At 33.1% G+C, this 121724-nt stretch overlaps 5 protein-coding genes and 1 long non-coding RNA gene across 6 annotated transcripts; 2 read left to right on the top strand and 4 right to left on the bottom strand.

Annotated features, from left to right (window-relative positions):
* Positions 1 to 1474: 1474 nt before the first annotated feature.
* On the bottom strand, positions 1475 to 6014 carry LOC127715751 (uncharacterized). Its single transcript, XM_052221902.1, has 2 exons — positions 5949 to 6014; positions 1475 to 2020 (listed from the first exon to the last, which is right to left on the bottom strand). Exons 1-2 carry the CDS (start codon positions 6012 to 6014, stop codon positions 1475 to 1477), a joined length of 612 nt encoding a protein of 203 aa, XP_052077862.1.
* Positions 6015 to 8200: 2186 nt separating this feature from the next.
* On the bottom strand, positions 8201 to 17767 carry LOC127714815 (fucose-1-phosphate guanylyltransferase-like). Its single transcript, XM_052220846.1, has 3 exons — positions 17627 to 17767; positions 11951 to 12124; positions 8201 to 9873 (listed from the first exon to the last, which is right to left on the bottom strand). The coding sequence occupies exons 1-3, from the start codon at positions 17688 to 17690 to the stop codon at positions 8300 to 8302; spliced, it is 1812 nt and encodes a 603-aa protein (XP_052076806.1). The 5' UTR covers positions 17691 to 17767; the 3' UTR covers positions 8201 to 8299.
* A 3867-nt stretch (positions 17768 to 21634) lies between these two features.
* On the top strand, positions 21635 to 66914 carry LOC127714816 (protein jagged-1a-like). Its single transcript, XM_052220847.1, has 10 exons — positions 21635 to 21853; positions 40521 to 40632; positions 52457 to 52744; positions 58467 to 58527; positions 59056 to 59310; positions 62629 to 62689; positions 63743 to 63873; positions 64626 to 64789; positions 65429 to 65636; positions 66285 to 66914. The coding sequence occupies exons 2-10, from the start codon at positions 40582 to 40584 to the stop codon at positions 66872 to 66874; spliced, it is 1809 nt and encodes a 602-aa protein (XP_052076807.1). The 5' UTR covers positions 21635 to 21853; positions 40521 to 40581; the 3' UTR covers positions 66875 to 66914.
* Positions 66915 to 70804: 3890 nt separating this feature from the next.
* On the bottom strand, positions 70805 to 86728 carry LOC127715750 (leucine-rich repeat-containing protein 74B-like). The gene is made up of 13 exons (XM_052221901.1): positions 86647 to 86728; positions 85340 to 85703; positions 83219 to 83400; positions 81937 to 82044; positions 79404 to 79497; positions 77985 to 78034; positions 77642 to 77723; positions 76597 to 76682; positions 75751 to 75945; positions 74151 to 74246; positions 72279 to 72539; positions 71456 to 71541; positions 70805 to 71084 (listed from the first exon to the last, which is right to left on the bottom strand). The coding sequence occupies exons 2-13, from the start codon at positions 85692 to 85694 to the stop codon at positions 70805 to 70807; spliced, it is 1875 nt and encodes a 624-aa protein (XP_052077861.1). The 5' UTR covers positions 85695 to 85703; positions 86647 to 86728.
* A 5782-nt stretch (positions 86729 to 92510) lies between these two features.
* On the top strand, positions 92511 to 100386 carry LOC127714812 (uncharacterized). Its single transcript, XR_007987951.1, has 3 exons — positions 92511 to 92558; positions 94423 to 95983; positions 98794 to 100386. It is a non-coding gene; the product is annotated as an uncharacterized LOC127714812 (long non-coding RNA).
* Positions 100387 to 100481: 95 nt separating this feature from the next.
* LOC127715748 (collagen alpha-1(XII) chain-like) lies at positions 100482 to 104630 on the bottom strand. Its single transcript, XM_052221900.1, has 3 exons — positions 104084 to 104630; positions 102302 to 102556; positions 100482 to 100540 (listed from the first exon to the last, which is right to left on the bottom strand). Exons 1-3 carry the CDS (start codon positions 104508 to 104510, stop codon positions 100482 to 100484), a joined length of 741 nt encoding a protein of 246 aa, XP_052077860.1. The 5' UTR covers positions 104511 to 104630.
* Between the last annotated feature and the right edge of the window lie 17094 nt (positions 104631 to 121724).

Genomic DNA, 121724 nt, shown 5'->3' with positions numbered 1-121724 from the left:
ATATATATTATTCTTGATTTTATCTGCTATTGGTGTATTATACATATCAACATGATGTTCTATTGTTGCTGCCAATAGAAATGGACTGGAAATTACACCGAATGGCACTCTACAGAATCTGTATTCCTGTATATTTTGTCTCTCTACATACGTATAAGCACAATCTTTCAGCCACATGAATCGTGTAACATCTCTCATCACCTTCTTGTAATCCTACTTGTAGGAACGCTTTCTCTATGTCAGCGACCATAGCAATCTTGTGTAGTCTGAATCTCATGAATATTCCACATAAATTGTTCAGAAGAACGGGACCTCGGTATAAACATTCATTCAAACTTGGCATTTCCTTGTTGATTTTTGCCGATGCATCATACACTATTCTCACTTTTGTTGTTGATTTCTGTGGGGTTATCACTGCATGATGGGGAATATAATGTTTTCTTCCATCAGTCTGAAACATGTACATGTAACGAACTATGAGAGATACCAATGGTCGCAGCAACAATTTATAGAAAACATTTGGACATAATGTGTATATAATGTATGAGAATCGTAATTTGAATAAAGAAAAAGAGATTTACGGGATAGCTCTAACAAACAAACAAAAAATAAATTTAGAAATTAACAGCACCATAATACGAATAACATTTATACAATTTTGTTTACAGATAAACAGTTATCTTAAAACCATAGCCTAAAGAAGAAAAGGCCACTAGAAAAAAAGTCCACAAAGAAAAAACTAAAGATTGAGCAAGTGGACTCCAACCAAAAAAATCGTGGGCGAACTCGCATTGATCCGGAAGGCTGCATATTCATTGCATTAGAATAACTTCTTTCTCAAAATTCATGAAGTTGTAACAACAAAATCCCTTTTTTTCCGTTTTACAATGTACGATATCTATATAAGTCAAATAATCTATAATATAGTATTTATTTCAGGTTTAGTTTTAGAGATGATTGCAACAGTAGTTTTAAGTGTTTTATTTGAAAGTATAAATGTAATTGAATTTAAATTGCCTTCATATAGGTAAGTTTATATATAAATTTTTCTCATATATTTATTTAAAATTTATGTTGTGGATGAAAAAGTAAAGAAGTTGTCAAATTTCAAGGTGGGTGCAATTATAAATCATAGTTAGAAGGAAAAACACAACAGCATGACCAAAAGCAAAAAAAGCACAAAGACAACAACTAGAAAACTAAAGATTGCACAAAAATAAATGGCTACACTTATGACACCCGTTGTGATACTCTCTGAAAGCCTAAAGGTAAAGGGTAGGCAAGGCTATGGTCAATATATAGTAGATAACAAAACATTTACATACTCATCAATTCTTCTTTATTCAAACTAAAGAAGGAAAAAATATCGCATAAAAAGCAAAACAAAACACAGAATACTAAATAAAAAACATCACGAATTCTACTTCTAACTTGAGATGAACACATGTGCTATGGAAGGGTAGGCAGTTTCTATTCAACTAACAGTACCGACATGTGCTCTGGAAAGGTAGGCAGTTTCTGTTCCACTAACAGTACCGACATGTGCTCTGGAAGGGTAAGCAGTTTCTGTTACACTAACAGTACCGACATGTGCTCTGGAAGGGTAGGCAGTTTCTGTTCCACTAACAGAACCGACATGTGCTCTGGAAGGGTAGGCAGTTTCTGTTCCACTAACAGTACCGACATGTGCTCTGGAAAGGTAGGCAGTTTCTGCTCCACTAACAGTACCGACATGTGCTCTGGAAGGGTAGGCAGTTTCTGTTCCACTAACAGTACCGACATGTGCTCTGGAAAGGTAGGCAGTTTCTGCTCCACTAACAGTACCGACATGTGCTCTGGAAGGGTAGGCAGTTTCTGTTCCACTAACAGTACCGACATGTGCTCTGGAAGTGTAGGCAGTTTCTGCTCCACTAACAGTACCGACATGTGCTCTGGAAGGGTAGGCAGTTTCTGTTCCACTAACAGTACCGACATGTGCTCTGGAAGGGTAGGCAGTTTTTGTTCCACTAACAGAACATGTCTTTGAAGATAATAAACAATTCAGTGATCAGTCGCTTAAGGATGTTCGCTACTCTTTGTTTTTGATTTTTTTTGTCAGATTTTCGGATTCCTCTAGATTTATCCTTGTAGTGCCAATAAAAATTTTACCCACTAACCCCTACTTTTCTTTTCATAATTTTATTACATGATAGTTTAAAAAGCCGTTTTTGAAAATCTTATAAAATCCTTGTTATTTTTTCATAGTTTTTGAAAGAAAAAAGCTGCCAATGTTAAATGTATCAAAAATCTAGAGAGAATCATTTCCCGCCAAATTTTCAATAGCTTATATCTCGAGAACAAGCACACGGACCCTTTATTTTTTCAATTTTTTATCTCCTTTATTTATATTCATTCAATTTATAACAGTCTTTTAAAAAGCTTGTTATTTTGAAACAGAGTAGCGAACATCCTTAAAGTATAGTAAGTTACTTTATTTTTTCTTTGTTTCTTTATCGTTTCTCTAAGAAAAAAATGTGTGATAACGTTGTTCAAAAAATAAGTCTTGTTTGTAATATATTAGAATAAGGAGATGTCATTCCAATGGGACAAGTATCAACCAGAGACCAAATGACAAGGATGAAAACAACTGTAGGTCAGCGTACGGCCTTCAATAATGAGAAAACCCCATACCGTATAGAAAGGTTAGCTATTAAAGGTTCCGGCAGACAGCATCCAACGACAACCACTGTATTAAAAGTTCCTCAATTAGGACAGGAACATAAACAATGTGACGATGTTAATCAAGTTTGTGAACGCTTAACTCTTCCTTGACCTGGGACAGTGGTGTACCACGAATCGTAAACAATCAGCTGGAAAGGGCCTGACTTATCAGATTGGCACGAAGCACGAAAAACTTACAAAAAGACAAAACATACCATACAACCAATATAAAAGTACTCACAATTTTCCGAAAGAAACTTCTACAAATAAATCTTAGTTTTCAAGATTAAAATATCTATGTGTACCCATCCAAAGGATTTAATTTTAATCATCATAAACATTCTGAGAAAAGCATGACCTTGTGCAATTCCAATATATATGTATCGGAAGGATGTATGACCATACATATTCATGATATGGCAATATATCTTAACTTATTTTTTTTAATGTATACTTAATCTAATCATCTAATATGGTTTAATTTGTGCTTTTTAGGTCGGATAACGAAGAAAGAGTAAAGACAGTATCATATTCACTTATTTGTAAGGTCGCAGCCATTCACGTGATTCGTGTTATATTAGGATATACATTAATGTTATGTGTCATGACAATGAATATCTGGATTATTGTTTCTGTACTTGTTGGGTGTGCCATTGGATATTTTCTATCCCGTCCCTGGGTGTACACTACAAAGGTCAGAAGGCCAAGAAATAAGGCACTAAATGTAATATTGTCAGACTTGTCTTATCCTCTCCTTATAATAAAAACTGATGTTTAAACGTATATGCAATCACTAAAAATGAACAACTAGGGAAAAAACCTAATAATTAAACATTTACCTGTCCAAAAGATAAATTAATAAATTTGCAGCCTCTCTGTTCATAAAACCTTTTTTTTAATTCAAAGCAAAAAAAAAAAGTTTTAAAAGAAAAACGCCGAAGAGGAACGTTTCTCTCATGTCAGCTTACGGTCTTCAACAAAAGACAAGCACACCGACCTATAGTAAGCTCTAAATATTTTGAAATAGTAACAATCAGCACTAACTTCATCTTTTTTTACTATTTACTATTTTGGTAATATATATGATATAAAAAGAATATAACTAAAGCAGCTTGATTATACATTTACATATATGGAATGATTTACCAGATGGTTTTAAAAAAAATGCTTATTTCAGTCAGTTTAAAAATAGTTTAAAGTCATGGGATGGAAATTATGGCCAATGAACAGTTTGTACAGATTCTAAATTTACTTATTGATTTTTTAATACCATTCTATGTCATATCCATCATGGGGCTAGTATTTCATATCATCCTTATTTACCAGCTTTCAATCATGCTTAAATATATATTCACAGCAGTTACCATATATGATTAGCTACATCAGTTTTTAATGCTTTTGTTATAACATTTGCTTATAAAGACCTCCATAATAAAAGTGCTTCAAACGTGGTTTATTTAACTTACTGCATGTTTGCCTGCATTATTATGTCTTGTATGTCGGTCAAATGTTCAGAAGAGCTTATGTTTATGTCTACTTGTTTTATGCCATACCGGACTTTAAATAAATCTTAGTAGTATTCATTATTTCGTATTATCATACTTAGGCCTACACTTGGGATTCGATAGTAAGTGATGGCAGTGAGAACAATTTTTATGACTTAGAAAACTTTTTTATCTTCCCATTGTGAATTTTCGGTTTACATGTTCATATATAAGAATCCACAATATTCCAGAACTTGTGTTACTTACAGAAAGGCATTGATGAAATGTTGTTGCCGAAAAGCAAGTTACCAAACAAACGGTTCTAGATGTTGATTGTTTTGAAGATCTTGTATTGCTCGTCATTTTTGCTGTTTCAAGTTTCTTGTCACTACGATATCATTCACAAAGATAGACAAAACGTTAAAATGGTAAAAAAATTGTCATTGCAGAGAAATTACTCTCACAAAGATCAATTGATGGTTTCAGTCTTATTGACATTTTTGCACTGAATATTATTTGGTGATTATTGCTATAATGTTACAGAATATTTCCATTTGTTTTAGTTTTCCCATTTTTCTAGTAGACACAATTGAAAAAATCGGCCAAATCGTAATTTCAGGACATTAAATCCAACAATGTGTTACTCCTATTGCTTCAGTTATATTCATGTTGGTTTATTTTATGAATCTTGTTAGTTGATACGGGAAACGCTGAAACAATAAAAATAATTGCGATTAAAGGGCAGTAACTCATATAAGGACAGACTGCAATTGAAGGTTTCAGCTATATGGTTATTTTTGTAGATCTGGTATTGCTGATTTTAGCTTTACTGTGCAGTATCTGTCAATCTACCTTTGTATTATAGCTTAAACGATGTTGAATAATCGTCATTAAGGGCAGTATTTTTTAAAGGAAGTCAGTTGAAGGTTTCAGTTATATATAAATAAGAAGATGTGGTATGAGTGCCAATGCGACAACTCTCCATCCAAGCCACAATGTGTAAAATGCAAACAATTATAGGTCAAAGTACGGCCTTTAACACGGAGCCTTGGCTCACACCGAACAGTAAGCTATAAACGGCCCCAAAAAAGACTAGTGTAAAACAATTCAAACAGGAAAACCAACGGTCTAATCTATATAAATAAAGAGAAACGAGAAACACTTATGAACCACACCAACAAACGACAACCACTGAAAAAAAGGCTCCTGACTTAGAATAGGTGCATAAAAATGCAGCGGGTTTAAACGCTTTAACAGGCGACAACCTTCACCCTAACCTGAAACAGTGGTATAACATTACAACATAAAAAGACACACAATAAAATATCAATTGAAATGGCTTAACTCGATCAAAAAGACAATACACAAAAACAAGTAAATATACACTGAACGAATAAGTTTGATCTATGACACAATATGAATAAAAAAGATGTTTCAATGTCAAAAAGACCAACTTTCACCTAGGACGAAATGGCGTTAAATGGTTAATTTTTGTAGAAAATGAATTACTATGAATTGCTGACCAATTTTACTGTGGACCATTTCTGTCTATCGATTACAACATTCCTGAAATATCTGGTTTCAGAATCATGGTTCTATTGAAACCTAGATTTAGACTAATCAGGAAACTTGTGATCATATTGGATATTATGGTACCAAAGTACCATTATGGGTGAATGAACTTTCAAAAAAATCTCCAGTTTGGTCCTAGACCAACACATTATGTGGATTTTAAAACTTGTTACCTAACAATTCACTGGTTACCCTACCTGGACACACTATACTGACTCTGCCAACCCAACCAGTCCATGCTGCCCTAAATACTGTCATGCTTAGAAGAAAAACAGCAAATACCAATTTGAGTGTCTTTGGTTTGAATCAGTAAGGGGGTCGACCCAACTCCAGGTGAGAACCCTACAACACCATCAAACGTTGCAAGATTAAGAAATGAGGACACTATCTCAAATAAGGATACCTTTTATCTTAAACATACAAATGAACCAAAAAGCTCTAAAGAGTATGCATTATTCAAAAGAGAGGCGAAGGATACCAAAGGGACATTCAAACTCACAATTAAGTCGAAAATAAAGTGACAACGCCATGGTTTAAAAGAAAAAAGACACACAAACAACAGTACACAAAAAACAACATAGAAAACTAAAGCCTGAGCAACACGAACCCCACCAAATACTGGGGTGATCTAAGGTGCTCCGGAAGGGTAAGCAGATCTTGCTCCACATGTGCCACCCTCATGTTAGTACAAACCCGATGAAAAGTCTAATTCGGTAGGTCACATTCGGGGGAAATGGAACGGGATTGTAGTTACAAAAATTGGAACATATCCGTTGTCATCTGTGAATTATTAAGTGAGAGAACATCATCTATAAAGCGGATATTGAGGTTAAAGGATAATGTTAACTTATTTTCTTTCTTCCTAAGAAGTTCCTGTATGAAGTCAGCCGCATATGACTAAAGGAACAAGTCGGCGAGAAGAGCACAGTTGGTTCCCATGGGAATGCCGATTATTTGTTGAAAAACACGTCCTCCAAACGTGACAAACTAGCACATTTTCGCATAATATTGAATTAATATGAGTAACAGTAATGTATTTAAGCAGGTGACAATATTACTCATGTATCTTTGGCCTTCTAACTGTTTTGATTTGAGCACAACTGATGAGTCTGATATAAACAGGCGTCTTGTGTTCCATAATATAAGCTTGGTATCTTTGATGTTATTTTTTTGCCACTGCATTCTTTTTGAATGTGCACTGATCAATATACTAGGCTATGGAAATGTGCTTTATTCATCAGTTGAAATAGACTTTTTACTAGTTCTCAGTAACTAAAATGCTCTTGGGTCAGAAATGCCATGTAATTTCATCAGATGTTGTCATTTTAAGAACCAATCTTGTGTATTGAAGGTGATTTTCACTATATGTTCAATTGTTTTACACAGCTGTCTGGTTGTAACTTAGAATAGCCATGATAGCTAATTATAATAAACAGGCTGTTCTAGTTACATTCTGAATGTATCTATCAAATGACAGGAGCCTTGTGTCAAGAAAATGTTAGTTATTTTCTTTCAGTTACACTTGTTTTTCATTTGACAAAAATATTCAGGACTGTTGATTCATATGCTTTTCTTTTGCAGCTAACCTTTTGATGGGACCAGGGGCCTTTGTCCCTGAATAAAGCACTTACAGGGGCATACATTGATGTGTACTATCATTTGTGTATTTACACTGTCACACTATTATGTTGATTGATAAAAGCTCTTTCACTGTAAATCACCAGTCTCTTTTTTCCCTTATTTGTTTATTAAAAAGGCTGTGTTATATCACAAGATGATCACTGTGATATTGCCTTTTTGCATTTATGTGACATAAAGCAATCATCAACCAATCAATCAAAAGATGATTTTTGAGGGAACCAATCCATAAAGTGCTATTCAAAACTATATTAGTATATCGAAGTGTGTGCACAACTTGGTGGCGGAAGAAGAGAATGGCTACATACTGTAAATTCCGAAATATTTGCAATGTTTTTATTATTTACAAAACTGTGACAGAACAGATACCTCAAAAATAATAACTTACAATTTCAAATTTTGATATCATTATTTGAATTGCATAATTTATTGAAATCACAATGATTAACCTGGCATTTTTTGTCCATTCTTCAAATTTCGCAACAATAAATGCACGAAATAATAAAAGCAGGCCAAAATTTCGGTATTTACAGTACTTCTTACAACGTCTTTTAAAAGATTTCTATAACAAAAATAAGAAATAGGTAAATATGTACAATGATGTAGATAAATTTGAACTCTTTGGTACAACACACCCACTCAAAAATATTTGTATTATGAAACACCTTTTCTTAAAAAATCCATTGGTACTGAATGCAATCTGCATCTTATAGCCTATTGGAAACAGAGAAATTAATCATTGTTAATCAAAACAAAACTGTTTCCTTTTAAAATGAGATTCAATATATATATAACAGACAACAATATGTAGTACCAAATTTATTAAAAAGTCCCTCCAAATATAATAATAAATAATTTAGCTATAATAAATAACTGTTTCCTACAGCAGTTAAATAATTAAAAACCTATTCATTGTCACATATAGTTCTATTCAATCTGCTTCTGAAACTTAACATAGTTTTGAAATCTTTGATTTTCAATATTTCAGCAATGGAAACTAAATGATAATCATTGAGATTCAAATCAGACTTTTTCTCTGTTCTTATTTTTGTAATGATTTTCAGTGATAATAGAAAAGATTCGGACATTGTTTTCTCAAGAGGATAAATTGGAGCTGTCCAAAGACTTAATTTTTTTGAGTTATCTTCATCACCGCTGCCATTATTTGATAACTTTTGCATGTCTAGTTTACATATAGACGATACATCACCAAGAGTCCTCTGTAGAAAAATCAGATCCTGAGGAGGTGCCTGTTTTTTGAGATTATCATTTACATGGAAGAAGATTGTGACAAACATTGTGGAACCATTGTGAAATACAGGCACTGTATGTAAAAATACATCATGTGGAACGTCACACTGCTCTAGATTCTCACTCAGCTCAGATGTCAACAAAGCACAGTTACTAATTATAGAATTTTGACCAATGTTTACAGGTATATCAGCATGAAAATATTCAACGACAGTACCGGGTGATACAGTTGAATCTGACGTTACACAAGAATGCATTACACATCCTTGGTTGACATCAGAAAATTTCATCTTCTTTGAGAACTCTTTACTTTCTCTGTTTTCTACCCAATTATTGAAGACATCCATTTCCAAGCCTACTTCTTCTTGAAACTGTTTGTCGAAACAAAAATGCTGAGAAAATTCCTTAGTAGTTCCAATATGTATGAACCTAGAGGAGTTCATTAATAGAAGTGAGATGTTTGTTTCTTTCAGTAAATGAAAGATTTTTTCTCTGGTTGGTATCAGGCTTGGTGTTGGATTGCTGACATTAGGAATATGTGATGTGTAATCAATGGTAGCATTTGGTCCAAGAGCCTGAAGGAAATCACCATAGGCATCAATTTCGCAAGTAATTGGAGAATTTTCTTTGTAAAAACCAATTAGTTTCTTGGCCACATCCATTCCAAAGAAAAATGAACTGTCTGTGTAAGCAACATCCCCTTTGACTTTAATGTTACTTGGGAATTTTAAGATTTTATCTTTTACAACAGCATCTTTCTTATACATAACAGACTGAGAGGGTTTCTGTAACACTTCTACACATTTCTGGTTTAAGATATGTTTGGTTGTGTCAATAGTTTCTGGGTTCTCCAAAACATACACACCATGCTGGGTACCAATCTGAACTGATGAGGGATGAGCTAAAGCTGTAAACCCAGTTTCTTGAAATTTCCATGGCAATGTTTCCACACCAAGGTTATAAACCAAAAAATCATCAGCACATGACAAAAATACTCCAGCAGGCATTCGAGGTATAAATGGCCAATACATAGCTAGTTTGAAGTCTAACATCTGGTATAAGGGGTTCCCAGTGGGTATTGCAGAAAATATTTTGCCAAGTATGCTAGCGCTAGGCATCCTTTTACTCTGTCCACCAGCATGTAATAGTAACACCCTATTGTCATACAGACCATTTCCATATTCCTTGTGTAAAAAGTCCAAAGCAGTTAAAGTAGAACCTCCATTACCTAAAATTAAACAGGAAATAAAAAAAAACATTGTAGTAAGATTTCTTTTAACATTTACATGGTGGGTCCAGCATGTGGAGCAGGATCATCTTACCCTTTCCGAGCACCTAAGATCACCCCTGGTTTTTGATGGGGTTTCTAATGCTCAGTCTTTCATTTCCTTTGTTGTTTTTTTAATACTGTTGTTTGTCTTTTCATCTTTTTTTAATTTTTTGCCATGGCGTTGTCAGTTTATTTTTGACATATGAGTTTGAATATTACTTTGGTATCTTTTGCCTCTCTTTTATAGACCTAGCTGAGAGTATTTACAATTCAAAATATACAATAAAAACAATTTAATGTCACTGCAATTAATCAGAAGTCTGTGGTGGCATGTTGTAAATGTCATAATGGTAGATAGATGTAATGATAGATATTTTTATTTTAAAGTATAACTTGGTACACGTACATGAAAAACAATATATTACAATTGTAAGCATATGTATTATAGTCAATAAACCTGTATATTTGTGCCAACTAGCCTTTTGAGGCTTGTCAGATGCGGATCCAGGATTTTGAAAAAGGGGAGGGCTGCGGGGCCCCCAAACTAGACAAAATTTGTAGTGGGACCGGTAACCATAAATGAAGCTTTATAAGGGGCCCAGTGCCCCTCCCCCCAAAAAACAAAATCTGTCTCTGCTTGTGATTCACTGTTGTTTATGTACGAAATATTATCTAGAATTTGTACTACAACATGTACATGCAAATAACCATGACAACTTTATTGACTGTTACAAGGCATGGTATCGATTCCTTAGTCCAATCTGTTCAGTCTGTATACAAACACTTGGCATGGTACCGATTCCTTAGTCAAATCTGTTCAGCAGAGTTTACTTCATATATTCAAAAGAAATAAATGGCAAAAGACGCAATAAAAAGTTAGACAAAAGTCCCAAAAACCTTGTACAAATATTTTGTCAAACTTTTCTTGGCATTTATGCAAAGGAATGATTTTATATTTCATTTGTATTTGGTCTGCAGCTTGATAATATTGAGTTGTAGCATGAAGCCGCATGATCAGTCAGGGGAGTTACTGAAATAAGTGATTTTTAAATCACTTGTTTAAGTAGCAAATTCGAAGTTTTGTCTCAAATTTTGATTTTGTAGTTTTACAAAAATTTAAAACACATAGGTTTAGATAATATCTTTTCATTAGTAAAATTGAAAAAAATGAACCTTTTGCTTATTTTAAGTAGCAAGGTTTATGCCTTTGATGCAATCATTTAGCTGTAAATTCAATTTTAGTTGAAAAAATGCTATAATAAAGGCTTTTCATAATGAACTGATACTTTTTTAACAGATTTTTCCCACCAGTAGGAGTATTTTTTCTGTAAAATTCAAGGTTTCATCTTACAGATTATGTAATAAAATTCTACTGTTCGCGATCAAAATGTCACTGTTCGGGGGTGTTGAATTTAGTGGGGTTATTAAAATAATGATACTTAAAGAAGTGATTTTTTTTAAGGAAATTGAGGTATGATACTTAAACAAGTGATTTTTAAGTTATTATCTCAAATTTAGTACAAGGTCATCACCTGACATGACCGGTCATCCTATCAATACAGATGTTGGTTCTGATAATTTTAGCAACATAATTAGTCCCTGGATCATTAGTATTGTATATTTAAAGCTACAATAAAATTAAATCGCTAAGTCTAGTGATTTATTTGTACTACTTAGATAGGTGATTATTAAAGAAGGACAAATCTTACTTCCAACCTTTGTGGACATAATGTTACTTGAATCAGTGATTTAGAAAATCACTCATTTAAGTAAGTCCCCTGACTGATGATACATGATAGAAATTTTTGCATTTGCCATGCAGCCACTTTCTGTTTGTTGATAGTTTGAAATTTCACAACACTCATTGTACAAACTAAATTATTGTCAAAAGTTTTCTTTGCTTCAATGAAAGGGAATAATCAGTTAAGCTTCAGTATACATTTTGTACATGTTACCCTAATCAATTGCATGCAGTGACGTAGGTCCAGATATGGTATTGATCTTGTTATTATGAATAATGAGCTAACTTAATTACCAAGTTTAGGCCCAGGTGGATCTGATATAATATGAATAGGTAGATTTGTTGGCACTTCCTTTCTGCTTAGTTTGGCTTTCAGCTGAGCATCAAATATTTCTTTCTGATCTTCATCTGCTGTTGTTATGACAACCACATCCCAAAATTTTGCATGGCCACTGTCTTTATCTTTACCTATTAATAAATAATACTTGTAAATTTTTAAATATGTTTAATTATATACATGTACTTAATATACTGAGGATTCATCTATTTTTGTGGGTACCAATTTTTGTGGATTGAGGAAAACTTACACATTCATGGATATTCAATTTTATGGTTTTGCTAAAGTCTGCATACAAGCAAATGAAAAATTTGTAATTCTGTGAAGATTTGAATTCGTGGTTCACCAGTACCAATGAAATCCATGAAAATTGGTATCCAACAAAAAATAATGAATCCACAGTAATACACACCCCTGCTACCAAAACACACCCAACTTTATCTTAAAAATTCTGTAGAGGTGCATGAGTAAAATCCATTGAATTATGAGGACATGCATACAAGAAATTAAGTGGCAGAGGCGGATTTACAGGGGGTAATCAGGTGGCCTGGGCCCCCTTATGGAGCTACATATATGATAAATGCATAGACTTTTTACATGTATCACATGGTAAACAATGGCTTACCAAGGTCGACTCCCCCTCCCTTTTTCAAAATCCTTGATCCACACCTGTATAAGAAAACTTTTAAAACATATAAAAATTTCCGTACAAGACATAATTGCTGATTTTAACCTATGATATAAGTTTCATAAAAATCTGGCAAGAATTGAACATATGATAGCGCTAACAATGCAATTTTCCATATAACATGTATAATTCATGTTTCCAAGGGGCTCTTTTAACAATAATTAATTGGCACTGATTTTCGAACTCGTCCAAAACATTGCTAATTTGAACCTATGATAGAAGTTTCATAAAATTCTGGCAAGAATTGAACAAATGAGAGTGCTAACGATGCAATTTTCCATATAATAAATGTTTCCAAGGGGCATAACTCTTTAAAAGGTAATTGATCAAGGCTGATTTTCGAACTCGTCCAAGACATTGCTGATTTAAACTTATGATGGAAGTTTCATAAAAATCTGGCAAGCATTGAACAAATGAGAGCACTAATGATGCAAATTTCCATATAATTAATGTTTCCAAGGGGCATAAAAATAATTGATCGGGACTGATTTTTGAACTCGTCCGAGACATTGCTGATATAAACCTATGATATGTTTCATAAAAATCCAGCAAGAATTGCACATGTGATAGCGCTAACAAGACCAGACAGACAGATGCATAGAAGGACAGACGCCCTGTATTTCTTTGTCCCCTGACGTGCAACTTGCGCGTAGGACAATAAATCAAATCAAATCAGTTTATTTCCTAATTAAAGGACCCTTGAGGGCCTGATTTTTATAGTTTGTTCATATGTTGTGCAGTTACAACACTGTCCCAGGCTAGGGGAAGGATGTGCGCCCACAAACATGTTTAACCCTGCCACAGTCTGTATGTGTCTATAATTCAGTGGTTGTAGTTTGTTGCTGTATATCATATTTGTTTTTCTTTCATTGTTTTGTACATAAATCAGGCTGTTAATTTTCTCGTTAGTATTGTTTTACATTTGTCATTTCGGGGCCTTTTATAGCTGACTGTGCGGTATGGGTTTTGCTCATTGTTGAAGGCTGTACTGTGTCCTTCTTCTTCTTTATAGTTCAGCACTCCATCAACATACTTATGTTAACGTGCCGGGGACTAATGTCACTATGCAGGGCGTGCGTGGGATATATAATTTCTATGTACAGTTAAATATATACAAATAAAAGTTCAAAGTAGTTTTCTTTTCCTTCTGCTTTGTACTATACATTTTGGTTAAAACTATATACATCGTAATTTTAATTTATATGCGTAGGTGTTTGTTGAGAACAGATATCATGGATATTGGGATCTGTTCTCGGAAACAGTCAAGTGTAGAACATTTTACTGCAGCTACAGGTAGATTAGAAGGTTCCATCGTAATATTGTTCTCGGATAAAAAGAGTATTTATATGAGTCTTTAGTTGTATGTATTGGTCTGTAAAAATGATTGTGAATTTTGTCTTGTTTTTTTGTCAGAGTGGATGAGTAGGTCTATTGGGTAAATGGCTACAAGATTGTGTATTATTTTATAGATAAAGATGATGCGTGTTCTTATTCACCATTTTTCTAAGGTTGTCCAGTTTTGAGATTGTAGCATTTCAGTGACAGAGCTGGTGTTGTGGTATCTGTTGCAAGTGTATCTAGCTGCCCTGCGCTGGACCATTTCAAGTTGGTGTGTTTGAGATTTGGTATGTGGGTCCCAGATGCAGCTACTATAGTTGTTAACTTCTGTCATTTGGTCTCTGGTGGAGAGATGTCTCATTGGCAATCATACCACATCATCTTCTTTTTATATGTCAATTACAAACAAGAAAATAAGATAACCATGATAAAAAAAAGACAAACATAAACGCACTCATTAAACATATTATATGATTTATATAATATGATGTAATATGTACTGAGATAAACAATTTGAGAGACAGCTTGGTGAAAGAAAGATAACTCCACTCTGTATATTGTCACTAAAACCTGCGGCTTCAGTTAGGTGTGTCAATTTGGTAAATTTATTTTCCTATATAGCTTCAAGATGGTGTATGATTTTGTAGAAACAGATGATGCGTGTTCATATTTGCCTTTTCTCAAGAGCTGTCCATTTTTGTATTTGCAGCATTTCAGTGACTGAACCAGAAGTGTATGTTGACTTTTTGTTGTACAGGTCAGGAATAACCACCAATTGGTGGATTATACCTCGATTGATGTATAATCCACCAATTGATATATAATGGTATAGACCAATTGACGTATAATTCTTTGTTTTTCAAAGCAAATTATTCAACCAAAATGGAGCATTGTTTTCTTAAAACCATATTATTGTATGAAAACATGTCAAACATTCCTAGTTTAGTATAGTGACATAACATATTGCATTTAATCAATAATTGTATTTGCAGTTTCTTCTATTGTTATCTTGTCAATTCTTGATTGGCAAATTTACCACTAATCAACTGTCAATGGACATCAATACTGTCTGCAGTCATGTGATTATGAGTACAACTCCACAGGTGAATGGAGCTCTTTGTTAATACTTGACTTTCATTATTAAAAGTCAATCATGGTCAATAGTACAGATGTTTCAACAAAAGAATTGTTGTACACATGCATTCTCAAGAGATGCAGCAGGCTTTGACAAAACTGAAACTTTCGGAGGACTCAATAATGGTCATAAAATAGGTTGTGAGTTGCAAAATGATGCTCCTATCTCACACTAGCATTTTATAACAAAAAAACTTGCATTATACGTCAATTGGTCTATACCAATATATGTCAATTGGTGGATTATACGTCAATTGAGGTATAATCCACCAATTGGTGGTTATTCCTGACCTGTTGTAGGTAGCACGGTAGTATTTGCATTCCAGAATTTAGGTTGCTCTTTTGTGTACCCTACTTAAGTCAATGTATCTGAACATTATGATTGGACAAAAAATACAGTATCAACTGCACATACTTTCCCAAACTGAGGGATGAATCAGGTGTAGAAAAATAGGAAATAATTTTACATACAGATGAAAATGAATTTTTGAGAATTTTTTTTAATTTTGTATTCACTGCACGATAAAAGACCTAAAAGCACTAGTGGCCTTAGGTTCTTAAAGATAGCAAAAAAAGTAAACGGTCATGATACATATTCAAATTCATTTCTGAATAGTAAAATGAAAGTACTTCAGTTAACTGTGAATGTAGAATTTTTAGCAGTGTTAGAAAGTGGTGAAAATTCTAAAAAGGCTATCATTATCCCTTATGGGCCAGGAAATACTACCATGCCACCTTAAGGGGGATATACATGTTTACACTAAATCAATGAAGGATTTTTTTTTACCTATGCAATTTGTAAGTTTATCAATAAAAAGTTGATTAAGGGCAACTATGATAAAAACAGCCCTTAAATTCCACCCCTGGGAGTGAAAATTGCTGATTCAGCAAATTTTGCCTGATCTATGGGTAATAAAGTAAAAATTTACCTAGAAAGTAGAACTTCATTATTTTTATGTAACTTGCAATACATTTTTAATTATAAATGCTCGCTTTAACTTATCGCAGTGTCTGACACATGTGCAACCACTGGAATTTGAGACGCGACATATTTTATTTGCCTGTACATCCTATTATTTTGACCGAAATAAATAAATTGCATAATTTCTCATTTTTTTCCACACAAGTACAGCTTTACTAGTTTTCTTTAGGTTTAATTTGTAGTTCTGTGGTAACATGACACCAGTATGAGCTTTTTTGGAACCAGCAAGTGGTTAATTTGGTCCTTACTTATTCATTTAGCCCTCATATTTGGCTGAAATAGAGATAGCAATAGGGGTTTCTTTACACTGACAAGACTATTTTTTTTTACAAAGAATGTAATTATGACTGTTTATCAGCAAGATTGAATAGTTTATTCATTTTCCATGCAAATGTCATTAATTGTTTTGATTTTCTGACAATGAAAAGCACAATAAAGGTAAAATGATTATGTAAGGGGACATAATTTAACTTAATGCATTCATGAGAAATAGACAAACAGTCAACTTAGAGATATATTCTAGTACATATATTGTCAAAAAGATTTTAGAATAATAGTTAACTGCCATCTAAAGAATCTTGTTGTGTTGCCTTCATAATCTAGAAATGCTTAAAGTAATGTAAGGCATGCTGTAAAATGTGGAATGGACTTTAATATCATTTTTCATGATTTGGTGCTTAAACTGTTTCTTTCAGTCAGATTAACTATAAATAGAGTTGGCAATTCAATAATTCCTCCTGAATCACCATGTTTGACTTCTGTGTTGATTTAAAACATCATATATTTGGATTTTGTTCACTCCTTAAGTAAAAATGGTAAGATGATAAAAAAGTGAAAATCTGCCAGCTGGGGTAGGGGTGTAATCTTTCATTTTTTTTGGGTATAAAATAAGTGCAGACTAGTATTCTTTATTGTAATATGTTACATAGTAAGAAGGCTATGCATCATAGGTGTCATGACTGATTTCAAGTTTGAAATGTCTTGGTTAAGGTAGCACGGTAGTATTTGCATTCCAGAATTTAGGTTGCTCTTTTGTGTACCCTACTTAAGTCAATGTATCTGAACATTATGATTGGACAAAAAATACAGTATCAACTGCACATACTTTCCCAAACTGAGGGATGAATCAGGTGTAGAAAAATAGGAAATAATTTTACATACAGATGAAAATGAATTTTTGAGAATTTTTTTTAATTTTGTATTCACTGCACGATAAAAGACCTAAAAGCACTAGTGGCCTTAGGTTCTTAAAGATAGCAAAAAAAGTAAACGGTCATGATACATATTCAAATTCATTTCTGAATAGTAAAATGAAAGTACTTCAGTTAACTGTGAATGTAGAATTTTTAGCAGTGTTAGAAAGTGGTGAAAATTCTAAAAAGGCTATCATTATCCCTTATGGGCCAGGAAATACTACCGTGCCACCTGTACGTGTACCTGTCCTGCGCTTTCATTTCACAACATTAAATGATTAATTGGACTAATATTTACCTCTAATGGACGAGTAGTTACTGAGAACATTTTTCATAAAAGTAGTGATACCAGGATCACCCATTTAGCGTTCCCTTTTATATCAGTTTCAAATAGATAAATGAGCTCTTGATCTTGGGTGAAAATTTGACAGGTGGTGCTCTTGATTTCTAAATAGAGTTGCCTCCCTTGGATCCGGACTGGATACGATTTATATCCGTTTTGTTTTCTCTCAACTGTCTTCAAATTCAACTGTTACTAGACGTTGCATGTGTGGTTAATGCACAACTGGTTTAAGAATCCAACAAAAAATAAGTAATATTTTATTAGTTAATTTGATGAGCAAAAATAACTGTATTTAAAAAAAAAAAGTTTGTTATTTTGCATTCATTTTTCCAAGTTGGATTATGATCCTATGCAGGCGCAGATCCATACATTTATTAACTGGGGTTCCAGCACATGCAGTCATGTAAAGGGGTCCAACCGTATGTCTCCATACAAAAGCATTAGTTGTCAAACAAAAAGGGGGGTTCCAAACCCAGGACCCCCTCCCCCTTTTGGTCGATCCGCCCGCCACTGTATGTATATTTGTACCCATGTATTTGCTTGGTAAATCTATGAACATAGTACTTTTTATGCAGTTGATATTGAAATCTGCTGCCTGAAGCCTCCCACTACTGACTACCGTGGGTGAAACAGGAGACTGCTGATCTTACTAACAAATTCCATTATACTATACTAGTGTCGCGGCGCAGATATAATTTATCATTTTGACTCCGAGACATTACTTATTTGTTTGGATTTTTATGTAGTGGTGAATATGTTTACATGGTTAAAGTCTTTTCTACTGTCTTATGTTATTAGAACATATTTTGGATATATTGCCAGACGTTAATTGATGTACATTTTTCTATCTTGAATACCACGAGTCTAGTCTCACTTTGTAGTGTAGACTACATAGGCGGATCCAGGGGGGCCCTGGGGGGCCCGGGCCCCCCCTTTTGTGGGAAAAATTTGGTTGATTATATAGGGAATCACTGAAGCATGACTGGACCCCCCCCCCCCCCCCCTTAGGTCAGTCAGCGGGCCCCCCTTATGAAAAGTTTTGGATCCGCCACTGGGTCACCACTGTAGGTCACGGTTCAAGCATACATTGAGAGATAGCTGATAGTATGGTTTTTTTATCATGGCTATATGATTATTCTATTCAAGAATATTGTATTGTTACGCCTAAAATATTGTGTTGCTTTTTCAATTTGGAGTGTATGCCCATGAAGGATCATGAAGGATGTAATCATAGTTGACTGTTTTTTTTTATGATTCTGATGATGAGCATTTACCTAGATGGAATGAGATGATAAACCAGTCTTGTCCCCATTATGAAGTTGAATTTTAGTCCTGTTATAGTTTGGAGGCATCATCTTTGTTTTTGATGCTTCTATAGATGATGCAGTCCTCGACAGATAGCTTTAGAGTGAGTGTGCTGTAGATATTCTATGAAATCGTTCATGTAGATAAGAAAGGGACTTTGGCCAAGGACATGCAATGCATAGTGGCATTCAGATGTTATCTCTATTGTCTTAAATTGTTCTGCATATAGTAGGATTATCTGTGTATACGGTTTTTAAAAAAAATCACGTATCCAATTTAAGGTATTATTGTCTATCCCATAGTATTTTAATGCAGTACTCTTTTGTGAGGGATTTTGTCAAATTTCTGGCGAAGTCTATCACAATGACATCAGTTTGTATGTTAATGACGTTGTTATTATATTATTTTTTGTCAGGTCGTGTATCAAAGATATTGGTTATGTCTCGCATGAATGTTGTGATCAAAAGTCCTTTTGCAGATTTTATAATATATCATTTATATATTATTTGACTATTCATTGTACCACATCTCCTTATTTTATTTTGTTTTCAAGTCTGTCTTGCGAGTGAGTGACTCGGTTTACACATCAATAACCTCGAGACAAAGTGTGTAAATTTTTAAAATGAATATGTGTACTTAGTTTCAAGTAGATGCGGCCACAATTTCATGATAAACTGCATTAAACTGCAACCGGTTTAACCGGGTGCTGGACGGACTAACGGGCGAACAGACATTCATATCGGAAAACACAACAATGATCCCTACTACCGTAGTTGGGAAGGCCTTTGAAAAGTCTGCCGGGACAACGGCCACTTAGTGATAGCAATTAAAAGCTCCCATTTGACTTCGACCATGCAGATGGCTAAATAATAGTTTAACCTCACCACATGTGCATGCATACGACCAAGCTTATTTATTTTAAACCATGAGAATTAATGAGATTGTCAAGATAACAAGGGCACTATGAAAATTTTACACACCTGGAAATTAATAATTGTATGTGCCGAACATAACACAGTGATATTTATTTATAAAACATCTGCATGACTTTTATATGTATGATCTTTTAAATTATTAAGAGTTTTGTAAATACTGAAAACAGCCCAAAAAAAATAAGATTTACTAAGGTTTGTGAAAATCAAAAAGTGCATACTTTAATGATTATCATATTTTTGGAGGATTGGTGGCAATAAATGTGTCTAAGAATTTTTGTCTCGGAATTACCATTTTTAAAAAGATATTTATGCAATAAAATAATTCTTTACAAATATGTTTTCAGTATATATGCAACGTTGGTATTGATGTATAATTGATAAAACAACGGTGCATACTTAAAAAGACTGCAAATTAACTCACATTATTCTAATATAAAAGAATACACAAGTAATAACAAGACTTAGTCTTCATCACACTGGATCAAATATTATATGATATTCAACTTGGTGAATAATATATAATTACAGAGACATATATAGTATTATATGTCTCTGATAATTACTAAGGAATATTCACATCACGTGACGGGGTTAAAGTTGTCTCTTGATCTCGATCAGTTACATCCCAACTCCTTTGTTCTAACAGGGGTGATCCGAATCAGAATCACCCCTACCAGATCACCCTACGTTGAGTTTCTTTGTTCTGCATGCTTTCTTTTGTTCTGTAACATTTTGGCGGGAATGTCGAACACAAAATAAAAATTAGAAATATTTATGCGGAATAAAGACGAACTTTCAAAATTTATGTAGAAAAAATCCACTAAATTTCCAGTGTGTATGCGGGGAATCGAACTCAAGACCTTCAGCATGTGAAGCCACGATTCAAACCTCTACACCAGAACGACTGGGAACAAACTTACTGTTAATTTAACATATTCAAACATTGTATCCGGCGGCTCATAAAGGGTTATATTATATAGTAGTATATAAAGTATATTATAATTATTCTATGGAATTCTGAACTAGATGTTATGAAGCGTAAATGTTTTTTTATATAGTATAGAAGAGCTGGGATGTAAAATAGTTATCCCACTCGAACTTGGTGTGTCAGTGTAAGATCACCCTCTGGCCTCCGGCCGTCGGACTGATCTAAAACTGACACATCGCGTCCTCATTGGATAACTATTACTGGAAAAACATAAAATGTACAGAGAACAACAAAATTTTGATATAGGATGCAACCTTATGTATATTGACAATAATGAAACTTATTTATTTTAAATTTCAGAACACATTGTAATTACTGAAACGATGCTTTAAACTATGGTCGTATTCAGTTTTGTCTCATGTTATAAACAATTTACATGTTTATATTGTAATGAATTTTTTTCTGATGACAAAATAAAATGTCAGAATTATACATGCAAACTATTTCTGAAGAGTAATATTGAATCTTCAAATCTCTGTAATTAACTGGTATCTTACCCATCTTTTATATCTTGGTTTATATTCCTCTAAATAAACAAAAACAAAGTATTTAAAAAACAATTGAAATATCAAGTATCTTTGATTCGTCTTTATTTTTGGTAGTGTCATACTATACAGAGAGATTTTCTCACAGACAAGGGACAAGAAAGATAAAAGACTAAATAAGCTTTACATATTATTTTACATTAATTGATGGTTGTTGATAAGCGACTTCATATTGTGTGGCATACGACCGAGCGGTAGTCCACTTAATAATATACGGATAGTAACATCAATTGGTATATAAAAAAAATCCATCCTTCGATTATGTTGATATAAATGTGATTTTAATTAATGAGATTACTGAAGTGTGTGCACGTGCATTGACTTGAGCGGTTTATTTTTTGACAAATAAATCCAAATTTATCTGCCTTGTCAAAGGAAACAAGTAGCCAGAAATCGTTGATATAATCAGGTAAGAATTTGCAATCACTAGTGAAGAATAAGAAAAAATAGAAAGAAAACTAAGTTCTTGACATTTCAAAAGTCTTTATAGTTTAGGCCTATATAAACAAGATATCACCTGATCAATTAAGACTGCATGTTCATATGTAAACAATGCATTTACTAATCAATTTCTAACTTTTGTCTCACCCAAAAAGGAAGACGTCTTTATAAACAATTTATACAAGTACATGTGTTCTTAATTAATCGTTCTGTTTGAATCATCGATTAAATTTGCGATTAAGAAACATTTTATCTAATTTGACACATTTCAATCATTTTGCCAGTAGTTTTGTTTTACAATATTATGTTTAAATGCTTCTTTCAAAATTAGGATAATGGCGTTTAATCATGATTTAATGTCATAAAGAATTAACATTTTGACATTTTCGTGGCCGGATATTTGGTTTTTGAGGTCGCGTGTACGTTGGTCATATAAATTACACTACATTAAGTTATCAGTATAGAACTTAGTTTTAAATACATGGCGTTTTAATTGACGCGAACGTTCCACTATGGGGGAAAGCATGAATAATTCGGTGAGTTTATTCTGTACTTTAAGAATTTTCAGATTTACAATTTCTTGAACTGTTTGTTTTTATATTTTTTTACATTTGTATATGGATTGATTAGACTGTATTGTGAGTAGAGATGTTACGAAATGGTATATACTCGACGCTGAGGTTGACACATTAGACTTTAAATGCGGGTATCGTATCAAACCACAAAAGTGATTTAAAGATTTATATTAACTGTGTACCAATTAAATCTTGTGTTTAAACTGCATGATATTGATGTCCACGTATATTTGTTCCTTATAACAGACGTCCCTTTGATCTCTTTATCATGGACATTTCATTATAAATATTTATATTGGAACAATAAGTCACGGCCATAACAATAATTCCTTGAGGTTTACAAATGATGAATCCCAAAATATTTCTTTCTTTTGGAACACAGACAATAGGCAAGAGTATTGCAGAAAGGATATAAAATCCAGAAGAAAAGAGAGAAGGAAAGCCGAGAAAAGAAGTCATAGATGAGAGAAACAACCCCTTCCCCCGCCCCCACCAACCCTTATAAATTAAATCAATATTTACTTGCTGTTTTTAATTTTTTGAGTTTTCGAAATCAGCAGCGACGGACCATTTAACTTAAAGTGGTATTTACCCAAGGTCAGAACTTTTGGACATGTTGCAAACAATGCAGAACCGACTTATTATATAATATGATGAAAGTCCAGCTGGCGGACGTGCAGGCGAGCGGGAGAAGAGAGTACCCTTTTTGAGTAATAAACTTCTAACATAGGAGCTTCTAGACTTTGTACAATGCCGCGGTATTTTTATACATAGAAAATCGGCAATTCCTTTTATGGGTTCATTTTTGATATAGTTTGCATTTTTTTCGGAGTTTGAACCTTCGTGAATTTTTGGCAGTCGTACATATCATGCATATGACCAACATGACACCTCTATAGCCTCGCTTGCCCTTATTAGACCTTGGGAATGATTTTATGATATAATAATCTTTTAATGGAAAAGCTTAATTTCCCTTATACTATTTTCATGTAAAATGTTACTGGTTCGACCCAGCGAAATGAGAATTTTTAGAAAAAGACATCCTATACATATTCATGCATAGTTTTTTAACATGTCGAATTGTAGGTCTGAAATTGTCTTACCCGTTTGACCAGCCTTTCCAACAGTCCAAAAGTCTAAGGCATGTTGTTTCTTTCTTTGTTTATTTCTTTAACTTTAACTTTAACTAAGTCTTAGGAAAAACAAGTTTAAACTGAAATTGTAATTCCTCTTGTAAGGGTTCTATGTCAAATGTGACTGTTTGCCTGTTTGACATCCTAAATACCGGTACATTTTTCAGCATATTTCTCTTTGAGGTTTCTGTTCATGCTTCAAGTGCACAAAGTACATGCTTAGATACCAATTCTGTGTGAAATCTATACCATAAATACTTCTTAGTCGACCGTAGAAAAAATGTGACAACTACGTGGCAATTGACAGCAATTGTCATGCCATTTACAGGCCTCGGGCACAATTTTATTTCAGACACTGGCATTGCATACATACGCATGTTTTTGTGGACAATGTATAGGAATCATGTACAATATTTTTGTAAAACTCGACGCAGTAGTTTCATAGGACAACAGGATGATTCTCAACAGTTTAATTTACTGCCTTCAATTGACCAGATTTCCCACAGGATTTTGTCGTTGGTGGTTATAAATTATACCGCAGATCGTTCTCCTCTCGTTACCATATACAGGCGTCGTAAACTTAGAGCTACATGTAGACCAAGAGCAGAAAGAATATAATGTAAAAAAAGTGAACTATTCTTGCGATTATCGTTCGGGATTTCGGGTATATGTTGAACACGCTATTAGCCGCTTAAAAACTTTCAAACTCAAATCAACCAGACTGTGGAGCTTTGTGCGGGTTTAGTAGATATCGATTGGTTTTGTTTGTTGTTCGTCCAGTGACAAATATTTCATGCATTTTCAGGACGAGGTTACGAGTGGAGTGTCAGATTAATAATTATGCTCGAAGAACAGTAATTAATATAAAAAAATCAAACTGGCTTATTATTTGATTTTTTGTTCAATCTAAATGTTCATACTTGAATTACCATCAACCCCCATCCCCCGCACACGCGTACACCTTTCCCGTCCTATAATCATAAGCAATGATATAAGAAAATAATCTTTCTAAATTAATATAATTTCAAATGAGCAAAAGAAGTGTGTAGGATACATGGTTAACATCACGCAACTTGAATTTTACCTGTTTTAACCGATAATCAATGTTTTGACACAGTTCCCACATTTAAAGTCTAATTTGTCAACCTCAGCGTCGAGAATATACTTTTTCGTAACACGTCTAGTAAAATGGTAGTGACTTAGACTCATAAACTTTATAAAATATTGGTATAGATCAAGTTAGCAAATGATCGGAGCGACTATCGTAAACGGGCTATATATTGATTGATGGGTACCTAACGTCGAGCCGAAAATATCACAAGCGTATTCAGGACGATAGCATATTGTTGTCATATCCCTCTTTGCCCAAGAACGACGTGCTGTGTCGAGTATGTAAGGATCGAAGGTCAACGCCTACAGGAAATACCGAGGAATTTGGTTTGACCATGACGACAATCAAACTACGGTAACCCTTTCCACGCTACCATGGAGGTGTTTCGTGGGGGAGTCTTCTCATATTAAACCACAGATAAATCATAATTAACGATATGATCATCCGTTAACCCATTAAATGCTCATTGATTCATAATTCGAGAACATTCAGGTTTGCAAAAAAATGTATTAATGTTTCATTTGATATCTTGCATACTTTAGAAAAAAGTTTTAGACTTCATTTTAAACAGCAAACAGAAGTAATGATTCATATTAACAATTTACAAATGTATATAGAGGTTTGCACAAATTTTAAGATCTAACATAAAACCCAGTCCTCACTAATTAGCGCGGAATGAATAATTTCTAAATACACACTTAGTTAGGTCTGTTGCAATCGTAAAAAAAAATAATGATTAATTGATTGTTGTTTGCTTAACAACCAGTGCCAAATATTTCATTCATATTGAGGAAAGGAGACATCAACAATAAATCCAATAGGCAGGTTCTGCAATGTGATTTGATCGATATAAAGGGATATGAACCCATTATCTTTAAACATAATCGCAAGGTTCTTTAATGTGCACAGAGCGCGACACTCTCCTCTAATCAGAATTAAAGTGTCGTCCCCATTCCGATCGAACGTATCGGCGTATTTATAATTCAAGGAAATTCCAATGGACGCTCCTATATTAAGCATGGATTTCACTGTGAATAGGAGAAATTAGGGTTACCATATTGCAATAAATCAGCCAACACTGATGTGATAGTATCAGAAACCTAACGTAATGACATGATATATTCTACATGTTTTTAATTAAAGTTATCTTGCATGTCTTATTTCTTTCATTTAAAAACAAATGATTCACATTGTTTGAATAGTTTTCATTAAGTTTATTTTATCAATTTCATCCACAATTTACCATAAACCACAACGTATACAGCTCTGTAAAATTTTACAATGTCGAGACAGTAGACAACTCCATATAAATTCTTAAAAGGACCCGTAAGCGAACATATAAGTCGTAGGTCTCAGTCCTATTGTATTGTAAGCGAACATATAAGTCGTAGGTGTCAGTCCTATTGTATTGTAAGCGAACATATAAGTCGTAGGTCTCAGTCCTATTGTATTGTAAGCGCACATATAAGTCGTAGGTGTCAGTCCTATTGTATTGTAAGCGAACATATAAGTCGTAGGTCTCAGTCCTATTGTATTGTAAGCGAACATATAAGTCGTAGGTCTTAGTCCTATTGTATTGTAAGCGAACATATAAGTCGTAGGTGTCAGTCCTATTGTATTGTAAGCGAACATATAAGTCGTAGGTCTCAGTCCTATTGTATTGTAAGCGAACATATAAGTCGTAGGATTCAGTCCTATTGTGTTGTATCTGTCATATTATATATACTCTTTTCTCTCGAAAATAAGGAATTACAAATAACATGTATAATCTAGGCTTAATACGTTTTGAAAACAAGTTTGTTTTTATCAATGCACTTTTAAGACGTGACAAGAAAACCTCCTTTCAAAATGAATTATTGACACTGGCCTAAAATTAATGCGTACATAAAGTTAAAAGCAGGTTGTTTATATTCACATAACAACTTTATATTTCTATGATATTTATGACAGACCCTGCCAACACTCAAATATCTACAGATGCAATTTTAAAACGTCAATAAAACAAAACAATGCTTAAAAAGAAGAAGAAAAACACTGGCGCCAGAAAGAACGGCTTCATAATGCAACAAATATAGAAAAACATATAACGCGAAAAATTATAACAGTTCTGATAATTAACTTCCCCCTTTCTATATTAATAACACAAGTCATTTATAAAGTATAAGATGATCAAACCTCATAAACCTATTCAGAAGATACAAAGCAATGTAAAAATAAACAAAAAAAAAAACAACCAGAAAGCCATTGGGATTGAGAAAATGAGGCATATAAATAGTATAAGCTTGGCTGTAGAGTTAATATATGCTCTTTACAAAAACAGTTAAATAATTCAAGTATAATTTAGAGAATACAAGTAAAGTGTGTATTTATAGCATCGTAATTTGTTCATATCCCACAACAAGCCTAACCATCTAAAATATATCATATAAAATGTATTATATAAAATATATCATATATAATATATCCTATAAAATGTATTATATAAAATATATCATATATAATATATCCTATAAAATATATCCTATAAAATATATCATATATGAAATAAATGATCGCCTGACTCGGACCTTACACATTATTTGGCACCTGGCACTTAAACATTTTTAAAAATAATTCTGAAACAACCGTGCTAATTTGAAACGAATATTCTAATGTTTGCGTTTTTTCGTCACAGCACACTAACCAGTCTTAGATACATGATTTTTTTATAGTTGTTATTGGCTTTGAACTAGCTGACAGTAACTGCGAGTACTCTCATATCTTTACTTGGTGTCTTTTTTGTTGTGGGATGTAAAAATGCACAGCCACGTCCGATCTGTGTTTTCGTTAGATGTTTTCTGCTTTGTATCGATCTGATGAGTTAATTAAGCACTTTTCAACTGATTTTTATAAAATGAAATTGAAAATGGAAACGGGGAATGTTTCAAAGAGATAACAACCCGACCAAAGAGCTAGTTTGTTCTGATGTTGTACTGTTACACCCCTGTCCCAGGTTAGGGGGAGCGTTTGGCGCCAGCAAACTAGTTTAACCCCGCCACATTCTGTACGTGCCTGTCACAAGTTAGGAGCCTGTAGTTCAGTGGTTGTCATTGGTTCATGTCTGTCATATTTGTTTTTACCAAATTGTTTTGTTATAAATTAGGCCTTTAGTTTTCTGAATTGAATTGTTTCATATTTTACATGTCGGGATCTTTTATAGCCGACTATACGATATGGTTTTTTTTCTCACTGTTGAAGGCCGTACGGTTGCCTATAATTGCTTACATCCACTTCATTTGAATTTTGTTGGATAGTTGTGTCATTGGCAATCATACCACATCAACTTATTTTTATATAACTTGTCCAAAGACAGGTGGTAAATGTTGATTACTATAACTGTAAATATCTAACTTGAACATAGCATAATGTTAGTCAGTGATTACAACTGTCCCGATAGGTTTGCTATAGTTGACCTACTTCTGACTTAATTATATACTCATGGACCTTACATGCCACTGAAATGACAGTTTTCTCAACCGTAGCAAACAGTCCTTGCAGATACCGAGAGAAAGATGAGGGAACACGTCAATGAGACTTAAACAAAACAACACCAAAAACAAAACTGACATGCAAAGGTTACGTATGTATGTAAAGTTGATGTATGATATATAAAGTTGTATATATTGAGTAGTTGCAGATCACGGATGACCACGGTCCGTTATGGGTAGACTGATGTCTTTCATGGGTAAAACACGGTAATTCATAGGCAGACCTAAGTCCTTCATGGTAAAATTGCATTGTGTGATAGATGAACGATTCTGGATTTTTTGAAGCCTTAAAAAACCAACGAATATATACTCTAAATCAGAACTCGTTGAAAATAAATATGTCCATATCAAAGTGAAGTAAATGTTGTCTTTCCCTTTAAGTCTTCCAAAAACCAAGCCTCTCTAGAATAAAATAGTTACGATCCCTTAAATCTGAAAAAAAATCGGTTCTATCGTCGATTCGCTTACTCGTCCAAGTTATGAGCATAGCGAAATCCCAGATCTTACTTTACTATTAGATTGTTATCCTTAAAATCCAAATACTTAAACGTGCGAATTGGAAGTCAAGGATTTGTGTGATTTTTCTGTGTAAAGAAAGGAATTTCAATCACATTATCCTGTAAAATTTTTCAAGTCGTTCTGATGTAATAATGTCTCTATGTAACCAGTTATACTGATTATACTCTTTAAATTAGGGTTCTGAAATCTTAGAACTTTAATGTTTACCAATGTCCATGACTTGCAATTCACATGGAAAACAAACACATAGAAAGATAAGCATATCTGCGTTTGTTTATACGATTTCATAATTCACCAAAGAAAACAAAATTTGATTGATTTATCATACATTTCTTAAGATATGATAGAAAATGACTTCTCCAGTACTTTATGTTATTGCTTCTGTTAAATTTGTCAGAAAACGTTGATGTTACATAAATCAATGTCATACAGTTTAAATAGACATGTCTGAAACAAGTTTTAGAAACAGAATACTTTCAAAATGTTTTAGATACTTTTCAATCTACCTTACTCTAATTTCCTGACTGGACAAGACTATTATGTGTCCTCTTCAACGCAATATGCAGTTCTTACTCTGTCACTGACACTGACTTTCGTGCACAAGAACAGTTTTATATTCTTCAACCTAACATAAAGTACTGTCCTCTATGTCATAAAACTACAAATAAGGACATCTATTAATGTAGATTATATCTTTATCTTTTTATATCCACAAAATATAGTTTAGTATTTTTATATAAACTTTGTGTCAGTACTATGTGCAAGACTGTAGAATGAAGTTTTGGAAATAAAACAGTGATAAGCTTACCCAAACACACTATGCTTATTTTATCTAATTATGTAAAGAGATTCACAAAATACTGATAACTTGTACAAAAATATTGTACAAATTATAATTTGTACGAAATTACAATTTGTACACAACATATTATATATAAATTTATTATAATCTTATTTTTCGCTCGGATTTTAATGAAAAAGGTATCAGATGCTATTACCAAATGAGTCTGTGTCAAAATTAACGGTTGCACACCATTTAATTGTGCAAGTGGGGCCCTTGCTGACATGTCAGTTTTCTAGTTTTGACTGAAGTTTTATTTACTATTTATATGTGGAAACTGATACGATATGTGGTTTGCATTTCTAATATTACACCTGACCACCTATGAAAATTAATCATTTCGTGTGTCCATTAGCGATATTTGCCTATAAAAAGGGGAGAAAATTAGATAAAGTCAAAACAATGAATAGAACGACAACATAAAAATGAAGACTTGCTTGTTACTATCTTACGTAAGTTTATGGTCTTTGGTAGATTGATTGTTTTACCCAACATCTCCTTTTTTGAAAAAATATTTTACAGCAACTTGTTTTGGACTTTTTACTCTGAAATCAATTACCATTTATTTATATAGTGTGCTAAATCAGCTTAATAGATATAGATTAAACAAATAAACAAATTAGCCTTAAAAATACGTTGCATTTTGTGAGTTATAAATGACAGGAATTGTTTTTCTTTCTCGATATCGAGTGAGCTTCCTTGGGTTTTGCTTCTTGAAACCCCCTACCAGGGCTTAGTCGAGATTCGAGCAAACACTTAAAAACGCCACTGGTTTTAATATGTTAAAGTATTTGCGTTTTCATAAATAACACTTGCCTAATATTGTATTAAGAAATATTACCGAGAAGTCCATCAGTAAAAAAGTCACCAAACATACCGGCTTCAAGACGCGTGTTTTGTCTAAATCAGACTCGCCAGTGGCGCTCGAATCAAAAGCGTTGGAGGGCCAAATCAAAGTTGAAAAAACAAAAATTCCTAAAGGTTTGGATAAGTCTTGAAACGGACCGATGTTAAATTATTTATAAATCATTAGGTTGGTGTTGCCGAATTGAGTTGACTGTGTAACTTTCCGTACGAGAATTACGTGACGAGAATCTTCTTGCTGTTGTTTTGTCACTTTTCATTCCCATCATGTCTTTTGATCGTGTTAATAGTGGTCTGTACATGTACCGATGTGAAGTGTTCTACGATTCAGTCATGTTTGTACATACTTATTTTCGATCCTTGTGGCTTAATCGTAGTATTAACACGGAAGATACGTGGAATCGTTTATTAACAAAAGTTAAATACTTATCTTATTCTTCAATGAAAATTGCATACGTCCAAATATTACGACCTTGATATGCATGCACAGTCGTCTTATAAAACACGTATTTTATGATTTCCGTGGGCATAATATCTTACATCATTGACGAGGTTTGATTTCTGATTTTGAATGAATTAAGTTATGTCAGCACCGTGGATCATCTAGATCTGGCTTAGTGTTCACACGAGTTTTTGCTCGTTATATCATACAGAAGATGACGTTGACAGTTGACAGAATGGTGAATGCAACGATAAAGCTGTTTTTATACATGATTGTATAATATTTGAGTTTTCATTTTATTTAACTAATAGTAAATGTTTAGTTATCCTTCATATTAAAAAAAAAATCAGCATATTTTTGAATGTAATTTTATCGTTTATATAAAATGTTGAATTCAATATAATAGATATATTAAAGATCGAGCGACACTAACACTCCCAAAATATGGGCGGATGCGGGTTAGCAGTCCCTGGTCTACTAGTAGAACTGAACTTATTCTTCAAAGTCGGCCAGTCCACCGTGGATTCCGTGAGATTCTTTTTTGTGTCATTTTCTGAGGACTCTTTCAAAACCATCCACTGGAGTTAACAAGTCTTACAAAAAGTTTTATGAAGAAAATCAAAAAGAATATACAATATTATTTTTATTATTAAGTGTCAGGTTATAATTCAAACTATATACTATAAACATATTGTATTATTTTTTATCTGCAGAGTACTAGTATGTAATGTAAGTATTCAACTGATCAAAGTATCTGAGTAGAGCCTAAATGCTAGATTGTGACATATAACAACTGAGTAGACCATAAATTCTAGACTGTGACATCTGAATAGACTCTAAATGGTAGACTTGAGTAGACCATTAGAAGTAGACTGTGACCTGTAACATCTGAGTATACCCTTAATTCTAGACTGTGACCTGTGACATCTGAATAGACTATAAAATCTAGACTGTGACCTGTGACATCTGAATAGAACATTAGAAGTAGACTGTGATCTGTAACATCTGAGTAGACCCTTAATTCTAGACTGTGACCTGTGACATTTGAATAGACTATAAAATCTAGACTAACAATCACAATAAGGAGGAAACCTGTTGTTAAATGACAGATAAAATTATATATAACATACATAAAATGTCTTAGTTTTATGTAAGCACTTTCAAAACTAAATTCTCAACAGCTCTGGTTGTATATTGTTTATTATTTTATTAAGATTTGAAATTTAAATCAATAATGTGTCGTTCACACAGTGCCGATTATGGCTCCCGTTTGAGATCAGACAGCGCTAAGACACGAAAAGTGAAAAAGTCGGATTACTATCCTCAATGATCTGGAATGTCCTATCATTGTCTGAACGCAGTCGTTTACGTTCGTAACAGATTCCTGCGGATCGGGAATGGTCGGGAGAGGTCGGCCAATCAACCCCGACAGTTAGGCGCGTCCCGTAACATTCGGGGAAACTCAGCCGATTTTGTTTAGTCGGATTACAATCGTGACTATGTCGTGACATATTCTGCTGTATATGATCAAAATCGTAACAATGTTCTCTGTTTTCTGGACGGTGCCTTGTGGAACGAGCATGATCTGGCGAAATTTGTCATTGCTGTTTTTTTGCCGATTGAGTCCAGATTGCATCCAGATCCTGCCGAATGCCGCGGAACCGTCTTTGCTCCGCAACAGTCCCATTATTAATACGTTTTTCGGCAATAATACGCACGTCAGAGTCCCGACAATTACAGAACACGATACGACTGAGTCCAGACAAAGCCGTTTGCAATGCGGTCCTGCAGACTGTGATAGGATTACGTTCCAACAGTACATGATCATCCCGAATATGGCAATTTTTTTATAGGACGGGACTATCACGTGAAACGGTTTTCTGACGGATATTTTCCGTCAGCTTCGTGTCACTGTCTGGTCACTGTCTGGTCTGTGTCGGATCGCATTCGGCAGAATTAGGACGCTGTCGGGACAGATTCGTTAGTTTTTTGCGATGCAAAAGATACAAATCGGATTAGAATCGGATTGAGAACGGGATATTCGGGACAAAATTCGGCTGGAAACGGCTGAATTTGTACGCTTCCTGAACAATATCTGATTGTTGTCGTGATTAAATAAATGTGTTTACAAATTTTAATTAAAGTTTGAATTTCCAGCCACGATTCACAGGATCTTGATCAGACTTTTGACAAATTTTAATCGGGAATGGTCCTATCAAGGACGGCATTAAACATCGTGAATGTGTGACCCCAGCTTAAGGTATAACACGGGTGTCATTCGGTATATCGAGACAAATGATCGTGAAAGAATAACTTACGGTGGTCAAGCATTGCGATCGGATCGTGTATGCAATTAAGTGTAATACTACTTCAAAATCTGCTGTATTTTTCAAAAGGTGGAACAAAAAAAAAAAAAGAAATATGTCTTTCAAAATGATTCAACTCCCTTAATAATACTGTGCTCTAAGTTAAAAAAAAATGCAGTACTTTTTAAGAAAACCTGTTAGAATCATTAAGAAAACAAAATCATGTTTTGTATCTCAAAATCATGTTTTGTATCTATAATGGTCACATTCCAATAAAATGGTCACATTCCAATATAATGGTCACATTCCAATATATATCTTGATATAGAAGAAGAAGATGATGATTTATTTCCATTAAATGGGCTCACAAGGAGCGTTGTACAATATAAGACATTAATAAGACAATAACAAAAAGAAACAACAATAGTCTAGTATACATACAAAGAAAAGAAAAGGCAGTTTGAACATCATGAACTACACACATATATAAATATAAATAAATATACGTTCAACAGTTTTTCCTTCCTTCTCAGGTACACCCCAACATGAAAAAGTTCCTAAAATAAAGTGGCAATGTATTGGATATTTAACTTAACTGCAAAAGCCACCAAGGGACAATGCTACATGGCAAGGTGGGAGATAGACTCACATGGTATACATGAATGTAAAATAGAGAATCTATTTGAAACTTAGTCTTTATTGTGTCAGATAGTCTAGTAAAATAAAAGTATATTATTACTTGAATAGATCATTTTATTTTTGTTGATATTTAATCAAAATTGATCGTGAAAGATCATTTAACGCATTATTTTGATCGTAAAAGACAAGGCGTGACCAGACTTCATTATCAGAAAACAACATTTCTTTTACCAATTGTAACTGGTAGAAGAATTGTTATTACCGTCTAAGAACGTAAATTAATGCTTTCATTTTTTTTTTGGTGATATGTATGCATATAGATCCATAATGAATTGTTTTCATTTAAGAGGCAATGCTATAGGCATCCAAAATTATAAGACCTACAGGAGCGTAAAGAAGGGGAGGGGGTGGTCTTCCCCTGGAAATATCTTAATGTGTACGTTATTGTTTTCGTAAGGATTACACCAAAGAAACTATATTATTTAATTTTACATACATATTTTATTTTCGATCTCGTGCGCACGCCATTTAAAACTGGTGCGCAGAACTTAAAAAACTGGTGCCAACGACTTTCAAACTGGTGCACACGACTTTCAAACTAGTGCTCACGACTTTCCAACTGGTTCGCACGAGTTTCAAAAGTCGTGCGCACCAGTTCTTGAAAGTCATGTGCACCATGTTAAAAGTCTCGTTAACTTTTTTATTCCTTTTGTAGTTTTGTAAAAAAGGTGTACATTTAAGCCTTGATTTTTTCTCGGAAACTGATTATAATGTTGAACCATTTTGACAGACAGTTTTCTTTTACCATTATTTGTCATTATAATGGATTAAATTAGATTTTTTAGTGACGTTGCATTTGTTTTCTCGATAAGATTGCTTTCACGATCCTATACCAGATCTTTCACGATTCAATCGCAATACTTGATCACCGTTACTTATATTCTTTCACGATCATTTTTCTCGATATACAGAATGACAGCCGTGTATAAGAGAAGTATGAAGGAATAAACAGAGAAAATCATAGGAAGTTCTTTTAAAAACGAACTAGAACACACCCGCGAAATCGCGGGCATTTATAAGAGCTTGGTTGAAAGTATGAAAACTGTTGTTGGGTGAATTTTTGTAAACGATTTTATGAGAACTATTTACTAAGTTCTTAAAGAATATGTAGATAAAGAATCTATAATATTTTTTATAAATATCTAATACATTTTAATGCAAGTGTGGTTGATATAGATAACAAACAAACAGCCCAAAAAGAGAGAACAAAAATATTAGATATCCATATTTGTATAGTACACAATAAGTTGGATCAAATAAACATATAATAAGTAGCCAAAAAGAAAGTAAAAGTTAAGCATGTAATATATGACCGCCGTTGATGGTAAACTTGGAATTGATAGTAAATAGCAAATACAATGTACACTTTATTTATAGTATATGTATGTTCATAGTATACAGATAAAGCAACAAAAAAAAATGTCCTGTCCCCCAAGCACCTATGAAAGAGGGTAGTAATGCCCTTTAACGTCAGGCGTCAAACAGTCATTTCGGCTACCGTTAGCGTCAAATTGGTTAAAATTTTACCGTGATTCGTCAGAGGTATCAAATAATTATCGTTATTCGTCAAAATCAGTCGATGTTTTTATCGTCTAAAATAAAGTGTACATTTTATCGTCATACACCAAAAATACCCGTTAACGTCATTTGGCAAGAACTTTTACCGTTATTCGTCATGAAGGTACCCCCGTTACGACCCTCATGAAAACTATGTGTAATTTTATCTTCCTAAACGGAAGTCTAATCTATTACTTAAAAGACCAACCGATGACTGAAACAATATCCGGACGCCTTTATTATCGTTTTTCTCCCAAAATAACCCAAACGGAATAGTTATAAGCGAGGATGACAAATGAGACTATGCATGGTACCTAGAGGACACAAAGGCATGATGATTAATTTATTGTGGAAGGAACAGAAGCGACACACAAAATGAGGTCGTCTCGTTTAATAGTATAGATGTTTGACGTTGGAAAGGAATTTAAATAGATCTAGAATGTTTTATCATATGATAAAATAAAAAACACAAAATTTTCCTCATAGACCTTTTTTCATAAATCATCAATTATACAGTGTATGTACATGTGACTTCAAACGAAGATCACATTAAGATCTTTGGTCCTTTAGGCCACACCAATTTGATGTCTAGTTCTTCGGACAACTGCTCCAAAAAAATATGGGGCGAGCGAGCGAAATTTTTTTTTTTAATTTTTTTCTGGGAACTGAGTTTTTTTTTTGGAGAGTGCTCTAGAGGTGAAACGAGCGGTATATATTTTTTTTTAACTGGGCGATTTAGAATTTGTACAATTTATGTACGTGTTATAACTGGTACAATTTATGCACGTGTTATAACTGGGTTACTTCATCGAAAAACGAGACAGACAACAGATGCTCTAATGCATATAGGTTCATTTATTGGTGCCTGTAGCAGACCAGACTTTCTTGTCTCACTTTGGTTAATTTTGGTTATTTTCTTCAAGTAAGCTTTGTCGGCATGAATTTTCATTTAAATCTATATATATCGGGAAGCATAGCAACCACTACAATCTTCAGTTTTTATCTAATAAAACATTTTTGTCATGTATACTTGTTTATGGTACTCTTCTTTAGGTTGAAGGTTTAATGAAAAAGATTCAAGGATTTTACAAGAGGAATTATGCTAGTTAGGTAAATTACACATGTTGAATAAATTTAGATATGTGTATGTTTCCAAAGAAATGCCCCTTTGTTGTTTTCATTGTTTATTGTCTGCTTGACATCCAGTTGTAACTATTCATCTATATTCAGGATCAAAATAATGAGCGAGGTGAATACTTCTTGCTTTGTATTGAAACAACAACATGCTGAGCAAGATAGTTATATCGCTGTAATGTAGGTCCCAATGTATTAAAATGTTTCCTTTAAATGCCTGTCACAACATTCAGATACATTATTCTGACTGAGCAAAATACTCTTTCATTTTGCTCCAAAAAGCAGCAATTCATTTTAAACTCTTTAGCTTGACTAGAAGGGGTTGAACCAATTACACACCCCTAATTATGATCAGCATGCCAATCACAATACCATCACCTTGGTGTCGTTTGGTACTCTTTAAATTCCCTATAACAAAAGAAGAGTTCTGCTTGCATGTAAAAAGACTAACAGGGGGATATGAGGATTCATCAAATCAAAAACTTCTGTGATTTTTTTAAAAAGTTCACAGGAATTTACAATTCACTTCATCCAAATAAAGGCAACAGTAGTATACCGCTGTTCGAAATTCATAAATCGATTGAGAAAAAAACAAATCCGGGTTACAAACTAAAACTGAGGGAAACACATTAAATATAAGAGGAGAACTACGACACAACAGAAACACAACATTAAAATGTAACACACACAGAAACGAACTATAATATAACAATGGCCATTTTCCTGACTTGGTACAGGACATTTTAAGAAAAAAATGGTGGGTTGAACCTGGTTTTGTGGCTAGCCAAACCTCCCGCTTTTATGGCAATGTTAAAAATTACACTAAAATGACAACATTACATGACAGGACTACAGTACAAATAAATGGAAGAACATGCAGGACAGAGAAATACACAAATAAACAAAAACGACAATGCAGCACTCACAGAAACAAACTATATGATAACAATTGCCATTTTCCTGACTTGGTACAGGACATTTTTTTAGAAAAAAACAGATGGGTATATGCCTGTTGAAACAAGGATCGGGGATGACGATGGTTCTTTCAAATATGGATGTCATGGATGTGTTTGTGGTCATCTAACGAAAGATTTTTAATTTTTGCATCCTAGAACAGGTTTTCAAATGTAAAACTAGAAGCATATCGGATAACCGTGTGTTCAATAACTACTTGTCCACGACAATGAACTGACACAACTGCATGTTGGCATCTGGACTTTTGACTTTTTATTTACAAATTGATTTATCACATGTGCATTTGAAACGATTAAAGTATTATATGCAATAGAAAAGCGTCTATGTGAAGAAAACAAAATTTCCAGGAGAAACTTATTTTGGAGCGGCATGCGGACCACACATTTACGGAAGCAGTAATATATTTTTTGAAAAATCAATTTCTCCAAAACAGAAGCGGGAAAACTCAAAAGAACTAGGAATTAAATAGGTGTGGCCTAAGACTTCGATTATAGTCAAAGTTTTACAAATTTTCTTCTTAATGGGCTTATAAATTAACATTTCACTGTTTTATTTTTATTGCCCTCCCAACTGATATTGTATCACGTTTCACTATATACGATAGAATAACCACCCATTAAATCAGGTCTTTATTATAGTTTAATCGTTAAAACCTGCATTTTGTATCACGTTTGACTCTGTGAAAGTGTTTATTATAATTTAAACGACAAAAACACAACCTCTGCTGATTATATAATGATAAAAGAAAATGTGTCTACTACTTCAATGAGAAAGCAACAAACTAAATAAAATCAGAAAAATAAAAGACATTGTACTGTCTTCAACATCAGAAAGTATCTAAAAAAATCTCACAATTGTTCCGCTTAAAAAAAATCTGACGTGATTTATAAAAGAGAGGCGAAAGATACCAAAGGGACATTCAAACTCGTATGTCGAAAATAAACTGACAACGTCATGGTAAAAATAGAAAAGACCAAAAGACAAACAACAGTTACTGTATACAAATCACAACATAGAAAGCATGGTGTACAGGAGCTGTCTGCCCAGAAAAAAGCTAAGTGAACTTGGTTATATCAGTAATACTGAAGACAAGAACAAAAATATCAGTGTTAAAACTGTACCAAAGAATGCCAGCGGTAAAACTTATCTTATTGAAAGAGACAAACGAATGAGACACAAGTTTTAAGCAACTTAGTAATGTCTTCTGCAAATAAAAAGACATCATGCGTCTAATACCGATTTTCGTATTTGAACAGTTCAAACAAGATCTTTTCGCGGCAATGTCCAAAGTAAATTTTGTAAAAAAATTAAATAGAGAAAAAAAAAATGAAATAAGCTGTAAATAAACAAACCGAAATTAGTCCCCTCTAACATCTGTGAATGATTTAACACAAACAGTAAAATGATAACCTTCATCAATAATTCCATAAAGCCAAACACGATTGTTTTGGATGACAATTTTATACTTGTATGCTTTATACATGACATTACCTCAAAACGATATAGATGTTAAGTACCACTTTTGTATCCCTGTAGATAACGGGGAAAAAAACCTTGCGACCAATTTGTAATGCTTAATATTGGAATTCCTATTGTATGCATAATTATAGGAGATGTGGTATGATTGTCAACTATCAACCAAAGGGCAAAGACGTTAAAAATTATATGTTATCGCAAAGCCTTTAACAATGAATTAAACACAACCTGTATAAAGAGTATGACTGCCCCTTATTGTTTGTTTTGGTCAGTTAGATTTGGGATGGATAGATTTAATTAGTTTATATGTAGAAAACTCTGGATTATTTTGAGACAATATATCAGCTAATTCCCATGCAGATATCAGAACAACGATTCCTTTTTATTTGTAATAAAAACAGATCGTCGAAAATTGTTATATCAAATGAAATCCGTAAAATAGATGAAAAATTCATTGTACAAAATTTTTAAATAATTGCTTTGACAAATTATATGTTTAATTTTGTTATTATTAGAAATTTTTGAAATTTGTTTAGACAATTCTCAAATACTTTATTTCTAATATATATAAAATATTGTAACAAATTTTAGAAAATGTGTAATAACCTATATTTTTTGTTGTTGAAAAAAACCCTGTGGCAACAAAATAAGCAAATTTGAACTGTGCTATAATAAGTACGAAATTGAGGCGTTCAGTAATCATAAAATTGAGAATGGAAATGGGGAATGTGTCAAAGAGACAACAACCCGACCATAGAGCAGACAACAGCCGAAGGCCACCAATGGGTCTATATGAAATCGTTATTACCGATTCCAAAAAAAATATGTTTTTTGATTCTAAAACTTCATTGTAAAGGATGCAGAATTTTACCTAAACGATATAAAAAACTAAAACTTAAACAATGAATTTCAAAATTCAAAATTAATTAATGCATGTTTTCCAAAATTGACATCTAATGAAGGAAGCAGTGGACAGGGGTGGATCCAAGATTTTAGGTTGAGGGGGGAGGGGGGGGGGGGGGGCTCCACGTCATATTTATCAACAAACTTTAATTATGATTCCCATACAGTAATGGAATACAGATTACACATGTGCCATACCTTTAACAAACTATAATTATGATTCCCATACAGTAATGGAATACAGATTACACATGTGCCATACCTTTAACAAACTATAATTATGATTCCCATACAGTAATGGAATACAGATTAACCATGTGCCATACCTTAAACAAACCAGTGCAAAGGATTCAAATGCATGAGAAACATATTCAAACTAATGGCAAACTATATACTTTGCCTCATTTTTAAGAGAATATGATTTAAAAGACAATGCAGACATTTAGGAGTAGTTCATTGAACGTTCGTGAAGATGATTATATCACCGAATTAAGAGATAATTAGTAGTTAGTATCCGTAGATAAGAGATGAGTGTTGACTTGTATTTACATCAGTTTCATCTTATCATTTCAGATCCTCACGATTTATTAATTTGAAAATAATATATCAATTATGACTATATAGTGAACAGATTATGGATGGCGTGATAACTAGAGGACTTATATATATTTCATTAATTATACAGGTAGGACAAGTTTTTGTTGTAATGTTTTCTTGTAGTGTAATTTTAACAATAATATTCAGTCATTAAAGATTAATATACAGACTATTAATCCTGTTTGTGATTTTAGTGCAATTTCAAAAATAAGAAATGAAAGTATTTCTTTCTTTTAATGGAAGTGTATTTGCTATCCTATAGAAAAACGCCAAATAAAAAAAAAAAAAAAAAAAAAAAAAAAAAAATAAAAATAGCGGCTGGGTTCAGAGTCTAAATTCTGGATGTCAATCATGTGAAAAAATACCAAAATATCAGTAGAGTTTGGTACATATATGTAGAACGCTGTTAAAATGAAGGCCTAGATTAGGAGAATTCATTAACTTGTTAATTTTACGCACTTGCACTTGTCTTACGACACTGTCTTCAATTCGATCTGTTAACTTATTGAAAAGCGTACAGATTACAAACTATATATGCCAAAATGAAAGATTAAATACTTTTACATCCTCAAATGTAAATAAATGATCAAGTGTGGAATGCTATACTAATTAAGGGCTAATTAATGCAATGAGCTATGTGATTGAAATGCAGTAACATAATTTTCTTGTGGTAAGATCGTTTATCACCCGCTCATTCATTCTATTGCATGTGGACCTCCTAAGTTAGTAGTGTGAATCATGGCGTTTATTTCGAAACTCTAACAATTGGTATACATTTTTACTCAAATTATATAAACGCAATTTATTTGCATGATATTTTTCATTAAAAACAAAACATATATATATTGTCTTATAATATGGTAGAAATTGTATTAACAAATAGGGAGAGACTTCTTATTTAACAAAAAAAAAAAAAAAAAAAAAAAAAACCAACGAATTCATAAGGGAGGTAACTCATAATTCTTTAAATTTTGAATGAATTGTACTGTGAATTTCCACCGTTAGGTATACAGCAAAAACAAGATGGGCAACCCCCCACTTTATTGTGAAATTCTTACATCTAGTTACCTTTCAGTTCAGATAATTGTGATTTGCCCTATATAATCTATATGAAATAAGAGAAATTTGCTAGTGTCTTTATGTTAATTTGTTTTTCTTTGTTGAAATAGTTATTTGTTTTTATAGTGATTAAGATTATTTTACAATGTTGACTGCTGTACCCCAATTTATGACATTTTACCTATTATGTCTGTTTGTTTTGCTCACACATTGTTGTCAATATAATGGAATTCTATGCAACTGTATCACAATTGAGAGGTTTGGCTAGCTATAAAACCAAGTTTAATCCACCATTTTCTACAGGAAATACATGTACCAAGTCTGGAATATGACAGTTCTTTTCCATTCGTTTGATGTATTTGACCTTTTGATTTTGCCATTTGATAAGTGACTTTCCGTTTTGAATTTTCCTTTGAGTTCGGTATTTTTGTTATTTTACTTTTTTTTTGTAACACATAGCCTGAAAACAATCTCATTATGTTGAACCATCTTACATACCACACTTCTGTCAGTGATTTCGATATACTTATTTATCTGTCAAACCTAGTTTACTTTCAATCTTATACATCTATTAATCGTTATTCTTTAACTCCGTAAGTTTTCACACTTATTTTCAGGCATATCGTATAAATATTATCATAGGATCCTTTTCTAAAATCACATTCAAAGAAATGCTTATTGTCTTTAGCATGTAACTATAGAATCCACATCATTTAACAACAATCGGTGACTTTTAAAATGAAATGAATTTGTATTTTTAAATCAATAGAAAGTTATTATTCAATTCCTGTGAGCCTGCACTTGGTTTCAAAATGATAGATTGACTGTTGTTTGTTTAACGCCTAGTCACAAATAGTTCATGCGTTTTCAGGACAAGAACACATTAACAAAGAATACAATAGGTAGAATCGGGAAAGTAGGGGTCGACTGGGATGAAAGACGGGAAATGTGAACTGTCACTAGAAAATGAGGATATATTGGATATGGACTAATATTTTGCCTAGCAACAGGTTATACGGACCCCTCAGAGAGTTGTCTCATAGAGCATGGCACTCTTTCTACACGTGGCATCGGATTTTAAGGTTCTCATTCCGATCGGGCATGGCCTCGTATTTGTATTCCCCGCACAGTGGAACAGACTCCTCACTTTAGCAAAGATTTTACTTCCGTAACGTAAGAAGTCCGAGAGATGATCATATTTCTGTATATTGTCCCCATACAAATACATAGTCAGGCTGGGCATGTTATAACCTATGACCTGATATTAAAAGCATGATCAACATTAATAATTGTTTGCTGAAAATAATAACTTATGGACACTGGTGGATGCAGTTGATGACTATACAAGAAACCTATTTAGCGCAAACCAGACAAATTAAAACTGAATACTTCAAAGTTGTCCTATAATTAATTTTGAGACTTATCCAAACTATAAAAGCACACGGGTTTCTAACCAGAAAGCATGCTATTGTGGTAGGTTTATCTCCTTTACGTTATGACTATGATGTTGTCCAAGCTGATAATGCTTCAAACTATTTTTTCCTTCTTATTAAGAGTGCGATGATCCGCTTAACGTCTTTTAAGATACATAGTCTACAGTAAAACTTGGCATTCAAAAATATAATGGTGAGGCATTAAGGCGACAGTAGTGAACCGATGTTCAAATCTCGTAACCATATTCGTCAGGCGTTGTCATAAACATGTTGATACTTAAATTTCTATAGATCTACTACAAAATATTATGAATGTTGCAAATTATCCAGACTATTATCTACAGTACTACCTAAGCTTTGTTTAGAAATCGTACGATTCCAACATAGATTTTCCTCTATGTTAGTAAGTTCCGAACGGATTTACAAGTTCTCAACATCGATAAACTACTGTAGCCTTTCATTTTTATTCATATTACCAGATATTGTAAATTTAGGTATTCATTTAGGTTATGCCATTTGAAAAAGTTAACCATTTCGAAGACAATTGACTCTTGTTTAAAAGTACATTACATAATCAATGGGCGAAGTAAGTGTTTAACTCTTACGATTACAGTGTGTCTATAACTGCGGATCAACTTTTGATTAAATAGTTGAAACTGATTCCAAAAACATCGACTGAATTAATTAATTATGTATTTAAAACTGATCCCTGATCTTATGTTTGATCAACGACTGTCTATTTTATAAAAGTATAGTAGCCACTTTTCCTGTAAAGTTTCACTCACGATGGCAATATCAAAAATATTGATGAAACTTAATGAAATTTAAATATTACGGAACCTAAAAACTCATCCATGATACCTATAATTCGATACGCCTGACGCGCGTTTCGTCTGCATAATACTCATGAGTGGCGCACGAATCAAAACAGTTGGAAAACCAAATCAATACGAATTTGAAGAGATATTAAACACCGAAAATTTCGAAACGTTGTGCCATATATGATAAAAAGATTTATCTTTTCCTATCCACAATTGTATATAATAACTCGAATAGAAGTTGGCTGTCCGTCTCCCTAATTTTTCAAGAATCGTACTCTTAATTTCCCACAATCCATAAAAATAAAAATAAATTTTATGAATTTTTGTTCGTCCGAAGCGCTTTTCTTGATTTATTTACCTTTAGAAAGAACACTCAAACGTTGAAAGCTAGGGATGTATTAATACGTTTTTTCTAACAATTGAGCAGCTGCACGACATAAAGGGACTAAAAAGAATAGTCAAATCCTGAGGGAGTTGAAATTTTAGTTTCTATATTTTCACAATTTATCAACGAAGAATTTTAAACAGTTTTTTTATAAGTCATGTCAGTACCGAAGCACTACTGAACCGATGTTAGTAATACCCTCGTGGACGGACAGTCCACCAGCACCAGTATCGACCCAATGCGAACGTCCTTTTTGGATTTACCTTAACAATGAACGCTCAAAAGCAAATTTTGAAAGCCAAAGGATGTATGAATACCTGAATACTTGAGGAGATATATGTCCGAAATGGGACATCTAGAATAGGAAAATCATTTTTAATAATTCCGAATTTAAAAAACAAGTATGTTATAAATCACGTCAGTACCGAAGCATTGACACCGGAATTGATGATAATTAGGTATGCAATGATCAGAAATATGACATGTCGATATGTAATACTGTTTCTTTTTTTAAAAATAGCAATGTGATAAATAACAAATACAGGAAATCTGCCCTACCTTTAATTCTAGGTAATCATGACATATAATTTCATGAATTCCAGGAATCTTTTAATGATTTTACGCCTGAAACTTTTCATGATTTATGGAATGGCTTAAGTAATTCCTTCCTCTTTATACATAACATAAACTATGATATGACACAGTTTTACAACAGCACAATCATTATAACATTATCAAAACTGTCAATTCTATTACTGTAATGATACATAAAAACTGCAATATTATACCTCAATTTAATTATATCATAACACTATCGTCTACTTTTTACACTCGTAAACATATATTTCGACAAAACAATTAAATGTTGTGAGAACACTCCTTGAAATTTATCAATAAGAATAACTTCAGGAATACAATCATATAGTATAACTATTCAGAAGCGAGTAACATTTAATAGAGCTGATTCCAGTTAAAGGGACATTAGCTGTTAGATTCGACTCAAATTTTTACACTTGATATATAACATACTAAAATGTATATCCGAATTACAAAAAGACTAAAATAAACAATAAACAATGCAAGGACTCGATAATTTGTTTCAGTATTTCATGTTTATCTAAGTATAGACGCCATCTAATTAACCACCGAGATGACCTCCGGGGACTTTCGACGGTCATATAACCCGATATAAACATAAATAGATAGCGAACACGTGCAATTGGATTTGTCTATGTCTGTTTGGTTTCATGGTATTGGTTCAAAAATATGTTAATGATCATTTTTACCTGTAGAAAAATATTTTTTTTTGTGGATCGAATCAGTCAACGAAAAGGTTCACCCTGGTTTCACTTTCAATGTTGACATTCTTTTCCTTTTAATAGCTGAACACGCGTAGTACAAACGTAACTAATCTCTAGCTAAGGGATAAATTGAAGGTCACATGAATACAAATTAAATTGAGGTTAAATTATTGAATTGCTAGTAAATGATACATCAGCAATGATTTTTAGCTTATTTTGACAAATTTGGGTCAAACTAACTGCTTATATAACGAAATATTATTTCATAATTCCGCTTTTATTGATACTTTAAACAAAAAGAATCGTATTCTAAATTTTGTGTCTAAATCGTAGCTAATGCCCCTATATAGTTATCAAAGGTACCAGGATCATAATTTAATACGCCAGACGCGCGTTTCGTCTACATAAGACTCATCAGTGACGCTCAGATCAAAATAGTTATAAAGCCAAACAAGTAAAAAGTTGAAGAGCATTGAGGACCCAAAATTCCAAAAAGTTGTGCCAAATACGGCTAAGGTAATGTATTCCTTGGATAAGAAAATCCTTAGTTTATCGAAAAATTCAAAGTTTTGTAAACAGGAAATTTATAAAAAAAAATGACCATATAATTGATATTCATGTCAACACCGAGTGCTGACTGCTATAAGAGAAATTATCCCAAATTGTAATACTTGTTTAAAGGTTACATAAGTCAACCTCCTTATAGTTAGTTCTATACAGGAACTCCCATAAAATGCTCCTACATCCCACATTGCATTAGTAATAGAAGTCATATATATTACACATACTAGCTATGTGATATCATGGTTAATTATCACCTACTTTGCTTCGAGCATCAATTGTCGAAATGCACTAATGGTGCAGTAAACTTGGTACCATTAATTTTATATAAAATATTACATCAGTTAGAAAGGTAAATTGGACCGTGGTTTGAAGTGTCTTTCTAAGAAAATATCGTGATTCCCTTTATATTCAACAATAGAAAATCTAGATATAAGAAATTAGAAAGGCCATACGTTAATCGATGTATACATTTTCATGCATGTGTAAAATACAAACTTTAGTATTTAATAAGAATAATCACACAACACCCGTCAATAAGCATGTGACATTTAATAGTGTCCGATATTTCGTAATGTCATATTTGATAAACTTTATGCAAAATGCACTACAATGTACATGCAGATATCATAATACAATGAAGAAATGCTTTATCTATTATCTGTACACATAACAAAGTAAAACGTCACCCAAAAGATGAAATATTACTTGAAAACCAAGGATTTATAGATACCTAGTCACGCGAGGTCAATTCTGTCTAAGAGAGTTTTGTAGTAAAATTGTTACCGTTAAATGTTATAAAAAGACAACAAAAAACTAAACGTCAACATATAGACAAATGTCCTAAAATGTCCTAACAATATTCTATGGTTAGCTGTGGATTACACCGACACTATAAAAGTTGTGAATAAACTGAGCTGACGGACTTTAAAAACGCAACACACATTTTGGTGATTTTTTTACTAAATCAGGATTGATCCTCATATTGCTACTATTCATGTTTACCATACTTCTTTCTGATTAGAAAAAAAATCAATACCCGACTTACTTGAGATTATTGAACATACCGGATTATTGAAGCCGAATAAAGCTTTAAAGGTTTTTTTCTTCGCGAAACAATTCTTTCAGGCCATACCAACACTTAACTCAGTTAAAAAATGTTGCATCTCTATATTACCGAGACTGAGCAATGAAAAACTGAATCAGGCCATACGAATATTGCAGGCAGGAATACGTGCTGTTCCCAGACAGTTTCACGTCAGGAACTCATCTTACTGTCCTTACAACTACGGTACAGACACGGGATTTTTTTTATGACCACCCATGAACAGATCAATGTGTAGTGACATCACCACGTCAATAAAATTTGATTACGCAACGTCATTTGCGAGACATGTATAATCAATTCGTCGAATGCCATGGCAGACTGATTCGCGCCATAAATATTTCCCATATTCTGAAATGCCAAAGAATGGACTGCAGAAAAGAATTTAAAGCCCTAAAATTTAAACCCCATAATTACCAAAACACACTGTAATGGATGGGAAAGAGCCCAAATCAGAAGGTACAAAACAGAACTCCAAACATGCCCACAAAAATTGGTAGACCTTTCTGTTAATTGTTTAGGCGTTTGTTACAGGTCGTCATTGCTTTCGACGTCGATACATCCATTGATAAGAAGAAAACCAGAATTTGAGTGCATACCACATGATTTGAACATTAAACATGACGTAATCAATTCAACTTTCGAACTGAAAACCTTTTTTAGACAATACAATAATGAATGAAATTTATGTTTATACAATTATTTAAAAAAAATTGCATATTTGAAAAGGAGAATTTAAAATAATAATCTAGTGTTGCGTTTTTAAAGTCCGTCAGTATACTATACATTTGCGAAATCTAACATGGTTCATATCATTAACATGCATGTCCTTAACAGCAGGTTTCTTTGAAACTTAGCATTGTTCGATAAAATCAACACCAGTATAAGACTGATGCATACAAGCACCAGAACATAATTATGATTAACAAACAGTTGTTGTCTCAAATATCTATTTATGTTATGAGTTCTATTATTAGATTTAATTGATCGGGATGGAAATCTTTATATCTTAAGATACTATTGTACCTTGCCTTCTAGCAAGTATTTCTATGTGCATTTGGATTTGACTGCTTTTATTTATCAACAAATTAACATGTAGTTTAGGTCAAACAATTATTACCTACGATATGAATGAACAGAGGTGTTGGTACAATTAATGAGGATAGCAGCACAATATACCAAGACAAAGAGATTGACCGCAATCTGTACGTTCATCCACTTCAGTAATGAAAGATAATTTCGTATGCAATCTATAAATAAGTGAATTGACATTTATCCCAACATATACCAGACCAAACAGATAACAACACCTTAATTTGCATTTTCTTTTTAAAAAAAAGGTGCAGTTATTCCCGTTTTGTATAGAGAACTTCCAACAATTTTGATTCGAGTTCCACTACTAAAGCTTATGCAGACGAAATGCGCGTCTTGAGGACAAAATTATAATCCTTGTATCTTTAATGAGTTTTAACAACAACTGGATTGATGCCACTGCTGGTGGACGTTTAAATGTACTATTTATTATAAAATGTAAGATTATTTGAAAAACTAAGGTTTTTCTACCCCAAGACATCGATTGCCTTAGCTGTATTTAACATAACTTCGGAATTGTGTGTTTGTAATATTTCAACTTTCTATTTGATTTGGGTCTTCCAACTGCTTTAATTCGAGCACCACTGATGGGTTTATTGTAGAAGAAACTCATGTCTGGCGTACCAAGTTAATAGCCTAGTATCTTTAAAGAGTTTTCGTAAATATTCAATTATGAAGGCCGTCTTATTTAAGCTGTATTTTCCAAACACGCTCAACTATGGCAAACACTGAGTTGCCGAAATTCTTTATTTGAATATTGAAGCCTGGAACAATTTCAATATATTTTTAAGATTGTTCTACATTACACCGAACCAGTACTTGTAAAGGACAACTCTTTTTTCAATTCATAGTAAAGAGTTAAATTCGGGCTTTTGTAAATCAATTTAATTTGAACTGCAATTTGTCAAGTCCGTTTCACACAATCTAGCATTCAGGAATTTCGAATAAATTCTCTTCAAAAATATGGTGTGTGTGTCAAATCAGTGAAGTATAGTGAATCAAATAATACAAATAATCATTATGTAAGATTTGTAACGAATAGAAACTACCATTGATTGTTTTGATATGAGAAATTTACAGCTTCAGATTTATAAACTTTTCTCAGATTATCACAAATGTAACAGTAACACACTTTAAAAATTCTTGGTGGTCCATAATGAGGTAAAATTATAAAAAGACGTGTCACTCGAAATCAGTTGATGTTAAAGATAAAAGCAATAAGATTATTTCGATAACTTTACCTAGAGAAAACACATTCACACAGCTTACGTCAGTCTACGCTTCAATTCAAGTTAAATACGTCACTATAGCAGAATTCTCACGTAAATGTATCAATATTTTGATTTGATATGTATAAGGCAACGACCATTTAATCAATAAATGGAAAAGGAGTTGGGAGGAATGTGGGTGTTTGTGTCGTGTTTCATCATTTTTAAAAATGAAAATGAAAGACACATGCTAAGTCATCATAAAATTATTAAATGGGAGCAACGTCAGAAATTAAGGACGACAAATACTTACACTGGAGACAGGTATCTAAGATGAGTTTATTTACAACCACCAGGTCGATGTCACTCCTGGTGTAGATTTCCTCCTCGAGGATATCACCAGCCATGTAGTCAGCACATATGGTAATTATAAATTGTTTACAAAACTTTAAATCTTTCGAAATACTAAGGATTTTCTGCCCTAGGAATAGATTACCTGTATGTTGCAAAAACTTTTGGCATTTTGGGCCATCAATGGTCTTCAACTTCGTACTGTAGTTGGCCTTTATAACCTTTTTGATTCGAGCGTCACTGATGAGTTTTTTGTAGACTAAACGCGCGTCTGGCGTACAAAATCTTAATCCTGGTATCTATGATGAATTTATCTAGAAGGAATAGAATACAAATATTTTTCACACTTGTTTAATATTCTTCAATAATAACCGATTTATAAAAATCTAAATGTCAAATTCCGGAAATATTATAAATATTGGTTTTAACTTTTATTCGTTTATATGTTTCATATTTGTGTTGTTTCTATCATTTACTAGATGTAAAGAGATTTCTTTTTTAAAATATTTTGCAAAGTTATAAAAAAAAAACTTCCACCGTATTGTTACTGCTGCAAAAGAAAGACATGTCAATCAATGATATAAACTTTAGATTTCGAAGGTACCCGAAAAAGTAATCCAAGATAGAAGATATCATCACACTGTATTCATTTAAAACTGGTGAAAGAATGATTTACTTTTAATCAGTTTATTTGTAATTTGTAATCAAATGATAGTTACGTAGAACGAGGAATCAAGAACCTACGATTTTATTATTGCTTGTTGCATGTCATTCATGTTATATTATCTTGTGGAAATATCATTAAAACTGTCAGAAATGTACAAAATTGTGAATACGATTGCAAAAGACATAGCATTATCATTATGTAGGCACAACAGTCTTAATTGTTAATGATGATAGTTTGTTTATATTCCTACATGATGCTATATTTTATAAAGGAGAAGAAAAAAAAACACCACACACACAAGTTAGTTCCCCGTTATTCTAAAAACAAACACTGACGACACTGTTTAATTTTACCATGAATTAGACATCTAGGTTTAACATAAAGGCATTATCTGTTTAAATTTTTTAGTCAGTTGTGTTGTATGTCTGTGATGTATGTTTACACAGTTTTGGCTGCTGGATCCCAATTATTGTCACATTAATCTACTATGTCTGTTTTGGTTGCTCACCCAATTTTGTCAATATAACAGAACGTTACCATAAACAACTGTCACACAAGTGGGAGGTATAGCTAGCTATACAACCAGGTTTAACCCACCATTTTCTTTGGAAAATGTCTGTGCCAAATCAGGAATATGGTCATTGTTTTTAACTTGTTCCGTTGGTTGATAGCGTTTGATGTTGTCAGTTTTTTATGCACTTCCCCTATTTAATTTGCCTTGGAAATCAGAATTTTTGTTAAACTTTTTTTTTCCTCAGGCAAAGTTGACCCAAGATGGATTTGGATATTATTTTAGGTCCTTTTTGTTCATGTAGCTCTTCAACTGTTTCAGTTTTTATACATCCTTGGCTTTCAAATATTCGGCTTTGATCATTCCTGATGAAGGTAAATCCAGTAAAGCGCTTCGGAGGAATGAAAGTTATAAAGTGTAGTTTTCATTTTTTTTCGAAGAAGGACACGCCAAGGTCAAGGCGAAAAGATAAACAAATACTATAAAGAAACTTAAAGATAGAGCACATGCAAACCAGGAGTGAACTATGATGGTTCGAAATGAAAAACGCTCTATGCTCCTATCAAATTAACTTCAAAGACGATGAATAACTAAGGAAATAAATCTGACTTCATAAATGAATACATCTAGAAAAAATGCACATAAAAAATCCACGAAAAACACTGTCATGCCAATGCGTGTGTCAGATTTATGGTATCAGTTCCGTCTTCAAATAAATATTTATTCATGTTTTCATGATTTTAATCTTCTGAATGGATTTATGAGGTTTGAACATTAGTGAACTACTGTTGTCTCTAATTCATACATGCAAGTTCATTCATGAATCTTATCATATTTACTTTGCTTTCATTAGTAGAAGCTTATACCAAGCAAATAGACACAAAATTTATGCGGTTCCATATATTTATAAGAAAGTGTAGACATGTCAAATTTGTCGTCACTGTGACATCCTAAGCATGTCAAAATTTATGTTTGATTTTATTTACTTAACATAGCTGGACGTTATTTATATAGTTAATTGTAAGATATAAGCTAAGCAACAGTCTTGCGAAACAATGTATTTGATTAAAATCAACGAATTTGTATCATTTTTTGTTATGTCTTTTTTTATTACCCTTGATGCTCATATCTTAACATCTTTTAACACTAATGGCAAAACCTTTTTGGAATTTGTTTAATGTCGTGAAAAAATCTAAAGATATAATTTGTTAGAATACTTTTCTTGATTTTCGAATTCAAAGGTCCACATAAATGTTCGTTCATCATACATTCTCTTTTGTTAAGTAAATTCAATGTGAGTATTGTTCTATAATTTTCTGAACTGAGCATAAGTATTTAAACTAGCATGTCAAATCTGGCTACAAAAGCATGATAAATATTAAAGATTAAACCAATAACTTTTTTTAATATACTTTTAGGTCTTTTCTTCGGGTATATTTGAAATGGCGATTTTATCAATATACAACGGAAATGGAAGGCGTTCTGATGGACATTGTTGTGTTGGTTCAAATGAATATTGTAATGATCAGTGTCGAACTTTTGTAACCGCGTGCCTCCTACAACATACAACAAAGGTGCCTGAATTACCTGAGTGTATTTTTGGAAATTCCAGTACTGATGTTTTAGGAGGCAATGTTGTACTCTCAAAAACACTAAACGATATTGAATTGTCAACTTTAATGATAAGATTCCAGTTTTCATGGCCTGTAAGTATATTTAGTTTACCAAAATTGTTTAAATTTAATGAAAATAAAATCATTCTCATATGCATTGTTCATGTTAAAAATGGAAAGTGGAAAAATGGAACATTTTATCAGAATTATATATGTTGTGGGGAAGTCTTTGTTGATTCTAATTCAAAAACGATTATGTTCGTGTATCTGACGTTTTTGTAAGTAATTACAGAAACAAGGGTTTTCTTTTCATGTTATTAACCAGCCTATTTCACCTGTTTTGTTTGGCGTTTCCTCTACTTTGTACCGCTACTTGAGTTATCGACGACACAAAATGTATACATTATATTATCAGCATACAGTTGTATCTTTCAAATAAACCTCTTGAGCTGCTGTTGAATTGACAGAATATAGTTAATCGAACTTTATGAACTTTTAACCATAAAGTAGTAGTTAATTGCTAAATTTTACCCTCCCCACTTGAAGATGACTTTCGTGAATGTCATGTTAAATATAAATATATTGGAAGATAAAGTATCTATCGTATATAGATTCATCAAGAGGGCATCATGTGTATCTCAATTTAAAAATGCTTCAAGATGAAGGTTGTTCAGTTCACTGAATATCGTACGTGCCTGTAGTCAACTATAATGATATATTGAATATTTTATTTTATTTACACGGAAGTAAATTATGTAATTATTGCTTTATAATTGACTGATGAAAAATCCAGACGAGACATTGCGTTGATATTAATCAAGGGTAGATTAGATGATATAATAACTATTCATATCAAATTTTAAATGTACACTTTTTTCACGATTAAAACAGATTAAAATATTTGCGTAACCTATTAAGTCCGCTCTTAAATTTGCAAACCTTTGGACAGCGACTGAGAAAGTGATGTGTATGATAAATTATAGTCATATCATGTCAACCATGATACATCATTTCAGATTAAAAAATTAGTGTATATCATATTAAGTTATACTGAACAAATATTGGCATAAAAATGCATGTTTCCCATTAAAATAAAGTAGTGTAATGGCATTCAAATGCCAATCAAAACAACAGGATACTTGTAATTTCGCATACACGGTAGTTGTGACAGTTTCTTTATTTGATTGATTTTAAAAGATAAGTTTTTAGAACGAAAGCAACAGTTAAAGTGTATGAAAACATTTTCATTATCGGCTGTGGTGAGAGTCTGCGACTTCTTATCAGGACAGAGAGCTTTCGCTCAATACTTGAAAGGAAAACGGCTTGTATTGATCTTTTTATAACATATTTTCAATACTAGAAATGTGTTACAAAATATAAACTACCGTACGCTATTTTGTAGAAACTGTTTCCGTATTTCTATATTGACGTTTCCAAAATTCGTTTTTGCCAATCTCGGGCAATGTCAATTGAAAGTCAACAGCAGTATGTTTGTGTAGACATTTAAGTCTTAACTCGTTACAGTTTACTCAGGTATTTTTTTTAATTGTATATTAAGTCATAGACATGACGTAAAAGATACCAAAGGGATATTCAAACTCTTAAGTCGAACACAAACTGACAATGCCATATTAAAAAAGACCAAAGACAAACAATAGTACACAAAATAACATAGAAAACTTAAGACCAAGTAACGGGAACCCCACTGCTGATAGCTGATATTATATTGAAATTGTCTACTTTGCATGGCAAGCTTTTAATAACAACAGTATAATTTTTTCAATTTTGTAAAATATTGTTATCTTGAAACAATGGTCTACATTCTATGGAATCCTGTATGCATACTTTTTGACGGCATCAAAAAATAAAGAACTTTGTAATTTTAAAGGGAACCAAAATGTGTAGAATAGTAATCTTCTTAAGAAAATTACATGTGCCAACTTGCTATGATCCTACGTATTCCTACGCAAGGCTGTACGGAGACGTACATTTTTATATATCATCATCTTTTCTGTCTCTGGTTAATAGTTTCATTGACAATAAAAGAGAGGCGAAAGATACCAAAGGGACATTCAAACTCATAAGTAAAAATAAACTGACAAGACCATGACCAACAGACAAGCAACAGTACACAGCATAGAAAACTAAAGACTGAGCAACACGAACCCCACCAAAAAACTGGGGGTGATCTCAGGTACTCCGGAAGGGTAAGCAGATCCTTCTCCACATGTGGCACCCGTCGTGTTGCTCATGTTATTACAAAAATGGTAATAAGTCTAATTCGGTAGGTCACATTCGGGAAAAAAGGGGACGGGATTGTAGTTACGATAATTGGAACATATCCGCTATCATCTGTGAAACGGATATTCCATAACGGTCAACCAACTCGTGATGGCGTCCGTAAAATTTACGAAGTGATGATTTCAACTTCACCACTTGGAACTCTTGGTTTAATAGCTTCTTTGTCAGCAGCAACCCTCTACCAAGGAACTCATGATAGGAAATACAAGCCCTGGAATATCGTGGTACTATAACTACATGTCCCAACTCAAAATGAAGAACACTTGACCAACGAAGATGTTTATGTTTGCAATCATGCAGCTTTGGTCAGACAGTATTTCGCACTTTTTCGTCCGTATGACGGAGGCAAAATATATATAACTTTAAAGGCTAGAAATCGCCCTTTAGAATTTATTTCTAATTGGCTGAAACTACAAAGACCGTTTTCAGAAAATGCCACAGCGGGTGATATTAAATGTTAAAGAAACAGTTTTTTTTACAAAAGAATACGGACGATATTATCCCTTGTCGTTTTTTGAATACTGTAAATACAGAAATTATTGCGAGAATAATTATTGCAATTTCATGAAAATCTGCATATAGATATATAGATGTATAATATATCAGATAGAGAGATCTTATTATTGCGATATTCACCAAGTCGCATTAATAAAAACCTCGCAATAATTTCTGAATGTACAGTTTATTAGAGCCTTTCGTCAGTGGTGCTTACATAATACTATTACTTTTGTTATTCCTAAACGTGAAGCCCGATGCCCAGTAAACGAGGCCAAGGTAGGCAACTGACACTGAAACCTTTGGAAAACAGCTGATATAAATTAGATAAACCACAGCAATTTTGTGTAAGATAATTGTTCAATGTTGTTATGTCTGCAATAAAATCAAAACTTGGTAACATCATTGGTATTTGAACTTTCATCAGCACTGTAAACTATATTGTCCTTTTCTAGATGGGGATATTTCAATTTTCTGGTTATAACTGATAAATTAGTTATTCAGGAATTTCGTTACGACAATTTATTGAACACCTTTAGTAAATTGTTTCATAGATACCATGATTTGTTAAAAAGTTTCGTCGTATCTGTAGAAACGTTATAACAAATCGAAATTCACTGTGACATTTTCTTTTTCTTTTCTTTTTGTTTCTATACAGCCTGTCAATTTAGACATGAAACCATGTAATTCTTTGAATAAACATATTCTTAAAGGTTATCAGTTTATAGTAACATCTTTTAGTATTGTCTTCATTGGTATTTACATTGATTTTGTTTAATATGTATTGTTATACAATTTTGAACGTTTATGGTCCTGTCGATAATTTTATTTTCGCATTAAACAAGTTCATGCCTTTCTCTGATTATTTATAATGGCTATCACACTGCACAAATCTGTTGGATAAATACTGATTTATATTTATGACTGGGGACACATGGTTTATTTGACAATTTTAATTGACTTTGAACTCCCTTTCAGTAACTACGAGAACTCTGAAATCGAAACCTTGTATTTTGTGTCAGTCGGCATTCCTATTGGAACGAACTAAGCGCTTCTCCTTGCCGACCTCTTCTTATTTCCATATGAGTCTGAGTTCCTTGAGACACTTGTCAAAAACAAGAAGATCATAGAAGCCAGGTCATTTAATTTCACATTCAGATATATTGATGATGTTCTTTCCTTTAACAATCTAAACTTTTCGGATTGGGTTCCATTGATATATCCTCCAGAACTAGACATTGAAGAAACAACAGACACGGCTTCCTCCGCCTCGTTTTTATACTAATATCTCGATTTTGACATAAGCGGTCATCTAAGTACCAGAATCGATGACAAACGAGACGAATTATAAATTTTCCACACATTAGCAGCAACTCATTCGGTATTCAAGAGATTGCAGCTGCTACACAGACTTTATAAAACGTCACCAGTGTCTGAGTAGTAAGTTGATGAACCAGGGTTATGTCAACGAACGTCTCTACCTTTTTCTAACACAGTTCATCGGAAGATACCAAGACCTTGTTATATTGTTAAATATTCCGTATCAACTTCACAAATAATACATGATGGTCTTCAAGTATAGAAACTAGTTACTGACGTTGTTTATCATCTTAATAACGTCTTTTAGTGTTCTTTTCATTTGTCTTTGTATATTGTTAACCTTTTGCTGTTTAGTGCATTTCTGGTAATATCCTTTTTGCGTGGCTCGGTATTTATACATCCCGCCATTTGGTTATTGTGCTATGATCATTTTTTTTTGTATTTCTTGTCTTTCATTTTTGCTTATATGCTTTGTCTATAGAGTGTCTATATGTTATTTTGTTTTTCTTTGTTGGAATAGTTTTTATAGTGATTAAGTTTATAACACAATGTTGACTGCTGCACCCCAATTTTTAACATTTTTATGTCTGTTTGTTTTGCTCACACATTGTTGTCAATATAATGGAATTCTATGCGACTGTCATACAAGTAAGAGGTGTAGCTAGCTATAAAACAAGGTTTAATCCACCATTTTCTACTCATGGAAGTGCCTGTACCAAGTCAGGAATATGACAGTTCTTTTCCATTCGTTTGATGTGTTTGAGCTTTTGATTTTGCCATTTGATCAGTGACTTTCCGTTTTGAATTTTCCTTGGAGTTTGGTATTTTTGTATTTTACTATTTGTTAATGTTGTGATTTTGCTTAGTGCCAATCTGATGAATCAAGCCCTTCCAAACAGATGTTCACAGTTTTTTCTTCAGTTCTGCTATTACATAATTGTCCCAGGTTAGGGAGAGGGCAGATTGCTCACAAACATGATTAATCCCTCCACAATCATTGTATCTATATATGTCTGTCCCAAGAAAGGAGACTGTAATTCAGTGGTTGTCGTTGGTTGGTGTTTACAATATTTGTTTCTCGTTGTTAGCATGGATAAGCCGTTGGTTTTCTAGTTTGAATTATTTCACATTTTTCATGTCGGGGCAATTTGAAGCTTACTATACGTATGGGTTTTGCTCATTGTTGAAGGCAGTACAATGACCTACAGTTATATATTTTTACTTCATTTGGAATATGGTGCATATTTGTCTAATTGGCAACCTTACCACTTCTACTTATCTTTATACATATTTTACTTCATGAGCAACAACTCTTACCCATGTACTCGAAAAGGAGAGTCCCCATCATAGGCTTGGCTGTGATTGTATCGACATAACAGTAAGGAGATTACCCAACAAAGGCTTGGCTGTTAATGTATCAACACAGAATAGTGAGCTTCTTGTTGTATATCTTGCTTCCCACTTATTTAGCAATCATCGCGTACTTGACTTATTTATTATATTTATAAACTTACATACAAATTTTTGTACCTTACATCAATTGCTTGTATTGAAGACATAAACAAGGTTACGTAGGATCATATTAAACAATTATCTGTAAAAGATTTACTCAAAGTCTGGCTATCTGGTAATGTAGTTCTACAAGGGTCTGCGAAATGATTTTAAAATTATTTTTATAATGAGTTGTGTTGTTTTACAGGCTGTGTTTACATTGGTAGTAGATGTAAGACATGATAATGATAATCACCTTTCACAAAACGGTAAGGATAATTCATTTGTATCAATACTCTATTTACATTACTAAACTATCCTTGCATAAAGATTGAAATTATCGTGACATCTTTTATACATTCGAGTGATATACAATTCTATATATCATAAAAAAATACACTATTGTTTCATTGTTTAAGTAGTTACTTCCTGAAACAGGTTACCTCAGTACAACGGATAAACATAATTCAATTCTTCTCAAACATATCCGATGATTCACCATAACGCAAGTAAGAATCTTTTTTCATTTTCCTCGGCAAATACCTCTACCAGATCAGGAATATGACTATTGTTTTACATTCGTTCCATTGGTTGATATAGTCTTACTTTTGATTTTTTTCAGCTTTTATGGACTTTCCCCTTTTTGAGTTGACCTTGGAGTTCGTAATTTTTGTTAATACTTTTTTTGCAGAGTAGACTATTTTATACAGTTTCCCGGTTTGTCGTTTCCCTTTAACTTCCATCAAATAGATATCTTTTTTTAAACATTTATGCTATCTGTTTCATCCATATTTTAGATTCATCTCAACTTATTCTACGTAGCATTGTAAGTGAGACTATATATCCGCCGTCGTTTTGGTACAGCCAGACAACAACGGGAGAAGACAAATCAATACAGTATACATACAGAGTAATATGTGACGACAACTATTATGGAGCCGGATGTGAAGTGTTCTGTAGATCAAGAAATGATAGCTTTGGACATTATGTATGTGACCAAGATGGTACTAAGCTGTGTCTTCCTGGATGGGAAGGCGAATTCTGTCAAACAGGTATATATTTTGACATCGACAAGTACAATTGTGGCGAAAAAGTTACACTGCGGATTCATTATTTTTCCTTGTATACCAATTTTCGTCGATATCTTCGGTTTAAGTAAAAAACGAATCTAAATGTTAAAAAAACACACATTTTCTAAAGGTTTGTTTGCAGAATTTGGAAAATCAAGAAAATCAAATATCTACGAAAATACAATATTTCCTCACTACAAGAAGATTGGTTTCCACGAAAATAAATAAATCTACAGTATGTTGCATTCGCACATAATATAAAAGTAATACCATGTTTAAATGACTGGTTCTTTCAAGCTGTGTTTTGGTGTTTTGGTTAAGGACGGAAAGGAAGGGTTACTAAAGTATATCTTGCTGGTGATAGTTTTATAAATCAATTCTTCGATCATTTAACGGACGCCGTCATGATTCATGTCGCAGATGACAAGTGATATGTTCCATCTGTTGTAGCCAATTTCTGCCGTCCTCTTTTCATTGTGTATGACTATCAACGAATGCTACTAATTTACGGACATAACGACGATTTTCACTGGTGGGGCAGGAACTGCTAACCTTTCGGGAACACTTGAGTTCTGCTCAATGTTTTCACATGGATTCGTTTCACTTTTGCTTTAGTTTTTGGTGTTGAATTTATTGATGTTTTATCTTTCAGTGTGCATTTTTTTTTATATATATATGGTCTAGTGTAAACTTTCACCATCTATTATGAACTAAAGTTAGATAATTAACATAAACCGATTGTTTTTAAATTTGGTAATATATTTGTGTACTGTATATCATCAACGAATATGACTCACCAATCAATGGAATTTAACAAGAGTATCATCACGGGTATCACTAGTAGAGCAAAAAATTCTGATCCTTCCAAAATACCTGCGTTCATTCAAGATTTTGGTTGGATCGTGTTATTTCATTCTTTAGTTTTTTGTTTTTAGTTTTGTTGACTTTTGCTTGTCTTTTCTTCGGCATTCGGATTTTGATGTCGCCCTTTTGATATCTTCTTATCTTCATTTAATGAAATAAAATATATTAAGAATGAAATTGAAATAAAAGTGCTCCATATTTTGTTGGCATACAATTTGGTTATCACATGACATCAAAAGAACACTTCCGGTGAAGTCCGTTAGCGCTAAACATTTTTTTTGCTTTCTGTACGCTTCAGGGTTTGTTAAAATCTGACAGAGAGTAACTTTAAAGGTAGGTGGTTTGCTGATTTTATATTCAATTTGATAAAATTAATTAGTTACCTCTAACAAATTCAATTTGACAACGCCTTCAAAGGCAATAGATTTAGAAGTCTGATGCAATTGTTATGGAATTCGTTTTGTCATGTTCTACATTTCTCTTTAAATCTATATGACTAATAATCTAGGTTTTACTTGACTGATATACTCGAAGTGAAATAACTTAAAAAGAGTTATATCAAGTCACGTTTCGTCAAGTCATTACAACGTTAAATCATTATTAAAACAATATAATATGTTTTAGAAATTGAATAACATTTTGATATTAAAAGAGTTGTATGCGCCAATAAAACTGCAGATACAACCGCCGAACCATAATTCCGACAATCCTTCTTATCCCCGAATTAGTATATTTCTCGGATTTTGATTTTTTAATGGCCGTCGTTAAAAAACCCATAGCCCCGGGTGTTATTAAACCATATACCCGGGCGTTGCTACCCATTACCCCGTGGAACTTCGCTCGCGTTTTCCTTAGTTTCGTGGTTGTTCCTAGTGGAAAATTGAATTATATTGATTATCCATGATGTCTGTAATCAAACATACAATCCACTAACGATTTTACCCTATTATGCCGATCATTGACATTCATTTTTAGTAAAATGCATCACTTGGCTACCACGTCGGGACTACTGACCTAGTTTTGCAAATGCCCTACGTTGGCGTTACGTCGTCTATGACATAACGTTTGCGACATTGAGCGCCAAGTTTGATTTATTCTAGTTTCTCTGTCTCTGGATTACAAACGTCTTATATATGACTAACAGTAGGATTCTACCAAAGATAGTAAATACCCTACACCCCGTACAAATTATGTCAAATTTCCAATTTCAATCAAACTTTTATAAATAATAAAAATAAACGTTGTTTTCACGTAACAACTTGTGTCCGAATTTCCCTAAACATCGCCCGATTCGGACCAAGGCTGGGGATAAATTCGTTATCTACGTTTATATCCGTAGATATGAGTATTTTAACATCATCCAGTACCCTGTACATCATTCGGCTTCGCCTCAAGGTGTACAGGGGTACTTCAGGGTATTAAAATACCCATATCTACGGAATTGAACGTAGATAACTTATAAGCTATATAATGTACACGGAATGTTAGCCAATGATATCCAGAGAGACGAACAACTTGCATCAACATTTTTGCAGTCGAAAGAAACTGGGGAAGTCTTTATAAAATTCTTTTTGAAATGTTTGGGCCGAGAGAAAAAAAATCTGTGTTTCCGGTAACCCGACCGACCCTGTTTTTTAGCCCCGACCCTAATTTTTTTATTGGATCTTCAGAAAAAAAAAAAAAAAAATTTGTATCAACCGACCCTGTTTTTGACACAGGCTTCTTTTAATCGACATTATTATTTATCTAACTGCACAGAAAGCCAGTAAAACATTTTATTTATGTCAAAAGGTATTCCAAATAGGTTAAAATCCAAGAAATTTGCACAGCAGGTGCTTCAAAAACATTGCAAATGGCCGCACTTCCGGTATTTGAAACTAATTACGGACACGGACTTGGAAAAACCATGATAATTTTCCGAATTTCGTTTACAATGTCAAAAAAAAAAAAAAAAAAAAAAAAAAATCCGACCTACCGACCCTATTTGACAAAATGATGTTACCGGAAACACAGATTTTTTTTTTAGGCCTTATTGCTTTTTATAGACTATTTAAACAATGTTAAAGAATAATGTTGGTCATAACTTCATGTCTGTATGATGACGATTTTCTTGTGCACGACACGTAGATATGAAAGCCTTCAACTTGATATATCTATCCCTGTATACATCCCTTCAGTATCTTCCACCTGCACCAGCACTCGATTCTAAAAGTTTGGAAAGACAAAAGTATAAAATGTTTGAGAGCATAAAACCAATAAGACCTGAACAGAGCAACCAAAACCAACTTCGTATGAGGGAGTTGCATCTTGATAAATTAATGTTTTGAATGGTGTTCGTTTTATATGCATTTGTGTTAAAATTAGAAATCTGTTTTAAATCATTCAAGCCAAGACGGATGAAAGACAAACATTGTAAATGTGTTTATTTTTTTATAGCAATGTGTTGGGATAGATGTAATATGTCACACGGATTCTGTTATGAACCATTTCAATGCAGGTTTGTTTATATCTTAAAGATAATACATAATTGTATAAAACATTTAATCTTTCAACAATAAAAAGAGCATTTATCAACATTACACGTAGAAGTGTAAATGCTATTTTAAGTTGAAAAACAAATTTATGCTCTCTGTGAATGAAGTAGCGGACTGTATATATATATATACACTACAATTTTAGCAAAACAAGAAATCAACTTTTCAACAGGTTAGGGAGCAACCATTTACCTTTAAGGGAGGGGAGGGGGGGGGGGGGGGGGTATGGTTTTTTGTTTTTTGTCTGAGTCAGACATTTTTTTCTCGCAAAGCGCGAACATTTTTCGACGCTATCAAAATTTAACACTATAAGGTATGGGGAAAATCTGGATTCAGAATATTTTCTTTGGTCATCTGCTTGACCACAATATTTGTTTCTCTTCATCGAATTGGGGATCAGAATTTTTTTTTTAGGAAAAAAAAACCATAACCCCCTCCCTGAAGTTAAATGGTCGTTCCCTTACTTCATGCAGAAGTTTCAAATTCGAACGTTTTACATTGTAATCGTGGTTTGAGTGACCTTTTCGCGTTTGGGTATTAAAATAAGACGAGGCAACGAGGCAACTAGCGTCAAAATATATATAGTTGATTTTACTTCATACATACTGTACAACAAAGGTGTCGTCGGAAAGGGAGATAATGAATATTGCCACATGTGTAGTAGGATCTGCTTACCCTTCCGGAGCACCTGAGATCACCCACGGCTTTTAGTGGGGTTCGTGTTTCTCAATCTTTAGTTTTCCATGTTTTGTATTGTGGACTTGTTCGTTCTTTTTGTCGTTTTTCGTAATAGGCCATGACGATATTTGTTTTTCGTCGACATGAGTTTTAAATGTCCCCTTGGCATTCCGCCTCTTTTGCACTTTTACAATATCCTATTTTCAGTCTTCATCATCTTATGTAATTACATACACATCCTTTGTATTAGATTTTGGAAAACACACATTATGCAATAATGATTAACGTTGTTAATACAATTTGAACTTGTAATCATGCTGTTTTCATAATTTGTTTAGTTGTCTCATTGGTTGGGAAGGTGAATCATGTGATCAGTGTATCCGAAATCCAGGTTGTATAAACGGTTATTGTCATGAACCCTGGCAGTGCATTTGTAAAGGGGATTGGACAGGCAACGACTGTAATATTGGTAAGTAGAACAGATTAAAATAGGCGACATTGTAGTGATCATAGTCCTTTATAAGACCACTGATCATTTAAACATAAATGCGACTGTCACGACGTGACCATCAAATAACATTTGTATTGGTTGTGTTTGTTGAATAAACAGTAATGGACAACGTGACTAAAGTGGTAACAATCGATATATTTGTTAGATTAAATTAAACAGAAAATAACAAAGATCTGTGATTTGAAACATGAATCAATATGGTTCCAATCTGCGTGCACCCTTTTTGTCACGTGACCAATATGGTTCCAATCTCTGTGCATACTTGTTGTCACGTGACCAATATGGTTCCAATCTCTGTGCTCAATAAGCGTGTTTCTGATACCTTCAACAAGTACGCTCGCGGCCTAAAGTTTGGTATGTCAAATTTATAAACTTGTAGGAACATCAAAACGGAAAGGACCTACAAAGACCAATTACAATTTCTATGAAAACTATAAATTTTTAAACTGGAACTTTTCACTGAAAATATATTATTTAAATCATGCTTACTACTGGAGCACTGGCATCAGGCGAATTGTACCCTCGGAGGCGGATGTACAAAAAGAAGCCTTACCTACATATAGTGGAAGCAATATTAACGTATAATGGAAATTTCAGTCCGATTTTCGTATTCGTTGCATATTTTAAGAGTAATTGGTAAACCATTTAGAGTGTAGTGGTTCACTACATTTAGAACATTTAATACATTGTGTTTGACTTCTATATTGTAGATTTAAACTATTGCCATAAGTATGACCCATGTGAGCGTTCGGGTACTTGTTTACCAGACAATCAAAAAAATTTCACGTGCGAATGTGTCGCTGGTTATACTGGTGCATTCTGTGAGTCTGTGATATGTGAAGACAGATATTGCCAGAATGGTGGAAATTGCTCTGTAAGTTATTTGTTTACAACTGATGGTTCATTTCGCTTTGACATTCGTGTTAAAGTGAATAGTGCAAATATGATGTTTACTAATGTATTAGCTGCTCATGTTTAACTCTGACTATGATGTGTTTACTAATGTGTTAGCTGAACATGTTTAACTCTGACTATGATGTGTTTACTAATGTATTAGCTGAACATGTTTAACTCTGACTATGGTGTGTTTACTAATGTATTATCTGAACATGTTTAACTCTACTATGATTTTAACTCTGACTATGATGTGTTTACTGATTTATTAGCTGATATTGTTTAACTCTGACTATGATATGTTTACTAAAGTATTAGTTGAACATGTTTAATTCTGACTATACTGTGTTTACTGATTATTAGCTGAACATGTTTAACTCTAACTATGATGAATTGATTAATGAAAAAGAAATGAAAATGTTCGCAAATGATGTTCAAATGCAGTTTTAAATATGTTTTGGTAAATTAAATGTTTTAGTTAGACAACATCTATTTTTTTAGTTAAAAGCTGTACGTGACAAGAAACACATAATGCTGTCTGGTCTCTTATGCAATTTCACGTTATACAAATAAATAAAAATCATAAACAAGATTTAGGATGTTGCATTCTTTTAATCAGGTATCTTCAATTGGTTGTGAATGTCCTGAGAAATATTATGGACCTCATTGTGAGTTCCGGAAGTTGACATGTGATGAAACAGATTGTATGAATGGTGGTTCTTGCATACCTACTCAAACAGGAACTATGTGTAATTGTACAAAAGGTTTTACAGGAGAAAACTGCAAAGAAGATATAGATGAATGCAATTCCAGTCCTTGTAAATATGGTAATTATTGTAAATGTAGTTGCTACTATACACGATACATGTCTCATCAGTTCAGCAGTACATACACCACAATGGATAATATCCGAATTATGACTATGATACAAAACAGGTGTTCATCTACTACCAAGATTTTAGATCTTTATTTATAATATAAAACTACTAGCAGATTAGATAATTACAACCATGTTATGGCATGTTCATCTCATAAATGTAAGAATTTTTGCTGCTACTCCAAACATATTCAAAAGTTTAGGATTTGATTTTAGATTTTTGGTGTTTTAACGCCACTTTTAAGCACCGCTTTTGGACTATTTCTTGGCGGCCAGTTTTTATTGGTGGAGGAACCGGAGTGCCCGGAGTAAACCACCGACCTTCGATAGGAAAACTGACAATCCTAGTCAATAAAGATTGGAGTCGAGTGCACCCGCACGAGCGGGGTTCGAACTCACAACCTCAGTGTTGACTGGCTAGTGATTACAGTAGTAACTACTTAGACCACTCGGCCACCGAGGCCCCCAAAAGTTTAGGATAAACCATTGCTATTCCAGTAAGAATCACAGGTATTTTAAGACCGATTAGATAACGGGCCTTCAACAGGAGAATTAAAATTTGATAAATTAAAGGTTCACACTGTTTATTTTTTTAAAGGTGGAATCTGTAAAGATGGTGTGGATGGTTACATTTGCGATTGCAGAGACGGATATACCGGCAATAACTGTGACATTATCATGGATCCTTGTATGGGTATCACGTGTTTTCACAATGGCACATGCGAGGCGTCAAGTAGTGATTTTTCCGGGAGTTGTCTTTGTAGTCAGGGTTACACAGGACATAGATGTGAAATTGTGATAAATCCGTGTACCGATGTAGAATGTCAAAATGGCGCTCATTGTACCAGTATTAGTTCAGGATTTGGTTTTCAGTGTATTTGTCCTGTTGGTTACAATGGCGTGTATTGTGAAATTCGTTCAGATCCATGTCAGTATATAACATGTGCTAATGGAGGCACGTGCAAGAGCTACACAAATCATTACATTTGTATCTGTGACCCACATTATGGCGGGAAACATTGTACGTCGGTATTGATGCCTGCTGATGAGACTGTTTCAGAAAGACCGGGTAGTGATATTATACCGGTAGTGAAAAATGGAGCATGTTTGCATTTTAGAATTTCATACTTGACAATCTTTTCCGTCTTTTTATGTTCGTATGTAAACATTTTTACAATCTTTTCATGACGAATTTGAAGATCTAATTTTAATAAAATTATTATTTGTATATTTCTTTATATATCATATCAATGAGGCACTTATCAGTCAATGATAGATATGAAGGTTTAAACAATATATTGAGCGAGCGAAAAAGGATTTATACTGTTAGTAGTGAATAAGTAGTAGGGGGATGGGGGTTGGGGTTGGGGTTGGGGGTGGGGGGTTGGACTGAAAAGTAAAAAAAACTTGATATAATTTATAATAACATATTTCGTTCATGTCCTACATTGCATAATGAGTTCTTCATTGGTAGATACTATGCTTATAAGCATCACCATCATACTAGTATTTGATATCGTTTGATTGACAACTTGCTTTATATCTGTTTCAGCAAATAATGTATGTGGCTAGCAATTGTATTCATTTTACCTTTGTTTGTTCCGTTGGTTCAATAAATCAGACATGAAAAAAGGAATTAAAAAACAGAAAATGCAATATATATATATAAAAAAATTGTATGATTGCCAACGACACAACTATCCACCACAGTCTAAAGAACGTAGATTTTAGCAACTACGTGCCACCGTATTCAACAATAAGCACAAGAGTGCACACACTGAAATGTCTCGCCTTCTTTACTAATCATTGATATTATGTTGATAGTCCTAAATATAAAGCTTTATTACAACTGTCACATAAACTTAACATTAACCAAGAAAACTAAACATTGACCAATGAACCATGAAAATGAGGTCAAGGTCTGATGAACCATGCCAGGCAGACATGTACAGTTAACAGTTCTTCCATATAACAAATATAGTTGACCTATTGATTATAGTTTAAGACCAAAACACAAAAACTTAACACTGAGCAATGAACCGTGAAAATGAGGTCAAGGTCATATAAAACCTGCGCGACTGACATAAAGATCATAAAATATTTCCATACACCAAATATAGTTGACCTATTGCATATAGTATAAGAAAAAAAGACCAAAACTCAAAAACTTACCTTTGACAACTGAACCATGAAAACGAGGTCAAGGTCAGATGACACCTGCCAGCTAGACATGTACACCTTACAATCATTCCATACACCAAATATAGTAGACCTATTGCATACAGTATAAGAAAAACAGACCAAAACACAAAAACTTAACTATAACCACTGAACCATGAAAACGAGGTCAAGGTCAGATGACACCTGCCAGCTAGACATGTACACCTTACAATCATTCCATACACCAAATATAGTAGACCTATTGCATACAGTATAAGAAAAACAGACCAAAACACAAAAACTTAACTATAACCACTGAACCATGAAAACAAGGTCAAGGTCAGATGACACCTGCCAGCTAGACATGTACACCTTACAATCATTCCATACACCAAATATAGTAGACCTATTGCATACAGTATAAGAAAAACAGACCAAAACACAAAAACTTAACTATAACCACTGAACCATGAAAATGAGGTCAAGGTCAGATGACACCTGCCAGTTGGACATGTACACCTTACAGTCCTTCCATACACCGAATATACTAGACCTATTGCTTATAGTATCTGAGATATGGACTTGACCACCAAAACTTAACCTTGTTCACTGATCCATGAAATGAGGTCTAGGTCAAGTGAAAACTGTCTGACGGGCATGAGGACCTTGCAAGGTACGCACATACCAAATATAGTTATCCTACTACTTATAATAAGAGAGAATTTAACATTACAAAAAATCATAACTTTTTTTTCAAGTAGTCACTGAACCATGAAAATGAGGTCAAGGACATTGGACATGTGACTGACGGAAACTTCGTAACATGAGGCATCCATATACAAAGTATGAAGCATCCAGGTCTTCCACCTTCTAAAATATGAAGCTTTTAAGAAGTGAGCTAACGCCGCCGCCGCCGCCGCCGCCGCCGCCGCCGCCGCCGGATCACTATCCCTATGTCGAGCTTTCTGCGACAAAAGTCGCAGGCTCGACAAAAACCCATACGGCTAAGCAGACAACTGCAGGGCGTTCTAGGTGCGGATCCAGCATTTTGAAAAAGGAGGCCCCTAGCAAGCCAACGTTTGGAGTGTAACGTGTAAAACGTCTATGCATTTATCATATATGACCCCCTCCCCCTAAATCCACCCCTGGGACCAGACAACACCAAAACAATTATACTTTTAGAACTAGCTAGTGTAAATGCCCTGATCAAAACTATCAATTACAATTTTTCAATGGAAAGATACCCGATGACTGGCGAACAGCAAATGTCACACCGTTATACAAGAAAGACCAGAAATTCTAAACAGTAAACTACATGCCAATATCACTAACACGCATCTGTTGTAAAATAATACACCATACAGTTACCAGTAACATAACCAAACAAGCAGAGGATCATACACCTGCTCAAACATGGTTTCAGGAATAGAAGATTTTGTGAAATACTTGATCATTGAATATATTGACAATATCACAAATTATCTTGAAAAAGACTCCAATATAATTATACTAGAAGCAAAACAAACAGATGCATAAAAGAATTTATCACAAACAGAACAGAAATAGGCGAAACATCTGGTCAGGTGAAAGTAGTATCCGGAGTACCACACGGATCAGTTTTATGACCCAGTCTTTTTTTCGTATAAACGACATACACAAGGCCTCCAATCAACAATGAGAATATTGGCGGTTGATACTGTAGTCTGATTGACAATTTCCTCGGACAACGACTGTCATAGACTCCAAGAAGACTTAGACAAACTGGCAAAATGGGAGCGTTCTCATAGTCACATTAAAAAAATACTCAATCAAGTGTACATACAAGCTTAACAGCTATACTCCGGAACATGAAACATCTACTCAATACTTGAGCTGCACCATCGCAAAGGATCTATACCGAACCCCAAGGAAAAATTCAAAACGGAAAGTCCCTTATCAAATGGCAAAATGGCAAAATCAAAAGCTCAAACAAATGTAAAACAACTGTCATACTCCTCATGTAGAATATGGAAACAGATGATATGTCGTGCTTCTTTACACCTCGTTTGTAAGCTTTTCCATCCTAGTTCAGTATTCATTTTACGGCACAATGTATATTTTGGAATGTCAAAAATTTAGGGCTCCTGCTAAATTAAAAAAAATAAATACGGCTGATATATCATTCAATGGTGTTGGTCACTTGAGACTTGAATTTCTTTTTAAAAGTGGACCTTATTCGTGACCAACGTCAAGGACTGGAACAACAATATGTTATAAGTCTCTAGTAACCAACACCACTAATAACCATATCAGCAATAGCGATTTTGACCAGTTTACCAGTTTTTAATTATGCGCAACTTATATTCTACTTGTTGAATGTTGGCAGTACATGGAAGAAAATGACAAAATGTGAAACAATTAAAAGGAAAAACAATTTACGTACAAAACAATAATCGAAAACATTTACAACACCATTTTCTTTTCCATATTAAGCAAATTAGCAGGATCCTTAAATTTGATATTCCGAAATATAGATGTAGCCGATTAACTGCATGAATCTTTCTTTTATAGCGATCAGAAGATCTTAATTTTCAGTCATTTTTCTACATAATGTTTCCTGCATGGATCATTCTTTTCTCTCTCGTTTGATCATGGTCTTGTTAGGGCTTTTTTTTAAAAATTGCGATTCGTCTTAGAATTGGAAATTCTTACGAAACTTCTAGAAAAGTAACCTACATGCAAGTCTTTTATTAATCTAAACAATTCGGCAAGACTGGATGTCTTTTTGGTCTTTCGTGTCGTTTGGATTCTATCCTATTGACGTAAGCCAATATCTCCAAAGTCGATCGATCAATTCCTCACCCGAGTTTGCCCTTATATTTGTATTTTGTAGGTATCTTCTAACTGGTCATTGCTGAATGAAAATTTTAAGCAACCTACTTGTCATAAAATAGATAAAATGAAAAGACACATTACAATTTAAGATTCTATATTTATTGGGGCAATGGATTCTAGAGTTTTTCGTCCTTCGTCTGTTATTTCAAAAGATAAAGAAGCCGCACTTTCCCGACGATTCAAAGTTTTTTTCTTCGTTTCTTGTCTAGCTTCTATATTTTGAAACAATGCGTTGTGTTTTTCTTTCCTTGATTTTTCTACCAATGATTGTAAATGTTTCATAGATTCTGATAATCGTCCGACCGTATCTTTATTTGCAAGATGTCGGACATGAGCTGCTTGTCGTCTGCCGTATACCATTTCACTGTAAAAGACAGATATTTAGATATATTTTGTCTACAAAAAGACTAACAGTATTCATATGTTTTTACAATATATTTACCTTTTCTTTTGAATAAAACATTCATTGAAATTTGCGGATTATATATTACATCAAAATCTATCAAACCTAAAGAAATACAAAATACGCATTTTAAGAAATCCATGTTAGTGCTTTGGTCGTACTCCCTTAAAACAAATGTATCTAAGGAACAGATCATATCTACTGAAATCGTTCCCGTAAAATAGTCTTCAAATTTAAGGAAAGCAACACTATTGTGAAAGTGACATCCCTACTTTTACCCAAATTATTTGTCTCAAATTTGAATGTAGAGAGAGAGAGAGAGAGATACTTACTGAAGATCAATGATGTGATTGTCGTCTAGATCCAATTTGTTCATCAGTGTTTCTAGTTTTTCTTCCGATAGTTCCATGGAAAATCTCTGTCAATTAATGTGAATATTAAATCATTAGACTAAGGCATCTTACGTAAGATAATATAATTATGTAAGGTCAATTTAATGTAATAAGTCTTTAGTAGGTAAGTTGTATTAGGAAGGCAAATTTTTTAATGGCATTGTCATTGTTTCTTCCGTATAATTACCTTTTACATTTTCGACCTCTCTTAAAATTTATCTTCGCTTCAGAATAACTAATATAAAAATTCGATTGTAAAATATATTTATGGTAAGAGTTTCTCGATTTCTTTCACATGTGAAATTATCGGTTAAACTTTGACTGGAAAATCACCGTATTTTATCACAACCGATGTAATATCCAGAAGTATCTGGATTCCAAAAGTAAAATATCATTATTATATATTCTCGTACACACGGGAAATATGTGCTTTAATACCTGTTATCTCTATTATACACAAATTTAGACTACGACTGGTCTAAGTTTTGTGCCTGTTGACCTATTGACGATTGAAAAACAAACATTGTTTTAAGTTTACTGTTGTAACGCTACGCGATATAAACATAAGGAGATGTGCTATGATTGCCAATGAGACAACAATCCACCAAATTTCAAAATGAAGTGGATGTAAGCAATTATAGGCAACCGTACGGCCTTCAACAAGTTTTGTAATGAACCTCGAGATCTTATCGAATGGACTCAAAACTTTCCAGTTATTATCACAAATGACAATAGATTATGAGAACATTCAGCTTATACGTACCAAAAATCCATCTTTAAGTTCTTGTTTTGTAATATTGTTATCTGAATCTTTATCAAATTGACGGAATAAATCAATTAATCGCATATTCTCCTGTCTCATGAGTTCAAACAATAACAACATCGGGTCATAGTTCTCTAGTTTCTTTTCTCTCAGTATCGAAGTTATTTTCTTTTTGTTCGGTTCTTTGTGGTATACATATATATCTCGAATGTTTTGAAGTTCTTCATATGCATCTATAAATTCGTCGTTTACAGGAGTATCCTGTGAACAAAACAGATGTACATGTAGCATGTAAACTAATAAATATTTTATATTTAAACATAAACTGACAACAATAGTTTACTATGATAAGGCCAAATAGGCCCCTTAAATTTGAAAAAAACCATATGATAATAGATCTACCAAATTACCTCCTCCCGGTCTTATCAAGACATTTGGCTGTCGGATATTTTATTTCAATTATCAAATTTGGATTATGAATTGGGACGTCTGACATTTAATGCATTTAATGCCAAACTGCTAAAACAAAGAACAGGAAAAGACTCATTTAGAGACCTTGTCATCAATATTTAGACAAAGCAAAGCTTAAGGTTTATCCAATATAATTTTACTACAATGATGAAAATAAGAGGGCTAACCAAAATTTTATGTTTACTGTCTTTTTACAAAAATGTAAATTGGTGTAACATATCTTATTGGGTAAGTTTTAGCTCATAACTATTTTTACAAATAAAATCGTGTATAATATGACAATTAAGGTCGAATACTTTAATTTCAACATAATTTTGACTTCATAGTGACAAGTGACAACCTTTAGTTTGAAATAAAAGCTCTGTGACCCATTATTTTTTCATATATTGAAAAAGGGATGATATAAACAACATTTTGGCAAATTATTGAAAAAAATCTATCGATTTTTTTTAAGACCTCTGATCTACCTTAACAGGGCCATGCTGAAGAAATAACGCATCAAGATTACTAGTTGACCACTGCCGAAGACGTTCAAGCAACAGCCATGATAAAGAATAGCAATAAAAGGTCTGTTCGATCAATAAACTTCAGTATTTCATATTATTTTATGTGAATATCGTCATGCATATTGATTTCTTTTTCCTATTTCTAATGTTGATGTTTTAAATGGATTTGTGTGACCCTAAAGTGTACCAAAATAAACAATCAGTAGTAAATAATTTGAAACGTACATTTTTTTTTCTGTTGATCACTATTTTGCTATGTATATACGATATACAGTAAAATTTTCAATTTGTAAACGTGAGGCTAGCCGAGTGTTTGAAATATTTAAGATTTGAATGTCGGAAATTGAGAAATATCGTTTTGCATGAGATTCGGCGGTGGAATCTGTTTCTAAAATGATTGTAGATAACACGTAGACAAATTAAATATTGTTTTTTTCAATCATCTAAAAACTGATGTTCTTCGTATGTGACGTCATCAGGCATGATCGCCCTTTTGCGGGACATCATAATAACAATTTCAGAGAAAGGCAGGAATATTTGACGTCATAATTGCATCTTGACCAATGAAGAACTGACATCAAACAAACGAATTGCATGCGTAGAATTAAAGCACGTACAAAGAAAACGCTAATAGGTTTTAAAAAAAATCATTTTCCCAAAATATGTTATAGGAGATATAAAAAAATAAATCTCTTAAAATCTTTGATTTTATAGTTTATAATAAAATAAATTTTCAAAAGGTTTTACAAAGTTCGGCATCAAATGTGTTTTTTCTCCCCCTCCCCCCCCCCCCAAAAAAAAAACAAAAAAAAAAACAGAACTATAAACAGTTTATACATTCATATAAACAGACAAATATTAAGATTTCTATTAATAACTTATACATTATATTTACCTCTAAGTGTAAATTCTTTAATACAGATGTCGATGAAAGTTCAAGGCATTTTAGTATAGCAATGGCACCATCAGTTGTAAAAGGGTTACTAGTCAGCTGTGGAGTTAAACAATAATTGATAAACATCAGTTCTAAAAGAGCTCAAGGTCACCTGTGGAGTTACACATTTGTAATAATAGATATGAACACTGAAACAGTGATTTACATTACAAAAAAATGTATTATAAAATAAAAAGAGTGTAAAATATATTTTGATATTAAAATAATTGAACTTTGCTATAACAGTATTAAAATGAAGTATACTAATTATACTTAAAATACTTTTAAAAGGAGTAACTGTAGCAAATGGACAACGATTGACAAAACTTCAGTAATCTAAAGGACTCTTAAGTATCCCGCACAAACTATGGCATGTGAACAATACACAAATAATACTATAACGTAAAGCATTGGCATGACATGACTACCATAAGACTTTGAACTACGATAGGTTATGAACAACTGAGTAAACGTCAATAAGGCAGAAACCAAACAAGACAAATAACCAAACGACATCAAGAGGTCATTTGCATTTGATGCTTTGCATGCAAATTATATTGTGTTTTATCGCTATAACATTATTTGAAAGTACTCGTTATGAAAATACGAAAGTTAATGAAAAAACATGTCTCGTTTATATAGATTGATTGATTGATTGGTGTTTAACGCCACTTTCAGCACTATTGTGCTATTTCGTGTTGGTCAGTTTTTATTGGTGGAGGAAGCCAGAGTGCCCTGAGAGAACAACCGACCATCGGTAGGAAAACTGACAATCTCAGTCAATTAAGATTGGAGTCAAACGCACCTGCAACGTGCAGGATTGGAACTCACAACCTCAGTGTTGACAGGCTAGTGATACAGTGGTTCGACTACTTAGACCATTCGCCCACCGAGACCCCTTCAATTATGCAGACATAGATTTAATTCTGAAATAAGGACATCATTCGCTCAGAACTTAAGTCATTAGGTTCTATGACGGCACTTTTGTCTTAATCAACCTAATCGTCTGATCCATTGCACCACGTAAATAATGTGCGCATGTGTTGAAAAGTCTTAAAAATAATACCTAAAATACGGCATCAATTTAAGATCATTTTATAGAAAGGCCTTGAATTTTAGTGGACTTATATGATTATATGTCTGATACCTTAGGCTAGTTCCTATTTTTAGATACTCAGGGGCGGATCCAGGATTTTAGGTTACAGGGGGCGCAAATTCAAATTTTCGCCGAGCGGAGCGAGACAAAAATATTTTTTGATGTAAAATTATCGAAACATTCTTTATTAAGCTGGGGACAACACATGCTTTGCAAATTTAAGAGGGGCACGCACGCCTGCCCGCCACGCCCCCGCCTGAATCCGTCCCTGATACAACTCAAAGTCTGATGTTTTAAAAGTTTAGCCATTCAATAAAAATTTCATTGTCCATATCTTTGGTGAATATTATCCCTCGCACAATAATATTACTTTTAGCAAGCTCATGCGACGTATTAGTCTACTCGTGACAATGCTCATCAATATAAGTGCAATAACTCGGTAATATAATTCTTTAAATGTATTACCTTAACAGTTTCCAGTGTATCATTCAGTTTTAAACCCTTTAGAATGTGACCGAGGTGTGTGAAATTGATTCTAGTGTTTGTTAAATCTAGTTTGCGTAGAGTATGGTTTTTCATGAAATATTTTCCAAAGGCAATAGACCCTTCTTCGCCAATTCCATTCCATGAAAGATTGACATCTACTAATTCTACGTTCTCCTAAAACAAAACAAAAAAACAAAACTATTATGGAAAAAACAAAATTCATATAAATCATTTGTTATTGTATTTTTCTTGACTATTTACCGGAAGTTAAATTCGGGGGCTCAATATTAGTATTTGAGGGCAAATATCGGTATTGGCCCCGAGGACAAAAAACCTACTCTGACGCTGTTATTGGACATGCATTAGCGTACTTTTTAGTACAAAGCATAATTATAGATAATAACATGTCCATATGGAAAAGGACATGTTATAATCTATTCAAAATGCTTAAAAAAGAAGAAAGAATTTAATTACTCCGTCCGGAAAAATCATACATTTTTTGCCTTCACTGATGAACGCTTATGACGTCATTACAGGACACACTGACTAGTTATTTGCCCTGGGCAGGAATATGACTAGGACAAATCTTCAGTTATTGCATATGAAAAACCCAATGTTTTCGTAACAACTGTGTGATAAATAATTTTATTCACTTGCACAAGTCACTAACTGCAGATCGTATAATGTCGAGTCAAACAGAAATGAAAATGACATGTATTGATTTTTATCGATATCTGGATTTTTTTGTCTCGCAATGTAATACCGAACAACGAAGTTAAGTGCTTTTGACAATGAATTCATAATTGTATAGTACCAAATACTTACACAAATAGCTTTTACAACTTCAGATGCACCACGTCCTCTTATATGATTCCAACTTAAATCTAAACACCTAAGTGTAAGGTTAGAGGCTGTAAAAAAAGAATAAATTAGGCTTGTAAATGATGTATTATGAAATTTGTCCATTGTAACTTTTCTGCCATCAGAAAAAATGCTCCTGTAACATCTTTAGTTTTCTGTGTAGTGTTTTGCACATTTTTTTCTCTCAAGAATATGGTATTGTCTGGGGTTTTTTCTAAGACCCCGTTCACACTTGGACATTTAGATCGATTTAAACTAGATCGGTTCACTTTAAATAGATCGATTTAAGCCCAATGTGAACGCTTTGAATCGATCTTGAATCGGTATAAACTAAAACACCAAAAGAGTAGACTAGTTTAGTTTGAATCGATCTAAAGTGAACCGATCTAACTTTTAATGTGAACGCAGATCTAAACTAGTACGATTGAATCAAAAATAAATTATGCGCATGTTTGGCGGAAAAATTACACTTGCAATTTATTACAAAATGGATGACCAACTTAAAAGGGATGAAAATTAACGAAAACGATACGAACAGCAGTATCAACATTTGGACTTGTAATTCAAGTGAAATAATAACTTCCTCAATTATTTTTTTGCAAGCGTATGTATCAACACATTAATTTGATCAAATATTTCTATTTATACACAATGTTTACAATTTCCCGGGTAATTCGGTCAGATCGATTGCATTTTTACTTGCAGTGTGAACGCAGTGGTTTAGATTAGACCGATAGAGATCGTTAGGATTAAAGATAGTTTTAACGCTAACTGGTTTTATTTAGATCGATTCAAATTTAGATAGATTCAAAAATGCTAGTGTGAACGGGGTCTTAAACTTGTGATCTTTTATTGTCCCTTTAAAATCTTCTGTCTGTTTTTTTACGACAACCTAAGTTATCATAAAACTCGTATGTTCATGAAATATTTTGGAGGTAGTGGTGTGTATTTTATCTTTTTAAATGTATCTTCTAATGTAAGTTACATAAAATAAATACACAATACTTACATATGGATTTTGCAATTGTACTTCCAGCTTCATCATCCAGATCGTTCTCTCGAAGGACTAACTCTACGATGAAATCATTCTCCTGGTGAAAATTAAACATAGAAAAGTCACGAGAAACTCATAATTGAATACAAAAAACCCCCCCCCAAAAAAAAATAACAACACATGTTAAAAGCCAAAATCCTTTCGAAAGCAAACTGGTTTACTGTACACCTCTCCAAAATCCTTTTCAGTGCTCACAATGAAATAGTCGGCTTGGACTAAAGCTGTATTACAATTGTATAATATTTTCAAAGTAAAACTATAAGAACAATGTATGTGAAATTAAAATCAAATGCCTCACCTGAATCATTTTTGCAATAAATACGGCTGATTTTGCGTTCAGATGATTGGCTAAAAGAAAAAGTAGAATAATTATGTATGAGAAGAGCATCATAACAGGTATCAATTTATCATCACTTTCAAACTAATTTCTCATTGTCTTTAAATTCACTCAAGGTAGTGGAGGTTTAAGAAAACAATTATTTTATTTTACGCGAAAATTTCTATTTTGAGGTTACGACGCACTGATCCAGTGATATTTAGTAAAATCTTATTTCTTAACATGAGGTTTATATGATGACACGTTGATCCAGTGGTATTCAATAAAATGTTTTTTTTACTTTGAGGTTCTGATGAGACACGGATCTAGCGGTATTATGTAAAATCTTATTTCTTACTATAAGCTTATGATGACACACTTATCCAGTGGTATTCAGTAAAATCTTATTTCTTACTTTGAGGTTATGATGACACACTGATCCAGTGGTATTCAGTAAAATCTTATTTCTTACTTTGTGGTTTTGATGACACACTGATCCAGTGGTATTCAATAAAGTCTTATTTCTTACTTTGAGGTTATGATGACACACTTATTGAGTGGTATTCAGTAAAATCTTAATTTTTACTTTGAGATTATGATGACACACTGATCCAGTGGTATTCAATGAAATCTTATTTTTGACTTTGTGGTTTTGATGACACACTGATCCTGTGGTATTCAGTAAAATCTTATTACTTACTTAGAGGTTTTGATGACACAGTGATCCAGTAGTATTCAGTAAAATCTTATTTCTTACTTTGAGGTTATGATGTCACACTGATCCAGTGGTATTCAATAAAATCTTATTACTTACTTTGAGGTTATGATGACACTGATCCAGTGGTATTCAGTAAAATCTTATTTCTTACTTTGTGGTTTTGATGACACACTGTTCCAGTGGTATTCAGTAAATTTTATTTCTTACTTTGAGGTTATGATGACACACTTATTTAGTGGTATTCAGTAAAATCTTATTTCTTACTTTGAGGTTTTGATGACACACTGATCCTATGGTATTCAGTAAAATCTTATTTCTTACTTTGAGATTATGATGACACACTGATCCAGTGGTATTCAATAAAATCTTATTTTTGACTTTGTGGTTTTGATGACACGCTGATCCAATAGTATTAAATAAAATCGTATATCTCACTTGTTACACAGTAATTATAGTAGCTTAATTTGGATTAAGATATTAATAAAGCAAGACGTGGGGATATTGCTATGAGAGAGCAACCCATCGAATATATATGTTTTCCCTTACGTGTGAAGCCATTCTTTGTCTCCTTTTGTTAATCTTTAGACATGGATTTTTTTAAGTAAAAAAAAGTGGCTTATACATCAAGTACAAGTAAAACATTAAGTATATTTGTTATCTAAAAATGTTCATGGTGAACTTACTTGATAAGTCAAGGTGTGTTAATGTTTTGTTACATTTGAGACATTCCTGTAGGTACTTCATTCCTTTAGGATCTATTCCAACACGCGATAATTTCTGAAATACAAGATACAAGTTATATTTACAGTACAATTTAGAAATTGTAAGTGAATTACAATGCAGGGGCGTGAAAATCGTCGGGTCGCCTCATGACACATGAATTAATATAAAATAAAGAGATGTGGTATGATTGCCAATGAGACAGCTATCAACTAAAGTTCACATGAAGTGGATATTTAATTATTGGCAACCGTAAGGTCTTCAACAATGAGAAAAACCCATACCGTATAGTCGGCTTTAAACGTCCCAGACATGAAAAATGTGAAACAATTCAATAGAGATAACTAACGGCCTAATTTATAACAAAACAGTTTACGAAAAACAAATAAGACAGACATGAACCAACGACAACCACTGAACTACAGGCTCCTGACTTGGGACAGGCAAATAAAGAATGTTTGAAAGCACACAAAAATCGATCCATCAATCTTTCAATGCAAATTTAACAACAACATGTCCAATTTCCCATTTTGTTCAAAATAGTCTTCAACAGTATTTGTAACACATCTGATTAAAATCTAAATGTTATGAATATAAAGATATATGGGAAAATCGATTGCGAAATTCTTCAAGCAAAATTGCACTAGATTTCAACAACTTTTGATATTTCATCCCTTGACAGAGTGAAACAAATTCAATGGAAAACAGTCATTCACCTTTTAATAATAAAATGCTTTATCAAAAACTAGAATCACAATACTGAAATTACATTTTTCGCACGCAAATTCTGCCATTAATTTTGAGTAGCACGTACGTTGTGTGGGCGAGTGGGGATATCCAGGTATGCTGCAGTTTGGCAGCTTCTTGTTTTAAATGAATTGATAAAAGATGTAATTATGATTAGTGAGTATTTGATTATTTTCGTAAATTGTAAAAGAACAGAGTTTTTTTTCCAGACAAAGGTAACTATATAACATTTGATTAATAATATTTAATATTAATCTTTTTGATTGTTTGCAAGTGGCCGTTGTTGAAGACAGAGATTAAATTGAAAGAATTTGTACATTTGAAATTTCTTTGTTTTTTTTCTATGGGAAGCACTTTTATTTGAGAATTCTTATATGACGTCGTCATTTTGCTCTGTTAATAAAGCCATATTCTAATGAGCACAACATATATTTGCGCACACACTTGCTGGTTAATGCCTACCAATGTTAAAATGAGCATAGAGCATAATAACATAAAGGAATTATTTCTTAACTATTGTTACTATTGTAACATGATGATCATCCGTAAAATTGGAGTAATTGTACGGTATGACGTCACTGAGTGGAAGTTGTTGTACAGTTGGCTCCTCATCTTAACCATCTCTACTATCTATAGTAAAGATATTTTAAATAATTTCACAGGAAAACACATGAAACCATGACACAACTACATATTATGTCATCTTGCTGTAAAATATCGATCACAATGCAACAAAAAGGAACGCTATATTAAACAAGAGGCTCATGAGAGCCTGATTTCGCTAACCTGTAATTTCAGTTTATGGCATTTGACTTATTTGAAGAAGTTGTCCTATTGGTCTGAAGATTACTTGACAGGTAGATCTAAACCTGTTTAACACTTTCACTTATGGCAGTTTTGCTGTTACTGCTTTAGTTTTTGAGATGAAAGCCAAAAACTTCATTTGACCCCTATGTTCTATTTTTTTCATTTTAAGAAACTGCCGCCATTTTTTTGAATGGATCAAATCCCCGAATACAATCTATAAACTAGATACCCTAAGGAACATTCAATTAAAGTTTTTAAGTATTTGGGCAAGTAGTTTCAGAGAAGAAGATTTTTTGAAAGGTAATTAGACTTTCACAAAAAATGTAAAATAAAAAAGGTTTTAAGGGCAATAACTCCTTAAAGGGTCAATTGACTATTTTGATCATGTTGACTTATATGTAGATCTCACTTAGCTGAACATTTCTTGTCATTTAAACTTTCTCTGTATCTATTACAATATTAAAGAAAATATTCAAAAACAGTAAAATTTAATAAAAATAAACTATTTCCAACAGTAACTCAACAATGGGCTGTCGAACTTGTCTGAAAATTTCATAACAGATAGATCATGACCCATTTATCACTTTAACTCCCTTTCACTTTTGTTCTAACTGCTGTAGTTTTTGCGATATAAGCCAAAAACTGCATTTGACCCCTATGTTCTATTTTAGCCATGGCGGCCATGTTTGTTGATGGATCAAAACTTCGGATACAATTTATAAACTAGATAACCTAAGGAACATGCAGTTAAAGTTTGAAGGTATTTGGCCCAGTAGTTTCAGAGGAGACGATTCTTGAAATGGTTTACGACGACGACGGCAGACGACGGACGACGCCAAGTAATGGCATAAGCTCACATGGGGCCCTTCGGGCCCGGTGAGCTAACAAATCACAAATTAGACACTAGATATTTGTATATATACTATACAAAGGTAGACTTACTACGTGTGTAATAAATACGTTTTCTCTCAAAGCCTCTGCTATATGATGCATCCCCTTACTACCAAGGTCATTTTCTGACAAGTCCAACTCTGTTATTTTGGAATTATTCTGAAAAAGCGAAAAACAAGTATGTTTTGTTAAATGGTATCATCGAATCCAAACACTTCATCTTATTCAATGTGGTTCGAACATTGTAAGAGATTTTTCGTTTTGTTTTCATCGCTGTTCGTACCAAAGACGTGCACACGTCTTTTTTTAATAATTGAGTGATACGGGTCGTTATTTCATTTTTGGTTGTCGCGGATATTATTGAATGCAAAGAAATAGGGAGGGTCCGGTTTAATTGTAGTCTGTAATACCTCTGTTTTTGGAATAATCAGCCGAATCAGATTTTTCTAAAGTGTAATCTGTTTTTTTTAAAAATTATATCAAAGATCTAAAATAGTATAAAAACGCTCTATCTAATGTTATAGCTATTGATGTGGTGTCCCTATACACTTGCAACTAATGGGTTATAAAGCTTTTGGCTTGATTTGATGTCCCTATAACACAGGATATACTTTCAACTAATGTTGTAGCTATTGGTGTTGTGTCCTTAACAGAGGATTTACTTAAAACTAATGTTTTAGCTATTGACCTGATGTGGTATCCCTAACAAAGGTTATACTTACAACTAAAGTTATAGCTATTGACCTGATGTGGTATTCCTAACAAAGGTTATACTTACAACCACTGTTAGAGCTATCGGTGTGGTGTCCCTAGAACACAGGATACACTTACAACTAATGTTATAGCTAATGACCTAATGTGGTTTCCCTAACAAAGGATAAACTTCCAACTACTGTTAAAGCTATTGGTGTCGGTGTCCCTAGAACACGGAATATACTTACAACTAATTTTATAGCTATTGATGTGGTGTCCCTATCAGACAGGATATACTTAAAACTAATGTTAAAGTTATTGGTGTGGTGTCCCTAACAGATGATATACTTACAACTAATGTAATAGCTATTGATATGCTGTCCCTAAAAGAGGATATACTTACAACTAATGCTGTAGCTATTGATGTTGTGTCCCTAACAGAGGATACACTTACAAATAAAGCTATAGCTATTAATGTGGAGTCCCCAATGGAGGATACACTTACAACTAATGTTATAGCTATTGATGTGGTGTCCCTAACAGAAGATAGTTGTAGCTATGTGTGTGGTGTCCCTACACCACATGACACAGGTACTGTTTTAGCTATTTGTGTGGTGTCCCTAACAGAGGATATACTTACAACTAATGTTATAGCTATTGGCCTGACGTCTATTTCCTTCATCATTAGACAAGACAGGTTACACGTAGGTTTTTCGATCTGACGTAGGAACGTTGTGGATGGTAAAAGGTCGTCTTTTTCGCACATGGAGGCATAATATTTTTTCACATCGAACTTTGAAATGTTAGGCTCTGCCTCGGGTTCTGAAAAAAATGATGTGATGTTTGTAAGAAATGGCGAGAAGAAGTTTCATCAGATTCATGTTAGTACTTGAGTAACCAAAAGTTATCCTTAGAGAATATTCTGAGTTTGAAGTAGTTTAAGTAGCACCAAAACCAACTTTAAAATAAAAAGAAGTTGAATAGGACAATAATGACATTGTCGACAGATAAAGCCATTCGTTCCGTTGGTTGATATAGTCTAACGTTTTATTTTGTCAGGGTTTATGGACTTGCCCCTTTATGAATTTACTATGGCATTTGGTATTTTTATTAATGCTTTTTTTTAGAAGTCAATATTACCAAAAGTAAAGCACGGCAATATCTAACATATATTTCCATTGCCATAGGAAGATATGAAAATTCGTTCACCTAAAAAAAATCTCCTGTTTCCCGATATGAATTTTCGAGGGTGAACTTGACAAATATTCCCATCTCTCTAAGCCGAGGGAAATGCATGTTTTATTCCAATGATTATTCCTTAGTCTTAATATGCATAACATTAACAGAATGTCAGAGGATCACAAGGAGTAAAACAGTATTGCATACACGAGAGAATTATTTTCACTGCAAATTACTAAATGTTTCAGGTATGCTGAAAACTATCAGTGTGTATTTATCAATATGTCTGATGGTCAAAACACATAAAAAATTACTTAGTACAAACATTACATATTCATATTAAAAGTAAATACTTTATAGGAAAATTATTTCGAACGTAAAAGATGAAAAATGCATTTAAGTAAACTAAATAAAATAAACAGAAATATGTACTGCATATCTATAATGCATGGTGAATTTTCAACAAATACCTGATACTGGAAAAAACATTAAGGCAGGGACATATCCGTAATATATGTGTAGTTCAGGTCTCAGACAGGATATATAATGTGACATTACCGGCTGAGGGATTATAGTCAAGTCGACTTCGGCTCAGGGAATACAAACCCTAAGCCGGGAACATCACATGATATACCCTGTTTGAGACATGAATAGTATATATTGTGCAATATCACGTGGGATAGTCTGAACCAATCAAATATCGATTAAGCTATCAAATTGAGCATACAGTGGAATCACACCGAAAGTAAAAATGGGGACATTTCCGACAGTTCAATATGGCTTTTTGTCATTTCAAAAGAAAAACCCTTGTCATATTCTACTGAAGACAATACTCAACAATGCTTGTGCGATCCTACACAACAATATATATGGATTCTTTGACATGTTAGAAATTAATGTATTAAGTTTCTAAAAACGCTGAAAATCAGTACAATTATGGGAGAGGCTAAAAGGTTAAGCGAGCTTATGCCGTCTTTTCTGAAGCTAACTTCATGGCAAAATTAAGCATTCCGTTAAATTAATCGTTACTGAAAAAAATATTTCTTATTCTTCAAGCAACAGAAAAAAAAAGGTTATTACATTTTTGTATAGGTTTTTTTCATGTTTTCACGATCACAATACTGATTATCCAAACTTTTTTTTCCTGTTAAGCAAACTCGTAAAAAATAAACCCTCAGAAACACATGACGTGCACTAAAACTTTAAAAAATATGTTTCTTTTCTTCTATATGTAGTAACATGTGAAGTAAGGATACACATTATTAGGGAGTAGGCGGGGTGTCATCCCAAAATAAAGCATTCTTTCCTGGATCCCGAAAAATAGTCATTAATTCCCGAGTCCTGAGAATCATGAGAAAAACATGACCTTGTGCAATGCCAAAATATAGGTATCAACAGATTGCGGTACCGTGAAAGTGTATATGTGTATAAAAATACTATTTCGTATGGTTTTAATTTACTGATAACAAAATCAATATTTATACCCATAAAAACAATAAAGCTGGCCTTCACCTGTGTGAAAGTTCCCAAAAAAGGCCAAAATATAGCATTGATAATAAACACCAAATCAAAAAATACAAACCATCAAAGTAATATGCATCTAGTTCCTCTTCCGTTAGATCCTCCACCTCAATCGGTGTACAGGCACGGTTTACTTTTGGTGTAGATATCCGTCTAGCAGCAGTAAGGAACATTGTAGTTTCTCTCATCTTTTTTTCGTTTTCCATATTTTCATCCTTCCTACTGGTATTGACAGCAATATCTTGTGATACTGTGTAATTGTCATCTCCATCCTGTAAATTGTATTTTGAATTAGGCTCTACAGATTTAGCCCGTTCTATTCGTACTTGTTTACTGTCTGCCAGAGTTCTAGATCCCTTGGCACTATGTCGTAACTTCATTCTAGGATCTGGTGTTAGAGTCATTACTGATGTCATCTTTCAAATCTGTCATATACAAGAATAGCAAATCACAAAAAAAAACAAAAAACTCCAAGGTACATGTAGTAACAATTCAAAGATATGTCAGAATATCAAATTGCAATGTATAAAACATAATAGTACATAATTTAATTAGAGAGTAGACTGTTACTTTAGGGTTCTTATGGGGAAATAAATAAACTGACTTTCACAATGTTATAATAGTAATAACGTTAACAAATTTCCTTTATACAAGAACGAAAAGAGTCATGGAGTACACATAAAACAGACAGCAACCCAAAAACTCATTAAAACTGTTTTGTTTATTTTGATTGAAGGAAAAAATTACATGGCCAAATGAGAAAAATATAATTCTAAAAGCACAATTTCTCTTAGGTCTTCCTTATTAGCCTCTTATTCAAAATATCCATTTCAAACTTGAATGGGTTTTAAAAGTTTTATTTACTTTTAATCTTCTTTATTGGCTTATTCAGTTTATAAACAAACGCATTTTGATTTTAATACCGCTTGAAATATATAGAATAAAGGTTTATATTTAGAACGATTTAAAATTTCTCATAATTAATAACATTTCTAAAATGATATATAATAAACAAAATGATTTAAAAGTTATTCTCATATCTAAAAACATTTCAGCAATCAATTTTAACTTTCTCGTCGAGAAAAAAAGACGTTTGAAATGGTCAATGGAGAATCTTGATATATATATATAAAAGAGATGGAGTTATTTCTCCTTTATCATAGAACCAATATCTTCATTGATAAAAAGGAATTGTAACAGTAATAAAATCGTATATTTCATCGTATCTTCTAAATGTCCATTCACTAAAGAGGATAAAGGAAAGCTAGGGAAAATATATGCCTAGTGCCATGTTATTATTTCTGTCCATGATATGGATATTTTGCTTGATCGTTTAGACACTGAAATTAAAAATAATTAGCGCCCTACCTTTTCATCGAAATGTCCATATATCCAAATAAAAAAATAATTAAAGTGGATCTAAAGAAAGTACAAGTTGTACTGTTTAAACATGTCTTTCAATTAGCAAATGTTATGGAATACAATTTATTGAATAATTATGTAATTTTGTACTAATTGCGTTTGTTTTTTAATCGGCTTACATAGATCTTTCATTGTATATGTCAAAGTTAAAATATAGTCAATGTTTTGAAGTGTTTTATTTAATTCTAAAATAGCAATTAGTTTGATTTTATATTTTGGACACGAGAATGGGTTTAGATAATGCATATATTTTTCTTTATAAATAAAAATGAATACCTGTATGACTATGTTTTGCACTCCAGATTGAGTTCGAGGCCTTATTGTTCTGATAGATATTGTAGTTTATTCCTGTAGTGCTCCAATGCATAAAAGAAAGTTATGAACCAATAAAATTATAAATACGCGAGGTAAGTCATAAACGGGATGCCGAATAGTTATTTATAAGTTTACTAGACTCCGAACACAAAAAAATAAAATTTAGCAATATCGGCGAATACCAAACAATGTCTTCATTTTTGACTGGTCTATTCATTCACTCAATGTTTATATCTCCCTTTGTAAAGGAAGGATTATGAAGTTATTTAGTAAAGAAACCTTATGGGTATTCTTGATACATTGTAATTGATAAAAAATAACTTGCAAATATTGTCAGATCTCGTTAAACAGTGTGTAAATATGGGATATAAAATTAGCTGTATTGTTATACATCACAGATAATAACCAAGTTAATAAAGACCCGTCTAAACTTCATTTAATAGAAAGAAATGACATCGCTTAACGCAGGAACATATATTTTGACATACAGTTCCCAGCTTAACGTTACTTTGAAGAAAATTTTGTTTTAAATAGGAAAGAATCCTCCAATTACATTATGGACATTAACCCAATAGGACTGACTCTATGTCAATCTAATATAACCAGTAATTGTTGTTCTTTTCTTGGTTGGATATTTCAGCTTCACACTAAAAACTGGATAAAAATATTTACGACAAAACAGACGATTTTTCGTTCCCTATTGTAAAATATCCTATTTTTGACAGTGATGTCCCTTTGGCCCTTTCTTGCGATGTATTTATTTCCCAACTCGTTCGCCATGCCCGTGTCTATAGTGATGTTTTTAGATTTCAATGAGCGTAATCTATGTATGATTGGTAAATAATACTATCATGGATTTCATTTCTCCCCTTTTTCAATTCTTCCATAGATACAAAGATTTGATTTGAAAGTAGTGCTGTACCTGCATAGACACATAATTTAAAACTGGATATCACATCCGAATTTAAAAGGTAATGTTGTTTATAGAGCCCTTAACATTAGTAACGATTCATCTAAAATTATGAAATATTTGAATAAACTTATTCTTAATTTTAACACAGTAGTAAGATATTTGAATATTGTCTTTATAGATACTAAATTGATTTTATTTTAATAGATTAATAAATACATAAACATTATATCTTTGCTATCCACTTAGTATGAAACTTATGGTCCTACTTCATGTGGATGCTTATATTTTGGCATACAAGGTAACAAGGTCATATTTTCTCAGACTTTCGTTAGTTTTCTATCTGTATTGTTGCACATTTGGATAGTCGGGCCCTTTGATGCTTACTATACAGTTTATGTCTTGCTCATTGTTAAATGCCATACGGCTTTTTATATCCTCGTCCTTTCGTCTTTGGTAGATAGTTCTCTAAATATGTTTATATTGTAAATTCTTTTGCAAAATTTTGGCAACGGCATTTTGCTAAGTTAATATTTGAACACAAGAAATCATAATAAATACAATTCTGCATAAAAATTTTAAAATGCATCTTATTTAAATTATGAATGAAGGAGAGCTCATACTTCTTTTTCAGGAATTAAAATTTTCTTGGATTTTAAAAGATTTACGTCAATCAGTAAATCTCTAGGAAGGCATATTGGGCATTTTGTGGTTTCCTCTGACGTCAATATTTTTGTATTGATAAAATATATTTTCTGTCGTAGCTCAAAATTTGGTGTGGTATTTTTGTTTTCCGACTAAAATCTAGAAACAATTTTATGTAATTGTAATTTCACATAAAAACATGAATGTCTATCATGGTTGCTTAATATACGTCGTTTGGTCTTTGGGGGATAGTCGTCTCATTGGCAATCATACCACATTTCATTATTTTATATAAGAACTTAAGTTTTGTCAATTTGTTTATATGATTTAATTTAAGTTTTAGTATGAGACTTATAGAACTACAGGTGAACATTTCAATTATTCTGACCTAATCTGCCTTGTCATTGATTAGCACAGGTGTCAGACCATTACATTTAGGACACAAAAGATTTAAATTTGTCTACCGTCAAAAAAGCTCCGTTATAGAAAAAATAACTATAGGTCTTTATAGCCCGATGACCAGAGTCAACAACTTTATTTTCACCAAAAAAATCATTAAATATCTAATTTCGATTAAAATACCTTTTTCTTTTCAGTAACATAATTGCAAACTTGCATATATTTAAAGTTTAAAATATGATTAAAGCCAAAATATACAAGTCGAAAATATAAAACGTATGACAACATAAAGGACAGAAAAATAAAGATATAAAATAAAATAAATTAAAAGTCAAACATTCAACACGTTCCTTACTTGAGATAAGCATGACTCTAGAGGGATTGTAAAAATTGTCAAGAAATAGCGAATAATGTCCACAGATAGGCAATATTGTCCAGGGATATGCAAGATTTTCAAGTAAGTAATTTTTCAACGTGTTTTTTTTTAAAATGCTTTGATTAATCGCTGATATACAAAAATTCCCGACCAATGCGCTGATAAACAAAAATTCCCGACCAATGAGCTGATATACAAAAATTCCCGACCAATGAGCTGATATACAAAAATTCCCGACCAATGAGCTGATATACAAAAACACTTAATCAAAGAGAAGGTTGAGTAACTACTAAATAGTGTAACATTGCTACACACTATATATAAAGATAAAGAGACGTGGTATTATTGCCAATTAGACAAACATTCAATAAAGACTAAAAGACAAGGTTGTGAACAACTACAGGTCACAGTACGGCAATACATGTAAACGCCATACCGTAAAGCAATCTGCATTGTATTTGAGATTGTCTAATCCTGCCCTCCTTTCCCCGAATGTGACATACAGAATGAGACTTATCACAGGGTTTGTACTTACATGAGCAACACGACTGGTGCCACATGTGGAGCAGGATCTACTTACACTTCCGGAGCACCTGAGATCACCCCGTTTTTTTGTGGTGTTCGTGTTGTTGCTAAGTCTTTAGTTTTCCATGTTGTGTTTTGTATTCTGTTGTTTGTCTTTTTGTCTTTTTCTTTTATTGCCATGGTATTGTCACTTTATTTTCGACTTATGAGTTGGAACGTCCCTTTGGTATCTTTTGCCTATCTTTTTCTTTTTCAGGAACCAATAATCGAAAGATTGTCTAATTCCTCATAATATTTTAAAAGATATTGTTTAGGTTTATCGATTCTTTTCGGGTAATATAGAATTTGCCATACTGTTTGGACTTTTGGTGAACCTTTTATTTATAAAAAAAACTTTCGGTTAATTTATAGCGATCTTTGTGGAGTTGGCTACGTGGTATAAATATAAGAAGATGTGGTATGATTGCCAATGAGACAACATTCCACCATAGACCAAATGGCGTAGAAGTACACACCATCTTACTTTGATAGACCTTTGTTTGTATAGCTAAAAAAAGATTTGTTTGCAGAATAAGGAAGTTCTATAGGTACAATAACTAAGACCTTAATGTCAATAACAAGTTGCTTCATCCTGATTATCTGATATAAAACATTGATTAGAATTGTTTGAAAAGACGGACAAAAATCAATCGTTAATTTGGACTTCTCTGTCAGATTTCTTTTACTTTGTTGATGAATTCATTTATCACCAATGTGAAATTAATGCAGGATTTTGTCATCCAAATTACCTTAAGGCCATAACAAGTTCCATGAAACAACAAATTACTGTCAGTATTAAGACGAATTACAGTCGCTAATGTCTCAAGATTATTTCAAATCTAACTTCAAAGTGAGGCGGAGTGATTTGATGGGGAATCAAGATAGAGTTAATTGATTCAATTATCCTCTAATGAGATTCTAGGATTGTATCTTTTGGAAAGGTCTTGGAGCTTAAACTTAAACGAAGTCCGTTTTTATCCTACAATTATTAGCGAAATTTAGCAATGCATGATAACTTTTATTTAGGTTTGGCAAGATTTTAAAATGAAAAATATAGTTTAACATTTTTAGGACCACTTTCTAAAAACTATATACCAACTTTCACTTTCACTTAAAATTTACTACTTCAACGATCGTTTCAATGAATATAATAAATAGTAAATGATAACTGTAAAATTGACAACAGCACACCAAAGAATAGCAACTCCACAAAACAATGATAAAGTCAGTCATCCTAAAACTAATGGTGTATAATCATTGTATAGTAACCGACAACGAGTCAACACAACCTGTATATATAAGGACCTACAATCAATTTCACAAAAAATCGTAAGAGAAAAAATACTCTGAGGTCATTACATTTCAGTATAACTTACGTTCAATTTTGGTCGTAAGATCTTTTGTAAAAAGAGCCCCTGTCCATTGTTGGTGTTGCCGTCTAGATGTCTTTGGGTAATTGTTGTTGTTGGGTTGCTGTCTCATTGAACTTTATTTTTTTCTGACAATTATTTAATGCTTCTTATCAACACAAGAATTATTCAATGATAAACACACTGTTCCTGAAAACACATTTATTAAATGACAATATTACAAAAAACAGGATATCCTTTAATAACGGAACAAAATAAAAATCCGGAGGAAAACACCAAAGATGCAAATGAAAGGAAATGAAACAAAGAACAAATAGAAAGAAGTAAAAAAAAGAATGAAGTTATGAAGCAAACTTATTTCTATGAAGCCGGTTTAAATAAAAAAAACCAACAATACATGTAATTCTCATATTTGTAATAAATTGCATTCGTAATTCTATTTAAATCAATGAGTTTACGTGATATTTTTATGCGAACTTGCAACTAGCAATACAAAATTACATATTTTGTATGTATACCGTAATGTGTATGTTTTTTCCTAAATCCCAACAAGAAACAAAGTTGTCTAGTAGCAGTTTAGAATATTCACAAATTCATTAGTCAAAGACATATAGCTACAGACAATGAAGAAAAAAGAAAAAAAAATATAATAAACGACAGTCCACCAAATACAATATGTAAATCTAAAGATTGTGACACAGGAAACCCTTAAAAAATCAAAAAGCTCAGGATGGCTAAACAATTCATGTTCTACAAGTGGCACCAATAGTGTCACTCATGCAAGTAAAACTTATAATGGTAAGTCGCATCCAGTGGTGTCCAAATCGTGGAAAAGAGGATCGTTGGTGGCTTCGACATGTTGACCATATCTTTAAACATCTATGACACAGATATTTCATAATGGTTAACCGACTCGTGAAAACTTTGGAGGGGGAACTTAACATCTAATATAAGAGCCCTAGATCTTGATGCAGTAGCTTCCTCGAAAGCCCTCTATCAAGTAAATCATGACATGAAACGCAAGTTCTGGAATATTGTTTCAAATGGGGGATAATAATATACTACAAATGCAAATGCTGCTTGAATGTTCACAATGGAAAAATTGAAATAATCCCTTTTTTTAGTAAAGTTTATTACTCAACCGACCCTCATTGTCAATTTTACGATGTTGTTCACGATATCAAACACGTTACATTTTTGTACAAAATGATCTCTCATACATGTACTTCCGCCACGCCATATTTCCGGATAACATCATGTTGTTGAATTAGATTAAAAAGTAAGTTTAGATTAAGTTGTTTTATAGAAATGAGAAGATGTGGTATGATTGCGAATGAGACAACTCTCCACACAGAAATTAACAACTACAGGTCAACGTACGGCCTTCAACGATGAGCAAAGCCCATACCGCATAGTCAGCTATAAAATGCCCCGACATGGCAAATGTAAAACAATTCAAACGAGAAAACTAAAGGCCTTATTTATGGTCAAAATGATGAACGAAAAATGAATGTGTTACACAGCAACAAACGACAACCACTGAATTACAGGCTCCTGACTTGGGACAGGCACACACAGAATGTGGCGGTGTTAAACTCGTTTGAAGGCGTCAACCCTCCCCGTAAAATGGGACAGTGGTGTAACAGTACAACATAAGAACAAACTATAAAAATCAGTTAAAAAAGACATAACTTGGACATATTTTACTGACTTATGAGTGTTCCACACAAAGTTTTTGTTTAAAACATTCTGAACCACATGTACTTTTTTTCTTGGTGTGGTTCCACATATTTTAAACCTTTGTTATTAATTGTTGGCAATTAGTTTTGTTGACAGATATATCAGAATGCCAAAACCACAGTCTCGGTCTACTTGCAACCAAAAATTCTACATTTTTAGGTTTTGCGGGACTTGTAAAATTGGCCGAATATGTCCAAAATATTGCATATAAATAGAAACAGGCGAGGGGTATACGTCAATAACAGCAACCAGACGAGAAAAAAAGACGTATGGAGGTTAATATTAACTTTCCAAAAATAGACAGATGTCTTTACAGTATGACAGTAATCTTCCGGAGTCTTCAAAAGTTGCGATTATAAATTTAAATGAGACTATCAAAGATTTACCAGTTGACTCTAAATTACAATAAAAAAAAACCAAAGAAATAAAAAAAAAAAAAAAAAAAAAAAACAACTAATGTTAATTTGGTATTTTCTGTTTGAGACTTTCTATGTAAATGAATTCATCTATCAAGGTTTGTCACCCAAAATTTACTTTAAAACATTTAATACCTGTATATGGTGTAGATTTAAATCGTAAATGTAACAAAATAAATCTGAAGTGTGGTTTACTTGGTTATTAAGAAAAGGTTCCCTATTCATTTGGATTTACTTAAAAAGTATTTAACTGGGAATATATAAACATGTTTCAATAAAAATGTATAAACTTGTATAATGTTTGGTAGGAAATATAAATATGCATGTACAATAACTATTGTAAGAAGCACGACACGTGCATGTTCCAAACAAAAACATGCATAAATCTGATGTTCAGTAGTTGTCGTTTGTTGATGTGGTTCATAAGTGTTTCTCGTTTCTCGTTTTTTATATAAATTAGACCGTTGGTTTTCCCGTTTGAATGGTTTCACACTAGTAATTTATTTTTTGGGCACTTTATAGCTTGCTGTTCGATGTGAGCCAAGGCTCCGTGCTGAAGACCGTACTTTGACCTATAATGGTTTACTTTTATAAATTTTGACTTGGACGGAGGGTTGTCTCATTGGCACTCATACCACATCTTCTTATATCTATTATATAAAGTACAATCAACAAAATTTTGAAAAGCAAAATATATAACTCATTATGTAAGAATCAAAACAAAATTGACCTTAGCGGAACAGTCACAAAAGAACAAAGTTAACCTTCCAAGAAACGATATCTTAAGACTTTTTTATGAACCGATAGTGTCCATTATAACGTAAATGTTTAGCAGTGCTGGTATGATCAGCTATTCTTAAATGTGTCTGACATGGTAATTATATTTTTATCCAGCATATAAACATTAAAACCATCTTAAATATCTAAACGAGGTAGAGGAAAATAGACAATCATAACTGAACAATTTAACAAAGGCTTTACTTTCAGGATTAAGTTATGGAAAACACCGAAACTTCTGATGTTTGTTCTAAAAATCATGAAGAGCCACATCTTGGTATGTCGGAGTCAAATGAAGATAACGACCGCACCGACGATGTAAGGATTCATTTTGACTCGACGACGACATTTACACTACACAACACAGACATCAATGACATCAAAGTTATGAAAGACGGCACTATTGTAATCGCTGATTATCATTGGCAGCATGGTGCGGTGGTTACGTGTGACATGCAAGGACAGAATGTGCGGCGAATAGAAGAACCGAGCGGTGGCAGGCCGTTTCGACTAGATGTGATGGATGATGATAATGTCGTCGTTTCCCTCCCAGATAAGGGGGATATTATGTTTGTTGACGTGAAGCGTGGAGTGATTACAGGATGTATGGGTTGTACGGGTACCAACATAGTCTACCGATATGGCGACATATATATTCAAAGTAATGATATTATTTATAAGATACGAAAGGGTGGCCAATCACTAGGAACAATAACTCCGTTTGATTTTCGACCACTTTACTTCAGTGCTACAGACAATGGAGGATTAATATACTGCACTGTACGAAACAGAAATGAATTGATTTGCATGGATGATAGGGGAGTGACACAATACGGAATAACAGCACCATTGATGACGTCACCACACGGCATTACAATCGACGATGAATGGTTTATATATGTCGTCAGCGCAAAATCTCAGAATGTGCATAGATTTCACGAGAGAGGCATACCCTTTCAGAGAATTATCAGTCTGCCGTCTAAACTAAAATCACCGACAATATGTTTTCACTCTGATTCCAAGTCAATAATAATTGGAGATAAAGACACAGTATTTATTTACAAGAAAGAACTAGATTTTTACTAAGATTCCAACTGGTGCGTATATGGAATGCTTTACTTTACTTTGTAAGATTAGTTCTAATTACGTGTTTTACACTTATCGATTGTATTTTACATATTTCTGTGTTTTTGTTTTTTAACTTTGTCAAAATATGTAAATATTGATATTGATTTCTATTCACCGAATTACTATCATCATAATAATACATTTAAAATAAACTAAATGCTTTTGAGTGGTTACTGATATATTATATTTCTTACACTAGATCGAACATATATACCCGCAATAATACTTTCTGTCTGTAAATTTCTATTTCATTAAATTAGAAATTATGTTAACGTAAAATTAATGCACAACCCCCCTAGTCAAATTAACCTTTAAACGGTTTTGACTGTTCTGTTAAGGTTTGTATGGCTTGACATCGGACACGTTATGATTTTTGCTTTCTATTTTGGACTGGAGTTGTACAATGTACCTGTTGAAGTTATTCGAAAAACATGTGTTTACGCACGAAAATCATATCTTACATTTATAGTTTTGCAACAACAACAAAAATAGAAAGAAACAAAAATTATGTATACTCAATGGGTATTTGACAAAACATGTAAATGCGTATGACATTCTCTCTTCCGTTTGACATCCGTTTAATGTTTGAATGTAACAAATTTACGACACATCGACAACAAAAGTATATATCATATTATAAACAGTAAGTTAACTTTCATACATTTGATATAATAATGAATATAAACTGGTAACCCAAAACTCTTTTAAACTCGGGCTAATGAAAGATTGATATATTGTATAGGTTCCGGTCTTTTTGAAAGACTGTATGTTGACCGCTACATTTATTTTTGTTATTTGTACCGAAGGAACATTGTTTCGCTGCCGTACATACTACATGTACACTCCTGTTTTATTTATATAGAAAACGCACAATAAAGGCAATTCAGAAAAATATACTATAATATCTCATTTTTAATTCATAATCAATAACTATTGGTATCTTTTATAATTTTTGCAAATCTTAAAGAACAAAGACCCCGTATTCGACTCTGTGCTATCTCGTGCATCTGGAACTTACGGAAGCGTATTAGGGACATAGTAAACATAAAATTGACAGTGAACTTTTTATTCAAAGTCGAAATTTTGACATTTCAAATCTTAAATTTTCGACTTAAACTTTTCAAATCTCGAAATGTTGACTTTCTAAAATCTTGGAATTTCGACTTTTTAAAAAGTCAAAACTTTGATTTTTTTTTAAACTCGGAATTTCGACTTTTTTAAATCCAAAATTTCGACTTCTTTTGAACTCAAACTTTTAAAATTTCGACATTTCCTCAGTATTTATACGTTTGCGATTATCACATACACAGTCATTTATATCAGCAAGTAGAGAACCATATACGTCATAAACATGATAAGCATTTTTTAATAAACTAAACCATTTTAAAGAGGTTATTTTAGATAGAAAATCTTTTCTTTGCGGAAGAATAAATGAAATATGTTTCACATACAAATGTCTATTTCAAGTCTGGACTTCAGATATGTGTATCAAGACAACCCCGTTATTCCGACACACCTGTATTACGCCATACTTTAATTCAACAGTCTAATATATAAAGACATTGGTTAATAGTTGTGGCATAAGAATGCCAACTTGTAGAGTTTAATCAATGTTCCAGAAAAAGAACCAACATTTCAAAATTCTAAAACTAGAAAACTGAGCAGCTCATGAGTCGTCCTAAATATGCATGGTATATTTGCCACTTGATTTACCATTGTTTAAACAAGGCAAATTAAGTGACTTGCTTTTGGGAAACCAAACAGGCCTTTAAAACCAACCATAAAGCACGGGATGCTAAATGTCCACAGATCTGACGATCCTATGACAGTGTCGTGAAAAAAAACATGGAGTATGGAAAAACAACATTTTTTTTCGGTCAACATGCATGTTCGAAAGAAACTCTTTAATATTAAATGCTTATCCATATCATAATTGAAGAACAAAACCAATTTCTGAAAATACATTTCCAAAATGTGTGGATGATGCTTGATAATTTGCGTCCATGTCGCCTCCTCCTAAAATTGTAATAAATGTGTTTGAATACTAACATCAAAGATTAAATACTGAGGAAACGTCGACATTTTCAGTTTTTAAAGTTAAAATTTTGAGTTAAAGAAAAGTCGAAATTCTGAGTTTGAGAAAAGTCGAAATTTCGAGTTTAAGAAAAGTGGAAATTTCGAGTTTGAGAAAAGTCGAAATTTTGAGTTTAAAAAAAGTGGAAATTTCGAGTTTAAGAAAAGTCGAAATTTCGAGTTTTAGAAAAGTCGAAATTTCGAGTTTAAGAAAAGTCGAAATTTCGAGTTTAAGAAAAGTCGAAATTTCGAGTTTAAAAAAAGTCAAAATTTAAAAGTCGAAATTTCAAGTTACAGTCAAAATTTCGAGATTTGAAATGTTAAAATTTCGAGTTCAAGACGAAATTTTAAGATTTGAAATGTCAAAATGTCGACTTTGAAAAAAAAGTTCACTGCCAATTTTATTTTATTTACTATGTCCCTAATACGCTTCCGTAGGTACGCACTTCCAGAATAAAATATTTAACTAACAACACACAATAACGAACCTAAATGAAACAGACTAGGTCAAACATCAACAAAAGTTATATAAACATAAACGCACCAAAACAACAGCAAATAAATCAGATAAAACGCATCAAAACGTTGTTAAATGAAATAACATTGGTGTAAGAGTAACACAATTTAGGCAAATTAAATGTTGATTTAGAAAGTATTAAGAAACTAAGGTTTCAACTCCCTCAGGCAAAGTTGACCTCATATGGATTTGGCTATTTTCTAGGTCCTTTTTGGTCATAAGGACCATCAACTGTATCGGTTCATATATGTTATATCCTTGGCTTTCAAATATTTGGCTTTAAGAGTTTCTGATGAAAGTAAATCTAGAAAAGCGCTTCGGACGCATGAAATTTGTAAAGTGTTGTTTTCAGTTTTGATAGAATAAACTTTTCTAACATGGTTAACTTACTGCCTCCTACATTAGTTATTACTACATGAACATGTACCTTATCAGTTGACTTACGGATTTTAAATATTCCAATTCTTTTGTCCGTGATTTTACGACTGTTACATTTGTACCTGGTATACGTTGAGAAAATAGAATAAAATTTGTTGTTTATTACTATTCACTAAATTTTACTTTTCAAATTATTCAGTTATTTTTTTAATTATGATTGATTGATTGATAGTTGGGTTTTAACACCACGTTCAGCACTCTTGACTATATCATGGCAATTAGAATGTAATGCGGTGAAAGCCGGAGTACATGGAGAGAACCACAGAACTTAACAGAAATCCTTAGTCATGAGAAAAAAATACCAAAAGATACATACATTTATCACCTACAGATTTTAGGCTAAAAAATCAAATGAAAAACCCTTATAATGCATTCACTAAAAACTTTTTATTTTTTACGAGTAAATAATAAGTAATTATTTTCAGCCTAACAACATGACCGAGTCCTACATGTATAGGCTAAACACTGATGTCTTTGATATTCGGAAGGATGATTTACCAACAAATACTCCGGAAACATCCGAGATTACTCTTAAAACATCCGAACTTACCACCCACGATGACACTGACGAGCGTTTTGATAAAGTTTATAAACTGGAGACAACATTTATTTTACCGAGCACGGACATAAGCGACATCAAAGTAATGGAAGATGGCACAATTGTAATAGCTGATTTTCAACGTTGTTCTTTAGTTGTGTGTGATATAAAAGGGGAACAACTCCGTAGAATCGGACAAACCGATGGATGGAGACCTTTCCGATTGGATGTGGTAGACTACAGTGATGTCGTTGTTTCTCTGCCGCAGCGGAATGAAGTCATGCAGGTTAATATAAGGCGTAATGATATCAAGCATTATATTGTTACAGGGTGTCGCAATGTTGCCTACCATGACGGTGAACTGTTTGTTCAAAGTAACGAAAAGATTAATGTTATTACTATGAAAGGTGGCTTGAAGGATACAATAACGCCTCCTGGTTTTTACCCTATCTATTACCACGTGTCAAAGAATGGGGATGTTTTATGCACTGCACGTGGTAAAAATGACCTTATATGTATAAACAGACTTGGAGTAGTACAATATACAGCACATGCACCACAAATGCTGTTTCCATATGGAATCACAACCGACAGCAAAGGAAACATATTAGTTGTAAGTGCAGGCTCCAACAATGTTCATGTATTTAGTCCCAATGGAAGACATTCTTCGTTGATAGCTAAACTGCCTGTCAATTTGGAATTCCCGACGATTTGTTTTTATTCAAATGCTCAATCTATTATAATCGGTGATAAAGACCAAGTTTTCATTTACAAATGACAGCATCTTTATTATGCATTTATTTGTATGCTGTAAAATAAATATTCTTGTCTACAGCTGCATATAGGTGCATATATCCCACGGTTCTAATGGACAGTATATGAATGTATACATTGGCCGTTTTACATGTATATAATTTAAAGATATAAATAAATATTAGCCGTAGTTCGGGAAATGATAGTCGTTTGCTTATATTTTCCCTTTTTATTTGGCTAAACAATTTGACTCGCACTTTTGATATTTTCAAAACAATCTACGCTACAAAATGAATAGAGGATTTGCAATATGTTGGTTAGTACATACATTTATATGATTTTGAATGTTAGTTCGAACATTCTACAGATAAAATCATTTAAATTCAGAGAGCTTTACAAAGAGTCTCATCCTTTCCATAGAAAATGATAATGTATAACATTGTCTTCTTTCAATACAATTACGACAGATTTTAAAATAGTAGAACTACAATATCAGTAATGGACATAACAAAAACTTCATCACCAAACACCACAAAAAACTATTCAACAGCTCTAGATCTTAACATAGATCTTAAATTTTTGAGCATACCTTCTACGGCAAACACACGTGTATCTGATCCTTTTTGTTAGGGTGATTATTGCTCAATCTTTAGTTTTCTGTATGATATTTTATGTGTGGTCGTTTGTCTGTTCGTCTTTTTCTTTTATACAGTATTTCTACGACTTAATATATGTAGCACATGCAAGAATGTACAAAATATAATCGAAAAAAAAAAGAGTTGACGAAAAAAGAAATAATGTACAAAAGACCTTTAGATTGCTTTACAATGTTTTAATCAAACAAAGTAGAGTTGTTGTTATAAAGGCTGCAATAGTTGGATCTGAAAGAGAGATCAATCATATACTAAATCATTGTAGCACTCGTCTTGATTTCTGTTTTTGCTTTTTGTTTTATTCAGACAACCAGACTCAAACTGTGGCGATAGGGTCCAGATTTTACATAGACTCAGATTAAAAAAAAATTTCGTTTAGATTAACCAAAATCTTTATGTCAATTCGTTTCTCGTTCTTTTTGGGTGCCACTCTTACACTTATTACTCTTCCTATCGAAAAATAGTAAATACATTACCAGAGTGACGACATACTTTTGAATAATTAGAAAAATGAACTAGTTCTTTGACAAAAGAAGAAAACTGCGTATAGTGGTTATCCGCTTTTATTTCTTCAGAAAATCTAACAAAAAATACTTGACGTTCCAAAATCAGTCGATTTACTTTTCTTTTCTTTTCAAACGCTTATATAAGCTAGAAGATTTAATTGTATCGTTACACTAGTTTAGTGTGAACTATAATTGTTATTTATTGTTTCATCATTATAAAAACAACAAACCAATCTGTAATCAGAGAGCACTAAAAGAGAAAGGATTACCTAATAGGAATTTTAGATGTCCGGTTAAAAAAAAGTTGTATTAGATACACGAATAACTAATTAACTTTGTCATTGCATTTCGTCTTCCTACTGGAAATTATTGTCATTAGATTTAAAAGGACGTTTTGTGTTATTGCAAGTCTTCGGTTTTTAGGCATGATCATGTTGGCGCGTTTTCTAATTGTTCGCTGGCTTATTGTTCGCTAGCTTGATGCATCTTATTGTTCGCTGGCTTATTGTTCGCTAGCTTGAGTCTGGTATTCAGACATTCATGTTTTGTTAGTATTTCAATTAAATGTTCATTCTATCGCATTTGTTCAATCGAGAGAAGAATCATATTTACTACTCAGCGAGACTTTGATTGGTGCGTGTATGAATCCACACATCAAAATAATTGTAAATGCAAGGAAACATCTCAAATTGGTTATCCATATTGAGAAATATGTTATTAATTTATGATACAGTATATGAACAATAAGATGCATTGATTGATATATATTTGGAAACGCATGATATTATCATAAACATTAGGAGTTGTATGATTGACAATGAGACAAATTTCATCCACAGACCAACTGACGTGGTTTCTGACATTAAACATTAACATACAGAAAATGGCGGGGTCAAACATGTTTGAGAGCCATCTCCAAACCCTATATATAGCTAACATGGGATATTTTTGTAATAGCAAAACACAAAAAACAAAAAGAACAAAAAGAAAAAAAACTAAATATACGTTGGAAAAGGCTTGTTTAATATGCTTGTAGTTAAAAGGTATTTTTTATTATAAAAAGCATTTATCCTAAATGTAAAGTTTCATTTTAACAGTAATTGAGAGAAAGTTGTATTATAAATGCATTATTATTCATAATTTGAAATTAATTCACTTCATATTTCTACTCTTAGCCATGGTGTTGTCAGTCCTTTGATTTTTGACTTAATTTTTAAGAAAGAAAAAAAAAATATTTCACGTGAAATATCTAGGAGACATTTTTTTTCTAAGGTATTTTGGTCGTTCAAAGAATCATTATCAGACAAAACGATCGAACTTACTGAATCAATTCAATTTTGAATGTCCATAACCATTTTAAATTAGACTTAAAAATTAAAAAGGTCACAATTGACAATTCTTGAAAAGGGTAACTTCATTTTTAGAGCAATAATACCAAGCAGAATGAAATACAATAAATCTCGTTAAATTACCGTAAATTTACCTAAAATAACAGCAGAAGAACCAAAATTAGGTTCCACTGGGGCTAATCCAAGACTTGTTGTGTTTAGAACCATTTCAGTTGGTGATAATGTTGGATGCGTTGTTGTTAAGTCTGCTTCTATTGTAAGTAACTCTGGATGCGTTGTTGCGTCTGCTGTAGAAAATTCTGGATGTGTTGAGGTGTAGTTCTGTTCCATCGAAGCAACTACAGGATCTTCCGGACAGTCAGATAGTAAGGTAGCAGCAATACTGCTTTCTAAAAAATAAACGATTTTTAATTGAATTATGGATGTATACCGTACACAAGATAAACACCAGCGCCTGTGTTGACGTTTGTGATAACACGTATATGGACAAAGTATATTTCTTACTATGGAGGTATTGACAACACATGGTTAGAAACATATACGGAAGAAATATTTTTAAAACGTACGATGCTATTCTTCATGTGAAAGGTTGCAGTTCATGGGCAGAGTTAAATGAGCCGAAATAAGAATAAAACATATTTCGCAAAGAGCAGACTTAATTGATCTTTTAATATATTAACAAAATAAGTTATAAAAAAATGTATATCAAAATATAGAATTGTAAAGTATGAGTCCCATTATTCCTATGTTAAATTCTTCTTATTCTTTGAGTGTAGTATAACTTGTCAATTTCTAGCAGTATTTCCCACAGCAAGTCACACTTATACTTTGCGACATCGAAACAGCTTAACATAGTGTTAGCGTGACAGGACTTGTGATATCGACTTTATTCGAAAACATAGAATATAATGTGGGGTACATAGGATGATGATGATGGATGGCTGCTTAACGTCCATCGGCAAGTTAATATGCATATTCAGGACGAGAACATGTTAATGTTATATGAACATTAACCCTGCTTTGTACTAGACCGACACGCTGAACTGGATTTTTTACGTGCTAGTTCACAAGGTAACAGTCCGCAGGGAGACATGTCACCTTAACCGGACACATTATTCTGACTCCGAGCCGACCAGTCTTTGCTCTTACTCCTTAATGCCGCGTGCTAGGTGGAGAAGCAGAAAATATCAATTTTAAAGTCTTTGGTTTGAACTGGCCGGGGTTCGAACCCACGACCTCCCGCACTCGAGGCGAACACGCTACCACGAGAGCACCGAGGCGGTGGGTACATAAGAAAATAAGAAGATATTGTATGGTTGTCAATGAAACAACTATATAACAAAGGCCAAACGACAAGAATGCGATAAATGTCAGCGGACGGCTGTCAAGACTAAACACACCATTTACTTTATAGTAAGTTATAAAAGACCCGGGATGACAACATTTGAAAACAATCAAAAAAATAACCAACGTTCTGATTTATGGCAAAAACAATTATCAACAAGGATACTTTTTACACATAAACCAAAAAACCATGCGATTACAGGCCCTGGCTTGGAAAATGAATATACAAGATGTTACATGGTTTGTTGTAGAGCGCTTATCTCTTACCTGGGTAGGGATGTATCAGCACACCATGAGAACAAACTGTAAAAAACAGATTGAAAAGGCTATGTTCGCCAAAATAAAGTCAACCCAACGACTGCAGAAAGCAATCGAAATCTAGAGGTCAACATACGGTTTTAAACAACTTGATAATTGGCTATACCATGTGACAAATAGACAAAAAAAAAATCACAGCAATTATAAACATATTCGTATTAAAAAATGGACCGCCATATTTATATTGACCTCTAGATATCTTTTGGTTATAAGACTTGTTGGCGGCTGTCTTCTTGACACAAACAAAAACTTACCTAATTTTGGTACTAGGTCAGGAACTAGATTGCACAAGTATACAAAGCTTGAAACGTACAACAGATAATACGAATCAGGATTACTTGCTATTCCCTTCAGTTCAGCATTACTGGCGGAAAGAGCAGAACCTATTCCTAACGAAAACACCTCAGCGCCATCTGTTCGTAGGTTATCAGCTTCCATTTCAGGTTTAGGATATCCGGAAGACTGTCCGTCGGTCATGACGATAACTGCAATTTCAGCTCCGGACCTAGCACCATTGCCTGTCGTAAGAATTGTGGATTGGGTATAATTGATAGCCATTCCTGTCTTTGTTATCCCATTTGTAATAGTTCCTTTCAAGTTCTTGATTTTTTGTAGAAGTTCTGTTTTATTTGTATATGAGTCGAAAGCAATGTCAAGTCTATTATCAGAGGAAAACGTCATTACAGATACTTTTAGATTTTGATCATCAATGGTTAGGAATTCTGTTACATTGTATATGAATTCTACTGCTTCGTCAAAATGCCGTTCCTGTATACTTCCTGATCTGTCAACAATGTATACCACATCTGAAAGTGTAAGAATGTTAATTAAATGCCTAAATGTTATGGTAATCAATTAAAAATAAAACCCCCCCCCCACAAAAAAAAAAACAACAAAAAAACCCAACCATTATACCTTTTATAGCACAGAGTGCTAGTGGCAAAATAGAAACTAAAGCATACACATGTATCATATGCATGGTTATGATCTTGCGTCTTCGAATATTGTTTGAATTGATGATGAATTTATAGGTACACTGGATGTCGTGACAGTATAGTCATTTAATTTACACTGTTGACACTAGTGACATTTCTATACAAATACTGTGACATGTCTATACAAAAAACTGGACCAAAAGTTAGGGTCTTCAATTGATAATTTAAGTAATTGGTAAGCTAAGATAGTATTATGTGCATGTTGGTTTGCTATTTTCTACGTTTTTTTTAAATATACAAACTATGTTTAATTGCTTTAAGATTATCCAAAGTGTGCGGTAAGCGCTTTGGTCTCATGAACATTTCTTTTCATATAATTGACTGTCAATTCAACAATTTTTTTATTTGTACCAACGTACGCAACAGTGGGCTAAAAATATTCCAATGAACTGAATTGGTATGATATATCTGGTAGTGGAACGTTAATTTAAAGAACATACGTCATTTGTCTTGCCTCGTTCTGATTAGTGGTCCCAATGTCGAATTCTGTGATAATCTTCCCGCTTATCCCAGTCTAGAATCATATTGTATGCTATACAAGTGTACGATACATGTGTATATGTACGGACGCTTCATCTTTTCAATCCTGTAAAATACATATACACAAATAGAGAAAGGGAGAAAGAATATCGCCAAAAATGCAACACAACAGTGAAACAAACGACGCCAACCACTAACACTGACTCCGTTAACAACACAGAACTTCTCACAAAGATTGATTGTTGTTTGCTTGACGTCTAGTGGCAAATATTTTATGTAAAATCAGAACGGGAACAAAACAACAATCATATGATACAAGCATGTTCGGTGTGAGCCAAGGCTCCGTGTTGAAGACCGTACTTTGACCTATAATGGTTTACTTTTATAAATTTTGACTTGGATGGAGAGTTGTCTCATTGGCACTCATACCACATCTTCTTTTATCTATATTGCAGGGGATGCTTAGCCTGTCGACTTGTCATATTAGGGTTATACTATTGTTATTCTTACTTGACCTGTAAATATAGTATTTGTCAAAACACATTACTAGTAATTTCCCATTAAAGTATACTAGTATCGATCGGTTTTGCTCATTATTTAGAACCGTTCGCCCGCTCACCTTTAGTTGTTTACATTCTTCCTCTTTAGTGTTTGGTGGATAGTTCTCACATTGACAATCATACCAAACTTTCTTATTTTTTACGACAATGTTTTCAAATATTATTTAAGGTCACCAAAATATTACGGTCGAAAGACACAATAAATAAAATTCTCATCTAAAAGACATAGAGACTCGGTTTTGACCTCATAACTCATGTATGTTCATAAAAACTTTATATGATTTTATATCTACGTTGCTTGCGACATCATTTCCCTTTACAACATTAACGTAATATCATAGTTTTATATTGTCCAAGTATGAAAAGATATACATGGATTACGTTTTAGTAATTGCAACCATTAAAAGTTTAAATTCTTAACGATATATATCTATGTTTTAAATGAAAAAAAAATACAATTGTAATACAATTAGAAAACAAAAATACCAAGCCCACTTTATGATCATGACAGATAAATCATTTATTTAACAAATTAAATACGAAGACACGAAAAAAAAAAAATTAAAAGAAATTGTATTTTGTAGTCTATTTCATGTAATCACAAGTCATTCAACCCATTCATTGTTAGTAACTCTATCTTACAAGAAAAAGTTAAAGAATAAACAAGGTTTTAATTTGATTCTTAAATGTGATAAAGTTTAAAGTCTCTGATGAATTCTGCTGACATAAAGTAATGTATTTAAGATTCATTAAGACAAATACGTAAATTACTCTAGATTGGTAACAACACAGTAGAATCATAATAAGGCTCGGAGTTTTTAATTTATATTATGACAACAATATAATAGGAGATTACACTTGCAAGAATCTAAATTTATCCCGACAACGACATAACGTTGAGGCTTTGGCTAACTCGGCTGTGTATTTTTATGTGTTGGATTAAGTTGTTTTATGTAATGTATCCGTTTTTATTCTGTAGTTAGTCCCCACTTCGGTTTTATCATGTATATCTATTATATAGTCATTTTATAAAATTTCCTGATTGCAAAATTATAAATTATTCTAAATAATTAGGATGTTCTTGTCCCAGGCAGAAAACCCTGGCCGTGATAGGCGCAACTTACAAGGAAGTTTTGGTCCTCGGTGCTCTTCAGCTTTGTACTTGTTTTGGCTTTCAAACTTTTTTCATCTGAGCGTCACTGGTTGGTCTAGTGTGGACGAGACGCACGTCTGGCGTATTGAATTTTAAGCCTAGTACTTTTTGTTAGCTATTATTCGTGTTCTTCTTTGTCCTATATGTTCTCCCATTTATTTGTATTGTGGTCCTGACATGTGATGTTGTCGTTTTGGTGTTGTGTTTGACGTTGCCATAAAAGCGGGAGGTTTGGTATGCCACAAAACCAGGTTCAACCCACCATTTTTTTCTTAAAATGTCCTGTACCAAGTCAGGAAAATGGCCATTGTTACATTATAGTTCGTTTCTGTGTGTGTTACATTTTAATGTTGTGTTTTTGTTGTGTCGTTGTTCTCCTCTTATATTTGATGCGTTTCCCTCAGTTTTAGTTTGTAACCCGGATTTGTTTTTATCTCCATCGATTTATGAGTTTCGAACAGCGGTATACTACTGTTGCCTTTATATAACAACATAATAACTTTTGTTTCACATGCGTCCTCTTTTTAACGAACAATAATGAATGACTATGTTCTTTCGATTGTGCTGAACATACTTCAAGAATACAAGATGTTATGTCTCGACCAATTCAGGCTTTCTGGACCGTCTTGTAAGTTGTTCTGTGTCTTTGTTAGTCTCGCGCATGCCCTTTATCCTGGTCTGCTTTCATATTGTATTTATTATTGTTTTGTTCTCGTCCTGAATATGAATGAAAGTTTTGTTACTTGTCGTCAAGCAAACAACAATCAATCTTTGTGAGTAAGTCTGTTTTTGTAAAGAAGTCGGGTGTTAGTGGTTGGTGTCGTTTGTTTTACTGTTGTGTTGCATTTTTGGCGATACCATTTCTCCCTTTGCCTGTTTGTGTATGTTTGCAGGATTGAAAAGATGAAGCTTGCATACATATACACATGTATCGCACACTTGTACAGGCCTACGAAAATGATGTATAAACGTTTTAAATGTCTGTAGAATATAAGGAATTAGTATTTCCTTACTAAAACATTTTCAAACTATCACAGGTGTCTATCACAATATTTACTGATAGATATCTAGAGAGAAAATTATGACACATGTTGAGTCAAATTTAGCTTCAGATGGGGGAACAACTGGTGTCTTTCAATATGTTTTTATATATCAAAGGTACCATGCTTAGTGATTTCTTTTAGCGATCATAACCCTATACTATTTAATCTCAACCGGTAGACTAACAAAGTGTCATAGAACATGTACCGTTTGGAGTTGTGTTTCTTTTAGCTCTTCATACACTTACCGCTATCATGGTTTGCAAATCCGAAAAAAAAAATATTGTATAGATTGCTGAATGTTTCTGTTTCACAGAAGTCATGATCAGGCTATTTATTTTTGACCCCTTGAAGTCCATATTTTAACTCATAACTGTAACGATGAGTTGGAAGCAATTGCTTTGAATGCATATACAAATCTACACTTATAACACAAAATGTAGAAAAATTATCACTTCCGATCTTTTTTGGTAAATAATAGCTAAAAGAAAACCAATAAGTATAAAAAAAGACTTTAAAAAGAACGTTGGGTAATCAATATCTTTAATTATAACACAGTTCTTAACTGTATCTTACATCAGTCAAACGATTAGCCAAAGAATGATTCAATCTAGAGAGACTCAGTACTTGACGCAGTCATCTGTTTTTCTAAACCACTCTTGTTAATAATTCATTCGGTACTATTGTATAAGACTTGGCGACGTTAAATAATTATTTTTGCAAATATATAATCGAATTTTCGATCCCACGACAAGAATAAAGAAGCATGAAGATTTCTGTAAATACATGTATAATCTGATTGTGGAACCTACGTTAGAATACATCTTATCGACATAGAGTGGGAGTAAAGTTCTTTGATCTATATGTTCTTTACACATAATAAAATATTTGAGGTTAGTAGAAAATAGAATAATAATCCAACGAACAAATGGGTAATTATGATATAACAGATAAAAATGAATACAACCAACTAAAACGTAAACCATGTGAATATTGATAATGGAACACCGAAAAATATATGTGTTTGGTGGACTGGAATAGCAGAAAACAGTAAGAATTTATAATGCAGTTTCTACCATTATATAACCAAACACACAGGAAAAGATTACCTTAGCATAATTTGACAAAACCTTTCCGAGTTTTGGGTCCTCAATGCTCTTCAACGTCGTATAAACATAAGATGTGGCATGATTGGCAATGAAAAAACTCTCCACCATAGACCAAATAACGTTAAAGTTAACAAGTATAGGTCACCGTACGGTCTTCAACAATGAGCAAAAACCATACCGCATAGTAAAGTTACTTATTTTGTTTTACCTTTTAATCATTTTTGATTCGAGCGTCATTGATGACTCTTTTGTAGACGAAACGCGTGCCTGGAGTATAAATTCTTAATCGTGGTATCTTGATGAATTTACTTTAACGGCCAATAACAAAACGGCAAACCAAATAAAGTATTAAAGGAAACACAATCATTAGCGGGGTTCAGCTTTTCATCACATCATTGGTATTGAGTGTATTGTCCCTGAAATGATATTAAATATACAACCTGGTTCAAATTCATGAATGTTTGAAGATTATGCTTACATGTGACATCAAGACAAACCATTACTTTAAAATCAGTAAAATTGTAGTTATATAATTAGCCTGTAAATTAACCGATACTACGTGGCGGTGTTGCAATTCACAAGCAACATGTTTTCGCGGTCTTAGATCTTTAATTACGAGTAAAGTTGTCTGATTTTACCGATTGTGTCCTGTTCCCGATTGTGACATTTTGAACCGCCTGTGAATTCGCCTGAAGTTTGATGCATGCATAGAAGTAGACGCCTAGCCTGTCCACTCACCCGTACTTGATCCTGTAGGAGTTCCAGCGATCCCATTAGTTTTTGCTTGTTACCTTGATTTGTCTCTTCGTAATCGATTTACTAGATTTGAACATCGATAAACTACAGTCGCCCTAATCTATACCGCTTTTCAAAATTTAGTCTCGAACATAGCAGCTTATTTGAAATTATGGAAATATGCGTCCATACAATTAACTCTTTGGAGATGGAAAAATTGCACAGCTTAAATTACAATGTTATACAAACAGAGACAGTAACAGACAGAGATGAGAGTAAAGCTAAAATGTGTCAAAAGTTCCGGCTGTTGAAATGGGTTCTATTGTCCTAAATACATTATTGTTCCATCAGTTTAGGACGTACTTACTTTTGCAAAATTAGGCTTTAGTTTTTCTTCACCTTGAGGTTAAGGTTTGATATCTGCCTCTTTTATTTCAAATTCTTCTTAAATTTTTGATTTCGAATTTCTAAAATAGAATTTCATGATTGTCTTCCTTCGGAAATTGACCTAACAGAGCCTTAATGAATAGAAGTATGTTTTAACCAGGAAGATTTGTTTCCTATCTAATTTCCTATCTATTTATCCTATATCTATTTTTGTTATGTGTTTGTTTTGATAGAATGCAAAATCCTCACTACTGAAACCACAACTGTATTTATTTCCAGTGAAGTAGAAATCTCAATATGACTGTCATTGTTTTGCAAAGTTTCCATCGGCATTAGCGTGAAGCAGGTTTATTGACAAGACATACAACTAACTTTCCATCATAACTACAACTTGATAAATCACAAAAGCCCATAAATTTAAGCCATAAGCATTTCCTGTTCAATGTTAAGTCAGTAGTATAACCAATGTCTCTCGACATGTACTCAAACCATATGTGTTCAGTTGATCTCTGGTGGATAGTTGTCTTATTGGCAATCATACCACATTTCCCTATTTTTATAAGGCACAAAATGTTATACAACCTATGGCCAACAAAGGATGTTTTATACAACAAAGAATTTGCTATATATGTATCCACACCATTCTAGTATATCTATGATCCATATCGCCAAGTAATTTACATGGATATTTTAAACCAATCGAACTGACAGCAAAATATACGTAAATACCCTTTGAAAATAATCTTAATACGCTCATTTTTCGAAATGTGCATCTGGCGCAGTACATTTGACACCGTGTAATGTTATTTCTACCAGGAAATGATTTGAAATTAAGGAATGTATCTCATTCATGCAAAGCTCTGATTTATTGTACGGTTTTGGCTATACTATCGTCCTTTTTGGTTATACTTGATCTTAAACATTTGTATTAGGTGTTGAATTTTCAAAATATTTTGGATTCAAGCTTAACTGAAGAGAATAAGTGTCGCAATGCGCATCTAGTGCAGAAAAATATGTACCATTTTCTAATACATGTATAATCACATTGGGTTTTTGTTATGGTACACTGCACTACAATAATAAGAACAAAACACTAAGCCACCATATGACAACCAGCACCTTTTTATGGTTGGTTGGGTATATCCTGCGTGCAATATAAGTTATAAATGTCAAATTTATAAGCATTCCAGCTTCCTGAAGATTGCTCACGATATTGCGAATACTTGAATCCTTTGAATGCTTTAAACTCAACCGCCAGTGATATTGTCTTATCCACGGTCTCAGGTTATGTAACTTAAATACATCGTTTCAATTCTTGGTTACTAAACTATATTGCTACTGTAACAAGGATACCGCAAATGAAATGGAAAAATTATAAGAAAAACCCAATCTGCGAGTCTTTTCTAAAAATATCTAGACAAGCGTTGGTTAATCGTGGTTTTACATTCGGCCTCTCAATTCGAAGATACAGTCTGTTCCTTGCTCTTCTAGATAGAATATCATTTGTTCGATCTTTTCATGGACATATTTGTTTGTTTTGAAAAAAGATAATCACAACCATTAACATTATTCGACTTACTTTCAATATCTTTGAAATTTTTGTGACGTCCATGTAAAAAGTGGTAGTAAATTGACGTTTACTTTGCGGCTATGTGGATCTGTTACAATATCAATGCTTTAAGGGCATACGATACAGTTACAGGGGAGGTAATGACGTTGCTAACGTAAAATGTTATTTTCGCGACGTCGACATATCGAGAAAAGATGCATTTTTCGACTGATTTTTATCATTCAAACTGATTTAACTTGAAAACGAGTTCATGGACCCCTCTTTTTAAAAATGACATTCGGTTTGATTACGTATGAAGATTATTTGTACCAATTTTCATAAAAAAGTCAATAATGCAATTTTTTTTTAAATTTGATAAATATGCAGCAAAAATGACGTTTTTTCTACATTCATAAACATTTGATAATTTTTAGTTATTTCTAAACAAAAAATTTCATAAATTTATATGATACTTATATAAAAGAGAAATTACAAATAATTTAACAAAACAGCTTGTGTTTATCTTATAAAACAAAAAAGTTATGCATTTCTGTCGGAAGGAAAAATACGTCCACAAAACCAAATTTTGAGCAAATATCTGAAATTTCTACCTCATTTTACTCAAAAAGTAGCAAATGAAGGTATATCTTTTATTACATATTTGATTTAGGCAGGTAAAAAATAGCCTATTTGCAAATTTTCATCAAAATCTCATTATGGGATCCAAACTGTATCGTATGCCCTTAAGGAGTTTTCAAACATAATCCGCGATGATTGCGTAGTTTTCATATCTATTCGTGAGTATTTTGTTATGGGTGTTTTGTCATGTGTCTTTTGAATATATGTGGGATTGTTGCTCTCATAAATGAATTGTCAATTTCTGAATGGTGTCACGACAAATTCATGCGATTGGATATATTCTTCATTGATTTAGTAATACATTCATCGTTTTCAGTACTTTTTATTTTTTCATAATACCTAATGAATAGTGTAACAAGTCTATATAGCATAGCAAACATTATGAACAGGACCCGAGTGAACATTGTTCTCTAACCTTTAAAGGAGAAGGTCCGCTAAGGGCTAATTCTGGCCAAAAATTCGAAGTCCATTTGATGAAAGATTTTTGAAATTTTTTAAACACTTGCGTATCTACTTCAGTCGATTCAATTAGTAAATGTAAAAGATTTGAACTGATTTTGTCATTAAAGACGCTCAAATGTAAGCTTAAATATGTAAAACTACCTAATATGCCACAAAACGTCACTTTTCAGATGGTTTTCGTCAAAAATGAAAGTGGCCGCATTCGTGTTCAGTCTCAACCTTTATATATGTTATGTATTATCATCAAATACAACATACATATAAATATTAAGACTGAACACATGTTCAAGTGCGGCCACTTCCATTTTAGACAAAAACCGTCTAAAAATTAGCGGAATTGGTAAAATTATGAAGACTTCAATAACTATGCACGAATTAATATTGCCAGTACCTGATGCATGTGCATTTTATTGCCAAAACAACCCATATTTGTGTAACAGAAGTATTTTACCTTCCAATTAATAGCTAAAAGTTTATATTTTTAAGAAAATTTTAAAAATGCTATATTTTGTGGCCAAAAAGGAGTCTTACCGGACCTACTCCTTTTTAAGATCATTGTCATTACAGTATACTGAGCTTAACATAGATTATATATGTATTATAGATACAATGAATAAGCGTGGATTCTTGAAAAAGAAACCATGAGCCCGGAAACAACGCTTATCATTGTATCTATAACTTTAACTATTGTGTTGTTGTCTTTTCATAATTAAAGCCTTTTCTTAATTAGAAGGTTTTGTAAGTGAATATAAATAACCCTGTTATCATGTTCAATGATGCATCAAAGTTCACAATTAATTGGTTAGAGAAATACAAATATAACATAACACGTCGGTCTTTAAATTATTATGCATCTGAATATTATCCGTAATTTACAAAATAAGACATATTCGAACTTATCTTTAATTATATATAATAAGTATATTAGCAATATTTCTAGCAAGAAACCTAATTCTAGGCACATCACAATTTACTCGCATAGGTATTTGCGCAGAAACATTTGTAAAGATATGTAGTAAAACAGATGAAATCCTACTATATATATATATATATAAAACAAAAATGCACAAATTGAATGTTATTATATTTGTTTTCAAGTACATGAATTGGCCAATAATAATCCAAAAATAAACGGGAAACCCCGCTACTATTACAAAATTATCCACAATAACATACAAAATAAGAAAAACGGAAAAACTAAAGAATAGGGACAACAAAGAGAAGCAGGGATTCGAACCTAAACCGACAAGTCTCTAATTCTAACTTGACTCCATAACTCATGGATCTTAACCTTGCGGCTACCAACTTATACTATACGATTGTGTATTATGTATATATAAAGGTACAAACCCTGTGTGTCCGTTGTACCGATGTGTATCATATGTTCATTTATATATATGAAATAGACATCTAGATTGCAACCCATTGGTAGCCAAGAGGTTTCATCGATGTGTTGGTGTCAGTCACACATAACAGATTTCAAGGAAGGGTTCGATTCCCAGTGAAGGCATATAAAAATAACAAAAAATAAAGGTAAGTTTTAAAATTAATTCCATTAGTAAACAGAAATCAGTAAATTAGCTAATTTAAATTTAGGCACACAAAGGAACCAATTGAATACGATTTGATGAGTCCATTTCAGCGACAGATTTAGAAAGCGTTGATTCTAGAAAAAGAATCAACGGTAAATGAATAGGCTGATATCACGGCAATGGTTTAAATATAAGGTGTAAGGTCTGTGTAATAGCTTCATACCAACGAATAATTAATTTTTTAATCAAGTAACACGAATATTTTCAAGTGCTGGAAAATATTTTTAGAGTTCACTTTCTTCCTAACAGTGTCCATCTTGACACTACAATGACCATACTGATGGATTCCAGAATAAACCGTCTACAAACCAATATTTAACAATCACAGTATGATATTTCAACTGCACAGATCACTGAACTCAAAAGGTGGATCATACAATTACTTGTTTCAGAGAAAAGGGAATAGAAACCAGTGTTTCAGCTGTCTGTCTATTGGCAATATGAATATCTGGTTTATTTTGTGTACTTAGGAGAGACCGATGTTCACTCCTAGTATGCTAATTTCCACCTCCAGCTCCATAACGTGATTTTATTTTCTGTTGAAATATTATTTCAATGATTAATGGTTCATTGATTGGCAGGTTTGTCCTACATGCTCGAGCTTTTCAATATTTTATCTTAATAGATGATTTATGACAGAATCATTTTGAACATGTAGCTAAGTTAGGCTACGTAGGTACATGCTTTATTGGTTTATTGGATTATTAGACTGTCATTGAAATATCAAAAAATAAATTACTTCCTGTCTGACAACATGATGTTTTACATACCTGAACTATATTAAGTTTCTAATGAAAAGTTATGTTTAATACTATGGTGTTAAAGACTGTCACGGTTGTACGAAGACTTACGTCATCAGTCACGTCAGATCTTTAAAGTGCAGAAAGTTTATTAACTTCTGTGAACTAATCATCTCTGAAGTGTAAAGACAAGATGGCAAGATAGGCAAATAGTAATAGAAATAACATCCCACCATCAAACAAAGGTAAATTACAAACATAAAAATGAAAAATAATGGGGGGGGGGGGGGGGGTAGGGAGGGGGGCCAATCCCGAAATCCCGAGTTTATTTTTGCTTAATCCCGATTTCCCGGGCCTTATTTGACAATATCCCGAAATCCCGATAAAATAACATGCTTTTTGGGCAAAATACATTAATTAATGATTGTATACTGCTCAAAGCAACCAGTAAGTTTGTTGTGCAGATTTCCTGTATTAATTTTGCTTATTGATAAGAGCTTTTATATAGGCTGTTACCTTATAAAGAAGATGTATCATACTGTTGCAGCATTGTGCGCTCATTCTGCCACTGTTGCTGTGTGTTTATACTGAAGGTTTCGGTACAGACACCAGCGTTTTTAGTCTGTCTGGCCAATTTCAAAGTGAAGCTGCCTAATCCCTTCTCTACGGCGGATTCTTTAATACCACTTAAGCTTTCTATGAATTGTTTGAATGCTGTCAAGTTTTCAAATTTGGTAGCATTTTCTGATTTTATAAAAATGTTAACATTTTCTTTGCTGAATGGCATTGTTGTGGTTTCATTGTAGTAGGCAATGATGCCCTTGATTTTGTTTCATTTTTTGCATCATCATCTTCATCCATTTTTCGTCTGCTACCGGAAGACAATCAATAATTAAGATAAACAGCTGCGCCATGAGCGCATGATACGCCCGTCGTCTTGTGTGCGAATTTTTATGCAATAAGCATAAATAGTTTCTGACATACGGCGTGACATGCGAAAACCCCCCCTTTTTTTTTTACAAAAAACTCAATATCTCTAAAATAAAATTTTGAATCAAAACCAAAAAGTATACAGATCTTTAGATTAATATAACTAAGAAGTGTGTAAAATTTTAAGCAATAATCATAAATCGTTTTTGAGATACGGCGCGACATGTGAAAAACCCCTCCCCCTTTTTTAACAAAATACTCAATATCTCTAAAATAAAATTTTGAATCATCACCAAAAAGTATACAGATCTTAAGATTAATATAACTAAGAAGTGTGTAAAGTTTTAAGCAATAATCATAAATTGTTTTTGAGATACGGCGCGACATGTGAAAAAAAAAAACACACACCTGTTTTAGTTACTAAGTCCCGTAACTCAAAAAGTTTTAATCTTATTTTCACCAAAAAGTATACAGATCGTTTGACCATCATAAGAAACAACTATATTAAGTTTCATGAAATTTGGATAAGTCATTCTCAAGTTACGGTGCGACATGTTTACGCCGGACAGACAGACGGACAGATGGACAGACAGACGGACAGACGGACGGACGGACACCGGACATTTGTATACCATAATTCGTCCCGTCAAAAATTGACGGGCGTATAAAAACAAAATCGATATCTTTATTGAACTAATTACGGATTATTGATCACTTAACCATAACCAAATTAATGACATCACTGTCATTACTGATACACATTGTTGTCATTGTTGATCATTTTTAACTGTTTTCGTTGAATGTAATTTTTTTTTGTACACAATGTTATAGATACTTGATCATACTTGTTAAAAGTACAAACCTGAAGAATGTTAAATCAATACACGCATGCTAATTTTTTTTGGTCTTCAAACAAGAGTCCCGATAGATAAAAATCCCGAATTCCCGGACGTAAATACACGTTAATCCCGTGTCTCGATTAAACTAAATCCCGAAATCCCGATGATAATATAGCTCGTTCCCGAAATCCCGAACTTAAAGTGTATATGTGCCATTCCACTTTGGAGTGTTCAAAAATTCTGCCGTTACCATGGCAATTGCCAGTTCGGGCTGACATCCTCTATTGCTTGCAATTGTTATTCTAGTTAACATTCTGTGAGTTTTGTCTTTTTTGTTTTTATGGGTTAAAAATTGTCTGAAGACGCGTATTATAAAAACTCAAAAACTGCAAGTCTTAGAGCCATCTGATTTACACCATTCATCTTAGGTAAGATCTGGTGACTCCGAAAATGTCAAGGACATCGACGATTTTGACTTTGGATTTTGTTACCGCTTTACCACGAACAATTATTATATAACAGTTCGTAGCAGATCATTGATTAGAGAAACATTGTCTTATCAAGATCTACCAGTTGTGATCAAGTTTAAAGATCACTAACAAAATCTTACTTCAAAAAGAAATAAAAAAACGAGTTTTTGGTGATTATAATACAAAGGAAATTGTTGAACTAAAGCCAGTAAGATAATAAATGGCCCAAGACAAAATTTTCAAACAATATTATTATACTAACTGTCCTCGATGCACGTTTTTTTTAATTACATTTATTACGAATCTATAACGTTTAATCGACAAACATATTTCGTTAGGTGATTGCTGGTCGAAAACGTTAGCTGCTAATAAACTCATCATAGATACCAGGATTAAAATTTTGTACGCCAGACAAGCTTTTCGTCTACAAAAGACTCCAGAATCATGGAACACATATTAGATATAAGAAGATGTGGTATGAGTGCCAATGAGACTACTCTCCATCCAAGTCAAAATTTATAAAAGTAAACCATTATAGGTCTAAGTACGGTCTTCAACACGGAGCCTTGGCTCACACCGAACAGCAAGCTATAAAGGGCCCCAAAAATTACTAGTGTAAAACCATTCAAACGGGAAAACCAACGGTCTAATCTATATAAAAAACGAGAAACGAGAAACACTTATGAACCACGTCAACAAACGACAACTACTGAACATCACATTCCTGACTAAGGACAGGTGCAAACAATTGCAGCGGGTTTAAACGTTTTATTGGTACCAAACCTTCACCTTTATCTGAAACAATAGTGTAACATCACAACATAGAAAGACACATTATAAAATATCAATTGAAATGGCTTAACTCAATCAAAAGACATATTGACACCAGTGAACATACACTGAACAAATAAATTTGATCTATGATACAATGTAAATACAAAATAAATAAACTAAGGGAAGAATAATTAAAGTAACATGTACATGCGAGATTTATTTTGATTGTTTTTATATTCTAAATGCATCCCCGTTGCTAATCAAACTTTGTCGTAACAGTTGTATATTGATTTGATGTATTAACATTTTTCTTTCTTGTTCGGTTAATACTGTCTTCCTTCCACGTTTGTTTACCTTTTCTTCCATCTCCGTTTTCCCCTTTGCTCTTACGCTGTACAAATACCGAATTCCTAGCGAGATGTATGATGGTTAAGGTCGCTGCATATGGAAAATCTGTCGGTGAGTAAGAGTACGGGAAGGCAATAATTCAATAACAGAACTTTTCTGAAGACTTTGAGAAAAAAAAACGGATTTTCTTTTAAAAGAATTTGTATCTACACGTGTTTACGGTAAATATTTTCAAGCCATTCAAGTATATAAAAGATATTCATCTTTTTGTTAAATTTGGTGGATCATATAAGACTTTAATACTGATATTATTGAGTTCATTTATTGCTATTCGTCAGAATTGACCTTTATCGTGGGTTCATCTGTCATGTATACACTACTATTATATATCGAGACAAAAGTTTGAACTTTCTTATAAGTATTCGACATATGTAAATGTGTAATATTCAAAAAATATCATCAGTGATTATCGTTTAAAATAACATGAGCGGTACCAGATACGCACTTCTTCAAACAGTGTTTTTATAGCAGATTTAGAAAACCCTGAATGCATGACAATCGAACAAAAGACAATAAGTTAAGAGAATTTGCTATGACGACAAGTAAAAAAGTGCATGGGTTGAACTGAAGACTAGCTCTAAAACCTGGAAGTACTAATTGGGTGCCGCATATAGAAAACATCTTAAGTATGCCAACTACTGAAAATCAAACACGTTATATACCCAATACAAATAATATCCGGGTACCTTATTGATACATGTAATACAACATCATATGATTCAGGTAAATTGACTGTCAAAACAACTTAATATTACTATCTTACAGCAGGTGTTAACTAAACATATAAAATATTCACAAGACATAATAAACTGATTCAATCAAGAATAAATCTATTTTGGACTTGTTAGTTATAATATGAATAATTAAAAAAAAGGTTAACAACAAATTTGTATTGCCAAATAAACATTGTAATGAGTAGTTTTACTTATTACTTTTTAAAATTAAGTAAAGATGGATTTAGACTATATGTTGCCCCCTAGATGTCTTTAATTTGATTGTTTTTGTCGTTTGCTTGATATATGGCACACATCTCCTTGCATTCTTATTTATTGTAACTTAATAGACCTAAATCATTCCAAAAGCTTATCATCATATAGAAACTGCTCTATTTATTTAGATGTTTGTCAAGCGCCAAAGACTGTGTATAAAAACCTTCACATTATTATATTTGGTTAGTCTGTCATACTATTACCTGTAGGTCACATGGTCGCTCTTTCACTGTTGTTTACCAAAGTTTGCTGTTATATATAAAAATCCACAAAATACCAAAGTATCATCTGAAGATTGAGTAACATGAACCCCACTTAAAACCGGATGTAAAGTCAGTTTCTACTCCACAAGTTACATCCGTCGTGTTGCTCAATACGTCAATCGAATTTTTAAACAGCTGTAAAAATGTGTTTGTCCATCTTACAATTACGTTTAGTAAATGATTTTCGTATCATATGATCTCGATGGAGTAATATAATGTACATGTACTCAAATTGTAGGTGCATGGTTTAAATTTTTGGGTTTATTTGAAGGGTTGTGCTCCAGAACGTTTATGTTTTTTTATGCTTAAAGTAAGTATCTAGGTAACAGTTGTTATAACGTTACGTTGAAATGTTGTATTTTTGAAGGGTTGTTTTGTTTTTGTTAACCATATGAACTTCGTAACTGATGATCAGGAGTCGGTTTCACAAAAAAAAAAAAAAAATTCACAATAAGATTGGTCGTAAGTTATGAACAATTCAGTATACTTACGATCAATCTTAGTCGTAAGTGTTTTTGTGAAACCGACTCCAGGTATCTATCACATCGAACTTAAAATAAAGGATACATACGCGTATCTTGACTAACATCCAAAAATTGACATCAAGGATACTCGACAAAAGAGTTAATTCTACATCCCAATTGTGAAAATTTTGTATTTCTATGTGGCAACATTCCAGCAGCGCCTCCATACGGAGTATAAATCTTCCAGTTGTTTCCACATTTTAAAGCTAGCGCCTCCTCTCATGCCCTGCCTTAATAGATGGTTGCTTCTTACAAGGACGATAATAAACCAATGGTTCCGAGTGTTCAAGTTGAAAACATTCATTCTTTTATTTTTCGACGAAGTCACTAGTTGGTTGACCGTTATGGAATATCTGTTTTGCAGATGACGACTGATATGTTTCAATTGTCATAACCACAATGTCGCTCTTTATGTCTCGAATGTGACAACACCGAACAAGATTTTTCACCGGATTGTATTTGCATAAGCAACACGACGGGTGGCACATGTACAGCATAGGTCTACTACCCTTCCAAGCGAACCTGAAATCATCCTTGTTTTTTAGTGAGGTTCTTGTTACTCAGTCTATAGTTCACTGTGTTGTGTTTTATAGACTGTTTGTCATTTCATTGTTTTTCGTTGTTTGTTTTGGCATGGCGTTGTCAGTATTTCTTCGACTTACGAATTTGAATATCCCTTTGGTATCTTCCGCATTTCGATTAAAGATCTAACATTTTGTGGTAGCACTACAGTCAGACTTTTCTGACTTTAACCAACAGTCTTTAAAGATTAATTTCTCCAAATCTAATCAGTGGATTTGTAATATCTTTAACTCATTTTAAAGCTGAAATATTATTCTCTCTGAATCTATAGATAAAGTTATTTTTGGTATAACCGATTAAAAAATATATCTCATTAACTACCAAAAAAGAGCTCTCCCAACTTGGATGAAAATAGCACATTCAGGTCAAATTATTGTACAAATCTGTTTTCATCCCTTTAATTGACTATTCACAAGCTACAAAACCATGTCTCAGATTTTTGATATATGCCTCCAATTAGAAGATATATTGATTTAACTGCTGGGTGCCAAACCTCATTTCACCTTTCATCTTTGGAGACCTATACATTAATTCAGAAACAAATTATCCAAAAACTTGGACACGGTTTTGTAGAAAATACTCCCTTTAATCACATATATCAAAGCCAAACCAAAGGGGGCACCCATAAATATTCTATTTCCATTTTTGGATGACAATTCCAATGACAAATTCTTT

This window comes from Mytilus californianus, unplaced genomic scaffold, assembly GCF_021869535.1.
Source record: "Mytilus californianus isolate M0D057914Y unplaced genomic scaffold, xbMytCali1.0.p SCAF_9, whole genome shotgun sequence".
Classification (NCBI taxonomy): domain Eukaryota; kingdom Metazoa; phylum Mollusca; class Bivalvia; order Mytilida; family Mytilidae; genus Mytilus; species Mytilus californianus.
Note: the sequence above shows the minus strand (reverse complement) of the source record. Positions and strands in the feature narration are given on the sequence as shown.

Bases quoted from the DNA above. Each gene is read 5' to 3' on its own strand.
- LOC127715751 (XM_052221902.1), bottom strand. From the start codon at position 6,014: ATGACAGTATTTAGGGCAGCATGGACTGGTTGGGTTGGCAGAGTCAGT. The intron at 2,021-5,948 runs GTAACCAGTGAA...TTATCTTCAAAG, and splicing joins GTATAGTGTGTCCAGGTAGG to ACATGTTCTGTTAGTGGAAC.
- LOC127714815 (XM_052220846.1), bottom strand. From the start codon at position 17,690: ATGGGTGATCCTGGTATCACTACTTTTATGAAAAATGTTCTCAGTAAC. The intron at 12,125-17,626 runs GTAAATATTAGT...ATTTATTAATAG, and splicing joins TAACTACTCGTCCATTAGAG to GTAAAGATAAAGACAGTGGC. The intron at 9,874-11,950 runs GTAATTAAGTTA...GTTTAATTTTAG, and splicing joins TCCACCTGGGCCTAAACTTG to GTAATGGAGGTTCTACTTTA.
- LOC127714816 (XM_052220847.1), top strand. From the start codon at position 40,582: ATGGATGGCGTGATAACTAGAGGACTTATATATATTTCATTAATTATA. The intron at 58,528-59,055 runs GTAAGGATAATT...TCCATATTTTAG, and splicing joins TAATCACCTTTCACAAAACG to ATTCATCTCAACTTATTCTA. The intron at 65,637-66,284 runs GTAATTATTGTA...ATTTTTTTAAAG, and splicing joins TTCCAGTCCTTGTAAATATG to GTGGAATCTGTAAAGATGGT.
- LOC127715750 (XM_052221901.1), bottom strand. From the start codon at position 85,694: ATGACATCAGTAATGACTCTAACACCAGATCCTAGAATGAAGTTACGA. The intron at 79,498-81,936 runs GTAAGTCTACCT...CTTGTATTTCAG, and splicing joins ACGTATTTATTACACACGTA to AAATTATCGCGTGTTGGAAT. The intron at 71,085-71,455 runs GTAAGTATCTCT...TGTCTTTTACAG, and splicing joins AATCACATCATTGATCTTCA to TGAAATGGTATACGGCAGAC.
- LOC127715748 (XM_052221900.1), bottom strand. From the start codon at position 104,510: ATGACGTTTTCCTCTGATAATAGACTTGACATTGCTTTCGACTCATAT. The intron at 102,557-104,083 runs GTAAGTTTTTGT...TTTATTTTTTAG, and splicing joins TGACCTAGTACCAAAATTAG to AAAGCAGTATTGCTGCTACC. The intron at 100,541-102,301 runs GTAAATTTACGG...TCTCTCTTTCAG, and splicing joins TTCTTCTGCTGTTATTTTAG to ATCCAACTATTGCAGCCTTT.